Raw genomic sequence first — 144,179 nt, 5'->3', positions numbered from 1 at the left:
TGTGTGTGTGTGTGTGTGTGTGTGTGTGTGTGTGTGTGTAGATAGGTAAAGAAATAAAACAACAGTAAAAAGACATTGGAAAAAAGAGTAGCAAGGCTATATACAGGGCTATACAAGGCTTATTGAGGTACTATGTACATGTAGGTATCGTTAAATTGACTACGCATATATGATGAACAGAGAGTAGCAGAAGAGAGGGGTTGGCGGGTGGTGGGACACAATGCAGATAGCCCGGTTAGCCAATGTGCGGGAGCATTGGTAGGTCAGGCCAATTTAGGTAGTATGTACATGAATGTATAGTTAAAGTGGCTATGCATATACAGTGGGGCAAAAAAATAATTAGTCAGCCACCAATTGTGCAAGTTCTCCCACTTAAAAAGATGAGAGAGACCTGTAATTTTCATCATAGGTACACTTCAACTATGACAGACAAAATGAGAAAAAAAATCCAGAAAATCACATTGCAGGATTTTTAATGAATTTATTTGCAAATTATGGTGGAAAATAAGTATTTGGTGGCTGACTAAATACTTTTTTGCCCCACTGTAAGATAAACAGAGAGTAGCAGCAGAGTAAAAGAGGGGTTGGGGGAGGCACACAATGCAAATATTCCGGGTAACCATTTAGTTACCTGTTCAGGAGTCTTATGGCTTGGGGATAAAACTGTTGAGAAGCCTTTTTTACATGTACATCTAGACCTGGCACTCCGGTACTGCTTGCCATGCGGTAGAAGAGAGAACAGACTATGACTGGGGTGGCTAGGGTCTTTGACAATTTTTAGGGCCTTCCTCTGACACCGCCTGGTGTAGAGGTCCTGGATGGCAGGCAGCTTTGCCCCAGTGATGTACTGGGCCGTTCGCACTACCCTCTGTAGTGCCTCGCAGTAGGAGGCCGAGCAATTGCCGTACCAGGCAATGATGCAACTGTTCAGGATGCTCTAGATGTTGTAGCTATAGAACCTTTTGAGGATCTCAGGATCCATGCCAAATCTTTTTAGTTTCCTGAGGGGGAATAGGCTTTGTCGTGCCCTCTTCACGGCTGTCTTGGTGTGTTTGGACCAATCTAGTTTGTTGTTGATGTAGACACCAAGGAATTTGAAGCTCTCAACCTGCTCCACTATGAGAATGAGAATGGGGATGTGCTTGGTGCTCCTTTTCCCGTAGTCCACAATCATCTCCTTAGCCTTGGTTATGTTGAGGTAGAGGTTGTTATTCTGGCACCACCTGGACAGGTCTCTGACCTCCTCCCTATAGGCTGTCTTGTCGTTGTCGGTGATCAGGCCTACCACTGTTGTGTCGTCATCAAACTTAATGATGGTGTTGGAGTCGTGCCTGGCCATGCAGTCGTGGGTGAACAGGGAGTACAGGAGGGGACTGAGCACGCACCCTTGGGGAGCTCCAGTGTTGAGGATCAGCATGGCAGATGTGTTGCTACCTACCCTCACCACCTTGGAGCGGCCCATCAGGAAGTCCAGGATCCAGTTGCAGAGGGAGGTGTTTAGTCCCAGGATCCTTAGCTTGGTGATGAGCTTTGAGGGTACTATGGTGTTAAACGCTGAGCTGTAGTCAATGAACAGCATTCTCACATAGGTGTTTCTTTAGTCTAGGTTGGAAAGGGCAGTGAGGAGTGCAATAGAGATTGCATCATCTGTGGATCTGTTTGGGTGGTGTTTGAGCACACGTCCTGGTAATCCATCTGGCCCCGCTGCCCTGTGTATGTTCACCTGTTTAAAGTTCTTGCTCACGTTGGCTATGGAGAGCGTGATCACACAGTCGTCCGAAACAGCTGATGTTCTCATGCATACCTCAGTGTTGCTTGGCTCGAAGCAAGCATAGACGTGATTTAGCTCGTCTGGGAGGCTCGTGTCACTGGGCAGCTCGCGGCTGTGCTTCCCATTGTAGTCTGTAATAGTTTGCAAGCCCTGCCACATCTGACGAGCGTCAGAGCTGGTGTAGTATGATTCAATCTTAGCCCTGTATTGACGCTTTGCCTGTTTGATGTTTCATCGCAGGATTTCTTGTAAGCTTCCGGGTTAGAGTCCCGCACCTTGAAAGCGGCAGCTCTACCATTTAGCTCAGTGCAAATGTTGCCTGTAATCCATGGCTTCTGGTTGGGGTATGTATGTACAGTCACTGTGGGGACGATGTCCTCAATGCACTTATTGATAAAGCCAGTGACTGACGTGGTGTATTCCTCAATGTCATTGGAAGAATCCCGGAACATGTTCCAGTCTGTGATAGCAAAGCAGTCCTGTAGTTTAGCATCTGCTTCATCTGACCATTTTTTTATAGACCGAGTCACTGGTGCTTCCTGCTTTAATTTTACCTTGTAAGCAGGAATCAGGAGGATAGAGTTGTGGTCGGATTTGCTTCCGGTTCAAAAACTGAGTGGCACTCCTAGTTTAAAAAAAACAGAGTGTAACTAGTCAGCGCCAATAATATTCTCCCCTGTTTCCCACAGGTACCCTACATTTACTCTCCTTTTGATAGACTGAAAACATATTTTTTTGCATTCCACTGAGGCTGTGCTGACTTATAGTACTGTGAGGAGGGAGATGTAGACAGAGTCCACAGAGAGTGTGCTCTAGAGGTCGACCGATTAATCGGAATGGCCGATTAATTAGGGCCGATTTCAAGTTTTCATAACAATCGGAAATCGGTATTTTTGGGCGCCGATTTAAACATTTTTTTTTTAGACCTTTATTTAATTAGGCAAGTCAGTTAAGAACACATTCTTATATTCAATGATGGCCCAGGAACGGTGGTTTAACTGCCTTGTTCAGGGGCAGAACGACAGATTTTCACCTTGTCAGCTCGGGGGATCCAATCTTGCAACCTTACAGTTAACTAGTCCAACGCAATAACGACCTGCCTCTCTCTCGTTGCACTCCACAAGGAGACTGCCTGTTACGCGAATGCAGTAAGCCAAGGTAAGTTGCTAGCTAGCATTAAACTTATCTCATAAAAAACAATCAATCATAATCACTAGTTAACTACACATGGTTGATGATATTACTAGATATTATCTAGCGTGTCCTGCGTTGCATATAATCTGACTGAGGATACAAGTATCTGACTGAGCGGTGGTAGGCAGAAGCGTTTTGCCAGCAGCTCTTCGTTGTGCGTCAAGCATTGCGCTGTTTATGTCTTCAAACCTATCAACTTCCGAGATGGGGCAGGTGTAACCGAAGTGAAATGGCTAGCTAGTTAGCGCGCACTAACTAGAGGGACGGAAGCTATACTGTTTCACTGGCAATACTAAAGTGCCTATAAGAACATCCAATAGTCAAAGGTTAATGAAATACAAATGGTATAGAGGGAAATAGTCCTATAATAACTATAACCTAAAACTTCTTACCTGGGAATATTGAAGACTCATGTTAAAAGGAACCACCAGCTTTCATATGTTCTCATGTTCTGAGCAAGGAACTTAAACGTTAGCTTTCTTACATGGCACATATTGCACTTTTACTTTCTTCTCCAGCACTCTGTTTTTGCATTATTAAAACCAAATTGAACATGTTTCATTATTTGAGGCTAAATTTATTTTATTGATGTATTATATTCAGTTAAAATAAGTGTTAATTCAGTATTGTTGTAATTGTCATTATTACACACAAAAACACACACACACATAAAAAAAATTGGCAGATTAATCGGTATCGGCTTTTTTGGTCCTCCAATAATTGGTATCGGTGTTGAAAAAATCATAATCGGTCGACCTCTAGTGAGTGCTCCATCTCATCCAGATCAGAGACCATCTGTTACCTGCAGCTCTGTTTACATGATTGTACATCACAGTGATTTATGTAAAGAGCTGAGGCGTGCTTCACAAGGCAACAACACGCACAGCCTGTGCACTCTCACTGATAACAATATTAGCCATTCCATTCTCTTATCCCCAGTCTATTAGCTCGCCATCCACTTTAGTTTGAACCAGGTAGTAGCGGTTTGAGAGAAATTAGAGAAGTAGTGGTACACATTTTTAGTACTTTGACATCAAAAGCTTTTTTTAATGTTTTACAATATAACATTTCGCTTTAACATTGACACACATAATCTGTCTTAGGACAGCTCCCCAAATGGTCTCAAACTGGTCAAGGGACCCTCTCATAGAGGGTGTGCTCATTGCCAAGAAGGAGTGTAACCACACAGAAGCCTGGGAGTGGGTGTACTGCATGCAGCTAGCCTACATGTCCATCATCTGCCTGCTGGGCATGCTGGGTAACTCCTTCGTCCTGTGTGTGTTCTGCTTCCAGAGTAGACACGCCACCATGGCAGACATCTATCTGGGTGACCTGGCCGCTGCAGACCTCCTCATGGTGTCCTGCCTGCTGTTCTGGGTGGTGGCCGTCTTACAAGAGTTTCACTGGCTGTTCGGCGAGCCCATGTTTCAGCTGGTGAACATTGTCATTGGGAGGAACTACTACTGCAGCGTCCTGTTCCTCACGCTGGTCAGTGTGGACCGGTACCTTGTGCTGGCTCAGCCCCTGTCGTCCCAGGGCAAGGGGAGAAGACCAGCCTGGGCCAGCGAAATCTACCTGGGTGTGTGGATGGTGAGTTGCCTCCTCAGCCTCCCCGCTCAGTTCTTCCACTCTGTCCACTTTTTTCCCTCACCTGGGGGTGGAGGCGTGCTACGTGGCGTACCCCCACAATGTCTGCAGGATGCGCTACAACCTGACTGTCAACATAGTGGGCTTCCTGGTTCCTGTACCTATTGTGTCCTTCTGCAGCTACCACATTATCAGGGTGCTCCGGGACAACAAGACGAGCAGGATGAGGAGCACGGCGGCAGGCTGGAACGGAGAGGAAGGCTGCCCACCTAGTACTCAGCGCCTTGGCCGTATTCATCCTCTGCTGGCTGCCTTACCAGGAGGTTATCTTCCTCGAGACCCTTTATCACTACGAAGTCATCTCTGGTTCTGGCTTGGTGGATGCATTAGACATCAGCACTCAACTGGCTACCTACTTGGGCTACAGCAACAGCTCACTGAACCCTTTCCTGTATGTGATTGTAAGAAAGACACATTATTACCTATAGCCCTCAAACTCATCTCTGGACCTTGAAGCAAGTGCCACCCCCTTTTTTATCCCCATTTTCATGATTACGATCTTGTCTCATCGCTGCAACTCCCCAACTGGCTTGGGATAGGCGAAAGTCGAGTCATGTGTCCTCCCGCCTAACTGCGCTTCTTAACACCCGGATCAAACTACAGGCTGTAATGATGCTGCAATACTGTGATGACTTTAGACCGCTGAGCTACTCGGGAGGCTCGATGTCACTTCATTTTTTTATTATTCCCCTATAGTCAAGGACTGATTTAGACCTGGGACACCAGGATGGTGCAATTAATTATCAGGTTGAACAGAAAGCCAGCAGGCTCTGGACCTCATAGGGTAAGAATTGAATGCCCCTGACCTATAGCATGGGACCTACAGATGTAGCATCTTAATTTGACCTATATCGTCACAGAATAATCCTTCAGCAAGATGATTTGAACGTTTAGTCCATAGTGTTGCTTGATCGGTGGTTAGGCTGTTAGCTGGCCAAAAGTAGGCTACATGAACAGTGCAAAACTGTTTTTAATGTAACCTTGTGTTTGTGTGGGTTTTCAGTGAATTTATGTCAATCACAAAGCTCATCTGCAGTGCAGGAACATTATTCAGCAACAAAAGAGTGATCAAATTAAGATGACTCATAATGAAATATAAACAGAGGGTATTCAATTATTAGCCTTAAATCTACTGAAAAAAAATAAATAATGGATTAAGCTAGCTACTTGGCCCTGGGCCTGTGGTTATGTGTATGTGTTTTTACACAGTGCCAAAATTCTAAAATAAGTGTTTGTACCATTGGAGAAGAAGCCGTTCACTTCACAAAATACATGTTTTCTCTCTTTGAGTATTCCTACATTCTCACCTGACCTTCAGGCGAACTGAAACTGGCTTATAAACAAATTGAAATACACGGTCGGACAAGGGTGTGGAAGAATGTTGTATACAGAACCAAACTTTCCAGCCCATCTCTCCCTAACTCAGTGAGAAGCTTAAAGACAAACAACACTACATGGTCTACTGGATTGGTGTGTGTGATAAACTGCAGTGTTTTCTTCTCCTTACTAAAATATATTTTCACACGATTGGCACAAGGTAAGCGATTTCTTACAAATGCATATTTTAACAAATGTTCCTTGGGATGACATTCGTGAGTCAGGCTTCTGAATAACGTAATGGTACAGAGACAAAGTCATTTAGTACATATGAATACTGATAGACCAAAAACACTGAGACAGACACTTGTGAGGTTATTCAACTTGACAAAAAAAAAGCTTTATTTATTTGATCAGTCATGTATCTGTATGTTAAGGACGTTCTGCTCAGAGTTGCAACTAATAAATGGAGAAGCAAAAAAACCAATTGGCTGTTATGAGTTACTAAATCACATTTGAAAAAAAGTATTCAATTAGTTCAAGTCAAGTCTTTATCAAAACCTCCTGCTTAAATCCCACTTTTCTCACACAACACCAGAAATACATAAGTTGTTGTTGGATTCAGCATATTTATGCAACCACAGCTAATTGTTTGATGACCTTTCAAGAGAGTTTGGACTCTTTAGCGTTCAGTTTTGATATATATCTGGCTTTGATGAAGACAGTCTGGAGATTGATTACAGAATAGTTACTCACACATAAAATATTAAACTTCAGTGTCACAATATTAAGATGAATATTGTTGATTAGTGGATAATACGCTCAGATATTACATTTTGACATTTTCTTATGACAACAGAGCTGGTGGTCTCCATGGCTATGCTCCCGTCAGAAAACAACAGGTCTTTCCTTCCCACCACCAAGACACCTCTCCACAATGCCACAGAATGGATCCTGGTCCACAGCATCATTCCTCCCTACATCTTCACCCTATGTGTGACAGGGCTGCTGGGTAATGGCTTTGTCCTGCTGGTCTTCCTTCTCCAGAGGGAGCAGTGCTCCGTCCCAGAGATCTACCTGGGAAACCTGGCCCTGGCTGACCTGCTCCTCCTGGCCTGCCTGCCCTTCTGGGCCATGAACATCCTTAATGACTACAACTGGCCTTATGGAGACTTCTTGTGCTACGTAGTCAATCTGTCTATCACTGTCAACTTCTACACCAGCATCTACCTGTTGGTGATGGTGAGCGTGGACCGCTACTTAGCGCTGGTGAGGACCATGAGGGCCAGGTGGCTGAGGAGGAAGCGCTACGCACGGGCGATATGCCTCATACTGTGGCTGTTTGGGCTGCTGATAGGGGGTCTAGCTTCGCTTCACAGAAAGGTGACGTTCATTGAGGAATATCGGACAATGGCGTGTATTCTGGAGTATCCTGACCACTCTGGGGAGTCTTGGAAGCTGGCCCACAACCTCCTGTTGAACATAGTTGGCTTTGTTGTGCCTGTTGTGGGGATTTTTTCCTGCAGTTGTAACATTATCAGAGCCCTGAGGAAGAGGAGGCAGAGTGTTTACATCGAGGGTGGAAATGACAGGAAGGCCACAGTCCTTGTTTACGCCGTGACGCTGCTGTTTTTTGTATGTTGGAGTCCCTTCCAACTCTTCACCTTACTCGATATGCTGTGTGATGCAGAGGTCTTGGATGAAACATGGCATTATACACTGGACATTGGTACCCAGTTTTCAACCTACCTAGCAATTCTGAACAGTAGCCTAAATCCTCTGTTGTATGTATTTTCTGGTCAGTATTTTAGGAGGAAAGTTAGCACCATCTACAAGAGAACGAAGAATCGCAGGAGATCTGATACAATGGCATTTCAGCTTTCAATTGTATCAACCTACCTCCACAGGACTGATCAAATCAAACCTGTTGTAATACAGACATGAGTTCCTCCATTTTCCTGCACATTTGTTTGATATCTTGTAGTTATTGCACACTAAATTGCATTATCAATGTTGAATTACACAATGTAGCCACATAAAATGTGTGCAATCTTGAACTACATTATGTAGGTCTATAAGGTTTAGATTGTGTAGGAGATATGTTTACGGGCACGGAAAAATATGTGATATAAATACTATGCATGCCAGTCTCTCTTGGAGTTGAGGAGAGACTGACTGCATCACTTATTTTTATAAGAAACATTGTGTTGAAAATCACAAATTGTTTGCATAGTCAACTTACACACCGCTCTGATAAACACTTATCCCACCAGACATGCCACCAGGGGTCTTTTTACAGACCCCAAATCCAGAACGAATTCAAGAAAGTGTATAGTATTATATAGAGCCCTTATTGCATGGAACTTACTTCCATCTCATATTACTCAAATAAACAGCAAATCTGGTTTAAAAAAACAGATAAAGCAACACCCCACGGCACAACCCCTCTCCCCTATTTGACCTAGATAGATTGTGTGTATACATTGATATGTAGGCTACATGTGCCTTTAACAAAAATATATGTAGTTGAGCTGTTCTTGTCTGATGATGTTCTGTATTAGGTCATTCTGTATTATGTTTCATGTTTTGTGTGGACCCCAGGAAGTGTAGCTGGTGCTTTTGCAACAGCTAATGGGGATCCTAATAAAATACCCCAAAAATCTCAATGTCACCTGTCACAATGTCAAATTTAACAAAATGGTATGTTCTAGCAGTGAAGATCACGGGATGATCTTTTAATGTCTCCTGTGTGTGCGTGTGTGCTACACACTTCTAGATTGCCCCAAAAACCTTGTCTTGTCACAATAAATGATGGCCTTTAAAATGCCAAACACATCTATGTTAACGCCTAAACATTGTATGACATTTCTCTCGCCAGTACCCACATTTACTGTACATCTACCATTCTTCTTTTCAATAAAGTTATTTAATACATATGAGGAAATGTCTCCTGTGTGACATTGGAGAGAATACTATTTGTATCTTGACACAAATATCAATGATTCCAAAGACACCTATAGGAATAAATGTATAGTCATTTAATGATAATTTTACAAGACCAAAGTCAGGAGAGGTGTCTGCCTAGCTGTGCTCTTTTGCTTTCTAGACTGGTTCTGGTTGCTCATGTTTGTATATATAGTTTGTTAACTTGAGTGTATGACCACCCACATTCTATAACTATTTGTATGTGTAGGTCTAGTAGTCCATTTTGAGATGTCAAGTCATTGTTCACACTCAGGAGACCCAACGGAGAGAAGTTCCAAGCTATAAACTGCAGATGAGCCAACATCATGTTTGTTGCTATTCATAATAGTTGTGGTTTCTGCACCACAGTGAAGTTTACACCATAGCCTATGAAAACATCTTTACAGTAACAAAAGTACTGTTTCAGGTCACACTTTATTTGTATAGTCTGGATAATCATACTATCAACAATTTGTTGATAAGCAACTGCTTGTTAAGATTACGGTTAGGGTTAGAATAAGAATAAGCATCAGGGTTAAGGTTAGGATTAGGATTAGTATTAGTAGATAGTTAGTCTATTTGTAGATGCTCTACAGACTATCCAAATAAAATGTTACCCAAAAGTCACCTCTTGGAAAACCAACTCTCCTCTTTTGTGTGCTTAAACATATACATACGATTTCTGAACTGCAAATCACCCATGTATAATTGTTGAGTTCACCATTCACTCATCTGCCCAGCACACAGTTCTCTCATCTGCAGTGCTGCTCTCATGTGATAGCTCAGAGGGAATTTAACAGAGAAGACTAAATGCTAGAGACTAACATTGTTTGACATTCACTTCAGGATACTTAGCTCAACAGTCACATCTTTGACCATGAGAGAATGCAGGTTCTAGAGCAAAAACCATGAAATTCCTAGTGAAATCTTGGCTTATAAAATCATTTGTGGAGTGTTTCTTGCATTTTTTGAGAGGAGCTGTGCCATTTGTCATTGTGCACAGGCAGTGGTGACCCGTCATTCAAGGCTCTGCCCCAACTGTTTTGAGCCTGTTTTGCATGTTATTTTGGCATAAAACCATGTCATACATATATATATATACTGTATTTATATACACATTGAGTTAATAAAGCCACATACAAACATGGTCTATTTTTTGTTTTCTTGAGTAAGGCAGCTCCAAAATACAGCTGTTTCAGCCTAGCTCAGTGCTTTCTGTGGTGGCGAGGAAAGCCAACAAAAAATACGGAGCGTTGAGCTGTGATTGGCTCAGTGTTCTGTCACTCATGGAGACACTACCCCACCGCCAAGTCTAAGGGTAGAGCTAGAAAATTCTAGCCCCTTTGGTGCTACCATAGAGTTACAGTACATTAGAAGTGCCAACCCAAGAAGGATCAAGGTCATTGGCCACAGATATAACGTGATTTGAAGTAATTTTATGTACAGTAGCTTTGATTGGACTGCAACTAACATAGACAATCACCCACAATCCACAATGCCAAAAAAGGCTACCTAAATATGGTTCCCAATCAGAGACAATGACTAACACCTGCCTCTGATTGAGAACCATATCAGACCAAACACAGAAACAGACAAACTAGACATACAACATAGAATGCCCACTCAGATCACACCCTGACCAAACAAAACACATAAACATACAAAGCAAACTATGGTCAGGGCGTGACATTCATGTAGGCCCTAACAGTTTGTGGGCACCGTTTGTCACCGTTATAGTGCAATTAATGTATTGTTCAGTGTTGTGTTGTGCAGGTACTTTGCTGGCATACATCCCACCAAGATTTACAGTGCCTTGCGAAAGTATTCGGCCCCCTTGAACTTTGCGACCTTTTGCCACATTTCAGGCTTCAAACATAAAGATATAAAACTGTATTTTTTTGTGAAGAATCAACAACAAGTGGGACACAATCATGAAGTGCAACAACATTTATTGGATATTTCAAACTTTTTTAACAAATCAAAAACTGAAAAATTGGGCGTGCAAAATTATTCAGCCCCCTTAAGTTAATACTTTGTAGCGCCACCTTTTGCTGCGATTACAGCTGTAAGTCGCTTGGGGTATGTCTCTATCAGTTTTGCACATCGAGAGACTGACATTTTTTCCCATTCCTCCTTGCAAAACAGCTCGAGCTCAGTGAGGTTGGATGGAGAGCATTTGTGAACAGCAGTTTTCAGTTCTTTCCACAGATTCTCGATTGGATTCAGGTCTGGACTTTGACTTGGCCATTCTAACACCTGGATATGTTTATTTTTGAACCATTCCATTGTAGATTTTGCTTTATGTTTTGGATCATTGTCTTGTTGGAAGACAAATCTCCGTCCCAGTCTCAGGTCTTTTGCAGACTCCATCAGGTTTTCTTCCAGAATGGTCCTGTATTTGGCTCCATCCATCTTCCCATCAATTTTAACCATCTTCCCTGTCCCTGCTGAAGAAAAGCAGGCCCAAACCATGATGCTGCCACCACCATGTTTGACAGTGGGGATGGTGTGTTCAGCTGTGTTGCTTTTACGCCAAACATAACATTTTGCATTGTTGCCAAAAAGTTCAATTTTGGTTTAATCTGACCAGAGCACCTTCTTCCACATGTTTGGTGTGTCTCCCAGGTGGCTTGTGGCAAACTTTAAACAACACTTTTTATGGATATCTTTAAGAAATGGCTTTCTTCTTGCCACTCTTCCATAAAGGCCAGATTTGTGCAATATACCACTGATTGTTGTCCTATGGACAGAGTCTCCCACCTCAGCTGTAGATCTCTGCAGTTCATCCAGAGTGATCATGGGCCTCTTGGCTGCATCTCTGATCAGTCTTCTCCTTGTATGAGCTGAAAGTTTAGAGGGACGGCCAGGTCTTGGTAGATTTGTAGTGGTCTGATACTCCTCCCATTTCAATATTATCGCTTGCACAGTGCTCCTTGGGATGTTTAAAGCTTGGGAAATCTTTTTGTATCCAAATCCGGCTTTAAACTTCTTCACAGCAGTATCTCGGACCTGCCTGGTGTGTTCCTTGTTCTTCATGATGCTCTCTGCGCTTTTAACGGACCTCTGAGACTATCACAGTGCAGGATCATATATACGGAGACTTGATTACACACAGGTGGATTGTATTTATCATCATTAGTCATTTAGGTCAACATTGGATCATTCAGAGATCCTCACTGAACTTCTGGAGAGAGTTTGCTGCACTGAAAGTAAAGGGGCTGAATAATTTTGCACGCCCAATTTTTCAGTTTTTGATTTGTTAAAAAAGTTTGAAATATCCAATAAATGTCGTTCCACTTCATGATTGTGTCCCACTTGTTGTTGATTCTTCACAAAAATATACAGTTTTATATCTTTATGTTTGAAGCCTGAAATTTGGCAAAAGGTCGCAAAGTTCAAAGGGGCCGAATACTTTCGCAAGGCACTGTACATGCTAAAATCGGCACTGTCCACAGGTAATATGCATGTTTGTAACTAATATGTAAATAAAGTAAAATACTAATCAAAACATTATTCACAGTAATACCCCCGTTGGACTTTCACCACAAGAACGAGGGAATTATGAGGAAAACCATTAAGCAAATATTTTCATTGACGGAGCCAGAAAGTTGGCAGGTAAACAATTAGTGTGAGAGCAAAAGTAAAAAAACATCCAGGAGAACAATGTTACCAAATACACCAAATCATCATCATTTCAATCTCTGTCGACCACTGTTGATAACGTCTGACACGAACTTGCATAATTAGGCATGTGTCCTCTCCACATCTGCCACATACTTTACATAGCCTACAAGAAAACTCACACGTCTCTTCCCTTCAGTTTACAAGACATTGAGGTGGGATTTTAAATCAAGTTAGGGGTTGACATAATTGCTAAATGAGTTCTACAATCATCAGTGTTGTCTCAGTCCCCATTCCCAACAGGGTGCTAAGCAAGATGCCACACCACCCACGGAGATCCTATTCAATTATTCTATAATGATTCTGTATGTAATTCCATCTCCCACAATTCACCAATCATTGGTTCTTTGCATTTTTATGGCTCTCTAGTAGGTCAACTTCCTAGCAAATGCATCCCCAACCAACCCACAATTAACCATCATTTCCAAACTGTATATTCCAGGCTTTTAGTTTTTCTTAAAAAACTGATCTGTCAGACATTTAGATCAGTGTATGTCCTGAGTTGTCAGTTCTTCAATTTCAGTTATCCGCAATCTGGACCATCATGGGTAATTAGCCATCTGGGGCCCCAACAGCTACAATATCCCTGTTTAGGATAGTTTAACCTTGCTAACAGTCCTCAAACCCATCACTTTGTGACGTCTGCCATTATGTATAATGAAAGCTGTTTCTATTTTAATCCAATGCTATAGGAAGGAAATTAGGTAGTAGTATCCTCCTTCATGGTCCAACTATACCAATAGAGAAAAATGTGTTTGTTGCGCCAACGTAAACTAATAAATTATGTTTGATGCAAATGTCATCAAAAACTTCCAGATTATGATTATATATATTCAAATAAGGTCACATGTGGTTATACCATTTTGTATCTAAAATGACTGAACAAAACATGTGAGAAATGTCTGCTGTTGGACAGGCGTCCGTGTGATTATACAAGGCCCACAAGTTACGGACCCAACATTTTCTCTCTTGCTGTGAGTCTGTGTTAAAGGTCTCAGCGTAACAATTTACGTGATCAAATGTTGACAGAGGAGACATAACAGTGGGGTCGATGCAGCTGTGTGTAGCAGGCTGTTTGTTTGTCAGCTCTACCTTCATGACTTGGGCCCCGTTTTGGACTATGACCTAGATTTTAAACTTTATTTTAAGCCTTTTCAAGAAATGAGAATTACAGCAAAAATGAAAGCAATTCAAATCAAATCGTATTAGTCACATGCGCCGAATACAACAGAATACCTTACAGTGAAATGATGAATACAACAGAATACCTTACAGTGAAATGATGAATACAACAGGTGTAGTAGACCTTACAGTGAAATGCTTACTTGTGAGCCCCTAACCGACAGTGCAGTTCCAAAAAAATACGTAAAGGAATAAGAGATAAAAGTAACAAGTAATTAAAGAGGAGCAGTAAAGAAAACAACAACATATACAGGAGGGTACCGGTACAGAGTCAATGTGCGGGGGCACTGGTTAGTTGAGGTAGTATGTACATGTAGGTAGTGTTAATTAAAGTGACTATGCATAGATGACAACAGAGAGTGGCAGTGGTGTGGAGAGGGGAGGGGGGGGGGGGGCAATGTGAATAGTCTGTGTAGCCATTTGAATAGATGTTCTTATGGCTTGGGGGTAGAAGCTGTTTAGAAGCCTCTTGGATCTAGAATTGTCTGATGATTGGTGCTGGACCAATTGGCATATAAAGAAAAGGTGACAGGTTGAAGAAAAAGCTTAGCAACGGAATCTAAATTGTCATTTAGTAGTATCAATATCCTAAATTTAGAAATAAAATTTAATGGCAATTATTTTGTTATTGATAACCAAATATCTATGCTGGTCATCACTAGTTACCATAGCCACAAAGTCATAAACTGTGTCTATTTCTACAATTTCTCCTCTTAAAATCTGATTTGAAACCTAACCCTAACCTTAAACCACACTGAATATAGCCAATTTTAACAATATGGCTGTGTTAACTAGTGACAATCCTGAAAACACCAGTAGAGCCATTCTCACAACAGCTCCATCAGTTCCAGAAAATGTATTTGCATGAGTATAATTTGCATGGAATACAAGAAAGGGAAAAGGGTACACCTAGTCAGCTGCACAACTAAATGCATTCAACCGAAATGTGCCTTCCACATTTAACCCAATCCCTCTGAATCGACATCCATTTAAATCAGTGCCAGGAGAGCAGTTGTTGTAGGGGGTTAACTGGGAAGAACAGCACATTTTTCCACCTTGCTAGCTCAAGGATTTTAATCAGCAACCTTTCGGATACTGGCCCAATGCTTTTAACCAGGGCATCCCAACTTCCATTTTTCTCATTGAACCATAGGAATACAATAGGTGACAACAACGCAGAGCACCCAGAGACATCCAACTCAGCGAGGGCAAAGATGGACCCAACTGCAGTACCACTCAATCAGACCAATTCTAACCTGTCTGACTCTGCCTGCATTAAAAATGACTGGGTGGACGGGCACATGTACCTAGCAGCCTACTCCCTCTTCTTCATCATGGGCTTCCCGGCTAACTGCCTGTCTCTGTATGTGGCCTGGGTGTTAATGAGGAAAGGAAACAACTTGGCCGTGTACCTGGTGAATCTGTCCATCTCAGACCTCCTCTATACGGTCTCCCTGCCCGTATGGATCGAGCTGGCCCTGGGTCGGCCCGTAGGGGACACCTTCTGTAGCCTGGTGTCTGTGGTAATGTACAACAGCTTCTACATCGGGTCTGGTCTCCTCTGCTGCATCTCAGTGGATCGCTACCTGGCCGTGGTCTATCCTCTCTACTTCAACTGGGTGCGGCTGGTGCGTACTGCAGTGGCAGTTTGCGCTGCATTGTGGTGTGTAGAACTGTCTATCCACATCTATCTTCTTCATCAAAAGGGGGCGCTGCAGGACTTCTCCGCCAGGCGGCTGTGTAAGGAGGGTATGCCCATGGCCCAGGCGGACGCCCACGTTGCTCTGACCAGGGTGGTTCTGGGGTTCCTGCTCCCCCTTCTCATCATGACCTTCTGCTTCCATCAGATTGTTTTGGCACTCCGCGACAGTGCCTCCTTGCTGGCCCGGGAGCGGAGGAAAGTCAGCCTCCTGTTGCTGCTCCTCCTGGTGACATATGTGGTGGCCTTCGCCCCCTTCCAGGCTGTTATGTTCCTCAGAGGGGTGCTGGAGCCAGGGGAATGTAGCATGGCAGTGAAGCTCAGGGACCCATACATGGTGCTGGTTGCCTGGACGACACTCAACAGCATGCTGGACCCTATTTTCTACTGTCTCATCAGTCAGAGTGCCAAGAACGAGATGACTAAAGTGCTGCAAAGATGCAATAGATGCAGCAGTCAGTTAAAGAAGTGCAAAACTATTTACACAATTACATAAGCTAAGAAATTATTCATGATAAATCCATTAAAAGTATTTTACTGTGAAAATGTCATGTCAAACTTGCTTTATGCTACAATGCTTGTTAGAAGAAAAAAATATGAATTGGGACCTGTAACAGTAGGCTCCATTATAGAGTACTGTAACTAACCTTATTTGCAATATATTCAAATGGTGCCTTTGTGAGGCTAGTATAGTACTGCTGTTTAACAATCCACTACTGTATAATCTTGTTAAAATGTTTTCTATGCAAATTTATATTCAGACCCTAACACATATTTCTGTGAAGGTACAGTGCCTGAATAGTATCTGATAAAGTTATGGTATCCTATATCCTACAACTATTTTATATGGACAACCAACAGGTGATTGCCAAAATAAAAGAAAACCAACATAACCTGTAAGGCATTGGGCCACCACGAGCCGCCAGAACAGCTTCAATGTGCCTTGGCATAGATTCTGCAAGTATTTTTCCACGACAAACTCCATAATTTGGTGTTTTGTTAATGATGGAGGAAAACACTGTCTCAGGCGCCGCTGCAAAATCTCCTAAAAGTGTTCAAATAGGTTGAGATCTGGTTTCGCACGCACGCACGCACGCACGCACGCACGCACGCACACACACACTCACTCACTCACTCACTCACTCACTCACTCACTCACTCACTCACTCACTCACTCACTCACTCACTCACTCACTCACTCACTCACTCACTCACTTTAAACCCCCTATGATTCTTTGAGACCACTCTTTCAAAGTCATAGATCTCTTCTAGCCAAAATATGGAGCAACTGGGCATTTTTATACTTGACCCTAAGCATGATGGGATGTTAATTGCTTAATTAACTCAGGAACTACACCTGTGTGGAAGCACCTGCTTTCAATTTCCTTTGTATCCCTCATTTACTCAAGTGTTTCCTTTATTTTGGCAGTTACCTGTAAGTACAGTGCCTTCAGATAGTATTCACACACAGTATTCTTGTTGAACTGTTGCCATGCACCTGCAAAGAGATTGCTTAGATGTGCGAGTGCCTTTTGAATTTTGTGTTACAACCTGAATTTAAAATGGATTCAATTGAGAGTTTGTGTCACTGGCCTACACACAATACCCCATAACAGGGTTCCCCAAATAATAATTTATTGTTGTTATTGTTAGATATTATAGACTGTAAAAACACCAGGAATTCAGCTCCAAGTATTAATTTAAGAAATCTGTTCAAGTATTCCCACGCATAATAGCGAGACGTGACCGTATACAAATGTAAGCAAGGTTTTAAATGTTTTAGTCAAACATTATACTGTGTCTGTTTGGGCTTCTTGCGGTCAATTTGCAATATACATATGTTTTGTAATTATGTTTACATTATACATTTCAGTCATTTAGTAAACGGTCTTATCCAGAGCAATGTACATGAGCAATTAGAGTGCCATGTTCAAGGGCACATCTAAAGATTTTTCACGTAGTTGACTCAGGGATTTGAATCATTGACCTTTCGATTACTGGCCCAATGCTTTTCACTGCTATTCTACCTGCCCGTTACGGCCCCCCAACCACCCACTGAAGAAGAAAAAAATGTCCAGTAGCTGAATCCAGTTGATGATCCCTGCCCTATAATGTCAACGTGGAATTTTTACAAATTAATACAAATGAAATTCAAATGTTATTTGTCACATGCGCCAAATACAGCAGGTGTACAGTGAAATGCTTATAAGCCCTTAACCAACCATTCAGTTAAGAAAAATAAGTGTTAAGTAAAAAGTGGTTATTAAATAACAAATATTTAAAGAGCAGCAGCAAAATAACCGCAGAGAGGCTATATACAAGGGGTACCAGTACGGAGTCAATGTGCGGGGGCACAGGTTAGTCGAGGTAATTGAGGTAATATGTACATGTAGGTACATAACCTCTATGTGATCGGTGTCCCTATACCGGAACGGTTGTTGCTAACGTGCGCTAATAAAATCAAACTTTATTTGTCACATGCGCCGAATACAACTAGTTTAGACTTCACCGTGAAATGCTTATTTTTTTTATTTTCTTATTTTACCTTTATTTTACCAGGAAGGCCAGTTGAGAACAAGTACTCATTTACAACTGCGACCTGGCCAAGATAAAGTAAAGTTACACATGGGATAAACAAACATACAGTCAATAACACAATAGAAAAATCTGTATACAGTGTGTTCAAATGAAGTAAGGAGGTAAGGCAATAAATAGGCCATTGTGGCAAAGTAATTACAATTTAGCAATTAACACTGGAGTGATATATGTGCAGAAGAGGATGTGCAAGTAGAAATACTGGTGTGCAAAAGAACCAAAAAAACAAAAACAAATATGGGGATGAGGTAGGTAGTTGGTTGGATGGGTTATTTACAGATGGGCTGTGTACAGGTGCAGTGATCTGTAAGCTGCTCTGACAGCTGGTGCTTAAATCTAGTGAGGGAGATGTAAAGACACAAGATATATACATAAATACAGTATGGGGATGAGGTAGCTGGATGAGGTAGCAGGTGGAGTGATCGGTAAGCTGCTCTGGCAGCTGATGCTTAAAGTTAGTGAGGGAGATATAAGTCTCCAACTTCAGTGATTTTTGCAATTCGTTCCAGTCATTGGCAGCAGAGAACTGGAAGGAAAGGTGGCCAAAGGGGGTGTTGGCTTTGGGAATGACCAGTGAAATATACCTGCTGGAGCAAGTGCTACGGGTGGGTGTTGCTATGGAGACCAGTGAGCTGAAATAAGGCAGAGCTTTACCTAGCAAGGACTTATAGATGATATGGAGCCAGTGGGTTTGGCAACAAATATGTACCGAGGACCAGCCAACGAGAGCATACATGTCGCAGTGGTGGGTAGTATATGGGGCTTTGGTGACAAAACGGATGGCACTGTGATAAACTGCATCCCATTTGCTGAGTAGAGTGTTGGAGGCTATTTTTTAAATGACATCGCCGAAGTCAAGGATCAGTAGGATAGTCAGTTTTACGAGGATATGTTTGGCAGCATGAGTGAAGGATGCTTTGTTGCAAAATGGGAAGCTGATTCTAGATTTAATTTTGGATTGGAGATGCTTATTGTGAGTCTGGAAGGAGAGTTTATGATCCAGCCAGACACCTAGGTATTTATAGTTGTCCACATATTCTAAGTCAGAACCGTCCAGAGTAGTGATGCTAGTCAGGCAGGTGGCAGCGATCGGTTAAAGAGCATGTATTTAGTTTTACTAGCATTTAAGAGCAGTTAGAGACCAATGAATGAGTGTAGTATGGCATTGAAGCTTGTTTGGAAGGAAGGAAGAAGGACCATAAGTTTACAGAATGGTGTCGTCTGCATAGAGGTGGATCAGAGAATCACCAGCAGCAAGAGCGACATCATTGATACATAGAGAGAAAGAGTCGGCCCGAGAATTGAACCCTGTGGCACCCCCATAAAGACTGCCAGAGGTCCGGACAACAGGCCCTCCGATTTGACACACTGAACTCTATCTGAGAAGTAGTTAGTGAACCAGGCAAGGCAGTCATTTGAGAAACCAAGGCTGTTGAGTCTGCCTATAAGAACGCGGTGATTGACAGTCGAAAGTCTTGGCCAGGTCGATGAAGATGACTGCACAGTACTGTCTTTTATCGATGGCAGTTATGATATTGTTTAGGACCTTGAGCGTGGCTTAGGTGCACCCGGTACCAGCTTGGAAACCGGATTGCATAGCGGAGAAGGTACGGTGGGATTCGAAATGGTTGGTGATGTTTGTTCACTTGGCTTTCGAAGAATTTAGAAAGACAGGGCAGGATTGATGTAATCTGTAACAGTTTTGGCATAGAGTGTCTCCCCCTTTGAAGAGGGGGATAACCGCGGCTGCATTCCAATCTTTAGTAATCTCAGACGATATAAAAGTGAGGTTGAACAGGCTAGTAATAGGGGTTGCAACATGGCGACGGATCATTTTAGGAAGAGAGGGTCCAGATTGTCTAGCCCAGCTGCTTTGTAGGGATCCAGATTTTGCAGCTCTATCAAAACATCCACTGTCTGGATTTGAGTGATGGAGAAGCGGGGGGGGGGGGGGGGGGGGGGCTTGGGCCAGTTGCTGCGGGGGGTGCAGAGCTGTTGGCCGGTGTAGCCAGATGGAAAGCATGGCCAGCCATAGAGAAAAGCTTATTGAACTGACATTTTGGTGGCAGACTGGGAAGATAGCTTGGAGTATATACACACATGCTCCATTAACTCCAGACATCGTCTCATACAATTCAAGGTATTACACAGATTACACTATTCCAAAACCAAACTGCATAGGATGTTTCCTGATATATCCCCTATGTGTGATAAATTTCAACCTGCACTACTCCACTGCTTTGCCCTATGCTCTAGCTTGTATGGTTATTGGTGTGGAATTTTTGGGATCCTCTCTGATGTTCTGGGGACTTCAATAGACCCAGACCCACTTCTGATAATCCTGGGAGTGTCTGATTCCCTAAACGGATTAACCATCTCCCAAAAACAACTCATCTCTTACAGTCTCATTTCGGCAAAAAAACGAATCTTGTTGTTTTGGAAAAGGAGGGAAGCGCCCTCTACCAAATTATGGCTCAGCGAATTGGCAAACACTGTACACTTAGAAATAATTAGATATATTCTGAACAACAAATGATCAACATTCAATCAAATCTGGCAGCCTTTCCTCTCCCACTTGGACCAGTCGGCACTGTGAATTTGTAGTTTCTAACGTACTCTCAATTGTCATATTTTAATCTACCTTTGGGCAGCATGTGCTGGCCCCGCCACCCGAGCAGTCGGGAGGGGAATAAGGGGGAATAAGGGGGGGGATAAAGGGGGGGTGACACCTACCCTCTTTTTTTCTACCTGTCTTTGTTCTGTATGTCTTGTTTTTTTATATTTGTTTTGTTCCCAGAACTCTGGGTCTTGTTGTTCCTGTCTGCTCTTTTATGTTTAGATAAGAATTGTATACCTGCCTTTTATTCCTACATACCATTCCTGTGTGTGTTCAATAAAAATATTTGAAACAAGAAATGCTTATTGAAATTCTCAATTATTGTAGATTTATCGGTGGTGACAGTGTTTCCTAGCCTCAGTGCTGTGGGCAGCTGTGAGTAGGTGCTCTTATTCTCCATGGACTTTACAGTGTCCCAAAATGTTTAGGAATTAATGCTGCAGGGTGCAAATTTCTGTTAGAAAAAGCTTGCCTTTGCTTTCCTTACTGACTGAGTCTATTGGTTCCTGACTTCCCTGAAAAGTTGCATATCGCGGGGACTATTCGATGCTAGTGCAGTACGCCACAGGATGTTTTTGTGCTGGTAAGGGCAGTCAAGTCTGGAGTGAAACAAGGGCTATGTCTGTTCTTAGTTCTACATTTTCTGAAAGGGGCATGCTTATTTATGATGTTGAGGAAAGAACTTAAAAGAACACCAGGCATCCTCTACTGACAGGATGAGGTCAATATCCTTCCTGGATACCCGGGCCAGGTCGATTAGAAAGGCCTACTTGCAGAAGTGTTTTAGGGAGCGTTTGACAGTGATGAGGGGTGGTCGTTTGACCGCGGACCCATAACGGATGCAGGTAATGAGGTAGTGATCACTGAGATCCAGGTTGAAGACAGCAGAGGTGTATTTTGAGGACAAGTTGGTCAGGATGATATCTATGAGGATGCTCATGTTTACAGATTTTGGGTTGTACCTGGTAGGTTCCTTGATCATTTGTGTGAGATTGAGGGCATCTAGCTTAGATTGTAGGATGGCCGGGGTGTTAAGCATATCCCAGTTTAGGCCACCTAACAGTACCAATTCTGACAATAGATGGGGGGCAATCAATTCACATATGGTGCCCAAGTCACAGCTGGGTGCTGGGGGGGTCTATAACAAGCGGCAACCGCAAGGGACTTATTTCTGGAGAGATGTATTTTTAAAAGTAGAAGCTCAAACTGTTTGGGCATAGACCTGGATAGTATGACAGAACTCTGCAAGCTCTCTCTACAGTAGATTGCAAGCCCTTAACTCTTCTTGAACTGCAATGTTGGTTAAGAAAACATTTACCAAGTAGACTAAAATATAAAGTAACAATAAAAAAGTAACACAATAAGAATAACGAGGCTATTACAGGTGGCACCGGTACCAAGTCAGTGTGTACAGGTTAGTTGAGGTAATTTTTACATGTAGGTGGGGGTGAAGTGACTATGCATAGATAATAAACAGTGAGTATCAGCAGAGTACAATAGAGGGCGTGGGTACATTGTAAATTGTCCGGAGGCGATTTTATTAGTTGTTCAGCAGTCTTATGGCTTGGGGGTAGAAGCTGTTGAGGATCCTTTTGGTCCTAGACTTGGCTCTCCAGAACCGCTTGCCGTGCGATAGCAGAGAAAACAATTTTATGGGATTTCCTTTGACACCGCCAATTATATAGGTCCTGGATGGCAGAAAGCTTGGCACCAGTGATGTACTGGGCTGTTCACACTACCCTCTGTAGCACCTTACAGTCAGATGCCAAGCAGTTGCCATACCAAGCGGTGATGCAACAGGTCAGGATACTCTCGATGGTGCAGCTATAGACCCTTTTGAGGATCTGGAGACCCATGCCAAATCTTTTCAGTCTCCTGATGGGGAAAAGGTTTTGTCGTGGACTCTTCATGACTGTCTTGGTATGTTTGGACCATGACAGTTTGTTGTTGATGAGGACACCAGGGATCTTGAAACTCTCGACCCACTCCACTACAGCCCTGTCGATGTTAATGGGGGCCTGTTCGGACTGCCTTTTCCTGTAGTCCCCGATCAGCTCCTTAGTCTTGCTCACATTGATGGAGAGGTTGTTGTCCTGGCACCACACTGCCAGTTCTCTGACCTCCTCCCTATAGGCTCTCTCATTGTTGTCGGTGATCAGGCCTACCACTGTGTCGTCAGCAAACTTAATGATGGTGTTGGAATCGTGTTTGGCCATGCAGTCGTGGGTGAACAGAGGAATGCAGGAGGGGACAAAGTACACACCCATGAGGGGCCCCAGTGTTAAGAATCAGTGTGGCAGACGTGTTGTTGCCTACTCTTACCACCTGGGGGCTGCCCGTCAGGAAGTCCAGGATCCAGTTGCAGAGGGAGGTGTTTATTCCCAGAGTCCTTATCTTAGTATCAAATAAAATAAAATAATTGATGTAGCCCTTCGTTCATCAGCTGATATCTCAAAGTGCTGTACAGAAACCAAGCCTAAAACCCCAAACAGCAAGCAATTTTATTTTATTTATTTTACCTTTATTTAACCAGGTAGGCAAGTTGAGAACAAGTTCTCATTTACAATTGCGACCTGGCCAAGATAAAGCAAAGCAGTTCGACAGATACAACAACACAGAGTTACACATGGAGTAAAACAAACATACAGTCAGTAATAAAGTATAAACAAGTCTATATACAATGTGAGCAAATGAGGTGAGAAGGGAGGTAAAGGCAAAAAAGGCCTTGGTGGCAAGGTAAATACAATATAGCAAGTAAAACATTGGAATGGTAGTTTTGCAATGGAAGAATGTGCAAAGTAGAAATAAAAATAATGGGGTGCAAAGGAGCAAAATAAATAAATTAATTAAATACAGTTGGGAAAGAGGTAGTTGATAGGGCTAAATTATAGGTGGGCTATGTACAGGTGCAGTAATCTGTGAGCTGCTCTGACAGTTGGTGCTTAAAGCTAGTGAGGGAGATAAGTGTTTCCAGTTTCAGAGATTTTTGTAGTTCGTTCCAGTCATTGGCAGCAGAGAACTGGAAAGAGAGGCGGCCAAAGAAAGAATTGGTTTTGGGGGTGACTAGAGAGATATACCTGCTGGAGCGTGTGCTACAGGTGGGAGATGCTATGGTGACCAGCGAGCTGAGATAAGGGGGGACTTTACCTAGCAGGGTCTTGTAGATGACATGGAGCCAGTGGGTTTGGCGACGAGTATGAAGCGAGGGCCAGCCAACGAGAGCGTACAGGTCGCAATGGTGGGTAGTATATGGGGCTTTGGTGACAAAACGGATTGCACTGTGATAGACTGCATCCAATTTGTTGAGTAGGGTATTGGAGGCTATTTTGTAAATTACATCGCCAAAGTCGAGGATTGGTAGGATGGTCAGTTTTACAAGGGTATGTTTGGCAGCATGAGTGAAGGATGCTTTGTTGTGAAATAGGAAGCCAATTCTAGATTTAACTTTGGATTGCAGATGTTTGATATGGGTCTGGAAGGAGAGTTTACAGTCTAACCAGACGCCTAAGTATTTGTAGTTCACGTATTCCAAGTCAGAGCCGTCCAGAGTAGTGATGTTGGACAGGCGGGAAGGTGCAGGTAGCGATTGGTTGAAGAGCATGCATTTAGTTTTACTTGTATTTAAGAGCAATTGGAGGCCACGGAAGGAGAGTTGTATGGCATTGAAGCTTGCCTGGAGGGTTGTTAACACAGTGTCCAAAGAAGGGCCGGAAGTATACAGAATGGTGTCGTCTGCGTAGAGGTGGATCAGAGACTCACCAGCAGCAAGAGCGACCTCATTGATGTATACAGAGAAGAGAGTCGGTCCAAGAATTGAACCCTGTGGCACCCCCATAGAGACTGCCAGAGGTCCGGACAACAGACCCTCCGATTTGACACACTGAACTCTATCAGAGAAGTAGTTGGTGAACCAGGCGAGGCAATCATTTGAGAAACCAAGGCTGTTGAGCCTGCCGATGAGGATGTGGTGATTGACAGAGTCGAAAGCCTTGGCCAGATCAATGAATACGGCTGCACAGTAATGTTTCTTATCGATGGCGGTTAAGATATCGTTTAGGACCTTGAGCGTGGCTGAGGTGCACCCATGACCAGCTCTGAAACCAGATTGCATAGCAGAGAAGGTATGGTGAGATTCAAAATGGTCAGTAATCTGTTTGTTGACTTGGCTTTCGAAGACCTTAGAAAGGCATGGTAGGATAGATATAGGTCTGTAGCAGTTTGGGTCAAGAGTGTCCCCCCCTTTGAAGAGGGGGATGACCGCAGCTGCTTTCCAATCTTTGGGAATCTCAGACGACACGAAAGAGAGGTTGAACAGGCTAGTAATAGGGGTGGCAACAATTTCGGCAGATAATTTTAGAAAGAAAGGGTCCAGATTGTCTAGCCCGGCTGATTTGTAGGGGTCCAGATTTTGCAGCTCTTTCAGAACATCAGCTGAATGGATTTGGGAGAAGGAGAAATGGGGAAGGCTTGGGCGAGTTGCTGTTGGGGGTGCAGTGCTGTTGACAGGGGTAGGAGTAGCCAGGTGGAAAGCATGGCCAGCAGTAGAAAAATGCTTATTGACATTTTCAATTATGGTGGATTTATCAGTGGTGACAGTGTTTCCTATCTTCAGTGCAGTGGGCAGCTGGGAGGAGGTGTTCTTATTCTCCATGGACTTTACAGTGTCCCAGAACTTTTTTGAGTTAGTGTTGCAAGAAGCAAATTTCTGCTTGAAAAAGCTAGCCTTGGCTTTTCTAACTGCCTGTGTATAATGGTTTCTAGCTTCCCTGAACAGCTGCATATCACGGGGGCTGTTCGATGCTAATGCAGAACGCCATAGGATGTTTTTGTGTTGGTTAAGGGCAGTCAGGTCTGGGGAGAACCAAGGGCTATATCTGTTCCTGGTTCTAAATTTCTTGAATGGGGCATGTTTATTTAAGATGGTTAGGAAGGCATTTTTTTTAAATATCCAGGCATCCTCTACTGACGGGATGAGGTCAATATCCTTCCAGGATACCCCGGCCAGGTCGATTAGAAAGGCCTGCTCGCTGAAGTGTTTCAGGGAGCGTTTTACAGTGATGAGAGGAGGTCGTTTGACCGCTGACCCATTACGGATGCAGGCAATGAGGCAGTGATCGCTGAGATCTTGGTTGAAGACAGCAGAGGTGTATTTAGAGGGGAAGTTGGTTAGGATGATATCTATGAGGGTGCCCATGTTTAAGGCTTTGGGGAGGTACCTGGTAGGTTCATTGATAATTTGTGTGAGATTGAGGGCATCAAGTTTAGATTGTAGGATGGCTGGGGTGTTAAGCATGTTCCAGTTTAGGTCGCCTAGCAGCACGAGCTCTGAAGATAGATGGGGGGCAATCAGTTCACATATGGTGTCCAGAGCACAGCTGGGGGCAGAGGGTGGTCTATAGCAGGCGGCAACGGTGAGAGACTTGTTTTTAGAGAGGTGGATTTTTAAAAGTAGAAGTTCAAATTGTTTGGGTACAGACCTGGATAGTAAGACAGAACTCTGCAGGCTATCTTTGCAGTAGATTGCAACACCGCCCCCTTTGGCAGTTCTATCTTGTCTGAAAATGTTGTAGTTTGGAATTAAAATGTCTGAATTTTTGGTGGTCTTCCTAAGCCAGGATTCAGACACAGCTAGAACATCCGGGTTGGCAGAGTGTGCTAAAGCAGTGAATAGAACAAACTTAGGGAGGAGGCTTCTAATGTTAACATGCATGAAACCAAGGCTATTACGGTTACAGAAGTCGTCAAAAGAGAGCGCCTGGGGAATAGGAGTGGAGCTAGGCACTGGGCCTGGATTCACCTCTACATCGCCAGAGGAACATAGGAGGAGTAGAATAAGGGTGCGACTAAAAGCAATAAGAATTGGTCGTCTAGAACGTCTGGAACAGAGAGTAAAAGGAGGTTTCTGGGGGCGATAAAATAGCATCAAGGTATAATGTACAGACAAAGGTAAGGTAGGATGTGAATACAGTGGAGGTAAACCTAGGTATTGAGTGATGAAGAGAGAGATATTGTCTCTAGAAACATCATTGAAACCAGGAGATGTCATTGCATGTGTGGGTGGTGGAACTAATAGGTTGGATAAGGTATAGTGAGCAGGACTAGAGGCTCTACAGTGAAATAAGCCAATAAACACTAACCAGAACAGCAATGGACAAGACATATTGACATTAAGGAGAGGCATGCTTAGTCGAGTGATCAAAAGGGTCCAGTGAGTGGAGAGGTTGGTTGAGGGTCACGGCGATTTAGACAGCTAGCCAAGCCAACCGGTAGCAAGCTAGCATAGGATGGAGTCTGTTGTTAGCCACCTCTTGCGTTCGGTCAGTAGATTAGTGGGGTTCCGTGAGGTAGAGGGGATTAATCCAAATCACACAACAACAACAAAAATAAGAACAATAGATATAGTTATAGAGGCCCGAGAAGAAAACATAATAATAATAAAAATAAATAAATTGTCCGATTGTCTATTCAGATAGCAGCCGGTAAGACAGCTAACGGTTAGCGGGCCGCAGATGGGCGTTCAGGTAACGTCGCGACAGAGGAGCCAGCCGGATCTCCTTCAGGTAGATAACGTCGGCAGTCCAGTAGTGAAGGCCCGGTGGGGCTCCGCGTAGGCAGTGAAACGGGTCCGGATAGGTGACTGCAGCCCAGGAGTGAATGATGGAACTCAGGAGTGATTGACGGAGCTGGCTAGCACCGGAACAATCAATGTTTGCTCCGGAATCGACGAAAGCCGACTGTCACACGGATAGCAGCTAGCTAGCTGTGAGATCCGGGTATGAATGTCCAGAGAGCAGTTGAAATCCAGGGACATGGAGAGAAAAATTGGTCCGGTATGTTCCGTTCCGAGCCGCGCTGCGCCGTACAAAACTGGCGATAGATTTTCGAGCTAAAGGATAGCTGATGACCACAAACCGTGGTTAGCTGAATACTAACGATTTGCCAGAAAAGAAGCTAACTAGCTTCTGATTAGCTTCTGGGCTAGCTCCTGGCTAGCTTCTGGCTAGTTTCTGGCTAGCTTCTTGGAGTTTCTGGCTAGCTTCTTGGAGGATTACAGATCTGAGGTAAATAATACTTTTTTATAAATATAAATTGGTGAGGCTGGTTGCAGGAGAGTGTTTAGAAGATGAGTTGATGGAAAATAAAAATAAAATGTATGTGAAAAAAGTTGTAAATATATATATATACAGGACACGACAAGACGAGGACAAAAGACGTCTGAACTGCTATGCAGGTTTAGAAGCACGGTGGCTAGGAAAAACTCCCTAGAAAGGCCAAAACCTAGGAAGAAACCTAGAGAGGAACCAGGCTATGTGGGGTGGCCAGTCCTCTTCTGGCTGTGCCGGGTGGAGATTATAACAGAACATGGCCAAGATGTTAAAATGTTCATAAATGACCAGCATGGTCGAATAATAATAAGGCAGAACAGTTGAAACTGGAGCAGCAGCACAGCCAGGTGGACTGGGGACAGCAAGGAGTCATCATGTCAGGTAGTCCTGAGGCATGGTCCTAGGGCTCAGGTCCTCCGAGAGAGAGAAAGAAAGAGAGAATTAGAGAGAGCACACTTAAATTCACACAGGACACCGAATAGGACAGGAGAAGTACTCCAGATATAACAAACTGACCCTAGCCCCCGACACATAAACTACTGCAGCATAAATACTGGAGGCTGGGACAGGAGGGGTCAGGAGACACTGTGGCCCCATCTGAGGACACCCCCGGACAGGGCCAAACAGGAAGGATATAACCCCACCCAATTTGCCAAAGCACAGCCCCCACACCACTAGAGGGATATCTTCAACCACCAACTTACCATCCTGAGACAATGCTGAGTGTAGCCCACAAAGATTTCCGCCACGGCACAACCCAAGGGGGGGCGCGACAACCCAGACAGGATGATCACATCAGTGACTCAACCCACTCAGGTGTCGCACCCCTCCCAGAGACGGTATGAGAGAACCCCAGTAATGAGCTTTGTGGGCACTATGGTGCTGAACGCATAACTGTAGTCGATGAACAGCATTCTCACATAGGTGTTCCCTTTGTCTAGATGAGAAAGGGCAGTGTGGAGTGCGATTGAGATTGCGTCATCTGTGAATCTGTTGGGGTGGTATGCAAATTGGAGTGGGTCAAGGGTGTCCAGGAGGATGCTGTTGATGTGAGCCATGACCAACCTTTCAATGCACTTCATGGCTACCGACGTCAGTGCCACGGGGCGGTAATCATTTAGACAGGTTACTTTCCCTTCCTTGGGCACAGGGACTATGGTGGTCTGCTTGAAACATGCAGGTATTATAGACTCGGTCAGGGAAAGGTTGAAATTGTCAGTGAAAACACTTGACAGTTGGTCCGCTCATTACACGTCCTGGTAATCCATCACGTCCTGGTAATCCATCTAATCCATGTTGATCTGTTTAAAATATTTTGTTCACATCGGCAGTGGAGAGCTTTATCACACAGTTATCCAGAACAGCTGGTGCTCTCGTGCATGCTTCATTGTTGCCTGCCCTGAAGCACACATAAAAGGCATTTAGCTCATCTGGTAGGCTCGCGTCACTGGGCAGCTCGCGTCTGGGTTTCCCTTTGTGGTCCGTAATAGCTTTCAAGCCCTGACACATCTGAGCCGGTGTAGTAGGATTCAATCTTAATCTTGTATTGACGCTTTGCTTGATTTCTTATAAGTGTCCAGATTAGTCTCCCGCTCCTTGAAAGCGGCAGCTCTAGCCTTTAGCTCGATGCGATGTTGCCTGTAATCCATGGCTTCTGGTTGGGATATGTACGTATGGTCACTATGGGGACGACGTTGTCGATGCACTTCTTGATAAAGCCGATGACTGAGGTGGTGTATTCCTCAATGCTATTCGATGAATCCGGAACATATTCCAGTCTGTGCTAGCAAAACAGTCCTGTAGTGTAGCATCCACGTCATCTGACCACTTCCCTATTGAGCAAGTCTCTGGCACCTTCCGCTTTGGTTTTTGCTTGTTAGCAGGAATCAGGAGGATAGAATTGTGGTCAGATTTGCCAAATGGAGAGCATTCATCTCTCTGTGTGGAGTGAAGGTGGTCTAGAGGTTTTTTCCCTCTGGTTGCACATTTAACATGCTGGTAGAAATTAGGTAAATGGATGAGTTTCCCTGCATTAAAGTCCCCAGACACTAGGAGCTTCGCCTCTGGATGAGCTTTTTCCTGTTTGCTCATGGTCGTATACAGCTCATTGAGTGCAGTCTTAGTGCCTGCATTGGTTTATGGTAGTAATTAGACAGCTACAAATAATATAGATGAAAACTCTCTTTGTAAATAGTGTGGTGTCGTGTCTTTGCTATGGATTTAATGATATGACATGCTATTTTATAAAATCAATTCTCTGTAATTAATATTAACTGATTAAACTAATCATGTAAATGTAATTAACTAGGAAGTCGGGGCACCAAGGCAGAATGCTTATAGAGCTTTTGTCTTCTGAATAAACTCTTAAAGACCTGGTAATCTTTTATATCAAAAGCAGTCAATTATTAATCGTCAACTTATTCAGTCTCATCTGAACATCATAAAATTCTTGGTTATCTTCACAAACCCTGGCTAACAAGTTGAATCAGCAATACAAAATTTGGTTTAATTATTTATTTACTAAATAATCACATATAATTACATATACACAGGATGGGTAGTACATTGATTACTAATTATGTCATAAAAGAAAACGTTCCTTGCGGACGAAACTGATATGACGGCTGGTTACACAAAGAAAGGGGGTTGGGTTTGAATGAAAGCGCGGGAAGACTGAGGAACAAAAGGATTGGGTTTCTATCGGACCTTATGAAGCTATGCCATCGTAAATACAGAATCTTATGCATTCTAAATAACCGCCCATTCGGAAAAGGAAAAAAATATATTTACTCTGAGATGCGCTTCAATAGGTTGGTTGAGGATGGAAGGTTGGGTTGACTAGCAGAGATCTCCCTTGTCCGGATACATTGTAGTCGGTAGTGTGGTAGAACGGATACGTTGTAGAACCCTGTCATCCTGAAGAGATTGTCCGTCCTTTCCTAGGCCACGCACGTTTACAGCTGCTGCTGATAACTCGACGTCTAAGAGATATCACTTCTTTAGTGAATAAGAGTTCAAAGTTCATACCAAGTTGCCATACTATAAGCTCATGCTATATTCTGCCTGGTGTAGTCAAATTCATCCTTCCAGCACGGCGATCGTCACCTCCACTTTGAAATTTGCCGTTCTAAACGTATGGACATCAGTCCTCACGTCATCGGGAACACAATATTAATTTCATTAGGTTGTAGTCATTTAACCATTCACAACCAGAGCTCATTCTGAGTTTGGCTTAGTTCGCCATGTATTGGGTAACGGGAGCTCTTATAGAAATGTAGAAAAGTGGTTGGTTCATCATTTCCAACCAATTCACGTGGGCGTGGCCACTGATTGAGCATATTTTACTTATTAAAAACAATCTCTCATTTTAAAAACTAAAATGACATTTCATCTTTTCACAAATAGCTTCATATTTAAACATTTAAATTGCACAACAATTCCATGTGACTCTGATAACTAGAATGTGTAGACTTGCCAAGATACAGTTTGTCATCCTATCATCAGTAAAAATGTCTCAGATGACAACTGATCTGACATCATATTCTTTAAGTACCAACGGATACTTTAAACTGGTTGGATTACCGAAATATTGTTCGGTTCACAACCTTTTGATGTTACCATACTCTCTCTATGTTAACAAAGGGCTTTCCAAGAGTCCATTCTGTTGAGTAGAGAGAGAAAAGGGGGAAAGGTATTTATGGGGGTCATTAACCTCACCAACAGGGCAACATCATGACAGTGTGGTCTACAGCTTATCATGAGATGCTCTACCTCAGGCGAGCAACACCTTGAGACTTCCTTAGATTTCGTGCACCAGATGTTGTTTACAAATATACACATGACCGCCACCCCTTGTCTTACCAGAGGCTGCTGTTCTAGCGTAAAACCTGCAAGCTGTATGTTATTCATGTCGTCGTTCAGCCACGACTTGGTGAAACATAAGATATTACAGTTCTTAATGACCGGTTGGTAGGATATATGGGATCATTTTCCATTGACTGTATGTTGGCTAATGGGACAAATGGTAAAGGGAGATTACCCGATTGCCGCAGAATCCCTTACAAGGCACCAGGACCTTTGTCCTCGATATCTCTGTCTCTTTCTCCTGCGAATGACGGTGATGAGGGCCTTGTCGGGTGTCTGAAGTAAATTATTCCCATCTCCAGTACAGGGTGAGTAATCGTTGTCCTGATATCTAGTAGCTCTTTCGATCATAAGACACAGTGGCAGAAACATTTGGTACAAAATAAGTTGCAAATAACGCAAAAAAACACACACAATAGCACAATTGATTAGGGGATTGTAAAAAGGCAGCCATTTCCTCCGGGTGTGCAAAGCTCTTAGAGACTCACAGGTATAATAGCTGCCAAAGGTGATTCTAACATGCATTGACTCAGGGGTGTGAATACTTACGTAAATTAGATTTTTCTGAATTTAATTTTCAATAAATTAGGTAACATTTCTAAAAACACGTTTTCATTATGGGGTATTGCGTGTAAATGGGTGAGAAGAAAAAAAATCTATCTAATCCATTTTGAATTCAGCCTGTGTGGAATAAGTCCCTGTATCTATATGTACACACTATGGATCATTATCTGTTGTTTGACTTTCATATAAAAGTCCAATTAGATCAATATAATGAGGATTTTCTCAATATGGCTTATTCATACTCCTTTATGACACCCAAACAGTAAAGTCAACACAAGCTAAAATAATAACCCGTCTAAATTATAAAACCAATACTGTAGGCACACAGACAGTTGATGTTAATGTCTCAAGTGGTGATTGTAACTAAAGCTACAGTGTAGTCCACTAGCCCTCTCTCTTTATTTGTCATGTTATTGGTTGTCACATCTTCATTGTAGTAAAGTAAAGGTCTCACGTAGCAGTGGTTTCTTTCTTCCTGTTTTTTGGAGCTTGTTGACCAAGCCTATGAATGACATTACATGTGTGTACCGAGTCTGTCCAGAAGGTTATCGTTTGGGAGAAACAAACTAATAATTTGATTTCTATAATCAATAACTAAAAAGTCTACTGAGTGTTCTCCTGTATACGGTCAACTGTGAGTACTGCTTTTTACGTGTTACTGTATGGTCATAGAGAGGTCGAAAATTAGTGTCACCCTTGAAAAATATTAGAAAAAAAGACTATAAAATTAAAGCTATATTGTATACTGGAAAAATATTGACAATTATACTAATACATTTTCTCAGAAAAATACATTTTGTTTAACAAGTAAGATATATTTTTCAAAAAACTACAGTGGTCAAAATTATTACCACCCCCATTTTCAATCCCTTTCAATACCTCACCTTGCGAGGATAACAGTATTGAGACTTTTTCAAAAATGTTTTAGGAGATTGGAGAAAACATTGGGAGAGATGTTAGATCATTCCTCCATACAGAATATTTCCAGATCCTTGATATCCTTCATCTGTGCTTATGGACTGCACTTTGTAATTCAAGCCAAAGGTTTTCAATGGGGTTCAAGTTCTGACATGGCCATTGCAAAATGTTGATTTTGTGGTCAATTAACCCTTTCTTTGTAGCTTTTGATATGTGCTTGGGGTTATTGTCTTGATGCAACCAGATTTTTGACTAAAATGCCATGGTACTGAGTCAAGTTCATGACGCCGTTGACCTTAAAAAGAGCCCCAGGACCAGTGGAAGCAAAATAGCCCATAACATCAAAGATCCAAACGCCAAACCCTTTAAAAAATATATATATAATTGAGCATTCAATACAGCTCAGTATTCATATTATTTATTTTAAAATGCTCAGCGCAGTCAAGATTGTTTAATTGATCCTTTATTTAACTAGGCAAGTCAGTTAAGAACAAATTCTTACTTACAACGACAGCCTACCCTTGCCAAACCCAAACCCGGACAACGCTGGGCCAATTATGCGCCTCCCTATGGGACTCCCAATCCCAGCCGGTTGTAATACAACCTGGAATCAAACCAGGGTCTGTAGGGACGTCTCTGGCACTGAGATGCAGTGCCTTAAACCGCTGTGCCACTTCCTGTGTTTTATAGACATATTTCTACATTATGGGATTGGAAAAGACTGCCTGAAATTAGTTAACAGACCAATAAGAAAGAGTTCCAAACATCTCTGCCAATAACAGATAGCGGGGTGGGGAAAACTGAAAACTAAGACCATTCTCGGACGGTCCTAGCAAAATTCTTGCTTGAGAAATTAATCTTTATGTAAAGATGCCATTTTTGTTTCTTGTTGATCATTTTAATTTCAAATAATTACAGTAAGGTACTTCATTTTTACCCAGACATTATTTGGTATTGAGATAAAAATGGCTCCATTCCACCTTTAGACAGTCTTTTTTGCTCATCTTTATCAAGGGTACCAATAGTTTTGTATCTGACTGTACTTGAGATGGTACTTACTGTGGGTTACTTTAGCAAGATATCCAATAAGTGGATGTTTACTAATAAGTGGATGTTTCATGTTTAAATGATGCAGTCTTGAAATTATCTTTGCTATACTTCAGAAACTGAGTAATGTTGTGTTGTATTGCTTTGTTTCCCAAAAGGTGAGGGGCCATGAACTCCACAGTTGGGTTGGAGAATTTCAGCCTGAGCACCACATATGACCCAGACAAACTGTGTAATCCAGCTGACTACCCCAAAGAGAGGTGGCCCTTTCTCTTTATGTACCTGGTCATCATTATCATCGGGATTCCCTCCAACTCCTTTTTCCTCTATGTTTCCTGGCAGCACATCAGAAAGAGGAACACCCTGGGCATCTATCTGTTTAACCTGGCCCTGTCTGGTGATGGTGCTGCTCACCCTGGGGCTCTGCTTTGGACCCATCCACATTATGATGCTCTTGTGGGGGCTGCTGGAGCACTGTGGGAGCCCCTCCTGGCTCTTCCTGCCCTATAAGGTCAGTATGGCGATATCAGCACTCAACTGGCTGACCCCTTCCTCTACTGTTTCATCACCAGGCTGGGCAAGGCAAATGTCACACAGGTGGTACACTACCTCCAGCGAAAGAGAAAGGGGAATGGTCAGGAGGTGGTGTAATGTAGTAATGTAACCTCAAACCAGAACATTGGAGAGAGACAATGCCATTACTGCCCAGTTGATGGTCTCAGATACCTCAGTTTACATGCTGCTGTTCAGTCATTGTTACATTTCTAGCATGATATAGCACAAATACTGGGACTGCATGAAGGTGGACGGTTAAACTTTAATTTGATTAGATTTTTATCAAATAACAATGCTGATGTAGTAAAGTGGTCAAGGTCTATTTTTGTGTGCTATTGGTATATTTCAGGTGTATTCAACCGGGGATCCGCGGACCCCTGAGGTACTGCAGCAGGTGCGCGAAAATATAAATATATACATGAATATCGCTAGCAACAACAACAGAGAACATCTTTCTAATGTTGTTCGCTGTATTTTACAACTCCTAATATTGAACAAATTACACTAATTTAAGCTAATTACACTTACTGAAGGATTTGACATAGGCTTTGAAAAAGCACCCGCTAGTACCAGTCTCAGCAAGTACACATGGCTAACAGCTGCTATTAGCGAAAATGTATTTTGGAGTTACTTTTCTATCTAATAGGCTATGTTAGAGTTTACAAGTCCTCTTCCAATTTATAATGTGAGGAGATCAAAATAATAAAAAACTGTCTACCAAATCTATTCATTTTAAAATGTTGATTACTTTCCATTGACCTGATAATAAAACGTGAATTATAATTGCCTGAAAGGGTGTCCCTGGGCAAGAAAAGGTTGAAGACCCCTGGTATAGTTGGTTACCTCTGAAACACTAGTCTGTAAATAAACGGCAAGACAAACCTGAAAGTAAAGAACTAAATTCATCCTTCTATAGTGTCACAGGGAGGGATAAAATTACTAGTTCAAGGGTAATGTGATTGCTATCAGCAAATCATGTCTTAGTAATGATTTCCTGGCACAATGATCGAAACCGCAACACAGTATGTGTCTTCTTGACAAAGCATGAGTCCATATTTGCCAATCACAATCAGAAAGCAGTGGGATCTCATTTTTGTTTCAATGTATTTGGCACCCTCTTCTGTTCTATATGTGCAGCCACTACACACTGGAGCCAGACTAAAACAGTCACTCCCCCTCTCTCTCAAGTTTCTGTAATACAAACACATAAAAATACCCATAGTGTAGTTGTATTGGCAGGCTTCTGTACAGTGTGCATTGGTTTCTATTTGAGAAGTAACTAGATGCCCAAACTAAAATAATTTCCTACTAATAAACATTTAAATAAGAGTGATAACTTAGTTTTGCTCTAAATAAGAACTTGGTATGGAACATTAAACATGGAACATTAACAGAATATTTACAAGGATTTGTTTGGTAATTTCCATCACTTAGTTAATTAGCTGCAATCATTAGCTATCTTCACTTTCCTTGAGTTGTATTAAATCATAGTAAGAGCTCTATTTGTGTTGTTGCCCTTGGAGTTGTCTTTGCCCTCTTAAATTGGGTTGGGAAATGAAAGTGCACCAAGAAGAGGTCTACCACCTGCCAGAACTGCTTTTAGGATTGGTTGGCTGACTTAGCCTATTAACAGTGTCCTTTGTCATTGCAGAAGCAGTTCCTGTTCTTTTTTGTTTGTGTAAGTTATCTCATAGGTTTGTATATAAAAGTGTCTGGTAGACTACAGTTGTATGTACTTTCCCAATACACACACACACACCCATAATTCATTGGTCGTGCACACCGATTCCTTTTTTTCTCGTTTTGTCGCCAAACATTTTGTCTACAGCTCAAGCCGTACTTATCCATGCTATTTTACCTTTCCTTCATGCATTTGTTGATTAACAGTATGATCGTGATTAAGGTGATCGTGATTAAGAGTTAAGCTAAAGAAATGTAAATACATACTTTGTTTATCCTCATAATTGTATTGGGGTTGCTCCTGGATGGAGATTTTGTCAGTCAAAGTGAGATACACTACAAGAGAGAGCCATGTTTTGACTGTGTTGTGGTTCATGCCAACCTATTGATTGTCCCGGGGGAGGATAATTGAGTAACTAAATTAAATTAAAATGTGTAACTTAAGGCATGGTTTATGAGCTTGACTGAAGTGTTTGCTATTGGTAATATGTAGCCTATATTTACTGCCTACATATATTGATATTGTCAGAATGCTGATTTTGAAGTTAATTGGTCATTTGTGTAGGAATGCAATGTTCCATGGTGAAATGCATTGTTGGTAAAATGTATTTAAACCCCCTCATTCCCTGTTGTGATTGACCAGTCATGGGGTCATGGCTATACTATGCTTGTGCATGCAAATTGTTATCAGGAATTAGAGGCATTTGTTAGCCTGTCAGAGCATTGACCTATGTTGCTCTTTGTCCTGTTTATTATTTTGTAAATATTACAAGTACTTTCAGTACCTATTTATTATTTATTATGAAAATAAAAGCATTTACCTTGGGCAGAAAAACTGCACTATCCTTATCTGCCTCTTTTCTGCACATCCACATTTGTCCAAAATACATCATTTGTTGTTCATTTGATAAAAATCAGGTTTATGTGGGTTCAGCTTGTATCTTTCCTCTCCATGCCTGCCAGACAGCGTGACAGGCAGGTCCCTCAGCACTAGGCTACTCATTGCTCCAGGCTCAGTCTCAGAGGAACACTCCCTCTCACCTCTCTTAATCATTCATCCTTCCTGTGTTCCCAGCACTTTTACTGCACCTCTTCCTCCCATTCTTTAGCTATCCCGCAGACTACTTTGAAGTATTTTGGTGGGGAAAAACATTTGAATAAAATGGTCAGTCTGTTTCTGTCTGTGTTTCCTGCCTTCGGAGTAGCCTACTGTAAAGTTTGGCAGAGGATGATGTTTCTGTTCTTGATCTTCGATCACAATGTGTACCTGGCTGTCTACACCAATTACTACTTGTCAATTTCATTGAGAACTTCTTATATGATCATTGTCAGCTCAGATTTATGTTTCAAATAAGTTTAAACCCCAACCAGTCCTTCATTGTCTCTTATTTTCATCCTCGCTATGTTTTATTGACATAGTACATTTGAAACAACAGTTCAGAAAAGAAACACCATTTGGAAATATGTTTAACCACTTATTAAATAATGAATAATGCAAGTCTTGGCGATATAGGCACTGATCCTTCAGGGTAGCACACTGCCCAAGCAAAGCGTCAATATATAAAATGATGTACAAGCAGTGAGCAAGGTAAGCTATACCAATCTCCCAAAACAGCAGAAACATACGCCAGATGACTTTGTGTAGCTACTACAGAAAGCATTGTTTACGTATGATCAAATAGACCAGTTAAAGTCATCCTGCCGCTACAAGACTGTATACTGTGTGTGAATATTAACCATGTGTAGATTTGTTTTGCGCCCCAAGTGGGATTTGAAATTACACCCAAGTGACAGTAGATGTCCACCTTACCACTGTGAGCTAACTTACCTCTGGTAAGTATGCTTTAGTGAGAAAGTGTTGGGATCAGGTACAACTGTGTTTACCCACCCCCAAAATTAATAGTTATGAGCAATTCCCCCACCCACAACTTCTCACCTGAATGCATTTTTGGAAAATGTGGGTTTGGGCAAAGACTGAAATTGTGGTTGAGACCTCAGGAGGAATATCGTCCCATCCATCTAATACTTCACCCTCAAGATCATGGGCCCATGATCCTCTGCTGCTACAACATTACATTTGATTGATTCTGAGATTGTGGCGCCTACCTCAGTTCCTGCAGTATTGCTATATGATCATGGTTGTGTCAGCCCTATGATCCAGTAGCTATCTACGTTGCATTGGTAGAATATCATATACCAAGATGACAGCTCATCCTGCCTCAGCAAAGCTACCTGGCAGTGCATTAATATTGCAGGCAGTTGGCTATGTTCATGGCAGGAGGGTTCATACTACTTACGGTTGCTTAGTTAGATAGGTAGAATATTTTCCATTTGCCAAGATGACAGATAATCTTGCCTCATAAAGGGTACCCGGCATTGCGTCATAGGAGAAATGGACATACAACTGCATTAGCTCATGCTACACATTGTTAGTATTCACATAAAGGCCTAGTCGACAGTGATGTAATGGTAGAATAACCTTCACTGGACTATTGAGAGCTCCTCAGTGGCGATGAGTTTACCTGCCAGTACCATGCCTCGTTAAGTTTGCTATGATGGTGTCAGCCGTGGTCAATAGCCAAAATATTGTTGTTTTGCTGGCTACTTGATATAAAGTACATTGCATATACAGTACATTCGGAAAGTATTCTCAGACCCCTTGACTTTTTCCACATTTTCTTAAGTTACAGCCCCATTTTAAGATGGATTAAACAAACATTTTACTTAATTAATCTACACACAATACTCCATAATGACAAAGCGAAAACAGAAATACCTTATTTACATAAGTATTTAGACCCTTTGCTATGAGACTCGAAATTGAGATCAGGTGCCTCCTGTTTCCATTGATCATCCTTGGGATGTTTCAACAACTTGATTGGAGTCCACCTGTGGTAAATTGATGATTTGGAAAGGCACACACCTGTAAATATATACGGTCCCACAGTTAACAGTGCAAGTCAGAGCAAAAACGAATCCATGATGTAAAAGGAACTTTCTGTAGAGACCCTAGACAGGATTGCGTCGAGGCACAGATCTGGGGAAGGATACCAACAAATGTCTGCAGCAGTGAAGGTCCCCAAGAACACAGTGGCCTCCATCATTCTTAAATGGAAGAAGTTTGGAACCACCATGACTCTTCCTAGAGCCCCCGTCTGGCCAAACTGAGCAAAAAGGGGAGAAGGGTCTTGATCAGGGAGGAGACAAGAACCTGTGGTCACTCTGACAGAGCTCTAAAGTTTCTGTGGAGATGGGAGAACCTTCCAGGAGGGCAACCATCTCTGCAGCATTCCACCAATCAGGCCTTTATGATAGTGCGGCCAGATGGAAGCCACTCCTCTTGGAGTTTGCCAAAAGGCACCTAAAGACTCTCAGACCATGAGAAACAACCTTCTCTGAATGCCAAGCGTCATGTCTGGAGGAAACCTGGCACCATCCCTACCGTGAAGCATAGTGTTGGCAGCATTATGCTGTGGGGATGTTGTTCAGCAGCAGGGACTGGGAGACTAGTCAGGATCGAGGCAAAGGTGAACGGAGCAAAGTACAGAGTGATCTTTGATTAAAACCTGCTCCAGAGCAATAAAGGACCTCAGACTGTGGGCGAAGGTTCACCTTCCAACGGGACAACGACCCTAAGCACACAGCCAAGACAACACAGCCAGAGCCCGGACTTGAACCCGATCGAACATCTCTGGAGAGACCTGAAAATAGCTGTGAAGCAACTCTCCCCATCCAACCTGAGAGAAGAATGGGACAAACTCTACAAATACCGGTGTGCTAAGCTTGCAGCGTCATACCCAGGAAGACTCAAGGCTGTAATCACTGCCGTAGGTGCTACAACAAAGTACTGAGTAAAGGGTTTGAATACTTATGTAAATGTGATATTTCAGGTTTTTATTTTTAATAAATTAACCAAAATTTTGAAAAATCTGTTTTTGCTTTGTCATTATGGGGAATGGTGTGTAGATTGACTAAATGGTTTTTCCTCATACATTTTAGAATAAGGCTGTAACATAACAAATGAGGAAAAAAGTCAAAAGGTCTGAATACTTTCCGAAGGCACTGTACTTGACTCTGTAAAGAACAATCTCAGCTAAAACCCCACACATACCTTCTCTGTTTTCATGCCCATTGGGGGGGATATAAAGGGATACACAAGAGATGGATGGGTGAGAAGGGGACTGATAAGCTGGGTGTAAATTTTTTTCTCAACGATCTACACAAAATACTCATGTTGGTGGAAGAAAACTTCTAACATTTTGTAAAAAGATTCATGAAAAATAACACTCTCTTCATTAGTTAAGTATTCAATCTGAGCCAATCATCTTTGGCAGCGATTGCAGCTGTAAGTATTTCTGGCCAAGTCTCTAAGAGCTTTCCACACCTTGATTGTGCAACATTTGCACATTATTATTTTCAAAATTCTTCAAGCTGTCAAATTGGTTGTTGATTATTGCTAGACAACCATTTTCAGGTCATACCATAGATTTTCAAGCAGATTTAAGTCAAAACTGTAACTCGGCCACTAACATTCACTGTCTTCTTGGTATGCAACACCAGTGTAGATTTGGCCTTGTGTTTTAGATTACCGTCCTGCTGAAAGGTGGATTCATCTCCTAGTGTCTTGTGAAAAGCAGACTGAAGCAGGTTTTCCTTTCCTCTGCTTAGCTCCATTACTTTTATTTTTTATCCTGAAAAACTCCCCAGTCCTTAACGATTACAAGCATACTCATAACATGATGTAGCCACCACTATGCTTGAAAATATGAAGAGTGGTCCTCAGTAATGTGTTGTTTTGGATTTTGCCCAAGCATAACACTTTGTATTCAGGACAAAAGTAATTTTTTGCAGTATTACTTGTGTAAACAGCATGCATGTTTTGGATTTTTTTTGTTCTATACAGGCTTCCTTTCACTCTGTCAATAAGGTTAGTATTGTGGAGTAATTACAATGTTGTTTATCCATCATCACTTTTCTTCTAAACACAGCCATTCAACTCAGTAACTGTTTTAAAGGCCTCATTGTGAAATCCCTGAGAGGTCTCCTTCCTCTCCAGCAATTGAATTAGGAAGGACACCTGTATATTAGTTGTGAGGGGATGTATTGAGACACCATTCAAAGTGTAACTTCACCATGCTCAAAGGAATATTCAATGTCCACTTTTACCAATAGGTGCCTTTCTTTGAGAGGCATTAGAAAACCTCCCTGGTCTTTTTGGTTGAATCTCTGTTAAAAATGCAGTGCTCAACCGAGGGACCTCACAGATAATTATATGTGTGGGGTACAGAGATGAGGTAGTCATTAAAAAGGAATATCATATACTACTACTGAACACAGAGTGAGTCCATGTAACTTATTGTGTTACTTGTTAAGCAAATTTTTTCTCCTGAACTTATTTAGGCTTGCCATAACAGCGGGGTTGAATACTTATTGATTTAAGACATTTCAGCTTTTCATTTTTAATCCATTTGTAAAAAATGTTTTTTTTTAAATACATATTTACATTATTGGGTATTATGTCTAAGTAAAGTCAGTGACAATTAAAACAAAAAAAATTAAATCGCAATTCAAACCATAATTTCAGACATCAAATTGCAGAAAAAGTCAAGAACTGTGAATACTTTCTGAAGGAACTGTAGATGATGACTAGCTCTTGAAAACCCTTCTCCATCGGGTTTTCAGAGCTTAGCATCGCCCATGGTTGGCTGTGTGTGAACTGCAATTCTGACTCTGTATTTTAACCTTTAGAAATGCAAATAATCATCACTTGTGAAATGGTTCTCGAAACAGATGCTGATATGCCCCATATATTTCATATTAGAGAGAAATAATCTTTCAAATTAAAAAGATACTTACTGTAGCAGTTTGCTCTTCCTCCCCAGTTACCCTTTACACACAGGTGTTTGAAGCACGCTAGATAGCTAATAAGTACAGGTGGCCACCTCTGTCTTCCATCTGTTGTCCATAAACATGCACTGTAACATGGAGATATGGCCGTGTGGGAACACTAACCCTAACCCTACAAAAGGTGTGTAGTAATTTACGTTTTTGTTCTTTCGCTGATATGAAAGATATGTTTCCAAAATCGTTTTGCAAAATATGCATTTTAACGTTCAACAAAACTCTCCTGGTCAGAAGATACTATCATCAGTATGTATGTGTGACGGCCCCTCTCTGCTCTGTCTCTTGGGTTTTGCTGTGCTTACTTCCTGCCAGAGATTGGTGAGTGGAGCTGGGAGAGTCATCAGTGCTGATGAGTCACACCTGTGAAAGCTCAGCAGTGGCAAAAAGCCACTGTTTCCCCATTCAGCAAGAGATTCCTCTCTCCATGCATAACTTCGGCACTTGATGCTTAATTTACTGACCTTCATGCCTCATCTAATTATTGCGAGTGTTTACTTTATTTATGGAATAAATTAATTTTGTAATTCCTTTACATTTTTGTGTGTTTTCCCATTGTTTGTTACAATCTTGAGCCAGGTTGTAATAAATGGGGCCTCATCTGGGATCTCTGGAGTTACTCCCTGGCATTTCATTTGTTTGGTAGCATTTGCTGACTGGTTTTAAGGTGGTATTTCAAAGTAAAGTGCTCTGTGATTATTGCTTGGCTAACCCTTTTGTCTATGGGGTTATGTTGTGAGTATTATTGATTTGGAGTTACATACTGAGGTGCATGTACAAAGTATTTATGAGATTTGGATACTGCCTGTTGCTACTTAAGTTACATGCCTGTGGTTGGTGTTGAAGTAGTGCTGGTTTGTGCTGCAGTGGAGAAAGGAATGCAGTTAATCTCCATTCCCTGTTCCGGTTGGAGATCCTGCTTTGCTCATTGTTGGGACATCAGGTTAGTGTTTGTGCGGTGTTAGCAGTGAGATTTGGGGTAGTGTGGATTGGCTACCTGGACTCTTCTCCCCTGGTAGGGTTAGCGACGTATGTCCCTTACAACACGTTGGGCAGTGTTAGCTCTATTTATGTGTGGTGACTGTGGCTGGAGCAGTTGTCTCGGGAACACATCCATGGCTCATATTAATCCGCTTGCTGGGAGCTTTTTCAGTGACAGCGGGCTGAAGTGCATAAATACCCACCGCCAGAAACCGCATGAAGACTACGGTTGAGCTTGTAATAGGTCTTGGAAGCTCCATTTGTATGTTTTTCCCCTCTCCTGTGGTTGACACTGCTTCTGTTTTTGTTTGGACTCCATTATGTCAACAGTCCCTTGAGGATGTTAACTCTTCTCAGTACTGCTCCTGTGTTGGCCGCTCCGCAGCAACCTTTTACACTGCAGCTGGGGGCCGGGGCGGTTCTGCTGCAGTCAGAGCCAGGAAATTGAGCATCCTGTGGCGTACTAATCCAAGAAGTTCAACAGTTATCAGCTACATTACTCTGTGGCAGAGAAGGAGGCTCTTGCCCTGATCTGGGCTCTCCACCACTTCAATGCGGGTACAGGTGTAGTGCCTCTAGTTGTATATACTGATCACAACCCACTCACCTTTTTACTCTCGATGCACTGTCTGAACCAAAGGTTGATGTGGTGGTGTCAGTACATTCAAGCTTTTCCCCCTCGAGATTTGTTATCTTTAGGTGGTGGCTGCGTTGTCCCGTGTGCCCTCTCCTTAGCCGTCCTGTTTAATACTGTTGTCTGTTCTCCAACAATTTGGTCTCATCTCTCTTCCTCTCCTTTTCTTAATTTGCAACCAGGTGATATGGTTGGTGTGGGTTGAGTAAGTGATCGACCTGGGTGGTTGGATGTTCAAGGAGTGCAAGTATATTTGGATTGTTTATTAAAACACTTTGTTTCTGTTTTCGGGGACATGGGAGGTCCCTGTTTTTATAGGTGGGGGTGTGACGGCCCATCCCCTGCTCTGTCTACCTGGTTTTGCTGTGCTTACTTCCTGCAGGAGATTGGTGGGCGGAGCTGGGCGAGTCGTCAGTGCTGATGTGTCACACCTGTGAAAGCTCAGCTGTGGCAAAAAGCCACTGTTTCCCCATTCGGCAAGAGATTGTCACAGTTGTCGTAAGAACGGGACCAAGGCGCAGCGGATGTTGAGTTCCACATATTTATTGCAAAGTGAAACTTAAAGCAAAAACAATAAACAAACAACGAAATGTGACTGTGGTGCACAGGCACAAACACAACATAATATCCCACAAATGCAGGTGTGGAAAAAGCCTACCTAAATATGATCCCCAATTAGAGGTAACGATTACCAGCTGCCTCTAATTGGGAACCACGCAAACCACCAACCTAGAAATCTATAAACTAGATAACCCCCCAGTCACACTCTGACCTAAACACAATAGAGAACTGAGGGCTCTCTATGGTCAGAGCGGGACTGTACGCCGTGCCTGGACTTGACATCGGCGCAGAGGAAGGCTCCTGCCATGGAGTGGGACTGGACACTGTGCCTGGACCGGGCCCTGGCACAGAGGAAGGCTCCTGCCCTGGAGTGGGACTGGACGCAATGCCTGGACTCTCCGGACCGCCGACCGTCGCTGGAGGTTCTGGACCGTTGACCATCGCTGGAGGTTCCGCACTGTGAACTTTCGCAGGAGGTTCCGGACTGTGGACCGTCGCCGGAGGTTCCGGACTGTGGACCGTCGCCGGAGGTTCCGGACTGTGGACCGTCGCCGGAGGTTCCGGACTGTGGACCGTCGCCGGAATCTCTGGAATGTGAACCGTCGCCGGAAGCTCTGGACTGGGGCCCGTCGCCGGAAGCTCTGGACTGGGGACCGTCGCCGGAAGCTCTGGACTGGGGATCGTCGCTGGAAGCTCTAGACCGGCGCCGGAAGCTCTGGACTGTGAACTGTCTCCGGAAGCTCTGGACTGTGAACTGTCGCCGAAAGCTCTGGACTGTGTTGGTGAGTGCGGGGATCAGGCACAGGATGCACCGTACTGGTGACACGCACCGGAGACCTGGTGCGTGGAGCTAGCACAGGGGGCACTGGACTGGTGACACGCACTTCAGGGAGGGTGCGAGGAGCCGGCACAGGTGGTACGGGACTGGGGAGGCGCACTGGAGGCCTGATGCGTGGGGCCAGTACAGGGTGCACCGGACTGGTGACACGCACTTCAGGGCGAGTGTGAGGAGCAGGCACAGGACGTACTGGACTGGGGAGGCACACTGGAGGCCTGATGCATGGAGCCGGCACAGGTTGCACCGGGCTGGTGACACGCACTTCAGGGCGAGTGCAGGAAGCAGGCACAGGACGTTCCGGGCTGGGGACACGCACTTCAGGGAGGAGGAGGGAGGAGTTCGAGGAGGACTGGGGAGGCGCACTGGAGACCAGAAGGGTGGAGCCAGCCCAAGTTGAACCAGACTGCTATTCGGATCCCCTGGTCGGATGTTGAGCAGAACAAACTTGCACAACAGCTCTCTAATCTCTTTCTCTCCTAACTTCCCCAATGCCTCCCTGACCGTCTCTGGCACTTCAAGTCGAGTGCAGGAAACAGGCACATGACGTACCGGGCTGGGGACACGCACTTCAGGGGGAGTGCGCGGAGGAGACACAGGACGTACCGGACTGGGGAGGCGCACTGGAGGCCAGATGCGTGGAGCCGGCCCAGGTTTCACCGGACTGATGACACGCTCCTGATGACACCTGCGTTGCCGCATACTCCTAGCCAACTCCAGTCTCCGATATCCCTCCTCACACTGGTCCATCGACTCCCCTGGTTTGGAAGGAATCAGTGACAGTGGCTGTGTGGTCCCAAATCTGGGATTAAGGGACTACATTTGTGCCGTGCTCAAAACAACTTAACTCTGAGGACCACTGAGCACAATGTGAGTCCAAAAATATTTTGTATGCTGCTTCATAAATCATGCGGCATTCATAAATGCCAGGGAGAAATGTATACTGTAGCTAAGAAAGTAATACTTAGTGTATGTTATGTAGTAAGAATTTAGTAGCCCATGTGCCTCACGCTAATAATTAGGTCTATTTACCCTTCTTAATTTTGCTGACTGCTCTACTGTAGCCTATAACCTGTTTTAGAGAAATGTAATCATTGAATATTGTAAGAGCTTTCATTGTCTGCTTATATGCCCTCTTTATTTATCCTATGTTTCTGACTTGGTGTACAGGGAGAGTACTGTAAGAACGGCCCATGTTCTGAATTCTGTTGCTGTACAAATAGTTATATTGACTATGTCCGTCCTAGCTCACTCATTGTCTTAATCAAAATAATGGATTGCCTCTTATCCGCCTGTTGTCCCCTTATGGCATAGTTTGTACATCTCAATTGTCATTAGAAACCACATTTGTTTAAGCAAGTCAGCCATATCAGCTATGTTTTTTTCAAAGGCAATAAATGAGGCTGAATGAACTGTTTCGCTGCCAGACAAGGCTCCGCTGATAGCCAGATGTAGCAGTGGTAAGGGAATACCCCCCTGAAATGGACAAAAATGAATGGGAACTTATTGGCACCGTACAAAACATATACACAATGTACAATACCACTCAAATGGACGTCGTTTCATTCAAAACTTATTGCAAATGCCATATGGCAAATGCCAAGTGTCACACAGCAAAAATCCAATAGATGGAGAGCGCGCTCCACGGTAAACTTTCATATTGCAAATGCACATCAAGTCAAGACCCAAGGGTCAAATTTAGAAAATTTGAAAGAAAATGCAAAAACGTATCACCCTCTTAAAAAGTGCTTTCTGGACCGTTTTCAAAATGATTATGATTTGTTTGTCAATTATACATGTATACGAAATGTATGAACATACTTTTGTCATATTTTATTGTAATATTTTTGTTTACCTCTTGAGTGTAGGGGGCAGTATTTTGATGTTTGGATGAAAAACGTACCCAAATGAAACTGTCTATTTCCCAGGCCCAGAATCTAGAATATGCATATACTTGTCAGATTAGGATAAAAAACACTCTTAAGTTTCCAAAACTGTCGAAATATTGTCTGTTAGTATGATATTGCAGGCAAAAACCTGAGGAAAATCCAACCCATTGCATGCCTTCCCTCCATTGAAAGGGATATCAAACAGATTCCCTTTCCTATGGCTTACACATGGTGTGAACAGTCTTTAGACATAGTTTCAGGCTTTTATTTTGAAAAATGAGACACTAAACTTCGGCTCGATAGGTCATTCGGAGCTCGAGCAACGAGTTTTATTGGTGCTGAAAATCCACATTTTCCGGGCGTTGCTACGAGGTCCTTGAATGAGCTATCTGACAGAAACTTTAAGGTCCATATTTTTGGGCCGAGACAGTTTCAATGCATCTAGTCTTGCGACTCTGGGACTTTTCTAAATGTCGTCCTTTTCGTGATGATCAAAATGAATGAAGTTATTGCAAATGTACGAGGCTGTTTCTCGGTCTGAGAACCTTCTAGAGCCACATAACTCACATGCACTATTGACTTGAGCTCTAGAACAGGTTTCTAGAGTTTCAAACGTCTAGGTCTGACGGTTCTTTGATAGTTTGAACGAAGGTAACTATTGCAGGCTCTGTGTGTCTCTAAGCCCCACATTGTGTCACTCCATCCTTGCTGTGTGTGTGTGTGTGTGTGTGTGTGTGTGTGTGTGTGTGTGTGTGTGTGTTTTTCTTGATTTACAGTTCATGAGGGTTGCCTAATCACACATATGAAGTTTGAAAGATCTGACTTTTTTTAACCCTTCAAAACAGCCCCTATGACCCCATTTTAGGGCACTTCCAGTTGGCACAGGAAGCTAAACACATATCCTCATTGGGGTAGGCTTATACAGAATCCTGAGTTTAAAGTCTTTACGTTAAGAATTTACTGATTTACACAGGATTGAATGCAGTGATTTTCACAAACTGCAGGTTTGGTTCATCAAAAAACTTTTAGGGTGAATTTAATCACTTCCGGTTGATCCAGGAAGCTTAGTATCAACACAGGTAGACCTCATAGTGGCCTGAAGGTTGCAAGTTCTGCCCCTGAACAGGCAGTTAACCCACGGTTCCTAGGCTGTCATTGAAAGTAAGAATTTGTTCTTAACTGACTTGCCTAGTTAAATAAAGGTATAAAATAAAAAATGTCTTCCTATGTGAGAGAAGTGTTGGGGAATAATCAGAATTAGTTGGTTAACATAGATAAGATGTTTTATTTTCATTATATGCTTGTGAGTTACTTCTCATCAGAATGTCTATTTTTGTATAATACTGTTGGCCGGTTGCAGTCATCTGTTCTCTGTCAGGACTAAGTTACTTGGGCCGCAGAGAGGGGAGAGGTCAAGCGTGTCATCATATGTAAACGTATATTTTAAACCATATGAAGGGATGATTGATGGGGAACCAATTATCTCTTGGCTCCACTGTGTCTGTGTTTCAGTCACCCCCTACTTTTCCCATCGGGGAGAGGAGGATGGCAGTGTCTGGAACCATTCTATGTTCCCTCTCTCGTGGCCTTTATCTTGACCTAAAGGCTCACTTTTTTTCTCTGTGAGCTTGTCCAGAATTGGTTGTATTTGGGATGGGAGTATCTAAAATGACAATTGATATATATCATTGGGTGGGGGTAATGTTTTGGTACCATTTTGTACCAAGAACAAGATAAGAGCTTTGTTTAGGAGAACAAACTGAACGATAATTTATAGCCAATGCTGTCTGGCTATGTGTGTCTTTGCTATAAAGGATCTCAGTTGCAATGTGTAAGGACTCTCAGAGAATTCATTTATAGACACTGAATTGATCTGAGAGTCACAGGGTTGTGATGGAGCTCATTAAATTAAAGATGGACTTTATGATAACTCTGACTTGTGTGTGGTTTGCTCTCTTCTTTCCACTACAGAAGTCATTGCAAACTGTTTAATTAATGTTGGGGCACCACCCCCCCCCCCCCCCCCCCCCCCCCCGTTCAGCTGAAAAAGTGGCGCAGGGAATTCAAAAATATTCTTTAGAAATATTTAACTTTCACACATTAACAAGTCCAATACCTCAAATGAAAGATAAACACCTTGTTCGTCTACCCATCATGTCAGATTTTTTAAATGTTTTACAGCGAAAACACAACATATGTTTATGTTAGACCACCACCAAACCAAAGAAAAAACGCAGACATTTTTTCCAGCCAAAGATAAAATCACAAAAGCAGGATTAGAAATAAAATGAATCACTAACCTCTTGAAAATCTTCATCAGATGACAGTCATATGACATGTTACACAGTACATTTATGTTTTGTTCGATAATATGCATTTTTATATCCACAAATCTCGGTTTACATTGACGCCATGTTCAGAAATTCCTCCAAAATATCCGGAGGATTTATAGAAAGCTACGCCAGATAACAGAAATACTCATCATAAACTTTGACTAAAGATACATGTTCTACATATAATTAAATATATACTGGTTCTTAATGTAACCGCTGTGTCAGATTTTTTAAAAACATTACGGAAAAAGCCTAACATTGCAATAATCTGAGACGACGCTCAGACGTAACCGCCATGAAATTACAACATAAATATTCCCTTACCTTTGATGATCTTTCATCAGAATGTAGTGCAAGGAGTCCTAGTTCCACAATAAATCATTGTTTTGTTCCATAATGTCCAATACTAGTGTCCAAGTAGCTGCATTTGCTATCACTTTCAGCTCACGTGCCCAAAAACTGACTGCTGGTGCATAACTCGCACGAAAACTTCCAAAAGATATATTCCAGGTCGAATAAACTGGTCAAACTAAGTAGAGAATTAATCTTCAGGATGTTATTATCATATATATCCAATAACGTTCCAACCGTTTTCATCTGGGGCCGAATGGAACAGCCGTAGCACCCACAGAGAAATGCGCCACAGCAAAATAGCATTCTGTTGGGACACTGACTCGTTTAACTCCCATTAGGTCAAAGTTCACAGCAAATGCTCCGTTACACTTTCTACTGAATGAGGACATCTAGTGGAAGGCGTAGGAAGTGCTTCCAGATCCATATCTTGTTGGGAAAGGAGGGGGCGATGACGTCAAAGTTGCCCCAACCTTCAGATTTCCACTTCTTGTTTGGAAGATTGCCTGCCCTGTGAGTTCTGTTATACTCACAGACATAATTCAAGCAGTTTTAGACTTCAGAGTGTTTTCTATCCAATAGCAATAATAATATGCATATATTAGCAATCTAGGACAGAGTTTGATGCAGTTCACTATGGGCATGCAATTCATCCAAAGTGAAAATACTGCCTCCTATCCTCAACAACAAATATGTGTTCACTTTCAGCTTCCTGTGTCAACCGGAAGTGCCTTAAATTGGGGTCATAGGGGCTATTTCGAAGGTTTAAAAAGGTCAGATCATTTCAAAACTTCATATGTGTGATTAGGCAACCCTCATTAACTGTAAATCAGTCATTTCTCCCAACAGATGTCAAAGAAAAGCTCCCACACAAACACACACAAACAGCAAGGATGCAGTGACACAGTGCGGGGATTAAAGACACACAGAGCCTACAATGGCATTACATAATCTCTAGGCTGTGCCGAGTTCAACGAGATGCCCCGCTTGACCGTAGCTCACTCGGTCTGAGCACAGAGACCGTAAAAAAAGGTAGGCCCATAATGAAGCCTGGCCCTTAATTTCAGGTGCTTTTGGATGTCAGCAGGAGAACCGTTTGGGTTAAAAGCCCAATTCGACCTCAGGAACGTTCCTGAGGTCCTCCCGATCTGTGCAACCCTAACCTTGACCATGTGGCATTAACCCTTAACAGTTAAAATAAGGTGTTTACATCAAACACTGTTCCTAGGCCGTCATTGAAAATAAGAATTTGTTCTTAACTGACTTGCCTAGTTAAATAAAAGTTTTAAAAAAAAAGTTTTTAAATATCCTCTTTAGGGTAGGATCTTACAGAATTTTGAGGTTTTTGTCTTTACGTTAAGAACTAACTGATTTACAGAAGGTTGAATGAGTGTGTGTGATTTCAAAAAATCACAGAAAATCACAGAAATCTCGCAGAGCTCCGAAACACACCTTAACAGATTCGTCTGAACACGCTGGATCTTTAACTTTTTTGGGGGAAAAAAACTACCTTTTTTGAGCATCACCAATTGTACATTGTACGATTTCTCTTAAATTACGATGGATAAATGGCTGCTTCTTTTTTCCCTTACACCGTAGGTTCATGTACTTTGACATGAAGTGGTCAAATTAGTGCTCTATTTTCGTTTTTGACCTTTAATCCCAGAAGAATGGCCTTAACTCAAAAAGTGCTGAGGCCTCGACGTCATCTTTTTCGGGGCTAACAGCCCATTAGTCCAAACCTATGCTCACCAAGTTTCGTCTTCTAAGTCTTTTCCGTTTAGGATAAATGGCCATGTCGTGATTGATGTTTTGTACATTTGCAATAAGATTCCATTCGCCATCTGGTGGAATTTACCGGGACAGCGGAAAAATATCCAAAATGTGAAAAAGTTATCAAACGGAAACCGAAAGTCCGAGAGACTTCATTCAATGACTTCCCGGAAGATCTGGCCCCGGTGCACGGCCCGCCACCGTCGGCAAATTTTACAAACATTCGCGGACGTCTAGTAAGGGACCATACATTTGCAATATGGAGTTTCTCATGCTGTTAGGGCCTACATAAAGCTGTCCCGTCTCACTGTTATAGTGCAATTAATGTATTGTTTAGTGTTGTGTAGTGGCTTTGCAGGCACGCATTCCAATTTTATATACAGTGCCTTGCGAAAGTATTCGGCCCCCTTGAACTTTGCGACCTTTTGCCACATTTCAGGCTTCAAACATAAAGATATAAAACTGTATTTTTTTGTGAAGAATCAACAACAAGTGGGACACAATCATGAAGTGGAACGACATTTATTGGATATTTCAAACTTTTTTAACAAATCAAAAACTGAAAAATTGGCCGTGCAAAATTATTCAGCCCCTTTACTTTCAGTGCAGCAAACTCTCTCCAGAAGTTCAGTGAGGATCTCTGAATGATCCAATGTTGACCTAAATGACTAATGATGATAAATACAATCCACCTGTGTGTAATCAAGTCTCCGTATAAATGCACCTGCACTGTGATAGTCTCAGAGGTCCGTTAAAAGCGCAGAGAGCATCTTGAAGAACAAGGAACACACCAGGCAGGTCCGAGATACTGTTGTGAAGAAGTTTAAAGCCGGATTTGGATACAAAAAGATTTCCCAAGCTTTAAACATCCCAAGGAGCACTGTGCAAGCGATAATATTGAAATGGAAGGAGTATCAGACCACTGCAAATCTACCAAGACCTGGCCGTCCCTCTAAACTTTCAGCTCATACAAGGAGAAGACTGATCAGAGATGCAGCCAAGAGGCCTATGATCACTCTGGATGAACTGCAGTGATCTACAGCTGAGGTGGGAGACTCTGTCCATAGGACAACAATCAGTCGTATATTGCACAAATCTGGCCTTTATGGAAGAGTGGCAAGAAGAAAGCCATTTCTTAAAGATATCCATAAAAAGTGTCGTTTAAAGTTTGCCACAAGCCACCTGGGAGACACACCAACCATGTGGAAGAAGGTGCTCTGGTCAGATGAAACCAAAATTAAACTTTTTGGCAACAGTGCAAAACGTTATGTTTGGCGTAAAAGCAACACAGCTCATCACCCTGAACACACCATCCCCACTCTCAAACATGGTGGTGGCAGCATCATGGTTTGGGCCTGCTTTTCTTCAGCAGGGACAGGGAAGATGGTTAAAATTGATGGGAAGATGGATGGAGCCAAATACAGGCTCATTCTGGAAGAAAACCTGATGGAGTCTGCAAAAGACCTGAGACTGGGACGGAGATTTGTCTTCCAACAAGACAATGATCCAAAACATAAAGCAAAATCTACAATGGAATGGTTCAAAAATAAACATATCCAGGTGTTAGAATGGCCAAGTCAAAGTCCAGACCTGAATCCAATCGAGAATCTGTGGAAAGAACTGAAAACTGCTGTTCACAAATGCTCTCCATCCAACCTCACTGAGCTCGAGCTGTTTTGCAAGGAGGAATGGGAAAAAATTTCAGTCTCTCGATGTGCAAAACTGATAGACATACCCCAAGCGACTTACAGCTGTAATCGCAGCAAAAGGTGGCGCTACAAAGTATTAACTTAAGGAGGCTGAATAATTTTGCACGCCTAATTTTTCAGTTTTTGATTTGTTAAAAAAGTTTGAAATATCCAATAAATGTCGTTCCACTTCATGATTGTGTCCCACTTGTTGTTGATTCTTCACAAAAAAATACAGTTTTATATCTTTCTGTTTGAAGCCTGAAATGTGGCAAAAGGTCGCAAAGTTCAAGGGGGCCGAATACTTTCGCAAGGCACTGTATATATTTTTTGCCCCATCAAGATTTACATGCTAAAATCGCCTCTAATTAGGATTATGGTTAGGGTTAGCAGTAGTAATCATCTAAAAAATTTGCTGTACTTCTGTGAAATATATGCTAAATGATGAAAGTCCCCGACAGACTGACGCCATTTGAGTGTCGCAAGATATTACGCTGCTCGACCGCTGGACAGCGCACTTAGCGGCCCACAACATTTGGGCCAGAACGATGGTGGTAGATATGAGTCATGCTCAGGTATAATAATGACTGCATCAGGGTATAAATACCTGTGTACGCACAATGTACAAACATGCATGATAAAGAGTGTAACAGGCTACTACTATCCTTAACTTAGGGATAGGGGGCAGTATTACGGAGGTTTGGATGAATGAGGTGCCCAAAGTAAACTGCCTGTTACTCAGGCCCAGAAGCTAGGATATGCATATAATTGGTAGAATTGGATAGAAAACACTCTAACGTTTCCAAAACTGTTAACATAATGTATTTGAGTATAACATAACTGAAACAGTAGGTGGAAACCCGAGGAGAATACATCCCAAAATATTATTTTTGGTGGTGACACCATTTAAAATATCTGTCTATGGGGAAATCAATGGAAAAACTCCCAGATTGTAGTCCCTAGGGCTTCCAGCCAATGTCAACAGTCTTTAGAAAGAGTTTCAGGCTTGTTTTTTGAAAAATGAGCTAGAATTTGTAGTTTTTCAAGGTGGCTCCTATTTTGGCTGTAGTGTTGTGGCGCACATCGGTGAGGGTGCACACTTCGTTATTTATCTCTGGTAATGAACATACTATTCTCTTAAACTTACATTTTTATTGTTTATTTACATATTAGGGTACCTGAGGATTGATTAGAACGTTGTTTGACTTGTTTGGACTAAATTTATTGGTAACTTTCGGGATTAATTTGTATGCATTTTGAACGAGGGAAACCGGTGGATTACTGAGTCAAGCGCGCCAACTAAACTGACTTTTTTCGGATATAAAGAAGGACTTTATGCCTGACCTAGCCCAAAGAGGTTTAATATGCTCCCAAAGTATGCCTAACCGTCTGCTTCATGAGCACTACAGCGAGAATGAAGATGACAGAACTAATTAATAGACTACAGGATAAACAAGCATTTTATCAGGGGGCAATCCGGGGAAAAACTGATGATAACATTTGATTGTGCCGTCCAATACATACATCACAATAATACACTATAAACACACAAGACAAACTGTAAACACGGCACATATTTAATGAAAATACACTAGTGTTCATGTAAATACCTCGTAGCGTGGAAATGTTCTATTAGCACCTGGATAAAATTAATCTGCCATTGTACTGTGACGCTCCAACCCAATGCTGTGGAAGGGGTGGATAGTGTTGCCTGTATGTCACCATGACTTCACCATGTGCTCTTGGCAATAGTAGCAACCATGCAAATGATACAGGACATAACCCACAATGCATGAGTAGCACAACATTCACCTCGCAAGGTGATGGATGCGGAGCCTTAACATGCACATGCTCCCACGAATGCAATATCGGTAGCCATGCCATAATGCAACACTGTGTGCAGATAATGAAGCAAGAATATTAGTTAACACCTGAGTGTGTGAGCATCACCACAACACTAAGAGTTGCAGCATAACACATTATAGAACCAGTATGTAGGACATGATAACAAAATGCAACAGAAGGTGAATTAATAGCAGGAGCTAATACATGATACTAGAATGAAGTATACAATATACTAATTAGTATACAGTACAATAGCATATGGAAGAATAATCGTCACTATGCTGTCACTGAATACAACTAGACTACAAGATGGACCGACAGGGAGGGACTACCTATGTAAAATGCATGACACATGATTAAACATGGCTAATGAATACAGGGCCTAAACCTACTGAAGCAGATAAGATGACTAACGTGATTATTTAAGATAGTCTTTGAAGAGGTAGGGTTTCAGACGTTTTCTAAAGATGGGCAGGGTCTTTCTCTCTCTCTCTGCAGCCCCTGGTCTACCCTGGTCCCGTCCCTTCAATGTAATTTACATCGCCCTAATAGAGGAGAAACCGTGAGCAACCGGCACTGCAGCAACTCAGCATGACAACTATAGACTTAATTCTGGTTGACATTAATCATGGACCATTTAACAATGGAGTCACTACCTTTTCGAGAATATGTGGAACAGATAGAGAGGTCTTTTTCCAGCTCCATGATGTGAGTGCAACTGAATTGTCAGGACATGTTTTCAAATGTGTCTCTCATCAAACTGAACTAAATATTTGTGAGGAGTTGTCTGAATCATAATACGTTTAGTGGGTGCTTCTATTTGTCCTAATTGGCAATGTGTTTTTGTTTTGCATATCCCACTCTCCCCGAGACAACCTCACAGCCATGGTCTGCTGTTCAACGGCAACCCCGGAGCAATTAGTGTTAAGTACCTTGCTCAAAGGTACATGGAAATATGTTTTACCTTGTCAGTTTGGGGATTCGAACCAGCGAAGAGCAATTTCTCAAGCAAGAATTTTGCTAGGACTGTCTGGGAATGGGTGGGGAGTGGGGAGGGGAATACTGAAAAGCATATGTTATTGGCAGAGAGGTTTGGAACTCTCTTCTCTTATTGGTCTATTCAATAATGTCACCAGGCAGGCCAAAACTCCATCCCACCAATTCAAACAGCAAAGTACAAATAATTTCAAATTCCTTATATTAAGCAAACCAGATGGCCCATTTTCTTGTTTTTATTTATTTACGGAAAGCCAGGGGCACACTCAAACACTCCGACATAATTTACAAACAAAGTTTGTAAACACATGTGTTTAGTGAGTCTGCCAGATCAAAGGCAGTAGGGATGACCAGGAATGTTCTCTTAATATGTGCATGAATTGGAACCTTTTCCTGTCCTGCTAAGCATTCAAAGTGTAACGAGTACTTTTAGCTGTCATGGAAAATGTATGGAGTAAAAAGTACATTTTAAGGAATGTAGTGAAGTAAAAGTTGCCAAAAATATAAATAGTAAAGTACAGATAGCCCCAAAAATGATTTAAGTAGTACTTTAAAGTATTTTTACTTTCTCAGTGGAAAAGACGATAGGGGGAAAGAGACGAGGGAAGGCAGGCAAGTGGAGGTCGGCTCAAACTTGAAGGCAGCGTCAGCCCCCATCTCTCTCATAACCCAACCACTTCTATTAGATATATCTTATGACTTTCACTCCCTATTCTATTGAGTCTCCTTGATTCATTTAATTTGTGGTCCAGTCAGTAGGTTTTACCCGATCCAGCGCGAAACACCACAAGTGACCCTGTAAGAGAGACACAGTCAGAGCCCTGGGGTATTATGACAGTTATCTAGCTCCTACACAATGTCAGGAGATGTTCTGTCAGTCATTAGTTAAGTAACATTTTGCATTATGTTGCCATTTGTTTAGCATTACGCTGTTTCTTATAACTGGTATCTGTAGATAACTTATTATTTGTTATTTAAAGGTTGAACTCAAAATGGTTCTTGTTGTACATACAAACAAAACACACACAAAATAATATTTTAAATGGTGAGCTAATAAGCTAATTAGTTTCAAACCGTGTGTTTCGTCTCTACTTTTTCTCTTCTCTACTTCCACTACTTTTTGAATGATGAATGACTGCTGAGAAACTAGCAGCCCAGGAAGATTCCCTAAAAACAGAACTCCGTGAGTCTTTGCAAAGTCTTCACACACACTACAGTATACTTACATCAGGCATAGGCTATGATCAGTGGCAATTTTAGCATATACATCTTGGTGGGGCAAACTCCCCAAAAATTGTATAGTTGTATTTTATTTCGAGTTCCCGAGTTTGAGTTGAATGTTTATCCTTTTAATCTTGGAAAAGAGACCCTTAAACCAATACTTGGGCCACACATCCACTCCACTGAATAGCAGGCTGGTGATTGCTTTGCAATAAGCCACTGACTCCATCCAAACCACTCATTGTTGAATTTGCGATTTCCAACTTGTGTATTGTGTATGTACAATGGCCGATGAGCACCGATACATTGTATCTGTCATTTCTCTTATGACAAGGATTTAAAAGGATTTGCCAGTAGATTGTCTACGATTCATGATGGTGACTGCTAGCTTGCTAGCTAATATTTTGAAAGTATGATGTTGACATGATCAGTCTAATCAAAGCTACTGTAGATATATAACATGATTTGAAGTAATTTTACATGTGGACGATGACCTTGAGTCTTCTTGGATGGGCACTTCTAATGTAGCTCTATGGCATTTTTGAGCTCTCCCTGTAGATTTTGTAGTGTCCCAATGAGTGACAGAACATTTAGCAATTCACGGCGCAACTAGAGAACATTAACAACCCCTACGCTGCGTATTTTCCGCTGACTGGCCCACCACCACAGAAAGCACTGGGCTAGGCTGAAACACCTTCATTTCGAATATGCCTTACTCAAGAAAACAAAAAAGAGACCATGCTTGTATGCGGCTTTATTAAATCCAATTTTGTATTTAATTGTTTTGTTTGCAAACTCATATGTGGCATGTATTAATGCTAAACCACCTGCCCTGAATGACAAGTCGCCACTGACTATGATCATATAGGCATCACAATTTCTCCTGGATTTACTTACAGTTCACCCAAGGTCAACAATGTGACCGGAAAGCAAAGCTAAGTGAAACTGTTCTGGAAGTCAAATCTCATAATTTCCTTAATCAGAAATCCAATTATGTTAATCACAGGTTTGGAAATAATGGTGGTTGTGGACTTTAAGAGACACATGGGAATGAAGTCACAGATGATACACTTGATAAGAAACTATTTCACAAAAGTAGCTTAATTTTCTTTAGTGATATTTATTCCCAGAAAGGCACTCACTACATTTGATGCAATGTTTGCACAAATAAATTGTGAACAACAAAAAAGACTGAGCAAAGACAATCCACTCGGGTTCTTAGAAAGGTCATTGTCATGGTAAGCCATTTTTTTAGAGGTTACAAACAGTAGTTATTCATTATCAGAACTACATGCTTTGCAATCTATCCAGTATTGTTGGTTGTGGTTTTGATATGACGAGTGAGCCTACGTCCCTACAGCAACAGCTCCTTCTTTGACTATGCAGAAGACCACAGGGACCAAAGACAGAATTCAATGTTCCAAATACTAATCCAATAATAATTTGTTACATCATGAATTAGAAAAATCTGCTTTAATCCGAATCTCAGCGGGGAGGCTACCTCATTCATACCAGAAAACATTCTGTAATTGTATTTGACAGAGTAAAGTTTGTATAGCCACCATTCAAAAAGTGTTTCTGATTACTAGACCTCCATTCCGTAATAGGGCAAAATAAAAATGAACAAAAAATATAAATAGCAAATTGGAACAAATTGACAAACATTTCATTGAGTAAAACATCAATGAGACAAAGACATAGCAAAAGACCAAAAACATTGATCTGCGAAGTGAATACAGCCATAGGGTAAGTTCCTTCCCTGGTCTGGGTGAATGCAATGCATCGTCTGACTGTGTGAGGGGAAAACACCAACACATACAGTGCACAGCACATTGTGTGGACAAGAAAAATCATATTCCATTTACTGTGAAAGAAAACATTAAACTGCAGGAAACTACAGTACACACATACATACTGTATGCTGTGTAAAATAATTCATCAAATAATCTTGAAGCAAAGAACAAAGTAACAAAATGTCTAACTAATAAATCATTCTTATGATGTACAGAAATGAATTGGGTTCAATGGCCATCAAAACCTCATAAGTATTTTTTAAAATTGTTTTTAAACCCCAGCCCTTAAAATCCCTTCATTTTCTAGATGTTCCACTTCAACAGTACTAAATGTTAATGCAGTACATTTCATTTGTTTGAAATTACAACAGGACATCTGGCCCTGAACTTTAAAGTTTCTATACTTTATATTGACAGCTTTAGAACACCAAATGAGTGTCAAAAGCATACACAATCAGAGGGTTTTGTTATAAAAGATTAGTAGATTATCCTAGGGCTACATTTCATAACCAATGTATCAATAATTGTACACATAATTTCAGTAAATGCACACATTGTATATCGATCCAGTTCCCCCTCAAGTCATATTTGTTCAGCAGCCTGGGCTAAAAATATCTGGTGTGAAATTAATAATAATAAGTAAAGATGTATATAGTTGGTGCAAATCTCATTGGGATGGTGAAACACTAGTTCACTGGGTTACTTGCTAACCTTCAGTTAACAAGGAGAAGATTATCCCACGTTGCGTCTTTTTTGTTGGATATTGTTGGGGGGTGGGGTGGGGCTGGGTAGCAAGTGGGTGTTCTTTAAAAAGGAAAGGAGATTCTGGTAGGTCCAGTACTATCCAAGATAAAATAGGTCTTCACCAAATTAGACCCTAGCCTAGTCTCTTTTCTCTCCACTTTTAGGCAACATTAGTCTTTACATTGCTAGGGCACAGTGATTGATTTTGAACAGAACTGTCCCATTTACTCAGAACAGTCTAAGCATAGAAACAACAGCAAGGCACATTTTGAGACATAAAAAAAGTTCTCTCTCACTCAGTCTCGGTATCTGCACACTCTAGCTGGAACTCAAGCTCTCTTCCTTCCAACATTCTAGCGTTCTCCCTCTCTTTGGCCTGAGCCAGTACAAAACCGTTCAGTTTATTAATGCGCTCGTCTGCGTATTCTAAATTTGTCAAGCTGGTGTTGCCCTTCTTCCTCTCGCCCCTTTCCTCCTCCTTCACCTCCTCCATGTCCTCCTCCCTCTTCTCCATTGCCTCGCAGGCCCTCCGCACATCATCAGGAATGTTACTCTTCAGGTCACGGTTCTTGGGTCTCTTGGTTAGCTTGGTGAGGGAACGGAAGCGGAGGTTGAAGAGCTTATCGTCCTCTGATGAGGCCTGCTGGGTCTGCTCGCTGCCTCTCCGCTGCTCATAACAAAGCTCCCCTGCCCCTCGCAACCTCAAGTTATTCAGCTTGGTGTCAATGCTCTCCTGGGAGGAGGTCTCATAGCAGCCCTGGTCCAGGCTGACAAACAAGGCCCTCTTCTGTGGGGAGAACATGTCCAGCGAGTGGGTCCTCTGCTCCAGGCCCAGCTGCCTGCGCTCCATGCTGCGGATGGTGGCGGCCCGCTGCAACTTGTCGTGGATCTCCACACTCAGCCGCCGACGCGTCTCCCGGAACTCATTCTGCACATTTGCCTTCCACTCAGCAGCATGGACCTTGAACTCCCCCACCTGAAATCACACAAAGATGGAGATTGAGGCATGAGGGTGGGGGGAGGGGGGTGCTTTGGAAATCTAATTGATTGGATCTTGTACAAATTCCCCCTCAGACAAAAGCAAGGCTCCTTCCATAGAAAGTCACTATCACAGTATCCATCCATACTGTACTTACAGATCAATAGCGCAGTAAGCACACTATTCACTCATCAGCCCAAACACTACCCACCGGGCAAAAACTGGTTGAATCAACGTTGTTTTCACGTGATTTCAACAAAAACATTTGATGTGATTTATGTTGAATCAACATGGAATACTGATTGGATTTTAAAACGTCATCAAACAACATAAGGGAATTTCATATGTTTCCCACAACTTTTAACCAACAGTAAACCCGGTGACATGGTGGTTGAATTCACGTTAGTTGAGAACGCAACCAAATGTTAATCAAAACTAGACGTTGAACTGACATCTGTGCCCAGTGGGTAATGGATATCTAACCACTTCTCCCACACAGCTGTCTGTCTGTCTGTCTGTCTATCTCAGTGTCTCAGGGGCTCCAGACAGGGGCATCAACGAGGCATAATAACAAAACAGACACTGAAGGAAGGTAGGGGAGGGAAAGAGTGACCTTTTAGTTTCCACTGCTTTAGATAATGTAATGACAGGCACTGTAATTGAATGAGCAGCACCCACCTCCTCTTTGGTCTTTTTAGAAAGCACTCTGAGCCAGTCTCCGATCATGCTCAGGACCGCAGCGAAGTAGGCCAAACCCACCAGGATCCAGAACCAGACCAGGGGCTTGTACCACTTCATGTACTTGATCTTCCGATCCCCACCTGGGACAACAGTGGAAGAGTTGTTACATTGGATGCCAACTACTGGATTATCTACGTATATATATTGATGCCTGCTACTGCCAAATTATTGTCAACAATGAAAAATGTAGCACATAAAAAAAACGTTTTAATTAAAGCCAGATTAGTAGGACCAGGGAGGCAGAAAGTTTCAGTTTGACAAACACAAAGTTTGTATTTGGGTTTTGAATTCTTTTGGATTAGTCTTTCTCTAATATTCCCCTATATAAGATTGTCTGAGTTATAATTACAGGTAGTCAATTATAGCATCATTATTCACGGGATTATCAAATGCAATGACGACACAACAAAACATAAGTACATAACCTCTTGGGTTGATGGAGACTCCATTAGCTAATTTCATAGAGATAATCTAATGTCACATTACGTGGATTGAATGCAAATGCGAGAAAAGAGAAAACGGTGAGTAGAAACGGAGGACTAAACAAATGTATGTCTAAGGCACAGTACATAAACCTGTTACAACACTATCATACCTGCCACATAGTCCCCGATGCCAATCGTTGTTAGCGTAATGACAACAAAGTAGATAGCATCCAGAGTCGTCCATCCCTCGAAATGTTTGAAAATCACCGCTGGGACACCGACGAAGACTATGCACCCGGCCAGGATGAAGAGTATGGTGGAGGTAACTCTGATTTTGGTCTGGCTTATTTCTTTCTGTTTTTGCTTCAGGACAAAAATGACATTGGTCAGAGGTGAACGGTAAGTCAACAAGAACTCAAAAGATAAAACTGTTTACTAAATAGATATTAACTACATTTCTCGCTGAAAGACACAGTATGTTTGAAGATAATTAGTTTAGTCAATGCATCAATATCTATTCGACAAATCACTCCAGAGACCAAAGGGAAAAGCATCCAAAACCACTCTCCATTAATCCAGTAGGAAAAGCCTGATTCCCAAATTCCCCCTTTGTCACATAAACTCAGTGTAGGAGTGCTGATTTAGGATCAGTTTTAGCTTTTAGATCACAATAAATATGATTATATGGACAGAGATCAGCAGTCCTACTCTGAGACATTTGATACATACAGCCTGCTTACAGAATCTCAATCAGGTCCTGGCCTTCTACCTTCTCAGCCTCCCTACTCCATCAAACACCTCTGCCCTCACTACAAAGAGCACATCGTAATCTCAGCCTCAGCTAGACTGACTCATGTGTTAACTCCTTGGGGGGGGGGAATCCATTCACTGAGCCTGGCCTAATACCTGGATAACAGACGTATAGCCTTTACAGGGATGACTGTATCAAAGCCATTGTGCCGTTTACAGTGAATAAGGTCATTATGGGGTGGAGGTAATATGCTTGGTTTTCACTGTGGGAAGCATATTGCCTCTTTAGAGTCAATGGAACATTTTATGTTATTATAGTTACTGTTCGCTTACATAGCAGGCGCCAAATACTCATTTTCAAATACCCTTTTCTTCACCAAATAATTCATCAAACATGGTGTGTCTAAATTAATTTAACAGTCTGATCGAAAGTAGCTTATAGTTAACTTGAAATCACCTCTTAAAGCATCATGTGCTCATCTGCAGTTTCAGTAAATCCCCATGTACATGACATTAAATTCTCAAGTAATCCAACTTACCCTGTATATCTTCTCCACCCTCAAGACGCTCTTGACAAATATGGTCCCCAGCTGGTCTCCAATGCCAGCCAGGAGGAACCCAAACAGTGGGATGCCAAATAAGGCGTACAGGATGCAGAAGATCTTCCCTCCCTCCGTACTGGGAGCTATGTTCCCGTAACCTGTCACAGTGGTGTTTTGTTATGCAAGGCCTGTGTTATGTTCCAGGAGTTGGAGGTTAGAGGTGAGGAAATAATCAGGTTGGACTCTGAGAACATGACATTAATTACAACCTGCAGTGAATGGAGAGATTGAACATGGGCGTGGATGACTAGACTGAACCAGCACGGTGGGATGTTTGTCCCTATCCACAGTGAGAGAAGCAGAGTAATTGTGTAAACAGATTAAATGGTATTCATATGTTCTGCTAAAAACACACCCTAGTGACACTGTTCCTTCCCACCTACTGATAGAAAGCTATTATCATCAGTAAATTATGTACTGTGAAGACACGCTGTGAGACTTGAACAGTAAACACACACACACACACACACACACATTAGCATGAAGTACATCCTGTGAACGATGCATTATTTTTTCCAGTCTTTCTTTTATCCATTTCCCTGCTAGCACACATTGCATTACAGTTGTGTAACGTTGACAGAGCTCCTCTTGAGGTACATTGAGTCACAGCACCTGTAGGATACCTCATAGCCTACACGTCAAAGTAGACTAGTGCTATTGCTTTATTGTACTCAGTTAATCAGAGGAGCGAGTCACGCGTTAATAGGTTTGGTGGTGGAGGATACCTATCGTTGTAATCACGGTCCCAGCAAAGAAGAAGGCACTTCCCAGGTCCCAGTGACTGGAGTTGTAAGATGTGTCTCCGATCGGACTGACTCCTGCACTGACAGCATCTATGGCATGCTGGGAAAGAGGAAGAGAGAAACAGACAGAGCTAGTTATCTTAACTGGTTCATAGCATACAGTTCAACGTGAAGTTTATCTACTTAAACATACAAATGAAGAACAAAATTAACCCAGAACTATACACAGTTGGTTGATATCTTAGCACCAATGGATAACCAGTTGTCTTTCAACACATGCTAGACAGTAAAGAGGACAGTACCAAAAAACACCTCAGATGATGTAAAGACAAAACCATAGGCCTAACATGTGTCTGACTGCATTTAATAGCCAATATAAACTCATCATACACACCATGCCATTGGTTATTTAATGTATGTGAGAGCAGATGACTGATGACTGATGACTCTCTCTTCAGGTGAACCTGGAAGGTCACCAATGGTGGGAGAACAGAGGAAGTGATGGGACAGAGGGAGGGAAGAATGGATGGAAGGGAGAGGCTGTGAAGCAGGACAGGGTGTGGTGGTGATCAGTGTTCTCCACAGTCCACATGGTTAGCTGTGTGCTTGTGGCGTGCAAGGCATGCAGTAGCAGGGGTCTGGCCAGGTGTGTGAGACTCAGAGTCAGCCAATCTAAAGGGTTGGGTAAACACTGTTAGGGTACATCCCTAAGGATCTGGTGGGGAGGGATCACTTCCTTTGTAATGATTACTATCAGGACATCATGGGCTTTGTTTATACTGAGTGTTGAATGAAAGATGGCTGCATGCCAAACAGCTGATTAGTACATAATATCTTGTGTAGTGTGTACATGAACAAAGGAACGTTTCACAGTCAATACTCACACCATACAACTCCATTCTTAGCACATCCTTACATGAATGCCAACTTCTTTTACTACAAAGACTGTTAAAATGTCTGGTGGTTTGTTGTGCATGTGTGGCCTTGCTAAAAATACTAGTGTTTGTTCCACTTCCTTTGGTATTTCATCCTACACGCACAGAACTTCTGTGAAAACTGTCACCTACCAGAAGACTTATCTCTTCGGTCTTATTTGGTCTTTTCTGCTTCTTTTTAAAAATCTCAGGCTCGGCCACCGAGGCAGGGCATTAACATTAAAGAACTGTAGTCTCCTATTGCCTCGCACACTCACCGAAGACTCTCCTTAATCTGTACTCTAGTCTCCAAAAATGCAGTACAATATCACATTTTTTCTCCATCATATAATCACAATGTTTATGTGCGGTATACAATAAGGACTTATTGTATAAATTGAAAATGAATTAATATTTCCCTGAGGACCTTTAATTAGGGATAGGGGGCAGTCTTCGGAAGTTTGGATGAATGAGGTGCCCAGATTAAAATGCCTGTTACTCAGGCCCAGAAGCTAGGATATGCATATTGGTAGCATTGGATAGAAAACACTCCAAAGTTTCCAAAACTGTTAAAATAATGTCTGTGAGTATAACAGAACTGATATAGCAGGTGAAAACCTGAGGATAATCTTACATTTTTACATATTAGGGTACCTGAGGATTGATTAGAAACGTTGTTTGACTTGTTTGGACGAAGTTTATTGGTAACTTCTGGGAAACCGGTGGATTACTGAGTCAAGCGCGCCAACTAAACTGACTTTTTAGGGATATAAAGAAGGACTTTATCGAACAAAAGGACCATTTGTTATGTAGCTGGGACCCTTGTGATTGCAAACAGAGGAACATATTCAAAGGTAAGTGATTGATTTTATCGCTATTTCTGACTCCGTGACGCCTCTGCTTGGCTGGAAAATGTTGGTAATGCTTTAATTTTATCGCTATTTCTGACTTCCGTGACGCCTCTGCTTGGGTGGTGTGCTTTCACAGTAAAGCCTTTTTTAAATCTGACAAAGCGGCTGGATTAACAATAAATTAAGCTTTTAAACAATGTAAGACTTGTATTTTCATGAATGTTTAATATTACAAATTTTGTATTTTGAATTTCGCGCTCAGCAATTTCACCGGATGTTGGCCAGGTGGGACGCTAGAATAGAATGAACGGCAGTTCTGCTGAAGTAGAGCCATTTCAGGGGAGTGAATCGTGGATTAGAATGAACATTCAAATTAAATTGCCTCAGCACTTCTGTAGCCTTCTTGATGGGAATATACAAATACAAGATCAAGACACACCTGCTTAGTGAACACCTCCTCACTTGTCCTTCATGCTGTCAAGTGGTGGTGATGTGTACTCCCTTATGAAATATGGATATATCTACCCTCCTGTCACATATATGGAGCGAGATGGACTGAACCGCATATCTTCAGCAAAGGAGCATCCCTTCCATCCATGGTCCACTACCCAAAGGACAGCCAGCCAACTTGACACAACTGTGGGAAGCATTGGAGTCAACATGGCCAGCATCCCTGTGAAAGGCTTTTGATATCTTCCAAGCCCCGACAACTTGAGGCTGTTCTAAGGGCAAAGGAGGGGGGTGGGGGGTACAACTTAATATTAGGAAGGTCCTCCTAATGTTGGTATTAAAAAGTAAGACATCAAGTACGACGTGTGTATCTAATTGGGCTGATTTCAGTATTAAAAACAGCCATCATCTTTTTATTTTATAAACCTGATTACCTGGATTGGTTGAATATGGCTGTCGGTTTTGATAGCATGATAGAACATGCTGTTTTCAGGCATATGTGTACTGTTTTCCAATGAATCTGGAAATCACCTATACAGTTAACTGCTAAAAGAAAGGAAACAACATAAAGTGTCTTAATAGGAGGCTTATGGTATTGTTTTCATGCTCATCAACCCATTCAGTGACCACTCGTTCCCTGTGGATGGGGGCATTGTCATCCAATGGGGGCATAGGCATGGAAGCCAAAATAATGGCCTGCCCAGCATTTTATACATCACACTTATCATGATGGGTTGTAAATTGCTTAATTAAATCAGGAAACACACCTGTGGTTGGTGGCAAATGTTTTACTTTTAAACTTGGACAAAACAGATATGCTAGTTCTAGGTCCCAAGAAACAAAGAAATCTGCTGTTTGATCTGACAAATAATCGTAATGGTTGTACAGTCGTCTCAAATAAAACTGTGAAGGACCTTGTGTTACTATATCTCTCTCTTCATTACTCAATGCCCAGGTTTACCTCCAATGTACTCACATCCTACCTTACCTTTGTCTGTACACTATGCCTTGAATCTATGCTATCGTGCCCAGAAACCTGCTCCTTTTACTCTCTTTCCGAACGTGCTAGATGGCCAGTTCGTATAGTCTTAAGCTGTACCCTTATCCTACTTCTCCTCTGTTCCTCTGGTGATGTGGAGGTTAATCCAGGTCCTGCAGTGCCTAGCTCCACTCCCACCCCACAGGTGCTCTCATTTGTTGACTTCTGTAAACGCAAAAGCCTTGGTTTCATGCATGTTAACATTAGAAGCCTACTCCCTAAGTTTGTTTTACTCACTGCTTTAGCACACTCTGCCAACCCAGAAGCTTAGCCGTGTCTGAATCCTGGCTTAGGAAAACCACCAAAAACCGTGAAATCGCCATTGCTAACTATAACGTTTTCCGCCAAGATAGAACTGCCAAAGGGGGCGGTGTTGCAATCTACTGCAAAGATAGCATGCAGAGTTCTGTATTACTATCTAAGTCTGTACCCAAACAATTTGAGCTTATACTTCTAAAAATTCACCTTTCCAGAAACAACTCTCTCACTGTTGCCGCTTGCTATAGACCTCCCTCTGCCCCAGCTGTGCCCTCGATACCATATGTGAATTGATTGCCCCCCATCTATCTTCTGAGCTCGTGCTACTAGGTGACCTAAACTGCGACATGCTTAGCACCCCGGCCATGCTACAAACTAAGCTTGAGGCCCTCAATCTCACACAAATTATCAATGAACCTACCAGGTACAACCCCAAATCAGTAAACACGGGCACCCTCATAGATGTCATCCTAACTAATTCGCCCTCCAAATACACCTCTGCTGTTTTCAATTAAGATCTCAGCGATCACTGCCTCATTGCCTGCATCCGTAATGGGTCTGCGACCAAACGACCACGCCTCATCCCTGTCAAACGCTCCCTGAAACACTTCTGCGAGCAGGCCTTTCTAATTGACCTGGCCGGGGTACCCTGGAATGACATTGACCTCATCCCATCAGTAGATGATGCCTGGCTATTCTTTAAAAGTGCATTCCTCACCATCTTAAATAAGCATGCCCCTCTCAAAAAATGTAGAACTAGGAATAGATATAGTCCTTGGTTCACTCCAGACCTGTCTGCCCTTGACCAGCACAAAAACATCCTGTGGCGTTCTGCATTAGCATTGAATAGCCCCCGTGATATGCAACTTTTCAGAGAAGTTAGGAACAAATATACACAGGCAGTTAGAAAAGCTAAGGCAAGCTTTTTCAAACAGAAATTTGCCTCCTGTAGTACCAACTCAAAAAAGTTCTGGGACACTGTAAAGTCCATGGAGAATAAGAGCACCTCCTCCCAGCTGCCCACTGCTCTGAGGCTAGGAAACACTGTCACCACCGATAAATCCACTATAATTGATCATTTCAATAAGCATTTCTCTATGGATGGCCATGCTTTCCACATGGCTAACCCTACCCCGGTCAACTGCCCGGCACCCTCCACAGCAACCCGCCAAAGCCCCCACCATTTCTCCTTTACCCAAATCCAGATAGCTAGTGTTCTGAAAGAGCTGCAAAAATCGGGACCCCTACAAATCAAGATTGTTAGACAATCTGGACCCTCTCTTTCTAAAATGATCTGCCGAAATTGTTGCCACCCCTATAACTAGCCTGTTTAACCTCTCTTTCGTATCGTCTGAGATTCCCAAAGATTGGAAAGCTGCCGCGGTCATCTCCCTCTTCAAAGGGGGTGACACTCTAGACCCAAACTGCTACAGACTGCTATCTATCCTACCCTGCCTTTCTAAGGTCTTCGAAAGCCAAGTTAACAAACAGATTACTGACCATTTCGAATCCCACCATACCTTCTCCGCTATGCAATCTGGTTTCAGAGCTGGTCATGGGTGCACCTCAGCCACGCTCAAGGTTCTAAACAACATCATAACCGCCATCGATAAGAGACATTACTGTGCAGCCGTATTCTTCGACCTGGCCAAAGCTTTCGACTCTGTCAATCACAACATTCTTATTGGCAGACTCGACAGCCTTGGTTTCTCAAATGATTGCCTCGCCTGGTTTACCAACTACATCTCTGTTAAAGTTCAGTGTGTCAAATCGGAGGGCCTGTTGTCCGGACCTCTGACAGTCTCTATGGGTGTGCCACAAGGTTCAATTCTCGGGCCGACTCTCTTTTCTGTATACATCAATGATGTTGCTCTTGCTGCTGGTGATTCTCTGATCCACCTCTACGCAGATGACACCATTCTGTATACTTCTGGCCCCTCCTTGGACACTGTGTTAACTAACCTCCAGACGAGCTTCAATGACATACAACTCTCCTTCCGTAGCCTCCAACTGCTCTTAAACGCAAGTAAAACTAAATGCATGCTTTTCAATCGATCACTGCCCGCACCTGCTCGCCCGTCCAGCATCACTATTCTGGACGGCTCTGACTTAGAATACGTGGACAACTACAAATACCTGGGTGTCTGGTTAGACTGTAAACTCTCCTTCCAGACTCACATTAAGCATCTCCAATCCAAAATTAAATCTAGAATCGGCTTCCTATATCGCAACAAAGCATCCTTCACTCATGATGCCAAACATACCCTCGTAAAACTGACCATCCTACCAATCCTCTGTGATGTCATCTATAAAATATCCTCCAACACTCTACTCAACAAACTGGATGCAGTCTATCACAGTGCCATCCGTTTTGTCACCAAAGCCCCATACACTACCCACCATTGCAACCTGTACGCTCTCGTTGGTTGGCCTTCGCTTCATACTCTTCGCAAAATTCACTGGCTACAGGTTATCTACAAGTCTCTGCTAGGTAAAGCCCCGCCTTATCTCAGCTCACTGGTCACCATAGCAGCACCCACTCGTAGCACGCACTCCAGCAGGTATATCTCACTGGTCACCCCCAAAGCCAATTCCTCCTTTGGTCGTCTTTACTTCCAGTTCTCTGCTGCCCATGACTGTAACGAATTGCAAAAACCTCTGAAGCTATAAACTCACATCTCCCTCACTAGCTTTAAGCACCAGCTGTCAGAGCAGCTTACAGATCACTGCACCTGTACATAGCCCATCTATCTACCTACCTCATCCCCATACTGGTATTTATTTATTTTGCTCCTTTGCACCCCAGTATCTCTACCTGCACATTCATCTTCTGCCGATCTACCATTCCAGTGTTTAATTGCTATATTGTAATTACTTCGCCACCATGGCCTATTTATTTCCTTAACTTACCTCATTTGCACTCACTGTATACAGTTTTTGTTTTCTTTTGTTCTACTGTATGTTTTGTTTATTCCATGTGTAACTCTGTGTTGTTGTATGTGTCGAATTGCTACGCTTTATCTTGGCCAGGTCACAGTTGCAAATGAGAACTAGCCTACCTGGTTAAATAAAGGTGAAATAAATAAATTAAATAAATTACTCTGGAACCTGATCGGTCAGCTATTTTCCATCTTCGTAACACTGCAAAAATTCGGAACCGTTTTGTCCAAAAATGCTTTTGTCACTTCTAGATTAGACTACTGCAATTCTCTACTCTCTGGCTACCCAGATAAAGCACAAAATAAGTTTCCGTTAGTGCTAAATATGGCTGCTAGAATCTTAAATAGAACCAAAAAATGTAATCATATTACTCCTGTCATGTATTGTCATGTTGTGTCTTGTTTCTGTCCTTTCTCTTCACCCTGTCTCCCTCTGCTGGTCGTACTAGGTTACCTTTTCTTCCTCTCTTTCCCCCAGCTGTTCCTTGTCTTCTCTGACTACCTCGTTCACCCCTTTTCCCACCTGTTCCCTTTTTCCCTCTGATTAGGTCTCTATATCTCTCTCTGTTTCTGCTCCTGTCTTTGTCGGATTCTCGTTTGTGTTACTCATGCCTGAACCAGACTATCGTCGTGTTTGCTGCAACCTTGTCCTGTCCTGTCGGAATCTGCATGTTCATCTAACCTTGTCCTGTCCTGTCGGAATCTGCCTGTCCATCTGAGCCTACGTGTGTTTCGTCATTAAAGAAACTCTGTTTTGTTAATTTGCTTTTGGGTCCTCATTCACGCACCTGACAGAAGAATCCGACCAAGAATGGACCCAGCGACTTCGGATCCTCTCCACTCAGCCGTCGAGATCCAGGGAGCGATGCTAGGCAGACACGAGCAGGAATTGTCTGCTGCTCGACATGCCGTTGAGACCCTGGCCACCCAAGTCTCCAACCTCACAGAACAGGTTCACCATCTCAGCCTCGATCCACCGGCCACTTCCAGGGCTTTCGAATCTCCGGAGCCCAGAATCAATAACCCGCCGTGTTACTCTGGGGAGCCCACTGAATGCCGCTCGTTCCTCACCCAGTGTGATATTGTGTTTTCTCTCCAGCCCAACACTTACTCCAGGAGCACTGCTCGTATCGCCTACGTCATATCTCTCCTTACTGGACGGGCTCGTGAGTGGGGCACGGCAATCTGGGAGGCAAGGGCTGAGTGTACTAACCAGTATCAGGACTTTAAGGAGGAGATGATACGGGTTTTTGATCGATCTGTTTTTGGGGAGGAGGCTTCCAGGGTCCTGTCTTCCCTATGTCAAGGTAATCAATCCATAACAGACTACTCTATTGAGTTTCGCACTCTTGCTGCCTCCAGTGGCTGGAACGAGCCGGCTTTGCTCGCTCGTTTTCTGGAGGGTCTCCGCGCAGAGGTAAAGGATGAGATTCTCTCCCGGGAGGTTCCTTCCAGCGTGGATTCCTTGATTGAACTCGCTATTCGCATTGAGCGACGGGTTGATCTTCGTCACCGAGCTCGTGGAAAGGAGCTCGCGTTCTCCGTTGCCCACCTCTCCGCATCACTACCATCTTCCTCTGCCGGCTCGGGTGCTGAGCCTATGCAGCTGGGAGGTATCCGCATCTCGACTAAAGAGAGGGAACGGAGAATCACCAACCGCCTCTGTCTCTATTGCGGTTCCGCTGGTCATTTTGTCACTTCATGTCCAGTAAAAGCCAGAGCTCATCAGTAAGCGGAGGGCTACTGGTGAGCGCTACTACTCCTGTCTCTCCTTCAAGATCCTGCACTACCTTGTCGGTCCATCTACGCTGGACCGGTTCGTCAGCTTCCTGCAGTGCCTTGATAGACTCTGGGGCGGAGGGCTGTTTTATGGACGAGACCTGGGCTCGGGAACATGACATTCCTCTCAGACAGTTAAGGGAGTCCACGGCCTTGTTCGCCTTGGATGGTAGTCCTCTCCCCAGGATTCAGCGTGAGACGCTACCTTTAACCCTCACTGTCTCTGGTAATCATAGCGAAACCATTTCTTTTTAAATTTTTCGTTCACCTTTTACACCTGTTGTTTTGGGCCATCCCTGGCTAGTTTGTCATAATCCTTCTATTAATTGGTCTAGTAATTCTATCCTCTCCTGGAACGTCTCTTGTCATGTGAAATGTTTAATGTCTGCTATCCCTCCTGTTTCCTCTGTCTCTTCTTCACAGGAGGAGCCTGGTGATTTGACAGGGGTGCCGGAGGAATATCACGATCTGCGCACGGTGTTCAGTCGGTCCAGGGCCACCTCTCTTCCTCCACACCGGTCGTATGATTGTAGTATTGATCTCCTTCCGGGAACCACTCCCCCCCGGGGTAGACTATACTCTCTGTCGGCTCCCGAACGTAAGGCTCTCGAAGATTATTTGTCTGTAGCTCTTGCCGCCGGTACCATAGTCCCCTCCTCCTCTCCCGCCGGAGCGGGGGTTTTTTTTGTTAAGAAGAAGGACGGGTCCCTGCGCCCCTGCATAGATTATCGAGGGCTGAATGACATAACAATGAAGAATCGTTATCCGCTTCCTCTTATGTCTTCAGCTTTCGAGATCCTGCAGGGAGCCAGGTTTTTCACTAAGTTGGACCTTCGTAACGCTTACCATCTCGTGCGCATCAGGGAGGGGGACGAGTGGAAGACGGCGTTTAACACTCCGTTAGGGCACTTTGAATACCGGGTTCTTCCTTTCGGCCTCGCTAACGCTCCAGCTGTCTTTCAGGCATTAGTCAATGATGTCCTGAGAGACATGCTGAACATCTTTGTTTTCGTTTACCTTGACGATATCCTGATTTTTTTCACCGTCACTCCAGATTCATGTTCAGCACGTTCGACGTGTCCTCCAGCGCCTTTTAGAGAATTGTCTTTTTGTGAAGGCTGAGAAGTGCACTTTTCATGCCTCCTCCGTCACATTTCTCGGTTCTGTTATTTCCGCTGAAGGCATTAAGATGGATCCCGCTAAGGTCCAAGCTGTCATTGATTGGCCCGTCCCTAAGTCACGCGTCGAGCTGCAGCGCTTTCTCGGCTTCGCGAACTTCTATCGTCGTTTCATCCGTAATTTCGGTCAGGTGGCAGCTCCTCTCACAGCCCTTACTTCTGTCAAGACGTGCTTTAAGTGGTCCGTTTCCGCCCAGGGAGCTTTTGATCTCCTCAAGAATCGTTTTACATCCGCACCTATCCTTGTTACACCTGACGTCTCTAGACAGTTCGTTGTCGAGGTTGACGCGTCAGAGGTGGGCGTGGGAGCCATTCTTTCTCAGCGCTCCCTCTCTGACGACAAGGTCCACCCTTGCGCGTATTTTTCTCATCGCCTGTCGCCGTCGGAACGTAACTATGATGTGGGAAACCGCGAACTGCTCGCCATCCGCTTAGCCCTAGGCGAATGGCGACAGTGGTTGGAGGGGGCGACCGTTCCTTTTGTCGTTTGGACCGACCATAGGAACCTTGAGTACATCCGTTCTGCCAAACGACTTAATGCGCGTCAGGCGCGCTGGGCGCTGTTTTTCGCTCGTTTCGAGTTCGTGATTTCTTATCGTCCGGGCTCTAAGAACACCAAGCCTGATGCTTTATCTCGTCTCTTCAGTTCTTCAGTAGCCTCCACTGACCCCGAGGGGATTCTCCCTGAGGGGCGTGTTGTCGGGTTGACTGTCTGGGGAATTGAGAGGCAGGTAAAGCAAGCGCTCACTCACACTCCGTCGCCGCGCGCTTGTCCTAGGAACCTTCTTTTCGTTCCCGTTCCTACTCGTCTGGCCGTTCTTCAGTGGGCTCACTCTGCCAAGTTAGCCGGCCACCCTGGCGTTCGGGGTACGCTTGCTTCCATTCGCCAGCGTTTTTGGTGGCCCACCCGGGAGCATGACACGCGTTGTTTCGTGGCTGCTTGTTCGGTCTGCGCGCAGACTAAGTCCGGTAACTCCCCTCCTGCCGGCCGTCTCAGGCCGCTTCCCATTCCCTCTCGACCGTGGTCTCACATCGCCTTAGATTTTGTCACCGGACTGCCTTCGTCAGCGGGGAAGACTGTTATTCTTACGGTTGTCGATAGGTTCTCCGAGGCGGCTCATTTTATTCCCCTTGCTAAGCTTCCTTCTGCTAAAGAGACGGCACAAATCATCATCGAGAATGTTTTCAGAATTCATGGCCTTCCGTCAGACGTCGTTTCGGACAGAGGTCCGCAATTCACGTCTCAATTTTGGAGGGAGTTTTGCCGTTTGATTGGGGCTTCCGTCAGTCTCTCTTCCGGCTTTCACCCCCAGTCTAACGGTCAAGCAGAACGGGCCAATCAGACTATTGGTCGCATCTTACGCAGTCTTTCTTTTCGCAACCCTGCGTCTTGGTCAGAACAGCTCCCCTGGGCAGAATACGCCCACAACTCGCTTCCTTCGTCTGCGACCGGGCTATCTCCTTTTCAGAGTAGCCTCGGGTACCAGCCTCCGCTGTTCTCATCTCAGTTCGCCGAGTCCAGCGTCCCCTCCGCTCAGGCTTTTGTCCAACGTTGCGAGCGCACCTGGAAGAGGGTCAGGTCTGCACTTTGCCGTTATAGGGCGCAGACTGTGAGAGCTGCTAATAAGCGTAGAACTAAGAGTCCTAGATATTGTCGCGGTCAGAGAGTTTGGCTCTCCACTCAGAACCTTCCCCTTAAGACAGCTTCTCGCAAGTTGACCCCGCGGTTCATTGGTCCGTTCCGTATTTCTCAGATCATTAATCCTGTCGCAGTGCGACTTCTTCTTCCGCGATATCTTCGTCGCGTCCACCCGGTCTTCCATGTCTCCTGTGTTAAGCCCGTTCTTCGCGCCCCCGCTCTTCTTCCCCCCCCCCCCCCATCCTTGTCGAGGGCGCACCTATCTACAGGGTCCGTAAGATTTTGGACATGCGTCCTCGGGGCCGTGGTCATCAGTACCTAGTGGATTGGGAGGGGTACGGTCCTGAGGAGAGGAGTTGGGTTCCCTCTCGGGACGTGATGGACCGTTCGCTGATCGATGATTTCCTCCGTTGCCGCCAGGTTTCCTCCTCGAGTGCGCCAGGAGGCGCTCGGTGAGTGGGGGGGTACTGTCATGTATTGTCATGTTGTGTCTTGTTTCTGTCCTTTCTCTTCACCCTGTCTCCCTCTGCTGGTCGTACTAGGTTACCTTTTCTTCCCCTCTTTCCCCCAGCTGTTCCTTGTCTTCTCTGACTACCTCGTTCACCCCTTTTCCCACCTGTTCCCTTTTTCCCTCTGATTAGGTCTCTATATCTCTCTCTGTTTCTGCTCCTGTCTTTGTCGGATTCTCGTTTGTGTTACTCATGCCTGAACCAGACTATCGTCGTGTTTGCTGCAACCTTGTCCTGTCCTGTCGGAATCTGCATGTTCATCTAACCTTGTCCTGTCCTGTCGGAATCTGCCTGTCCATCTGAGCCTACGTGTGTTTCGTCATTAAAGAAACTCTGTTTTGTTAATTCGCTTTTGGGTCCTCATTCACGCACCTGACAACTCCAATGCTAGCCTCTCTACATTGGCTTCCTGTTAAGGCTAGGGCTGATTTCAAGGTTTTACTACTAACCTACAAAGCATTACATGGACTTGTTCCTACCTATCTCTCTGATTTGGTCCTGCTGTACATACTGTACCTACATGTACGCTAGGGTCACAAGACGCAGGCCTCTTTATTGTCCTACAATTTCTAAGCAAACAGCTGGAGGCAGGGCTTTCTCCTATGGAGCTAAATTTGTATGGCATGGTCTGCCTACTCATGTGAGAGACGTAGACTCAGTCTTTACTGAAGACTACTCTCTTCAGTAGGTCCTATGGTCAAGTGTAGTCTGACCCAGGAGTGCAAGGTGAATGGCAATGCACTGGAGTGACAAACCGTCCTTAATATTTCTGCCTGGCCAGCTCCCCTCTCTCCACTGGGATTCTCTGCCTCTGTTACGGGGGCTGACTCACTGGCGCTATCCCATGCCTTCCCTAGGAAGGGTGCGCCACGTCGTGCCAGGCTTGAGTCACTGACCTGATCGTCCTGTCCAGTTTTGTGCACCCTCGGACTCGTGTAAGCGGGGTCTCCTCTCTCTATCTCTCTCGCTCTCTCTCAAAGCCAACTAAGATTTCCTCCTGAGGTGCTGGCATGTTGTACCCTCTACAACAACTGTGGTTGTTATTCAACCATTTTTAGAGTTAATTGCAGCCCAAATAAATGCTTCAAAGAGTTCAAGTAACAGACCCATCTCAACATCAACTGTTCAGAGGAGACGGCGTGAATCAGGCCTTCATGGTCGAATTGCTGCAAAGACACCACAACTGATTAAATAAGATTTCAAGGCACACATTCAGAGATCATCCGTTCACCTACTCTGCGTCTCACAAAGACATGGTGGTTGGAACCAAAAATCTCAAATTTGCACTCATCAGACCAAAGGACAGATTTCCACCGGTGTAATGTCCATTGCTTGTGTAGCAATTTGACCATGAAGGCCTGATTCACCCAGTCTCCTCTGAACAGCTGTTGTTGAGATGTGTCTGTTACTTGAACTCTGTGAAGCATTTATTTGGGATGCAATCTGAGGTGTAGTTAACTCTAAAAAGGGGACGCCTATTGGGGTTCCTTCTGAGAAGCCGGAGGCGAGCGAGGAAACTCCCAATGCCTTCCATTCTCCATGCTCATTGTTAGAAAATAAAATTGATGACCTACTATTAAGATTATCCTACCAACGGGACACTAAAAGTTGAAACATCTTATGTTTCACCGAGACGTGGCTGAATTTAGATTTTATAATTTAGGATTTTCCATGCACCGGCAGAACAGAGACGCTACCTTTGGTAAGAAGAGGGGTGGGGGTGTGTGTCTTTGTCAATAACAGCTGGTGCGTCATTAAAGAGGTCTCAAGGTATTGCTCACCTGAGGTAGAGTACATTATGACAATCTACCAAGAGAGTTCTCATCTGTATTATTCGTAGCCGTCTATTTACCACCACAAAGCGAAGCTGGCACTAAGACTGCTCTCAACCAACTCAATAAGGCCTTTAAGCAAAGAAGAAAATGCTCCCCCAGAAGCGGCGCTCCTAGTGGCTGGAGACTTTAATGCCGGCAAACTTAAATCAGTTTTACCAAATTGTCACATGTTTTTTTAATAGCTTTATATAACTAGGCAAGTCAGTTAATAACAAATTCTTAATTTCAGTGACGGTGTAGGAACAGGGGTTTTACTGCCTTTTTCAGGGGAAGAACAACAGATTTTTAACTAGTCAGCTCGGGGATTCGCAGTTGCAACCTTTAAGTTACTAGTCCAATGATCTAACTACTAGGCTACCCTGCCGCTCCATATGCAACCAGAGGGAAAAAATCCTAGACCACCTTCACTCCACACATGGAGATGCATACAAAGCTCTTCCCCGCCCTCCATTTGGCAAATCTGACCACAATTATATCCTCCTGATTCCTGTTTACAAGCAAAAACTAAAGCAGGAAGTACTAGTGACTTGCTCAATACGGAAGTGGTCAAATGACGTGGATGCTACACTACAGGAATGTTTTGCTAGCACAGACTGGACTATGTTCCAGGATTCATCCAATGGCATTGAGGAATACACCTCCACAGTCATCGGCTTCATAAATAAGTGTATCGATGACGTTGTCTCCACAGTGACTGTACATACATATCCCAAACAGAAGCCATGGATTACAGGCAACATCCGCATCGAGCTAAAGGCTATAGCTGCCGCTTTCAAGGGGTGGGGGACTAATCCGTACGCTTATAAGAAATCCCTCTATGCCCTCAGACGAACCATCAAACAAGCAAAGCGTCAATACAGGATTAAGATTGAATCCTACTACACCAGCTGTGATGCTCATCGGATGTGGCAGGGCTTGAAAACTATTACGGACTACAAAGGGGAAGCCAGACGCGAGCTTACCAGATGAGCTAAATGCCTTTTTATGCTCGCTTTGAGGCAAGCAACACTGAAGCATGCCTGAGAGCACCAGCTGTTCTGGATGACTGTGTGATAACGCTCTCGGAGGTCAATGTGAACAAAACCTTTAACCTCTCTAAGGTAGGGGGCAGCATTCGGAATTTTGGATGAAAATCATGCACAAATTAAACGGCCTGCTACTCGGGCCCAGAAGATATGATATGCATATAACTAGGTAGATTTGGATAGAACACACTCTAACGTTTCCAGAACTGTTCAAATCATGTCTGTGAGTATAACAGAACTGATTTAGCAGGTGAAAACCTGAGAAAAATCCATTCAGGAAATAGGTTTTTTTGTTGGTTTTGTAGTTTTATATTCAATGACTTTACAGTATTCATTGACTTAGGACTTGAATATAAACATCGTTTGACATGTTTCTATGAACTTTACGGATACAATTTGGATATTTTGTCTGATTGTTTTGACTGAGTTTGAGCCTATGGATTACTGAAGAAAACACGCTAACAAAACCGAGGTTTTTGGATATAAAGAGACTTCATCGAACAAAAGGAACATTTATTGAGTAAATGAATGTCTTCTGATTGCCACCATATGAAGATCAAAGGTAAGGGATTCATTTTATCTCTATTTCTGAGTTTTGTAAAGCTTCTGCTTGGCTGGTTACTGTTTGTAATAATTTGTCAACTGGGCTATGTTCTGGGCTAGGTATGTTCTGGGCTAGGTATGCTTTCACCGAAAAGCATTTTATAAATATGACATTGTGGTTGGTTGAACAAGAAGTTAATCTTTAAACCTATGTAAAATATGTTTTGTTTTCTGAATTTTTATGATGAGCATTTCTGTAATTGAATTTGGCGCTCTGCAACCTCACTGGATGTTGGCCAGATGGGACGCTAGTGTCTCACATACCCTAGAGAGGTTAAACAGGTCACCATTCAAAAAGCCACTGTGCCAGATGGATTACCAGGACGTGTACTCAAAGCATGCACAGACCAACTGTCAAGTGTCTACACTGACATTGTCAACCTCTCCCAGACCGAGTCTGTAATACCTACATGTTTCAAGCAGACCACCATAGTCCCTGTGACCAAGGAAGCAAAGGTAACCTGCCTAGATGATTACCGTCCTGTGGCACTCACGTCGGTAGCCATGAAGTGCTTCGAAAGGCTGGTCATGGCTCACATTGACAGCATCCTCCCGGACACCCTAGACACATTCGCATACCGCCCCAACAGATCCACAGATGACGCAATCTCAATCGCACTCTATACCGCCCTTTCTCAACTGGACAAAATGAACACCTATGTGAGAATGCTGTTCATCGACTACAGCACAGCGTTCAACACCATAGTGTCCACGAAGCTCATCACTAAGCTAAGGACTCTGGGACTAAACACCTCCCTCTGCAACTGGACCCTGGACTTCCTGATGGGCTGTCCCCAGGTGGTAAGAGAAGGCAACAACACATCTGCCACACTGATCCTTAACACTGGGGCTCCTCAGGGGTGTGTACTTTGTCCCCTCCTGTATTCCCTATTCACCCACGACTCTGTGACCAAACACGACTCCAACACCATCATTAAGTTTGCTGACGACACAACAGTGGTAGGCCTGATCACCGATAACGATGAGACAGCCGATAGGGAGGAAGTCAGAGAACTGTCAGGACAACAAACTTTCCCTCAATGTGAGCAAGACAAAGGAGCTGATCGTGGACTACAGGAAAAGGTGGTTCGAACAGGCCCCCATTAATATCGACGGGGCTGTAGTGGAGTGGGTCGAGAGTTTCAAGTTCCTTGGTGTCGACATCACCAATGAACTATCATGGTCCAAACATACCAAGACAGTCGTGAAGAGGGCACGACAAAACCTTTTCCCACTCAGGAGACTGAAAAGATTTGGCATGGGCCCCCAGATCCTCAAAAGGTTCTACAGCTGCATCATCGAGAGTATCCTGACCGGTTTTATCACCACCTGGTATGGCAACTGCTCGGCATCTGACTGTAAGGTGCTACAGAGGGTAGTGTGAACGGCCCAGTACATCACTGGGGCCACGCTTCCTGCCATCCAGGACCTATATAATAGGCGGTGTCAAAAGAAAGCTCATAAAATTGTCAGAGACTCCAAACACGGCAAGCAGTACCGGAGAGCCAAGTATACGACCAAAAGGCTCCTCAGCAGCTTTTACCCCCCTTGTAAACTGTTGCTACTTGCTGTTTGTTTGTTACCTATGCATAGTCACTTCGCCCCCACCTACATGTACAGATTACCTCAACTAGCCTGTACCTCTGCATACAGACTTGGTACCGGTGCCCCCTGTATATAGCGTCATTATTGTTATTCTTATTGTGTTACTACTTTTTCTTATTATGTTTTATTTTAACCTAAATATTTTATTATTCTTGAACTGCACTGTTGGGTAAGGGCTTGTAAGTAAGCATTTCACTGTAAAGTCTACACTTGTTGTATTCGGCGCATGAGGCAAATAAAGTTTTTTTATGATTTGATTTGTTTTTCAACAGGGCAATGACCCAAAACACACCACCAGGCTGTGTAAGAGTTATTTGACCAACTCTACCATTCCAATTTACAATATAATTTAAAAGCAAAATACCCTTTTCAAACATCATAATTACTGGTATTTTTTCAACCAGCACATTTGAGTTCAGCCATAATATTTGTTTAACATGAGTTTAATCAAATTGCATATTTTTGCAAATCATATTAACAAATTACTAGTGCCACAAAGAGGTAGTGACTGCAACTTCACCAAGGTAATTGCAATGTCGCACAGGAGTATGTTTGTGCATGCCTGCAGAAGGAATATCTTGATATCTTGGTCACACAACTCATTATAGTTGCGCAGTAAATTACAGCTTTTCCACCCATTAAAGACAGTATAGGGCAAATAATATACTTGCTTACTATAAAAAACTGCCTCTGGACAGTATAACATTCAGAAGCTCTATTTTCGAGCTAAGAGCGGATATGAAAAACAGCAGGTCTTGATTGGAGTGGATGACACCATGAAGTTACATTGTGCCAAACACACTGAGTCATACCGACCCTTCTAGGCACTGCCAATTAGGCCCAACGTCCCAGTGGGCACACAGTGGGTGGGCAGCAGAAACACTTCAGACACACATACACACACTCTGTTCTCGAAAGTGCCACTTCGTAGCTGATGCCCACGTCAAACAGTTTGACAACATAAGATGAAAGATGGTTGAATGACAGGCTTGACACAACACTAATGGCCAGGATATAGAACCTGTTAGGGGAACAGATAAATCCCAGACATTTTGATGGAGTGCTTGTTTTAAAAGTGCACACCCCAAGGGCCATCTCTCAAGTGAGTACAGTTACTGGTTTTGCTGTAACCTCCTTTAGCTGAGCTTCGGAATATGGTTTGCTCTCTCAAATGAAGGCTAATATACGTATATGGGTTGTTATAAATGAAAGAAGCTGGACAAACGGCAAAATATTGATGGGTTCGTCGCTCTCAACATCAATTAAAGAGTGACAAACTGAACATCATCCAATGAATTGTTTTATAGAGTGGAGGGTGTTGAGGGGAGGACGGCTCCCCTAACGGCTGGAACTAAGCAAATGGAATGGCATCAAACCATGTGGTTGATGTATTTGATATCATTCCACCTATTCCACTCCAGCCATTACCATGGGTCTGTCCTGGCTCTATTTTAATAATGGACATGGTAAGAATTGACTACCGAAGTGCGAGTCATAATTCCCATGACACCTTGCAAAATCTGAAAAGTGGTTCCTTCATTTCATTAATTTATTCCATTGATTCATTCCATAGGATATTTTTATATTCACTTAAAATAAGGTCTGTGTTTCGTGTAGGCTTACACCACCTTGCCAATTTTATAACTGTGTACAGTGCCTTGCGAAAGTATTCTGCCCCTTTGAACTTTGCGACCTTTTGCCACATTTCAGGCTTCAAACATAAAGATATAAAACTGTATTTTTTTGTGAAGAATCAACAACAAGTGGGACACAATCATGAAGTGGAACGACATTTATTGGATATTTCAAACTTTTTTAACAAATCAAAAACTGAAAAATTGGGCGTGCAAAATTATTCAGCCCCCTTTACTTTCAGTGCAGCAAACTCTCTTCAGAAGTTCAGTGAGGATCTCTGAATGATCCAATGTTGACCTAAATGACTAATGATAAATACAATCCACCTGTGTGTAATCAAGTCTCCGTATAAATGCACCTGCACTGTGATAGTCTCAGAGGTCCGTTAAAAGCGCAGAGAGCATCATGAAGAACAAGGAACACACCAGGCAGGTCCGAGATACTGTTGTGAAGAAGTTTAAAGCCGGATTTGGATACAAAAAGATTTCCCAAGCTTTAAACATCCCAAGGAGCACTGTGCAAGCGATAATATTGAAATGGAAGGAGTATCAGACCACTGCAAATCTACCAAGACCTGGCCGTCCCTCTAAACTTTCAGCTCATACAAGGAGAAGACTGATCAGAGATGCAGCCAAGAGGCCTATGATCACTCTGGATGAACTGCAGAGATCTACAGCTGAGGTGGGAGACTCTGTCCATAGGACAACAATCAGTCGTATATTGCACAAATCTGGAAGAGTGGCAAGAACAAAGCCATTTCTTAAAGATATCCCTAAAAAGTGTTGTTTAAAGTTTGCCACAAGCCACCTGGGAGACACACCAAACATGTGGAAGAAGGTGCTCTGGTCAGATGAAACCAAAATGTAACTTTTTAGCAACAATGCAAAACGTTATGTTTGGCGTAAAAGCAACACAGCTCATCACCCTGAACACACCATCCCCACTGTCAAACATGGTGGTGGTAGCATCATGGTTTGGGCCTGCTTTTCTTCAGCAGGGACAGGGAAGATGGTTAAAATTTATGGGAAGATGGATGGAGCCAAATACAGGACCATTCTGGAAGAAAACCTGATGGAGGTTGCAAAAGACCTGAGACTGGGACTGAGTTTTGTCTTCCAACAAGACAATGATCCAAAACATAAAGCAAAATCTACAATGGAATGGTTCAAAAATTAACATATCCATGTGTTAGAATGGCCAAGTCAAAGTCCAGACCTGAATCCAATCGAGAATCTGTGGAAAGAACTGAAAACTGCTGTTCACAAATGCTCTCCATCCAACCTCACGGAGCTCGAGCTGTTTTGCAAGGAGGAATGGGAAAAAATTTCAGTCTCTCGATGTGCAAAACTGATATAGACATACCCCAAGCGACTTACAGCTGTAATCGCAGCAAAAGGTGGCGCTACAAAGTATTAACTTAAGGGGGCTGAATAATTTTGCACGCCCAATTTTTCAGTTTTTGATTTGTTAAAAAAGTTTGAAATATCTAATAAATGTCGTTCCACTTCATGATTGTGTCCCACTTGTTGTTGATTCTTCACAAAAAAATACAGTTTTATATCTTTATGTTTGAAGCCTGAAATGTGGCAAAAGGTCGCAAAGTTCAAGGGGGCCGAATACTTTCGCAAGGCACTGTAGATATCCATAGGACAAGGTAAGTCTGATCAATATTGTCTAAATATAAGCAAAGATCATTTTTTTTGTAGAGTGGATTTATGAAAATATGTTGACAAATGTTACCTTATCCTAGTGACATTTACACGGGTATCAAAACGCCGAGGCGGTTTAAGCCTGCACCCTAACCTGCACCCTAACCTGCACGAAACACAGACCTTATTTAAAGTAGATCAAGACATTCTCTATGGAACGATAAAATAAATGAAAAATCCCAGCTGCCTCCAGGCTCGCCAACATATCTCGTACCTTGTTTAGGTGGTCGTCCCAGTCCTCAGTGTGTATGACAGCATTGTCAATATAGGGGGCTGTGTAAGCCTGATGGGGTCTAAGCAGGTTAACCATCAGTCGTTGGAACATTGCCGCCTCTCAATGTAGACCGAACAGCATCCAGACGTATTGGAAAAGCCCCTCCGGCATGGCAAAGGCGATCTTTTGGCGATCCTCAGGGACTAAAGGGACTTGCCAATAGCCCTTGGTTAGGTCTAAGGTGGAAATGTACTTAGCTTTCACTAGCCGCTCTATTAGCTTCACGACATACATACTATGGAATGCTGTTTGGGTCTTTGCGTGTCAAAAAAGATACTGTAACACTGTCAAAGCTGTCCAAAAAAGTCTGCAAACAAGAAAACACCGGACATGAACGATGTTTTTACAATACCGTGTTGGTAATAAAGCTTAATTTGTTCGACCGCAACTTCTGTGGTAGCTAGCTTTAGCTTGGTACCTAGCCTGCACCAATACAACCAGCCTGAAAACAATGACCTGTAGAAACTGCAGTCATTTTCACAATTCTTAGCAATGATTTAGGAATCCTTGTGAGTATTAGCTAGGTTGACACTTGTTGTTCGCCTATTGAAATTGAACTTCAGTTCATGAAAATAAATAGCTAGCCTGTAACTCAACCAAGTTGCTCAACATTATAAGCAGCCAGCTAGCTTCATCTGGCTAGTGAGGCTCGACCGGACTGGGTTATGTGTTGTGAAGCTAGCCACAATAAGGATTAGGCACAATAGTGGAATTTGCGGTTAGCCTTCAAAATAAAACTATGTAACTGCAGTGATGCAAATGAATACAAATTGGCATAATTATACTATTTGTATTCATTTGCATCACTGTCAATGACATACTTTTATTTTGAAGGCTTACCGCAAAGTCCACCATTGTGGCTAATCCTTATTGTGGCTAGCATAGATGGGTCCGACAACCATTAATAAAATAAGGACTTTCTTATAAATTAGGGTTATTTTAGATGATGACACCTAGCTATATAGTTAGCTAGCTAACTATAGCTACTGAAACAGATTATGTCGTGTTATTTGATGTGTATCTTTTTTGACACGCAAAGACCAAAACGGCGTTCTATAGAAATCCTGGTTGAGAATTAAATTACTGAACAAATGAACAGCACACCAAGTAAGTGAAATATATAGGTTTTTATTATGTTTTACTGGTAATGGGGACATACGTAAATGCCAACAAAATTACTTTTTGGTGAGTGTGGTGTGCGTGTGTGTGTGCAACCTTTATTTAACTAGGCAAGTCAGTTAAGAACAAATTCATATTTACAAGGACGGCCCGGACGATGGCTGGGCCAATTGTGCGCCGCCATATGGGACTCCCAATCACAGCTGGATGTGATACAGCCTGGATTCGAACCAGGAACTGTAGGAACTGTTGCACTGAGATGCAGTGCCTTAGACCGCTGCATCCATGTGTGTGGTAACTATTTAAACTGTACTAGAATGCTCAAAATGACGAAAAAAATTTAAATATCGGTTATCGGTATTGGTTTTTTTTTGCCAAGGAAAATATTGGATATCGGTATTGGCCAAAAATGTCATATTGGTGCATCACTATTGTTGACCCATCCTGTTTTGGCACCAGCACGATCGGGCTAGACCACGCACTTGTGGATGGCTCCACCACTCCTAGTCATACCATTTCTCCCACTGCGGCATGCCTCATCTCTCTCCTAGCTTCGGGGATTCTATACAGCCTTAACCTTTCCGCATGTACCAACAAATGGGTGTGATCATTATATAGTGGTCCCTGTTGCATACGATCAAACCGGTGTGATTAGAACTCTTTTTTTAAACAGCAATTTTAGAATGAGTCAACAATCAGCATTTGAGCTGGCAACACTTTTTTTCCACAGAAACATTTTGCATAAGCACGATCCTTACAAATGTATGTCCAGAATGTGACCAGTTTACTTTTGGATGCAACGTTCAGCCATTCACAGAAGTAGCTACAGCAGAACACAATCAGCCAAACCGAAAAATGTAGGCTACATTTGTACTAGCGCTAACTGAGGAAAGATTACACAAGCGCTCATATGTTTATAACTCTAGGCTGACAGAAACAACAATATGAATTAGCTAACAGCAATTACTATTTATAATTAATCACATCTCGGGTGAGCTCACCATCGGTCAAAATAATTGAGTAAAACACTTTCTAGAAATCGAAAGTAATCCGATGAGTAGTTTGTGAACTCCGGAATGTTTTTTTTTGTATCAACCAAAGATAAGAGGAATCAAGATGAGTTTGGTCTGTTTATAGTATTGCATGTTGAAGGGGGTGTTTCGTCTACGATCATCCACTTCCCTTCATTCACTTCCAGAAGTTTACCCGAAAGAGGAGTGAACCATTCCTTCACCTCATTATAACATCTTTGGTCTGACAGACGTGAGGGGATTATTAGGGGATTGCAAATCTGATTTGGTGGCTAGATTCACAACGAGTGTAGCTTTAATTCAGTACCTTGCATGTGTGTTTTAATGAAAGTTTGAGATTTATCGAGTACTATACTATAGTACTATAGGTGGCACTCTGAAATTTCCACTGAGGTGTTCCTGTGCAGGAACCACGTCGGTAAGTTTTAACAATTAATGAACATGCACCTGTGGAACGGCTTACAGACGGTAGGCAATTAAGGTCACAGTTATGAAAACTTAGGACACTAAAGAGGCCTTTCTACTGACTCTGAAAAACACCAAAATAAAGATGCCCAGGGTCTCTGCTCATCTGCAAGAATGTGCCTTAGGCATGCTGCAAAGAGCCATGAGGACTGTACTCTGGAGCGGGATCAATTTGGAGGTGGAGGGTCCGTCATGGTCTGTGGGGGGGTCTAACAGCATAATCGGACTGAGCTTGTTGTCAGTGCAGGCAATCTCAATGCTGCGTGTTACAGGGAAGACATCCTCCTCCCTCATGTGTTACCCTTCCTGCAGGCTCATCCTGACATGACCATCCAGCATGACAATATCAACAGCCATACTGCTCAAATCACACGTGATTTCCTGCCAGACAGGAATGTCAGTGTTCTGCCATGGCCAGCAAAGAGCCCGGATCTCAATCTCATTGAGCACGTCTGGGACCTGTTGGATCGGAGGGTAAGGGCTAGGGCCATTCCCCCCAGAAATATCAGGGAACTTGCAGGTGCCTTGGTGGAAGAGTGGGGTAACATCTCACAGCAACAACTGGTAAATCTGGTGCAGTACATGAGGAGGAGATACACTATAGTACTTAATGCAGCTAGTGGCCACACCAGAAACTGACGGTTACTTTTGATTTTGACCCCCCCCCCCCCCCCCCCTTTGTTCAGGGACACATTATTCCATTTCTGTTAGTCACATGTCTGTGGAACTTGTTCAGTTTATGTCTCAGTTGTTGAATCTTATGTTCATACAAATATATACACATGTTAAGTTTGCTTAAAATAAACGCAGTTGACAGTGAGAGGACATTTCTTTTTTTGCTGAGTTCATATACATACTTGATCTGCGCAAACATGAGTGAAGTGCGGTGTAGGCTCTCCTCAAAGAGAGAAGTTTATCCGGCTCAGTAAAACCCCAAACATAAATTGTCTGCAATGCTGAATGTGAATTAATGAGGGGGTGGAACACACCTCAATTCAAACTGTTGTTAGAAAATAATTAGAAATTGACAAGTTGAAACATAGCCTATAGATAATTAGCCGGCAGTGCGTGGTAACTGTCCTGTTGCGTAATAATCACATTTTGGAACAGTGAGTGCATTCTGACATGTGCATAAAACAACTCTCGCTGGGGCAACCGTTAGAGATATTTGGAACTCACATGTGAAGATGTTAAACATACTTTGGCCCCGGGGTCTGTCCTGATATGGTGCTGGATCAGCCTGCGCAGCCTGGCTCGCCCCATGTGTTAGTTAACCACTGGCCATATAGCGGCCATCCTAAGGACTATGTGATCGAATGAGCGGTAGGGACATGCTTGGTTCTGCCAGGCTTCTTTTGCTGAAATCCAAAATACCTCTGTGTGGTTGCCCTTACAATAATTTGAAGGGGGAGAACCTGGGAAAGGCTTGAGGAACTTGGCGCAGGGCAAACATAAGGTGGGGCAACAGCATGTCCCAATTTTTTCCGTCCTTATCCACTACACTTCTTAACATGCTCTTGGTGGTTTTATTCAGCCTCTCGCACAGTCCGTCCATCTGGGGGTGATAAACACTCGTTCTAATCTGCTTTACACTCTACAGCTTACACAGGTTTTTCACGAGCCGCGGCATAAAGGGAGTGCCTTGATCTGTTAGAGTAGTCAAGGGTAATCCCACTCACAAAAACAACATGATCAGCTCCTTGGCTATGACTTTTGTTGCCATAGTGGGTAACGGAATAGTCTCTGGATATTTGATCGCATAGTCCACTACTACGAGGATGTATTGGTGTCCTCGGGATGATAGTGGCAGCTGCCACACTAGATCCATGGCAATCTGTTTGACTGGTGTTTCTATAATGGTAAGAGGTATTAGGGGATTGCAAAAATGGGCCTGCAATATTTGGCTACGTCCCTGGTCACCCACGGCCAGTAGAACCAGGTTAGTACCCTCTCAGCCGTTTTCTCACGTTCCAAATGTCCGCCTAAGACATGGGAGTGGGCCAAGTGCAGCACAGTGTCTTCATATGACCCCGGTACTATCAATAGTTCGAACTCGCCCTCCCTTCTCCTACATACCCAATAGAATAGGCCGTTCCAAATGGCAAAATATGGGAAACGTAACTCACACTCATCCTGTAGCCTCTTCCCATCAATAACTGCCACTTTGGCCATTAGCCTTAGCACCTCCGGATCTTGCTGTTGGGCCGTGCCAAACTGACCCATACGTAAACTTCCGTAGACTTCGGACGGGGTTTGGGGGGGGGGGGGGGGTGATCTATGTCGCCGTCTTTGGACTTTGTGCCAAACCCCGGCCAGGACTCCTCTGGTGTGGACTCAGCGAAGATCTGTCACAGCTGCTCTCTTTCCTCCTGACTCCTATCCTCACCCGACAGGCTGGCTCCCTCTTCACTTGGCTCTCAACTCTGTGGCACGTCACATCACTGGACGTCTCTTCAAAGACCCGCCGCAGCCGTCATGTAAACTCCTCATCCTGCTTCTCCCGTTCCCTTAGTAGACCGTCTAGTTGCCCAGTGTGGTTTCCTTTCTTTCGGCTGAGTTTATGGCGGGCCACCGGGTTATATGCCAGGCTCATAAGGCACTGTGAGCTCCTCTTCTCGTCGGCCACACTCCTGCTTCTTCACATTGGACCACAACCAGTCGAAGAGTGGGCAGTCTCGGCCGAGGAGGACGGGAACTGACAATTTCGGTGACAGGCCCATCGCCTTAGTGACCTTTCCAACGGGTGTGGTCATCTTTACTCAGGCCCGGGGGTACCATTGGACGTTGCAGTGAATGCACGATGCCTTCACTTCACTGTCCAGTCGTCCTGTATATCCCTTTGGCTGCCGGAGTCCAGGAACGCAAATGTTTCAGTTCCGCTACGGACTGGGCGGACCCCAGCCAGCCTTTCACTAGGTGGACTAACTGGAACGCTTGTTCTCTGGGTGATTCGCCATCCCTGTGGATCCATCCGTGGAAACTCTGGGCTCTCTCGCGGGCATTCAGGTTATACTGAGCCAACACCTCTGCCTTCAACTTGCCATAGTCCAGCTCAGCTTCTTCACCCAGGTCGTAATACGCTGCCTGTGCAGGCCCCAATAGCAGGGGCCAACCTTCTCGCCTGGCCATCCGTTCAAAGGCCATGAAGTAGGCCTCGATGTCGCTCTCCATGCTCATTCGTGGGATCAGGCTGTTCACGCTCGGCGTGGCTCTCCTGGTGACAGGCCTCTCCTGGGCTGGGTCCTGTTGGATTGCGGCCAGTGTTTGCGCCTGTTGTATGCCGCATGCTGCCAGCTGGGCTAGAATGGCCTTGCTCATCTTCTGCACTTCGCTTTCGTCTCTGCTATGGCGTACGAGAGGTAGCGGGATAGCACGAAATGAGAAGCAGAGACGTGACTTCAACAAAAAGAAGGAAATTGTATTGGGTGTTTTTCTTTTAACTCTCCCTGGGGCAGTACAAACAAAAGGCCTGTTTAAACACACAAAACACACAAAAAAATGTAAAATACCAGTTGGTACTAAACACCAAACCAACAGCTTGAGCATAACCTACAACAGGGAATCATAGTGCTGTGGAATTCGCTGTGGCCTCCGGCTCATAATCATTCTGCCTCTTTTCAGGTCCTTAAGAGAGCACCAACAACAATTAGTCAATTGCCCTCATGTGAGATCATCAGTAGTGGCTGTACTGTGGCCCACCTCCAGGAGAGGGCGCAGTCGGACCACTTCATCTGGCTGATCCCTCACAATGGGTTAGCTGACAAAGTCACGAAAACGATGTGCACGCTTCAATGGCGCAGAAGTCCTTGGGTTGTTGTGATACTGGATGGACAGATACATGTACAGTGCCTTGCGAAAGTATTCGGCCCCCTTGAACTTTGCGACCTTTTGCCACATTTCAGGCTTCAAACATAAAGATATAAAACTATTTTTTTGTGAAGAATCAACAAGTGGGACACAATCATGAAGTGGAACGACATTTATTGGATATTTCAAACTTTTTTAACAAATCAAAAACTGAAAAATTGGCGTGCAAAATTATTCAGCCCCCTTAAGTTAATACTTTGTAGCGCCACCTTTTGCTGCGATTACAGCTGTAAGTCGCTTGGGGTATGTCTCTATCAGTTTTGCACATCGAGAGACTGACATTTTTTCCCATTCCTCCTTGCAAAACAGCTCGAGCTCAGTGAGGTTGGATGGAGAACATTTGTGAACAGCAGTTTTCAGTTCTTTCCACAGATTCTCGATTGGATTCAGGTCTGGACTTTGACTTGGCCATTCTAACACCTGGATATGTTTATTTTTGAACCATTCCATTGTAGATTTTGCTTTATGTTTTGGATCATTGTCTTGTTGGAAGACAAATCTCCGTCCCAGTCTCAGGTCTTTTGCAGACTCCATCAGGTTTTCTTCCAGAATGGTCCTGTATTTGGCTCCATCCATCTTCCCATCAATTTTAACCATCTTCCCTGTCCCTGCAGAAGAAAAGCAGGCCCAAACCATGATGCTGCCACCACCATGTTTGACAGTGGGGATGGTGTGTTCAGCTGTGTTGCTTTTACGCCAAACATAACGTTTTGCATTGTTGCCAAAAAGTTCAATTTTGGTTTCATCTGACCAGAGCACCTTCTTCCACATGTTTGGTGTGTCTCTCAGGTGGCTTGTGGCAAACTTTAAACAACAGTTTTTATGGATATCTTTAAGAAATGGCTTTCTTCTTGCCACTCTTCCATAAAGGCCAGATTTGTGCAATATACCACTGATTGTTGTCCTATGGACAGAGTCTCCCACCTCAGCTGTAGATCTCTGCAGTTCATCCAGAGTGATCATGGGCCTCTTGGCTGCATCTCTGATCAGTCTTCTCCTTGTATGAGCTGAAAGTTTAGAGGGACGGCCAGGTCTTGGGATGTTTAAAGCTTGGGAAATCTTTTTGTATCCAAATCCGGCTTTAAACTTCTTCACAACAGTATCTCGGACCTGCCTGGTGTGTTCCTTGTTCTTCATGATGCTCTCTGCGCTTTTAACGGACCTCTGAAACTATCACAGTGCAGGTGCATTTATACGGAGACTTGATTACACACAGGTGGATTGTATTTATCATCATTAGTCATTTAGGTCAACATTGGATCATTCAGAGATCCTCACTGATCTTCTGGAGAGAGTTTGCTGCACTGAAAGTAAAGGGGCTGAATAATTTTGCACGCCCAATTTTTCAGTTTTTGATTTGTTAAAAAAGTTTGAAATATCCAATAAATGTCGTTCCACTTCATGATTGTGTCCCACTTGTTGTTGATTCTTCACAAAAAAATGCAGTTTTATATCTTTATGTTTGAAGCCTGAAATGTGGCAAAAGTTCGCAAAGTTCAAGGGGGCCGAATACTTTCGCAAGGCACTAACTACCAACAATGACAAGACAACTGCCATGTGGGGAATTGTAAGTCACCCATTTCAGCTAGTTCCGTCTTGTTAGTGATACCATGTCTTGTTTTGAGGTGTTTTGACTGATTTCATGTCATTGCTAATATGGCTCAAATTCACTAGCTAGCTAACCAACAACTGTAACAATATATTTGAGAGACAACAAGTGCTCATTGCGCTCATTTATGTTTTTAATAAAACATTGGAGACTAATTACAGTTTACATGTAGTCAACAATCTTAAGCCAGTGATCACCGACTGGTCGATCTCCAAGGCATTTCTAGTCGATCATCAAACAGTTATGTAAAAAAAAACTGATAAAGCCTTACTTCCTATTTTTTTTAATTGCACAGTCAACACTTTGTACAACACATATAAGCTATAAAATGTGCGTTCTCCCAAACAGCACTGCAGCTGCAATGAATGAGTATACCAAAGTGTTGTGATAAGCTTGCGTTGTTATTATTAGCAAGGAATATTTAACTTTCTCTGGTCATAGGAGTAATAACATGAATGAGGCATGAGTGCATCTTGAGTTTGCCATCAGCTGGAAGACTGTGTTCCCTTTTCTCAGTGGAGGGAGAGCAGAGGGACGTTGAGTCAGGAGAGAGGCAGCCTCCCTTCAGACTGACGACCAGATGCAGACCATCAGTCCAGTAAAACAACTATATAGTATATTATATTATGCTCACTTAGCTGTGTATCACAAGTAATACAACAAATGGTCTATTACCAGTGTGGTCATATACCTACAATTTTTAAATGTAATTTCAAAATGGCCTGAGAAGAACAACATTGACAGGGCAATTCAAGTGATAATATATTTGGCCTATAGCCTACTGCACAAACCTCATTGCTACAGAATGTTTTTTAATTGGTTAATGTTGCATAGGCTTAAGTTTGTCATGTTTAAAACAAATTTGAGCATTGGATCTCAGCTCGCATTTTGACTCAACGTGAACCCCCCCTAGTTGCACACACTGTAACGAGTGCACTGAGAGTCAGTAAGCAAGTTCAAGGAGTGAGTGTTTTATTAAATAAAAGAAACAATGAACACGAAACACAAACAACGCACCGACATGAAAACAGACTCAATAACACCTGAGGAAAGAACCAAGGGGAGTGACAGATATAGGGCAGATAATTAGATATTCAAGATAATCGGCAGATGGAGTCCAGGTGAGTGTCATGAGGCGCAGGTGCGCGAGACGATGGTGATAAGTGTGCGGGATAATCAGCAGCCTGATGACCTAGAGGCCGGAGAGGGAGTATACTTGACAGGCTTCGGTTTTGTTGCTAAACAACCAACCTGTCTAGAACCCCTTTTTTTTATCTAAGAGGGTATGCTTCTAGCTATCATTTAGTTTGCAGTAGCACAGGTTTGTATGAGCCTTGCTGTTTGCCACTCAGACCTCGGCAACAATGTTGCAAAACATGAATTAGATTTTCTTGCCATAGAGAGCTAACGCCATCCGACGTCAGCTAGCCATTTTTCTGACCAGGTGAAATCATGCAGCAGCATCCTTAATGGATATACACTGCTCAAAAAAATAAAGGGAACACATCATAGATCTGAATGAATGAAATATTCTTATTAAATACTTTTTTCTTTACATAGTTGAATGTGCTTACAACAAAATCACACAAAAATTATCAATGGAAATCAAATGTATCAACCCATGGAGGTCTGGATTTGGAGTCACACTCAAAATTAAAGTGGAAAACCACACTACAGGCTGATCCAACTTTGGCTCAGTAGTGTGTGTGGCCTCCACGTACCTGTATGACCTCCCTACCACACCTGGGCATGCTCCTGATGAGGTGGTGGATGGTCTCCTGAGGGATCTCCTCCCAGACCTGGACTAAAGCATCCGCCAACTCCTGGACAGTCTGTGGTGCAACGTGGCGTTGGTGGATGGAGCGAGACATGATGTCCCAGATGTGCTCAATTGGTTTCAGGTCTGGGGAACGGGCGGGCCAGTCCATAGCATCAATGCCTTCCCCTTGCAGGAACTGCTGACACACTCCAGCCACATGAGTTCTAGCATTGTCTTGCATTAGGAGGAACCCAGTACCAACCGCACCAGCATATGGTCTCACAAGGGGTCTGAGGATCTCATCTCGGTACCTAATGGCAGTCAGGCTACCTCTGGCGAGCACATGGAGGGCTGTGCGCCCCCCCCCCAAAAATGCCACCCCACACCATGACTGACCCATCGCCAAACCAGTCATGCTGGAGGATGTTGCAGGCAGCAGAACGTTCTCCACGACGTCTCCAGACTGTCACGTCTGTCACATGTGCTCAGTGTGAACCTGCTTTCATCTGTGAAGAGCACAGGGCACCAGTGGCGAATTTGCCAATCTTGGTGTTCTCTGGCAAATGCCAAACGTCCTGCACGGTGTTCTGCTGTAAGCACAACCCCCACCTGTGGACGTCGGGCCCTCATACCACCCTCATGGAGTCTGTTTCTGATCGTTTGAGCAGACACATGCACATTTGTGGCCTGCTGGAGGTCATTTTGCAGGGCTCTGGCAGTGCTCCTCCTGCTCCTCCTTGCACAAAGGCGGAGGTAGCGGTCCTGCTGCTGGGTTGTTGCCCTCCTAAGGCCTCCTCCACGTCTCCTGATGTACTGGCCTGTCTCCTGTTAGCGCCTCCATGCTCTGGACACTACGCTGACAGACACAGCAAACCTTCTTGCCACAGCTCGCATTGATGTTCCATCCTGGATGAGCTGCACTACCTGAGCCACTTGTGTGGGTTGTAGACTCCGTCTCATGCTACCACTAGAGTGAAAGCACCGCCAGCATTCAAAAGTGACCAAAACATCAACCAGGAAGCATAGGAACTGAGAAGTGGTCTGTGGTCACCACCTGCAGAACCACTCCTTTATTGGGGGTGTCTTGCTAATTGCCTATAATTTCCACCTGTTGTCTATTCCATTTGCACAACAGCATGTGACATTTATTGGCAATCAGTGTTGCTTCCTAAGTGGACAGTTTGATTTCACAGAAGTGTGATTGTCTTGGAGTTACATTGTGTTGGTTAAGTGTTCCCTTTATTTTTTTGAGCAGTGTATATGTCAATGGAAAACAGTTCAAACAAATTAAAAGGGAAAATTAGCTGTCATTTCAGAGCTTGATGTGACTTGGTCCGCTTTTGATTTCTAAAATCCCAATTACACTCTGCTTGGTTGGTAGATCACTGAAATTGATACAAACGATAGCTCTCGTTATCATTTTTCACTCTTTTTGTAGTTATCGTTATAGTGTGATAGGACCATGCCCCAGGACTACCTGACATGATGACTCCTTGCTGTCCCCAGTCCACCTGGCTGTGCTGCTGCTCCAGTTTCAACTGTTCTGCCTTATTATTATTCGACCATGCTGATCATTTATGAACATTTGAACATCTTGGCCATGTTCTGTTATAATCTCCACCCGGCACAGCCAGAAGAGGACTGGCCATCCCACATATGCTCTCTCTAATTCTCTCTTTCTTTCTCTCTCTCGGAGGACCTGAGCCCTAGGACCATGCCCCAGGACTACCTGACATGATGACTCCTTGCTGTCCCCAGTCCACCTGACTGTGCTGCTGCTCCAGTTTCAACTATTCTGCCTTATTATTATTCGACCATGCTGGTCATTTATGAACATTTGAACATCTTGACCATGTTTTGTTATAATCTCCACCCGGCACAGCCAGAAGAGGACTGGCCACCCCACATAGCCTGGTTCCTCTCTAGGTTTCTTCCTAGGTTTTGGCCTTTCTAGGGAGTTTTTCCTAGCCACCGTGCTTCTTCACCTGCATTGCTTGCTGTTTGGGGTTTTAGGCTGGGTTTCTGTACAGCACTTTGAGATATCAGCTGATGTACGAAGGGCTATATAAAATAAATTTGATTTGAAATTTGATTTGATCGCTCCTGTTCACTAGAATTAGAAAATATATTTTTTATATTTATCCTTATAGTTATTGTCCTTGGTGTAGATGGCCCTTTTGAGACAGTCTGTGATTGGTATTTTCTGCTTGTTATTTTCACAATTTTTCACAAGTTCTGGCTCAGGAACTGAAAGGTTCATGAGCCTAGGTCCTTGCAGAAAGAGCCCCAACTGACACATTTAATCAGTTTCTGTGTAGGTCACTGTTTACTAGCTTTAAACATCATTCTAGCTTTAAATCAACTGCAGGTCCTCAGATCCAGGATAATCTTAGAGACTTATTTGCATCATTGGTCAGTCTAAGGTATATTCTGGGAGGATTGTGCTAGAGATGCGTGCTTACTGGTATGTACAATATAAAAAAAAATTCAGAGCATACTTCCAATAATACTCGTCATTGTTTACAATTTTTCGCTTTTTCCCACACAAACAAAGCTCTGTTTCTACAGCCTGTTGTTACATAAAATAAACATGAACTCTGCCATGACCAGTGACCACCAGCTGATTTAGCAATGTGTGGGCGTCGTTAAAGAGCAACAAATTAATACATAGCCTTAATTATTCACAATATCAGGCCCAAGGACATTTCTAGAGGTTGCAACAGTTACAACTTTTTACGTAAGGCTGCATTTCTTATCCAGACTATCAGCTATTAAGTTATTCCCCCAAGTCCTGTTTCTCAGCTGACAGCTATGTAACATAAGACTGCTGGTCAATTATGCCACTTAACTAACATGATGCCTGAAGTGGATGTTTATATACATGTGTCATTGTTCATTATACTGTAGCTATCATGGTTTATACCATGGCTACTGACAGGCCCTGGGGCTCTTATTGTGTTTACTTTAAGAAGGGCACATGACATATACATATAAATTAGAGCACACAGCCGGCCAGTGTGTAGTCAGTGGGGTGTGTGTGTGTGTGTCCATGGTAGGCTCATAGGAAGGAAGTTCCTAGCTCATAACTCATCCTGACTCATGGGCACCACTGAAGGGACTCTAACAAGCTACTAAAGCAGCATTAATAGTGTAACATCTATACAAACAACCCTATTTTACATTTCACTAGCTGGGCATCTATATAACTCCTCAAGATACTCCTCAGATCTATGCACATCTGCACTACTGCTGCACATCTAGAACTGAGATGTGCCAATACCTAAGTCCATTTACTATGACATGGGTACTCAAAATTGCTCCAGAGCATAGAATAGAATTTGAAGAGGTTAGTGTTCATATAAACAGAAACTAAATATGCTTCTCTGCAACTATGCTCAAAACAGGGTCAAAGATTGTGAGTCTTATTCAGTACATTTAGTTATTGTTTGCTTTTTAAAGTCTACCAACCATGCCAGCAGGCATGCCAGCTAAGATAATTAGGCAAGCTAGCTACTCTAACTTGATTGATAACCTGAAATGGCTTCTTGGTATCTAGTTTTGAGGTTGGGAGATTGGAAATCTATCTGGTCTAGCTAAAGCCAACTTCATAAAATTGCTAGGAGTATTACAGAGAAAAGCAAACAGGATAAATCTGAGGGGGCTCGTGCCCCTGTGCCCCTATGGGCATGACGCCTGAGTGGTGATAACCATCACCATTCCTCGTGCCACTCGCCATTGACCCACACACATTCACACACACCACCAGCAACACTCACCTTGATCAGTGCTTCCAGCTCAGCAGGCGTGACACATGGGTGCCTCCGCAGGAACAACGTTATTTCTAGGGTGATGCTGTCCTTCTGGTTGCTCTCGAAGGGCTGCTCCAGGGCACGGAAGGCCAGGCCACCCCCCACCAAGAAGGCTACAACCACCACAAAAACCGACACCACCGTCTTCCACTTCATCACAGAGTGGAGGGCCGAGAGGTCGCCGGTTGTGTCCATGCTGGCCACCACGCTGGCGGAGCGGGAGGAGATGGAGAGCCGAGGTAAGGGGCAGTGGCCATTGGCCCCCTTGGAATTACAGCCCATGGGGTTCTGCATGGCCGCCTCACTGGCCTGGACAAGGCTAGACTGGATCATCCCTGATTGGACCTTCTTGGGAGGGGCCAAGTTGATCTGGACCACCACTAAACCGAAGTAGAGAGAGTATAAAGTATAAGTTAGCAAACTATTTTCATAATTAACATCTGAGAATGTAGCTTTTAGGAGCTTAAATGTGGTCATTAACCTTTCCATCTCTGAATAATACTCAAAAACAGCTACAGTATGGTTCATGGTCCTCTGCAACTTCAGTATCAAAGTTCTAGAAACTAACAGACGCAGATGGGATAACTGTATCCATCTATCCCAGCAGACTAATGATACAAGCCATTTGTGTGCTACTCCAGTCTGAAGCCCTGGACAGATGCCCCATTCCATATAGCCTGGAGTAGCATTGCCAAGCACTTAAACACCTCCACAGAGTTGAGCACAGACTCAAGTTTTTGAAATTAACCTCAGACTCCTTTTATTTCATTTTGCATGATACTTCAAAAACGTAAATTCTGAAACACTGTACCGAGGTTTGTTCTTGTAAGGGATTTCTTCCATTGACGGAGAGGCGGACCAAAGCGCAGCGTGGTTATTTTGACTCATGTTTTAATAAATCACTTCACATGAACAAACTAACAAGCTAACAAAAACAAGAAACGTGAAAACCCAAAACAGCCCTATCTGGTGCAAAACACAGAGACAGGAACAATCACCCACAAACACACAGTGAAACCCAGGCTACCTAAGTATGATTCTCAATCAGAGACAACTAATGACACCTGCCTCTGATTGAGAACCATACTAGGCCGAAACATAGAAATACCCAAATCATAGAAAAACAAACAGACTGCCCACCCCAACTCACGCCCTGACCATACTAAATAATGACAAAACAAAAGGAAATAAAGGTCAGAACGTGACAGTACCCCCCCAAAGATGCGGACTCCGGCCGCAAAACCTTGACCTATAGGGGAGGGTCTGGGTGGGCGTCTGTCCGCGGTGGCGGCTCTGGCGCGGGACGCGGACCCCACTTCACCATTGTCTTAGTCCGCCTTATTGTCCGCCTCCGTGGCTTTCTCACCATGGCCACCCTTCTCAGTGACCCCAAACAAACATTGCCGATTAGAAATCATGGGTATTAACGGTAAATGTAGGCTACTACTGGTGATATATGTAATGGCGAATTGATAGACACTAACAATCAAAGGGCAAACAATTCACACAAGGAAGTTATGAAACAATGAAATGGCATGCTGGAGAGAGATGTGCCTTGTGCATCTTAGCCACACTCCCCTTCTTCTTAGACCAATGCCACGTCTCCTGAATGGATTAGTCTACTGAAACGGGCGCAAATCTGACATTTTCGGACAGATTTTTTAAATATATTTGCCACTGCTCGACTACAAAAAATGAATCTTGGTCAACCAACAGCCTAGTGACAAAACAATCAACCAGTCAACTAAATGGGGTCAGCTCTAAGCCAAATCCTTGATGAGAACCTACTTCAGAGTGCAAACGACCTTAGAATGGGGAAAAGATTTACGTTCCAATAGGACAATGACCCCAAGCATACAGCCAAAGCAACGCTGCAGTGGCTTTAGAACAAGAACGTGAAAGTCATTGACTGGCCAGCCAAAGCCCAGACTTGAATTCCATTGAAAATCTGTACAAAGACTCCTCATCTAATTTAACAGAGCTTGAGAAAATCTGCCAGGAAGAATGGGATGAAATCCCCAAATTCAGATGTGCAAAGCTGATGCAGACAAACCCAAGACAACTCAAAGCTGTGTTTGCCGGCAAAGGTGCTTCTACAAAGTATTGACTCAGGGGTGTGAATACTTAATGTAAATTAGATATCTGTATTTCATAAAACATGTTGTTTTCACCGATTATTTATAAATATATTTTTTATCCATTTTGGAACACAACAAAATATGGAATGAGTCAAGGGGTATGAATACTTTCTGAAGGCACTGTATGTGATAATTATTAATCTACCTTTATTTCAACAAGGAACACAGACTGAGACCAAGGTCTCTATTACAGCTGGGCCCTGCATATACATGTTTACACATACAGTTTAGGTACAATGATTAAGAAACTACACAAGACAAACAAAAAGATCACAGATAACACACAAAAATACAGCAGCAGATTTTTACATTTACACACAGGTTATTCCCCTAACAGCACAAGAACCTGCATTACCCAAAACAGTTACAAGCAATACAGAAAGGTTATTCCCCTAACAGCACAAGAACCTGCATTACCCAAAACAGTTACAAGCAATACAGAAAGGTTATTCCCCTAACAGCACAAGAACCTGCATTACCCAAAACAGTTACAAGCAATACAGAAAGGTTATTCCCCTAACAGCACAAGAACCTGCATTACCCAAAACAGTTACAAGCAATACAGAAAGGTTATTCCCCTAACAGCACAAGAACCTGCATTACCCAAAACAGTTACAAGCAATACAGAAAGGTTATTCCCCTAACAGCACAAGAACCTGCATTACCCAAAACAGTTACAAGCAATACAGAAAGGTTATTCCCCTAACAGCACAAGAACCTGCATTACCCAAAACAGTTACAAGCAATACAGAAAGGTTATTCCCCTAACAGCACAAGAACCTGCATTACCCAAAACAGTTAAAAGCAATACAGAAAGGTTATTCCCCTAACAGCACAAGAACCTGCATTACCCAAAACAGTTACAAGCGATACAGAAAGGTTATTCCCCTAACAGCACAAGAACCTGCATTACCCAAAACAGTTACAAGCAATACAGAAAGGTTATTCCCCTAACAGCACAAGAACCTGCATTACCCAAAACAGTTACAAGCAATACAGAAAGGTTATTCCCCTAACAGCACAAGAACCTGCATTACCCAAAACAGTTACAAGCAATACAGAAAGGTTATTCCCCTAACAGCACAAGAACCTGCATTACCCAAAACAGTTACAAGCAATACAGAAAGGTTATTCCCCTAACAGCACAAGAACCTGCATTACCCAAAACAGTTACAAGCAATACAGAAAGGTTATTCCCCTAACAGCACAATAACCTGCATTACCCAAAACAGTTACAAGCAATACAGAAAGGTTATTCCCCTAACAGCACAAGAACCTGCATTACCCAAAACAGTTACAAGCAATATAAAAATAAAAATCCCCCAATAAATGTTTAAAATGGGCAAGGGGGACAAGAGTCTCAAGTTCAAGTTTAGTCTGCATGTCACGTTCGTTATAAAGATCAGACCAAGGCGCAGTGTGGTATGCGTACATTCTTATTTATTAAAATAATGAACACTAAACAAACTAACAAAATAAAATGAAACGTGAAGCTATACAAACGAGTGCTGACAGGCAACTACACATAGACAAGATCCTACAACAGAATGTGGGAAACAGGGCTGCCTAAATTTGACCCCCAATCAGAGACAAAGATAAACAGCTGTCTCTGATTGGAAACCATATCAGGCCAACATAGAAATAGAAAACCCTAGACATACAACACTAGAGTACCCACCCTAGTCACACCCTGATCTAACCAAAATATATAGAAAACAGATATCTAAGGTCAGGGCGTGACACTGCAGGCTATTCCATAGGCAAGGAGCGTAACAGGAAAAGTAGCTACCACAGTGCTACCACAGTGAGAATTGTTTTGTATTCAAGCCTCAATTCTAATTTCCACAGCTGTATCTAAACAACTTTATGCAGTGGGTGCTTTGATATCAAGGGGAGGACAATGTGTTGTTGATACACAGAGACTCGGAGAGCATTGGCGAGAGGTGCAAAACCACCCTCTTCAATAGAAAAAAAGAAGGATTCAATCTGTCTAACAGACGAGCGTGGCCAGTAAGAGAGGGGGATAAATGCCACTCTGGGTCCTTGCTTTCCAAATGGGGTGTGTCATAAATGTATGTCAGCAGGGAGACGGGGGAGGTCACCCAAGGTGGGGGACTGTGCGACTTGGTTGCAGTATAAATCTCACACCTTGCATACTATATGTAATTTGTGAATTTAATACAGTAATGTCAGCATACCTGAGAGAAAATGCATGATTTGTAAAGAATTGTATTTTTCAATAAACACTGTAGGCTTTCTGTGTATTTCGCTATATTATACAGTTACTACACTACCACATACTATGTTCCTGAAACAACTGTCTAGCACCCTTCTGTATGAACAACACTAACACTAACACCAACACAACCGGTTATGATGAGTCAAGGACATCAAGGAAGTCTCAATCACTTCCAGGGATCCAAATCCTGTTAGTCCATTCTTTGACACTGATCACAGTTTAAATGAATCAAAACAAACTTTTGTCATCAGGATGGGTACATAAGGCCAGGAATTCACCAACATCAACATAGCCACATTACAGGTGCCTAGGAGAACATTCTCAAGCTATTTTTAGGACATTAAGGGGTAGTTTCCTGGACACATTAAGCCTAGTCTTAAAACTATTTTTTGATTAATATTCCCGATTGAGCTTGCTTTTTAGTCCATGACTAGGCGATTGGGAAACTGCCCCAAAAACAGTAACTTAACAATAAAGGGAATTCACAATGACATTTCTCTTAGGATGGGTGGGATTTGCTTTAGGCAGACATTTTATCTAATATTTTCAGACCTGCAAGCTGCAGAGAAGAGCCTGCTGATGGACTTTATAGAACATCCAACTTTACAACCCACCCATTTAACATCCAACTGGGTCAAGTGTCTTGACTAATCTGACAAAACCATTTATTATTTGGTTTTCATCGTTTCTGATAAATTGAGTGGAATGGAATAAATGGGCACCACAGTACATCATACTTGGACGAGTGCTTTAAGAAAGGGGTTGAGCTATCTCCCACTAAGTCTGCTTCTGTCTAAAAATAGCCATTAAATTCCAATCAGATTCTGAATAACAAATGGTTCCATCATTATTAGCATAACTCATGGTTGTAAGAGTAATCTATATCTCAAAACGACCTGTCACGCCCTGACTAGGTCAGGGTGTGATTTGGGTGGGCATTCTTGTTTGTATATTTCTTTGTTGGCCCGGTATGGTTCCCATTCAGAGGCAGCTGTCTATCGTTGTCTCTGATTGGGGTTCATACTTAGGCAGCCCTTTTTCCCACCTTCAGTTGTGGGATCTTGTTTTTGTATTGTTACCGTGTAGCATGCAGAACGTTACATTCGTTTATCTTTTTTATTATTTTTTTTTAGTCCGGAGTCTCCGGCGACGGTTCGCAGTCTCCGGCGACGGTCCGCAGTCCAGAGTCTCCGGCGGCGGTCCGCAGTCCAGAGTCTCCGGCGACGGTCCGCAGTCCAGAGTCTCCGGCGGCGGTCCGCAGTCCAGAGTCTCCGGCGACGGTCCGCAGTCCAGAGTTTCCGGCGACGGTCCGCAGTCCAGAGTCTCCGGTGATGATCCACGGTCCGGTTCCTCCGGCAACGATCCACGGTCCGGTTCCACGGAAGAGGAGGGATCAGCATACAGAGCGGGGACTACGTCCCGAACCGGAGCCGCCACCGAGGATAGATGCCCACCCGGACCCTCCCCTATAGAGTCAGGTTTTGCGGCCGGAGTCCGCACCTTTTAGGGTGGGGGTGCTGTCACGCCCTAACCATAGAGAGCCTTTTTATTTCTCTAATTGGTTACGTCAGGGTGTGATTTGGGTGGGGATTCTAGTTTGTATATTTATTTTTTGGCCGGGTATGGTTCCCAATCAGAGGCAGCTGTCTATCATACTTAGGCAGCCCTTTTTCGCAGCCTCAGTTGTGGAATCTTGTTGTTGTACTGTTACTGTGTAGCATGCAGAATGTTACATTAGTTTATCTTTTTCTTTTCTTTTTTGATCAATAAAGAAAGATGTACGCTTACCACGCTGCGCCTTGGTCTCATTCTAACGACAAACGTAACACTACCGTGTTTTTGAAATTACTATTGTGCTCCAAGTTCAGCTTTCACAAAATACTGTATATAACATGAATCATGAATTGTGTTACAAGATCCAAACCTGCCTCCTATTGATTTTCATTGTTCCACATGATTTGATTATGTGGGAGAGTAGGCTTTTATCCAGTACATTCCTACTGCCCTTGGTCTTCCACCTCTGTCTCTCATCCAGACTTTACAAGAGGAATACTGAACGCTGACAGGATAAAGACAACTGTGAGGTGATGCACTGGGGGATCTAAATCCAAGAAAAGTTACTGGATGACGAAGATGAAGTTGTGTTTTTACTTGTATCCACCGTCCATGATGATGATGATAATTGGTGACTATGGTATGATAATTTCATACCTTCTTGTCCACTTATAACAGGCAGCAACATCTGATGCTAAGCCACTTCCCAGCAGCTGTCCTATCCCCCCTCTATCTATTCCCAAAGAAGAATGCGTTGTAGCCTACTGTACATCTGAGCCCAACAGGCAAGGTGAAGATAAACTCAGCAAAAAAAGAAACATTCCTTTTTCAGGACCCTGTCTTTCAAAGATAATTCGTAAAAATCCAAATAACTTCACAGATCTTATTGTAAAGGGTTTAAACACTGTTTCCCATGCTTGTTCAATGAACAATAAACAATTCATGAACATGCACCTGTGGATCGGTCATTAAGACACTAACAGCTTACAGACGGTAGGCAATTAAGGTCACAGTTATGAAAGCTTAGGACACTAAAGAGGCCTTTCTACTGACTCTGAAAAACACCAAAAGACAGATGCCCAGGGTCCCTGCTCATCTGCGTGAACGTGCCTTAGGCATGCTGCAAGGAGGCATGAGGACTGCAGCTGTGGCCAGGGCAATAAATTGCAATGTCTGTACTGTGAGACGCCTAAGACAGCACTACAGGGAGACAGGGCGGACAACTGATCGTCCTCGCAGTGGCAGACCACGTGTAACAACACCTGCACAGGATCCGTACATCCGAACATCACACCTGCGGGACAGGTACAGGATGGCAACAACAACTTCCTGAGTTACCCAGGAACGCACAATCCCTCCATCAGTGCTCAGACTGTCCGCAATAGGCTGAGGGAGGCTGGACTGAGGGCTTGTAGGCCAGTTGTAAGGCAGGTCCTCACCAGACATCACCGGCAACAATTTTGCCTATGGGCACAAACCCATCGTCGCTGGACCAGACAGGACTGGCAAAAAGTGCTCTTCACTGACGAGTCGCGGATTCGTGTTTATCGTCGAAGGAATGAGCGTTACACAGAGGCCTGTACTCTGGAGCGGGATCAATTTGGAGGTGGACTGTAATGGTCTGGGACGGTGTGTAACAGCATCATCGAACTGAGCTGTTGTCAGTGCAGGTAATCTCAACGCTGTGCGTTACAGGGAAGACATCCTCCTCCCTTATGTGGTACCCATCCTGTAGGCTCATCCTGACATGACCCAGCCATACTACTCGTTCTGTGCATGATTTTCTGCAAGACAGGAATGTCAGTGTTCTGCCATGGCCAGTGAAGAGCCCGGATCTCAATACCATTGAGCACGTCTGGGACCTGTCGGATCGGAGGGTGACGGCTAGGGCCATTCCTCCCAGAAATGTCAGGGAACTTGCAGGTGCCTTGTTGGAATAGTGGGGTAACATCTCACAGCAAGAACTGGTAAATCTGGTAAATGAGGAGGAGATACACTACAGTACTTAATGCAGTGTAACTGACTGTTACTTTTGATTTGGAACCCCCCCCCCCCCCCCCTTTGTTCAGGGACACATTATTCAATTTAGTCACATGTCTGTAGAACATGTTTAGTTTATGTCTCAGTTGTTGAATTCTATTATGTTCATACAAATATTTACACTTGTTAAGTTTGCTGAAAATAAACGCAGTTGACAGTGAGGGGACATTTCTTTTTTTTGCTGAGTCTAGATATCTACTCCCAACTACCTGGCAACATAAAAATCACATTGCATAATTATAAAAAGCTATCTTAGATAACATCAATGAAAGATGCAGTATATATATATATTAACAATCCTAATAATTAAATAAAAAAATCACATTTTATCTTACATAGTGGATGGTAAAGACAACTGTACCCAGCCTAAGCATTTCTTCAGTCAGCATAGACAAACTATTCAGGGTCAAACTCCACTTTCTGAGGAAAAGGTATATTTAGGCTACTAACCTTGTTGATCCGGGTCCAATTTTACTTGTTTTCTAGGGTTTTCCAGTGGAAATTTCATAGCTTTTGTTCTTCTCAATACACACTAAGACCATAAATCTGCTCAATAGCGCGTGAGAAAATAAAGGAAAATAAACAAAATCTGCCAGCGCCCTTGTAACAGTTTTGTGTTATAGTTGCTTAGAATGTCATAAAACAAAAAAAAAATCTTAAAAGTAACGCGAAAATTGCATTGTCTGGAGCCATGGGCGCGTGGTACACGCCTGGACAAATAGTTCGTAATAAGGTTTCTGTAGGCCTACTATCTGTCGCACCTTTCAGGAACACCCAATGGGCTACAACTCATTTCACACGCCAATCCACACTCCAGTCCACTCGGGAACAGAAGTGGACAGTGAGTTGCGCGCTTTTAGAACCATGAATTTCACAGTCACGAATGAGGATGTCACCCCCAATAAATGAGGAACAACGTGTATTGTCTAGTAGTCTACCTCTCCATCAATGCACGTTTTTCTAAAAGTTATAATTATATTACCACTAATAGCCTACTGTACGCTAATGATAGGCATATAAATGATCATCAACAAATGTTTGTAAATGCGTTACTTACTCTTTTGTGCCAGGGAGGGATACCGCCTATCCTCCTCCTTTCGTTTGGGTTAAATCAAGTGCTCCACTCCACTCCTGATTGGGTATCGGCGTTTACTGCAGGGACATGGCACATGAGTAAAAGTCATAATTCAATAATAGACTACTAAAACCATTACGTCTTCCAGTGCTTCACCTATATACATAGACTTGAAATCGCTGGCCATTTTAATAATGGAACACTAGTCACTTTAATCATGTTTGCATATTTTTTATTTAGTCATCTCATATATACTGTATTCTATTCTACTATATTTTAGTCTATGCCACTCCAACATTGCTCGTCCTAACATGTTTATATTCCTTAATTCAATTAATTCAACTTTTAGGTTGTGTGTATTGTGTGTATTGTTGTGAATTGTTAGATATTACTGTATTGTTTGAGCTAGAAACACAAGCATTTCGCTACACCCGCAATAACATCTGCTAAAGGTGTATGTGACAAATACATTTTGATTTGATTTGATTTATGCACTTAGCAGCGGTGCGCTACTGCTGCTGAATCTAGGCCAACACTGTAAAAAATACATAATACAAAATAACAAAATCATGTAGCTGTATACATGTGTAAATTGTCCAAATCAGGATGACCCACACCTCTTTGAAAATATGTATACCAAATCTTAATGGTGGGAGACAATAACACAATGTTAAGTACCTCAATGGACCAGAAAGGAAATCACACTACAAACTATCAACCTTGTGCCCTTGAGATCACAAAATTGATCATGGATACATTAGAACTGGTGGATATACGGAGACCCAGATCTAGTGAGATATACACGGAGGAGACTTAATCAAGCTAGTTGTCTTAACTACTTTCTGGCACCAAAGGTTCAAAAAGTATTGATATGAGACTGAATGCGATCGGACCATAATCTAATGGCCCTTTCCACTTGGACGGGATATTGGAAATTTAATCAAAGTCTACTGGAGGACAAGTTGTTCTTAAATAAGACCGAATAATCTATAACTGATTTTTTTCCATCACAATACATGTTCAGCAAATCCCCTTATTGTTTGGGATACCTTTAAATGTAACTTCACTGGTCATTCAACTCAATATTAATCAGTAAAGAAAAAGCCGTTTTGGTCTAAAGAGACAACACTAACAAGGGAAATACAGGAACTAGTGGATGCTGTTGAGTGTAGGACAGCTCATAGTAATGGCTGGAATGGAGCAAATGGAATGGCATCAAACACACAGAAACCATGTGTTTGATACGATTCCACTCCAGCCATTACCATGAGCCCATCCTCCCCAATTAAGGTGCCACCAACCTCCTGTGACAGGAACTAACAGTACAGGTAGATAAACTTGGTCCAGGCCCCCCAAATATTTTAAGTACATGTCTCCTCCTTCTCCTTTCCAGTCTCCTCCTTACCCACCGAATGACGATTTCTGTAAAGATTTCTTTCCTAATAACGAAAAGAAGGAAAATTAACAAATGCACAAAAAGATCAGTGTGAAGGTCAAATTACAGAGGAATAACTTTGAGGCTATTAAATCCTTTTTGTCTGGAAAAATCGGTAGAGTTATATCAAGCCTGATTTTTATGTATTCAAGCTCCATTATTAGCTTGATTTAACTACTCCTATAACAATTGTAGTCTGTCAGGGAGCAGGAAGGTCTGATGTCACTATTACTAAAACAAGAACCAGATGCTAAATACAAAGATCCTGTCCATCTAAAAAACTGGAGGCCTCTTAGACTTTAATGTTGTGATGCAAAAATAGTGGCGAAATGCATAGCACTCAGGTTTTTACATGGATGATACATTGGAGACAATAAACAACAACTAATGGTTACTTTGTTGTACACAAAGTTGTCATGATTACAAAAGTTTGGCTCACATGACACTTGACCCTATGGTTCATGTACTTAAATTTAAAGAGACTCTAGTACTTTTGCATACTTTTTAGCCAGTAACCCTGAAAGTAGTGCTCACAAGACAAAAGTGGTCCCCGGAAATTGCGTACTACATCGTATATGTGCAGATATATGCCCCACGTAATTGCTCTCTCTCTAGCTCTGATGTGTGTGCATGATTTACCTTTTGCAAGCTGTCACTCAAATGGAGAGGGGCTGAAGCTCATTGGTTGAACTCAAATTGCTAGTGGGCTGGCCCATGTGGGGGAATATGTAGGGAAAATGCACAGCTTCGAGAAAAACAGTTGATATCAAACTAGGGATTTTGTGGCTAATTGAGGTAAGACAGTAATTCTATTCATAGATTATGCATGCATGAACTAAGCATTGACACATCCAGCACAAAGCTTAGTCGTTAAAGTTCTGGACATGTCTTTAATATGTATGTTTTACACAAGTATCTATACTAGGCCTCTTCCAATAACCTTAAACTTCCCAAGACTTAAAGGTACACAGTATACTCACAGCTGTTTAATGGTTATTGACATTAATACAAATTATGGGTTGTACATTTAAACACTAGCCTGACTACCCATCCACATTGCTCCGTCCAAATGCCATGCCCACTAGCAATTCATTTATTTTACTAGGAAAGTCAGTTAAAAACAAATTTCTTATTTACAATGACGGCCTAGGAACAGTGGGTTAACTGCCTTGTTCAGGGGCAGAACGACAGATTTTTACCTTGTTAGCTCGGGGATTCGATCTAGCAACCTTTCAATTACTGGCCCAACGCTCTAAATCAAATCAAATCACTAGGCTACCTGCCGCTCCCTCAATGATGAGTCTGAATTGGCTTTCCCCCCCAAGAGAGATAAAGGTAACTGACATAATAAAGGAAACACTTGAGTAAACAAGGGATACAAAGTATACAGCGTCATGTATACAAATTCTGGGCAGGCCATTATTTTGGCTACCATTGCAATGCTCTCATAGGACAACAATGCCCCCATCCACAGGGTACGAGTGGTCACTGAAGGGTTTGACGAACATGAAAACAATGTTAACCATATGCCATGTTTGTCTCAGTCACCAGGTCAGTCACCAGGTCTCAACCCAATTGAACACTTATGGGAGATTCGGGAGCGGCACCTGAGACAGCGTTTTACACCACCATGATTCACAAAAGGGAAGAAAAGAGTATAAGATTAACATGGTCACTTAATTATAATGCTATATAAACGCACAAATCACTAAGTATCGTTAGTTCTGTTATAGAGAAGCTCTGTCCAACACAAAGTCTCAGATTGGTATTGTACTATAATTAGTTTGGTTCTGTAAATTAAATTCTTCACTTGCAAGTGAGGGACCACCACTGAGAATTCCATTTACTATCTGTTTAATTATGAATGAAATGGGCCTCCTCAAGGCTGAGCATGAATTAGTCATGATATTACTTTCAGGGTGAAAAATAGGTTTACATTAAATATTGAAATGTGCCTTATGTGTGTGCACATTTCCAACAAGATGTTTGTTGTGGCCCGATGTGGTAGCCTAGTGTTTATGATAGAGCGATAGAGATAGAGAGCGCGCACGTGTGTGTGTTTCAGAACCATGGACAGGTCCCATCCCTCCATAGGCTGCTACTGATCAAACAAGCCACAATTAAAAACAGGTCAATGTTGCACATTCCAAACATCAATCATGCCTGTTTTCAAGATACAACTACACATCAAGACAGCTAAACATAAAAAAATGTGTTCCAGAGAAATGTATAGTGCGCATGCTTTAGAGTTTTTGCAAGTGAAAAACTTTACGCATGTTCTATGTATAGCGTAATGACGCAGTCATAGCAACCGGCATGGAGACAAAGAAGCTTCCTAACCTAATCTTGCGGAGTCAGCGGCAGTTCAGGGATTTGTTAGCTCGACTCCAGAAATGTGAGGGTTTAAAATATGTAAATCCATAACCTAGCACTTGGTAAATCAACCTATACACAATTGATCTACCTGAAGAACTTGGTATGAGCATGGGATACACCGAGTATATGGATCCAAAAAGAGGTTGGTAGATACGGTTTGCTAGCTAACGTTAGTTTACTAACCGTTAGCTAACCACATGTTAGCAAAGGTTCTCTGAAATGTGCTCATGTTTACTTCAACAAGTCACAAGTTTACGGTTAGACAAGGCAAGTAACGTTAGTCATGTCACAAGTGTATGGCAAAAGTGTAACTATCAAATTGTGTTGGCTACTTTTAGCTGCATGGCGATGTATTATGTAAAGCTGGCTAGTTAGCTCGATAGCTAACTTAACAAGGCAAATTAAATTGGATGCGCTAGCTAGCTAACCAGGTTAGATAGGGCATGATCAGTAACGTTAACTGTTAGCTAAATATTTTAACTACAGTGCCATAGTGTGCTTAGGTTACACGATTACTTTTTTATTTATTTTTTATCTAGGTCAATATAGACCTGAACTGGGTAGGCTACATACACGCCAAACAGAGATACCCCAAAAATATATAGCTTAGTTTTATTACAAATAAACTAGCTAGTTAAAATGTACAAGCTTAGCTGTATGCTGGCAGGCTTGGACTGCCACAAAAAGTTGTTTACATGTTTAGTCTCAAAACTCTCAGTACAACAGGTCTGCTACAATAATTTAGTGGTTACATGCTATATTAATTTATCAACCAGCAGCTCTGCCTTGTTTCCCTTTCTGTCCTCTGGCAGGAAATGCACCACCATAGGAAACCGGAGGTGGAGGAGGTGTACCTGCTGCAACCAATCCGAGCATACAAACTATTATTTCAAACGGACCAATAACCTCACAGTTCCAAATCACTGAATACCACCATTCACTTAATTGAGGCTCCTCCACCCTCTTACCCTAAACTAGCTAGATCGTATTTATTTGATAAAAGTTTGTCCGAGAGAGATTTACATGGTTATGAAGGCGTCACGCCAGGGGTCTTTCTAAAATACTGTATGGGAAAAATTTTAGCAATTTTCCCTGTTTGATCTCTAGGTTTTATGGGTATTATCACACCTCCACTGTGGGGCTCTATAGCAGGTGCAGTGAAAATCAGTAATTTAAATATTTTAATTTAACCTTTATTTACCTAGGCAAGTCAGTTAAGAACAAGTTCTTATTTACAATGACGGCCTACCAAAAGGCCTCCTGCAGGGACGGGGGCTGGGATTAAAAAATATAAGACAAAACACACATCATGACAAGAGACACCACAACACTACTAAAAGAGAGACCTAAGACAACAACACAGCATGGTAACAACACCACATGACAACAACAGGGTAGCTACACAACATGGCAGAAGGACAAAACATGGTAGAAACATCGGGCACAGACAACAGCACAAAGGGCAAGATAGTAGAGACAACAATACTTCACAAGAAGCAGCCACAACTGTCAGTAAGAGTGTCCATGATTGAGTCTTTGAATGAAGAGATGGAGATAAAACTGAAAAGAGGAGCGACCCAGTGCACTTTGGGGACCAATAACAGAATGTGACAGACAGAACGGGTGTTGTATGTAGAGGATGAGGGCTGCAGTAGGTATCTCAGATAGGGGGGAGTGAGGCCTAAGAGGGTTTTATCAACCAGTGGGTCTTGCGATGTGTATACAGAGATTACCAGGTTACAGAGGATTATACAGTGCGGTGATGTGTCCTATAAGGAGCATTGGTGGCAAATCTGATGGCCGAATGGTAAAGAACATCTAGCCGCTTGAGAGCACCCTTACCTGCTGATCTTTAAATTACGTCTCCGTAATGTAGCATGGGTAGGATGGTCATCTGAATCAGGGTTATTTTGGCAGCTGGGGTGAAAGAGGAGCGATTACGATAGAGGAAACCAAGTCTAGATTTAGCCTAAGCCTGCAGCTTTGATATGTGCTGAGAGAAGGACAGTGTACCGTCTAGCCATACTCCCAAATACTTGTATGAGGTGACTACCTCAACCTCTAAACCCTCAGAGGTAGTAATCACACCGGTGGGGAGAGGGGCATTCTTCTTACTATACCACATGACCTTTGTTTCAAAGGTGTTCAGAACAAGGTTACGGGTAGAGAAAGCTTGTTGGACACTAAGAAAGCTTTGTCGTAGAGCGTTTAACACAAAACCCGGGGAGGGGCTAGCTGAGTAGAAGACTATCATTTGCATATACATGGATGAGAGAACTTCCTACTGCCTGATATGCTTACCTTACTAGCTCCTACAGTGCAGTAAAATGTCTAGCGAATACACAAATAATTAAAGAAATCAAGAAATTTCAGAACGAGTCCAATTAACAACCCAAGTAGATACATTCTAAAGAAAGCAGTGTTAGAATCCAGAATATAAATATGTGTGTGATGTGTATAGATGACAGTATATCATTTGGAAAACAAAATGGCATATACAATGGGACTGTAGCTGTAAGCGTTTTTGAACACCTGTATCTGCCATTTCCGTTTACATAGTGGCGCAACCCTCTTACATTCTTTGGGGAGAAACCTGCACATTGAGTGAACAACACTATGTGAAGTGAGAAGTGTTCAATGTCTCTCTATACATGGGGCATCAGTCTCAAGGTGCAGGGCAGGTAGCTGGCTAGTGATGGCTGTTCAACAGTCTGATTGAGAAGACTCATGAGACCATAGGCTTACTGGTAAAAATGCACGAGGGGGTACTTCAGGGGTACTCCAGGCAGGGCAAAATTCAGTTGTTGATACCATAATCGAAAAAGGTAGGGAGCCACAGATGGGAGCAAAGTGAACAGTCAGTGGCTTGGGTGGCGGAGGTCCCTAATGATTTTCTTGGCTTTCCTTTGACACTGAATGCTGTAAATGTCCTGGAGGGCAGGCAACGTGCCCCCGGTGATACGTTGGGCTGACCGCACCACCCTCTGGAGAGACATTCATGCCGACGTAATGCTCTCAATGGGGAACCTGTAGAAGTTTGTGAGGGTCTCAGGGGCCATGCTGAATTTCTTCAGCCGCTTGCGCGGGTGTAGAAAAATGCTTGTGTTTCTAGCTCCAACAGTGCAGTAATATCTAACAAGTACTATCTAACAATTTCACAACAATACACACAACACACACAAATCTAACGTAAAGGAATGGAATTAAAAATATATACATATTTGGACGAGCAATGTCGGAGCGGCGTAGAATAGAATACAGTAAATACTTATGAGATAAGTAATGCAAAATATCTAAACATTATTAAAGTGACCAGTGTTCCATTATTAAAGTGGCCAGTTATTTCAAGTCTATGTATATAGGGCAGCAGCCTCTAAGGTGCTACAGCATTGCCACATAGGTATTCCACTTGTCCAGGTGGGATAGGGAGGTGTGCAGTGCCACAGCAATTGCGTTGTCTGTGGATCTGTTGGGGCAGTATGCAAATTGTAGTGTGTCTAGGGTTTCGTGTAAGGTGGAGGTGATATGGTCCTTGACTAGCCTCTCAAAGGACGTCATGATGACAGAGGTGAATGCTACTGGGCGATAGTGATTTAGTTCATTTACCTTAGCTTGCTTGGGTACGGGAACAATGGTGGACCTCTTGAAGCAGGTGGGGACACCAGACTAGGATAGGAAGAGGTTGAATATTACATTACTCCTCTCACTGACTGCTAAGCACTCCTTTAACCAATGTTAAGTAACATTGACTAGCTAACAAACTAATTCACTTTTAGGTAATGCATCGCCTGGCCCAGGCCACAGTCTGACTGGACCACCCAGAGGACAGATGAGTTTAAAAAGCAGCCGTAAGTATTAGGCTATAACAATGTGTACAGTGTACAATGTATACCTCAACATACAGCTCCACACCACACAGGGGTGATATGTGTTTACTTGCTTCAATCTCCACATTCCGCTCATGTTTGTCTTGGGTTTACAGCGTTCTGCCCTCGGTCGTCGAGCAGACTAACTCAGTGCATTATTCAAGACCATATGGTGTCCCATTATAAAAAGGTATATTCAGCTAAAGGTAAGGGATACAACCGGTGAAGTAAAATAACTTGTGTGTCCTCTAGAATTTCAATCATATGCTGACTTTGGTTATTGACATAAATATTATCTTCCAATGTCTTTCAGCTGCCATTGATTCATCAGTACCCAAAAGTATGCTAAGCAGTGTAAAATGTACGTTTTTTCACATCTGAAATTACAAAATCAAAATAAATTGCACATAGGCTATATGATCTGATTTAGTTGATCATTGTTGTGTGTACATTCACAGACAATGACCAGTTACGGCGGGAGCAGTTGAGGAAAGATGCGTCCAGGTCTGATAGACGACCTCAGTCAGCTGGTTCACACTCACAGAGGAGCAGCAGAGCCAACACCAAAGCCTCCTGCCCATCACAAAATACGCAAGTAAGAAGGCACTGCAGTGATTTCTGCATGTAGTTTAGTTATCACCTCATTTTAAATAATTCTTGAAGTGTACACTGGCACTCACACCGTCATTATAAGTGTGTAATATTACATGGAAATATATGGTAAAGATTATTGTATTGATTTTAATGATGGGTCTCTCTTACCTTTCAGAGTGGAGCAGGTCAAGAAAGTGCCTATTTCTACCTGGGAAGCTCAATGATTTCTACTCCAAGAATCAACACCTCCTTTCACACCAAGCAAATAGTTTACCCGTCCCAAATGGTCGGAGGGTCTGGGAGCCCCCCGCACTTCTTCCACTGTGCATCAGAGTACAGCTATAGGAGCCCAAACTCCCAGAGGCAGCAGCCAGCCCGCTCCACCACAGGTACCCAGAGTGGCTACAAGGCCTTTCAGGACCCTGTCCAGAAGACCTACAGTGGGGACCTGATTCAGAAACACGCCCACCGCTTCACCCAGGACAAGCCCTTCACTCCCAGGACTCTGAAGTCAGACAGCAGGTCCTATCTGTCTCAGTATCGCTACTACACACCTCCTCGCGGTAAACCAGCCCAGGACCAGGAGAGGACCATCCCCAGGCTGACACGGCAGGAGACCTATCATGGAAGGTGACGTGTTTCCCTGTTTGACAGCACAGGTGTATTATTTTTCTGTTTGTGTGAATGAGGTGAGAGAAAGAGAGAGATGTAGACAGGATGAGAGGGTGATACCATGGAAACATTGGCTAATTAACATCCTTTCATATAGTTGTTTCACCTTTGAACAGGATCTAATAAGATGAGCATGCTCATCATTCGCACACAGCAGCTAGTCCAGACAGTATCCTGAATCCTGTTTCTTTTCCTGCAGCACACGAACCAAGGAATGCTCATCGGCTGAATGGGATGATCAACCCCTGGTAAGTTCGATTAAACCCTTCATCCCTGGAAGAACATATTGTAGTATTATAGGATATAGTCAGGGAAAAAGTGTGGTAGCATTAGTTGATTATATTTGCTGTTATATTGAGAGACAGTAGTGTGAATAGAGGAAGTAAAAAGAGAAGTCTTTCAAGAGCACCTACCACAAATGAAAGACAATGCAAGATCAGCATCCATTACAATTAGGTCTAAGTGGTGTTCGGAAATGCTAAGGAGATGATAGACAAGAAGTAGGATTGGCTGAGAATTGAGACAAATATGATTGATATGGATGCAGTGCCAAGGTCTTGCCATAATACAGGTGGAGATGACTAAGCCAGCATCCATCATATTGACAGTCTGGTTTGGCTTGGAGTAGCAAGGAACGGCATCCAATAAAATACTCTTTCAAATTGAGAGAGGTGCATTACACTAGCTGTACTGCAAGGTCAATGTTATTGGAGTGACTATAATATTTCAGTTGCAGAGTCACCAACTCTGGTCTAAATAAGGAAACAAACTCATAAACAATGATCAAATCTAGAGCATGGAGCCTGATTAAAACTGAATTAATTGATCACTCTATTATAGGGACATGGTACAGAGCATGAGTGGTCGGATGCAGACGATGAGTCCCATACACTGAATCTGTCAGCATTTGGACAACGAAGCAAGGGAAACAAGAGCGTAAGCAGCGATCACTTCCATCCCTCATTCAGGTAATGTTTATACTGGTTTCAGACTATGTGCTGTGGTATTGTACCTGTGCTTCTTGTACACTTTTTAAAAACGTATTTAGTCTTGATTGGCTTCTTCCAGGGTTTCACCAGAAGGAATGACATCTCCTATCATGAAGAGGGTGTCTGCAGAGTAAGAACCATGTTTTAACCTTGTCACCTTTAATCACTACTTTTCTATAAAATATAGGAAAAGATGATAGGCTCATATAATAAATTCATGATTACTGCTGAACCCTAGCAGTTCCAAGCAGTCTCACTTGTGTAGTTTCCCTTTAAAGTTACCATTCTGACTTACCATTCCTTTCTCTACAGGGAGGAAGAATTTATGTACCTTGAATTTATTGCTGATGTAACAAATGAAATCTTGTCCAGGGGCCTGTACTCTGACAGGTATGTCACTTTTATATGAACTGTTTTTCTCAGGACATGAGACCATGTAGCTACAGTGTAGCACCGTGTCTGGTATTTATGCTAGGCTATAAATCACAAGTGATGGCCTCAATGATATTTGTAATAATCCCACCTGATAAAACCAGTAATAGGGGGCATGTTAATGTTGCTGCACTGCTCTCTGGCTGCTTTTACACAGGCAGCCAATTCTGATATTTTTTTCACTAGTTGGTCTGTTGACCAATCAGGTCAGTTCTGAAAAAGCGCTGACGTTAAAAGATCTCATGCGATTGGTCAAAAGACCAATTAGTGGGGGACAAATATCAGAATTGGGCTGCCTGTGTAAACGCAGATTGTGTGTCACTGAATATGAATGTGTTACCACAAGTAGGTATTCATACCAATTCATTCTCCTTCTAAAGGGTCTTAGAGCGGGTGTTTGAACGTCACGTTGACAAGAATAAACATCTATTGGATGAGGTGGGTGTCTAAACTTGACATGGGCATCTGCACTGGCATCATGTTTTTTACACTAATGCTACATTCAAAATGGCAAAGCGAGAACCAAAAAAGCTGATATGTTCTGTACTTAAAATTAGAGATCTGTCAGGGTCATAGTGAACTGTTTTTGTTCTTTTTTAAGGACAAAATGTGCCACCTTCTGGAGACTCTGCGCAATGACTTGCAAAGTCCAGCCAACACACCTACCTTTAGTGCAGAGCCTAAGAATGGTGAGGAGACAGAGCTTGGCCTTCTTCATAGTCATCTACAGGGTCTGGAGTCTCTGGACAGAGGAGCACTATCAGAAACCAAAGAGGACAATGACCTTTTTCCCTATGCATTGTTTAACCAGGACAGTGGTGGGCTGGAGAATGTTGTTCCATTGTCAGTGTCCACACCGTTATATGGTAGCCCTCCTAAGAGGACTGACTCTGACAGTCTGCCTGTTGGTTCACCTGATGCTGATGGAGGTGCAGAGGGCCTGGATGAGCACAATCATGACAGGGAAAATTACTTTCCTCCTTCACTTGGTGAAAATACCCCTCTGACCCTTGAGGAAGACCACAATCAAAACCTAGAAGACAATTATGGTGGACTATCCAAAGACCTGGAAGATCTCGAGAGAAATCTGTCCGAGTCATTGCATGTTTCCAATGCGCCTAATTCCGCAGGGCCAGTAGTCACTGAGAATATAAACACAGTAGCCTCTTTCAGTGATGATGAGTTCTGATTTTATTAGTATTTTAGGGATGAGTTTTGTAGTCAAAGGAGACTATTTTCGATAACAACAATTTGATATAGGTTTTTGCATCTTAAATGTGTTTTATAAATGGGAGCTGATAGGTATATCTCATACTTTTTGCCTATTCCTGTTCTGGGCACCATTGCCATGTGTATTTCCAGTACAAAGTATTGACCAATATATATTTGGATTATTGTTACACAATGATGAGAAGGAACTAGACCGTATATTCATATTTTACAGCAACCTGGCATGAAGTAATTAAACTGACAGTTCACAAATGAGTGCAATATGAGCAGAACTATAGATTTGCAGTGATGGTGCTGAATAAGGTAAATCAAGCAGGGAGGCAGCTGTCCCATTTCTGTACTTGGCATTCCGGCTGTATGATGTCATGGCCTCAATCTGCCGTGTATTACGCTATTGTTGAGGAACTACTCAAACTTCTATAAGGAATACAACCGATTAAACCATAGCTAGTGGACCTGAATTATTTTATTGTTCGTAGTTTTGTTTGTGCATTTAAATAAACGTAGATCAGCAGATGTAGCTAGAGATTCATACTCTTGATGCTCTTTCGGGAAGAAGTGATGCACGTTAGCTGGCTTAGTCTGATTTTGGCATGATGCAGGTTAAACTGGAAACAAACTACACTTTATTTTATATTGGACATATGTATCACCTATTATCACTGATAGCCGCTTTGGATATGCACAATTTACAAATGGACTCATTTGGTTTTTGAGGACATCAATAAGGTAACCGTGCTAATATCAACTAGCTAGTTATTTACAGGGATTTTGTTAGGTGACGCCTGGAGAGAAGAGCCCGTTTTGACGCCGACGACGTGTACGTTAGCAATGCTAGTCTGCTTGCTAATTAGCTAGTTTATTTACTAGTTTGTAGCTAGCCAGCTAACTAGATAACGTTACGTAGCCACACGTTTCGGTTGTTTTGGAAGCTTCTCTGATTTATAACAGTATTGGTAACGTGTTGCTTCAACTGAAGTTAGCTTGTTGGCTAACGTTGATAGGGTCAATGAGCTTGCCAACGTGCTAATTTAGCTATAGTTAACGTCATCTACCTAGCTAACGTCAAATAAGATATGATAGACTGTCCGTCTCTACCATCTAACCTGTATTAAACGTTGTAATAGAATGTTGGGTATTAGCAAAAGTCGTTTATCTCTTTGTAACAAGAAAAATCTGGAGCTCACTGCATTGTCAAAAATCAATGTTGATCTGTTATTCCAGTGTAATGAACGTGTCCTACTGATAACTTTTGGATGGAGAACCATTGCTATCAAAAAGGTACAGAGTTATCGCAGCACATTCTGAAATCACTGACTGACTTGTACCTATAAATCAGATGCTCCCTGTCTAGCTAGCTAGCTAAATGGATTAACACTACCAATAAACTATTATCTCGAGGACAGATTCAATTTTGCGAGACTTTTACTTCTGGGTAACCGAGATTACAAATAAACTGTGTTCTTTAAAGGGCATATGTTTAATGTGAAGGGACCGTACATACATACCCCAACCAGAAACTCATGGTTTACAGGCAGCTGCCGCACTGCGCTAAAGGTTAGAGCTGCCGCTTTCAAGGAGCGGGACTCTAACCCAGAAATGTATAAGAAATCCCGCTATGCCCTCCGACGAACCATTACAGGCAAAGCATCAATACAGAACTAAGATCGAATCGTACTACACCGGCTCTGACGCTCGTCGGATGTGGCAGGCTTCTATTCAGCTTCTACCCCCAAGCCATAAGACTCCTGAACATCTAGTCAAATGGCTACCCAGACTATTTGCATTGACCCCCCCCCCCCCCCCCCCCCGTCTCTACTCCACTGCTACTTTCTGTTATCATCTATGTATAGTTACTTTAATAACTCTACCTACATGTACATACTACCTCAAATAACCGGTGCCCCCGCACATTGACACTGTATCGGTACCCCCCTGTATATAGTCTCGCTATTATTCTTTCATTGCTGCTCTTTAAATACTTGTTACTTTTATCTCTTATTCTTATCTGTATTTTTTTTAAACTACGTTGTTGGTTAGGGGCTCATAAGTAAGCTTTTCACTGTAAGGTACACCTGTTTTATTCTGCGCATGTGACTAATAACATTTGATTTGGTTACGTCTTCCAATTGGCACTGGTGGTCAGGGATTGCAGGCTTTTCTTCCAGCCAAGCACACTACACAACTGAATCAGCCAAAAGCATTCCACATGGACCGAGTCATTATTCTGTCACGTGGGTCTAGTAGTGGTGATACACTGTATCATGCACAGGTGATACATGCACAGGTCAAGTGGACACACCTCTGCTAGGGACACACAGTGGACACATCCATGCTGTGATTCAGTATGCATCAGAATCTGACTCAGATGGCTTCTCCATTCATTTGGATTTTGTCCAAACTGTGAAGCCTAGACTAGAGGATAACCTTGTCGTCCATAAATCCCTTTTTTAAATAATAATATACACATACCGTTGAAAAGTTTGGGGTCACTTAGACATTTCCTTGTTTTTGAAAGAGCATTTTTTTTGTCCATTTAAAATAACATCAAATTGATCATAAATACAGTGCAGACATTGTTAATGCTGTAAATTACTATTGTAGCTATAAACGGCAGACTTTATTTTTTTAATGGAATATCTACATAGGCAACAAGAGGCCCATTATCAGCAACCATCACTCCTGTGTTCCAATGGCAGGTTGAGTTAGCTAATCCAAATGTATCACTTTAAAAGGATTAATTGATCATTAGAAAATCTTTTTGCAATTGTGTTAGCACAGCTGAAAACTGTTGTGCTGATTTAAAGAAACAATAAAACTGTCCTTTAGACTAGTTGAGTATCTGGAGTATCAGCATTTGTGGGTTCGATTACAGGCTGAAAATGGCCAGAAACAACTTTTCTGAAACTCATCAGTCTGTTCTTGTTCTGAGAAATGAAGGCTATTCCATGCGAGCAATTGCCAAGAAACTGAAGATCTCGTACAACGCTGTGTACTAACCTCTTCACAGAACAGCGCAAACTGGCTCTAACCAGAATAGAAAGAGTGGGAGGCCCCGGTGCACAACTGAGCAAGAGGACAAGTACATTAGAGTGTCTAGTTTGAGAAACAGATGCCTCACAAGACCTCAACTGGCAGCTTCATTAAATAGTACCCACAAAACACCAGTCTCAACGTCAACAGTGAAGAGGTTGATTCTGAGATGCTGGCAAAGTTAAATCAGGCAGTGCAAGTTACTGGCCTGGGTGTTAACATAGCACAGCAACTGAGATCACTTACTAGTGCAACCCAGGTTCAAACTTCTGCTGCCCAACTGGCATAGCAAGCTAGAGCAAAATATCATCCCAGTAATACTGAACGTTTTGCGAAACCTACAAAGAATTTTCTGACTTAAAAATGCTCTGCTCAGTTTGCTTTTGGTTTTTGCTTGGGATATGAATTATTTTTACCTAGCTGCTGAGATTAGGGCTGGTGGGGGGGCTGGCTGGCAGGGCCATAGCTGTTTAGCTAGCATGACTAATGCCTGGCATACTCAACATAGTTGTGAATTTAGCTGGTGGGCAGACTGAGATTGCTGGTAACATTGGACCACTCCGGTTCCAGATGCTAAAGCAATTAGCCTGCTTTGTCATTGTATACTGAAACCGCTGAAAAAGCATCACGCCATTCTGAAAATCCATGCACGCTTTCAGTCTGCCCTGCACTAATTGCAGAAATAGACACATTACGGACTTTGACCTATTTAAAGAAAAGCTATCTGTTTTTTAAGTCAGGTTTTCACTTCTAGGAAAAGCATTACTGTACTGTTATTTACATGTATTCATCCAGTCTACAAAAAGTGTGGTTTGTATTTGATTATTTTGTGTGTTTCAGCTGACTTTGGAGACTTCAATCGTTATGATTCGCAGGAGTTTCTTCAGAAGTTTGTGCTGTTTCCTACCGTAAGAAGTTTTATTTATTTTTGACTTGCAGCTCAAAGTTAATGTTTTACGTCATGTCATATGTTCATGAATGCACAATGTAATCTGTGTTTCCCCATCTCTTTACAGGGATGGATCCAGGATGAGAGAGTACTGGAAGAGGCCACTCAGAGGGTGGCTCTGCTTTACCAGAACTACAGGTGAGAAACCTTCAGATGTTCATCCGCCTGATTTTTTTTTTCCATCCGTGGAAAAGAAGACATGACTTTCATTCTCCACAGAACCCCCCCCCCCCCCCCCCCCTTCATATCTCCTGAGGCTGACATACACAGTGCCTTTAATTGATTCCAGGTTCCATACATGCATTTGGCAGTCCATGGTGCATCTATCTTATCTGTCCCCAATTAGCAGGCCCGCCAGGGTTCCTCGGCTGTTATTTACAGTCAGGTAGATAGATGAAAAGGCCCGAGCTGGGGCTGGCCTGGCACTAAGCCTGCTCACTCCTCCAGTCCAAGGCCAGCTGGTTTTCATCCCCCCCTATCCCTTCATCCCTCCATCCCAACCTGCAGGTTTCCAGCCTTCTGCTCATCCCCCATATGGGCTGTCTGGATAGATGGATAGCTGGAAAGAGCTGTTTAGATTAATACCTTGGCACTGGCTACAGGGGAGGTAGGTGTCAGTGGGTTCTGAAGGTGAGAGGTGAGGAGTTGACACTTGCCTTGATGTTGGTCTGTATGAAATGGTTTCATTGCATTGTGTGTCAAACGAGGTGCAGTGAGACATGAACTGAAGATGGAGGTGATGGGGGATAGAACATAGCAGCAGCTGATCATGCTGGTTGTTGAACTAGACTGACACCGGTTCAGTTTGCTGAGATGAAAGGTGTGAATATGCCATCAATTCTGTTTCAGAATGTGACCAAGTCTTTGTTCTCTCTGTTTGTGCTGGTTAATGGATTCTGGTATCTCCGTGTCTGCCTGCGTTGGAAATGTATATGGTTTATGTTAACTTCTATTGCCATATGTGTGTTTCTCTCAGGGGGTTGCATGCCCGAGAGGCTGAGGTGTTGTACATGCAGGAGGTGGAGAAGATGGAGGGCTATGGCCAGGAGAGTACCCCAATTAAGGTGAACAACTACACCAAACTACAGTAACTGCTCCCCCAAAGCCTCACTGCACTACTCCATTGCTATATCAAATACAATTTGTCATATGCGCCGAATATAGCAGGTGTAGACTTTACCATGAAATGCTTACTTACGAGCCCTTTCCCAACAATGCAGAGTTAAAAATAATTAAAAATTGGCTAAATAAAAAAGGAAATTGTAACACAATAAAATACGATAACGAGGCAAGGAGTACCATTACCAAGTCAATGTGCAGGGGTACGAGGTAATTGAGATATTATGTACAGTACCAGTCAAAAGTTTTAACACCTACTCATTCCAGGGTTTTTCTTTATTTTTACTATTTTCTACATTGCAGAAAATAGTGAAGACATCAAAACTCTGAAATAACACATGGAATCATGTAACCAAAAGTGTTAAATCAAAATGTATTTTATATTTCAGGTTCTTCAAAGTAGCCACCCTTTGCCCTGATGACAGCGTTGCACACGCTTGGCATTCTCTCAACCAGCTTCATGAGGTAGTCACCTGGAATGCATTTCAATTAACAGGTGTGCTATGTTTTAAAAGTACATTTGTGGAATTTCTTTCCTTAATGCGTTTGAGACAAAAAGTTGTGTTGTGACAAGGTAGGGGTGGTATACAGAAGATAGCCCTATTTGCTAAAAGACCAAGTCCATATTATGGCAAGAACAGTTCAAATAAGAAAATAGAAACAAACAGTCCATCATTACTTTAAGTCAGTCAATCCAGAACATTTCTATAACTTTGAAAGTTTCTTCAAGTGCAGTCGCAAAAAACATCAAGCGCTATGATGAAACTGTCTCTCATGAGGACCACCACAGGAAAGGAAGACCCAGAGTTGCATCTGCTGCAAGGACAAGTTCATTAGAGTTAACGGCACCTCAGATTTCAGCCCAAATAAATGCGAGTAACAGACACATCTCAACATCAACTGTTCAGATGAGACTGCGTGAATCAGGCCTTCATGGTCGAATTGCTGCAAATAAACCACTACTAAAGGACACCAATAAGAATAGACTTGCTTGGGCCAAGAAACACGAGCGATGGGCATTAGACAGGTGGAAATCTGTCCTTTGGTCTGATGAATCCAACTCTGAGATTTTTGGTTCCAACCGTCATGTCTTTGTGAGACGCAGAGTAGGTGAACGGAAACATGGAGGTGTGGGGGTGCTTTGCTGTTGACACTGTCAGTGATTTATTTTGAATTCAAGGCACACAACCAACATGGCTACCACAGCATTCTGCAGCGATACGCCATTCCATCTGGTTTGCGCTTAGTGGGACTATCATTTGTTTTTCAAAGGTACAATTACCCAAAACACACCTCCAGGGCTATTTGACCAAGAAGGAGAGTGATTGAGTGCTGCATCAGATGACCTGGCTTCCACAAGTACCTGACCTTAACCCAATTGAGATGGTTTGGATTGAGTTGGACCACAGAGTGAAGGAAAGCAGACAACAAGTGCTCAGCATATGTGGGAACTCCTTCAACACTGTTGAAAAGCATTTCTCATGAAGCTGGTTGAGAGAATGCCAAGAGTGAATGTAACAGTATAACTTTAGACCGTCCCCTCGCCCATACCCGGGCGCGAACCAGGGACCCTCTGCACACATCAACAACAGTCACCCTCGAAGCATCGTTACCCATTGCTCCACAAAAGCCGCGGCCCTTGCAGAGCAAGGGGAACTACTACTTCAAGGTCTCAGAGCAAGTGACGTCACCGATTGAAACGCTATTTAGCACGCACCGCTAACTAAGCTAGCCGTTTCACATCCGTTACACACACCCCGCTTTTGACCTTCCTCCTTTTCCGCAGCAACCAGTGATCCGGGTCAACAGCATCAATGTAACAGTATAACTTTAGACCGTCCCCTCGCCCATACCCGGGCACGAACCAGGGACCCTCTGCACACATCAACAACAGTCACCCTTGAAACATATTTACCCATTGCTCCACAAAAGCCGCGGCCCTTGCAGAGCAAGGGGAACTACTACTTCAAGGTCTCAGAGCAAGTGACGTCACCGATTGAAACGCTATTTAGCGCGTACCGCTAACTAAGCTAGCCGTTTCACATCCGTTACATGAACAAAGCTGCCATTAAGGCAAAGGGTGGGTACATCGAAGAATCTCAAATCTCAAATATATTTTATAACGCTTATTTGGTTACTACATGATTCCATATGTGTTATTTCATAGTTTTGATGTCTTCACAATTATTCTACAATGTAGAAAATAGTAAAAAATAAAGAAAAACCCTTGAATGAGTAGGTGTGTCCAAACTTTTGACTGGTACTGTATATGTAGGTAGGGGTAAAAGTGACTGGGCAATCAGGATAGATAATATTATGTAATTTAAAAAAAATAATTTAACCAGGCAAGTCAGTTAAGAACAAATTCTTATTTGTTCCCAACCATTTACTCCCAATCACGGCCGGTTGTGATCCAGCCTGGATTCGAACCAGGGTGTCTGTAGTGACGCCTCAGGCAATTGAGATGCAGTGCCTTAGACCGCTGCGTCACTCGGGAGCCCAGCCTATAGACGAAGACAATCAACTGAGTAGCAGCAGTGTATGTGAAAGTGTGTGTGTGAGCTTTTGTAGTGTGTGTTGGAGTGTCAGTGTAGTGTGTGTGGGTAATGTGCATAGAGTCAGTGCAAAAATAAAAAGTGGGGTCAATGCAAATGGTCTGGGTAGCTACTTGATTAACTGTTCAGCAGTTATGGCGTAGGGATAGAAGTTTTTCAGGAGCCTTTGCGTCCCAGACTTGGTCCCAGGCGTGCCGGTACCGTTTGCCATGCAGTAGCAGAGAGAACAGTCTATGACTTGGGTGGCTGCAGTCTGATAATTTTTAGGGCCTTCCTCTGACAGTGCCTCGTATAGAAGTCCTGGATGGCAGGAAGCTCGGCCCCAGTGATGTGGACCATGATAGGTCCTTAGTGATGTGGACACCAAGGAACTTGAAGATCTCGACCTGCTCGACGTGAATGGGGGCATGCTCGGCCCTCTGTTTCCTGTAGTCCACGATCAGCTCCTTTTGTCTTGCTGATGTTGAGGGAGCGGTCTCACTGCCATAGCCTATAGGGAGGAGTTCAGAGACCTGTCTCATCGTCGTCATTGATCCCCAGTTCTAATGATTTTCTGTCAATACCTCTATTTGAACTGGATCAAGGAACAAATAATTTTTCAGTTAAAACATCAGCAGATTCTGGTACTGATATTCTGGGATATATTCATAAAAGGATGAATATAGATCACCCAGCACACACAGAACAAACAGGGCTCTGTGAGGTCCCCATTTTTCATTAGCTATAGGTCTTCAATTGAATCTTCTTTTCTATTTCCATTCCCACAGGACAGCCAAGGCACTGATATCCTCCTTGGGGCCTGCCTGGACGGCATCTTTGTCAAGTGCAAAAACGGAAGGCCACCCCTTGTATTCAAGTAAAGCTGTACAGAATTGTTTATTTTTATGCATAATAAAAATGTTTGTTGCTAATACCCCAGTCCTGCAGTATGATCTGCCTCTAAATATGAGCTGTCTGAATGAATCATGTCTGGTATTTGTGTGTCTGAAGCCTGTAGCAATGACTCTGCATATTGAGTCTGGTTCAGTCCACAGCTAGCTAGCTACTATTCTTAGATGGCGTGGAGGTCTCTTGCTATTTTCAGATGTGATGTTCAATAAATAGGGCCAGGGGGGTTCCTGACCATGTGACCTGGCAAGGAGAAACTAGGCCTCAGGTCACATGATCAGGAAAACCTCCTGACATTCTATCAGTGTTTCCCAATTCCTGTACCCCCAACAACACATGTTTTTGTTGTAGGCCCTGAAACTCACCTGATTCAACTCATTGGGGGTTGATTATTAGTTCACAATTTGAATCATGTTTGCTGTTGGGGTAATTGAGTTGGGAAAGACTAATCTATATAATAACTGAAATCTTGAATTTTACTAAGAGGAAGTCTCATTTTGTGTAGAATATCCTGGTCTAAATGCTACTAGCAGTGTTGAATGTAGACACTTCTCTTACTATTGAATCAGATATGGTTTCTATTTACGTCACTACCCTCCCACAGTCCAGTTCTAAATGTGACCACTGCCATGCCACTGCCTCATGCTCTCGCCCCTCTCTATTTTAATTGGCTGTGTAGGTGGAATGAAGTTAACAACATGACTCACAATAAGTCCTTCTTTGCCCTGGAGCTGGCCAACAAAAAGGAGAGCGTGCAGTTCCAGACTGTGAGTCTCAAACCACCACCACCACCACCACACACTGCAATGATCCTCTTCCCATTAAACACATGGTCCTTTAATCACACAGTGCATGCTGTGAGAATGTGTATTGACTTTTCAAGGTAAACACGCATGTATGTGTGCTTGTATGGTGGTAACTAAGTCCCATGCCTATAGGGTCAACAACCGCTGGCTAAAGCCCCATGCAGTTTGTTAGCAGTTTGATGTTATTCTTTATTAACACAGACCCCAAAGCAAATCGGGGGAGGAAAATCAATTCATTTGAGAAGGACAGATCATAGATGTTATGCTGGGAGGTAGATGGTCATTCTCCCCTGTCCTCAGTGATGCTCTCTAGTGATTCTCTCCTGTGTTTATCTCTCCAGAACAAAGGGACAGGAGGTAGTTTATAACCCAGCCCTAGCCTGTGGTTGACCAGTTTAGAAGTCCTTGCAGTACAACTGGGCCAATGGTCAAATAACAAGTATCCTATTTCAGACTCAATATATAGACAAATTCCTCCCATGTCTCTGACCCATTGATAAATAATTCCCTATTACAGAAAAAACACTATTTCCATTGATCGTTAATTCTATTGAATTCTCGTCCACATGACCTCTGGTACTCTGTCTCTGCGTTGTGTATTTCTCTTCAAAATATTCATAGAAGTTGTATTTGGGTTGGTGAATAAGTAGTGGACCACCACCTGCCCAGTGTACTGAATGTCTGAAATTGTAAATGCTTTCTTTCCCCTCTACAGGAAGACATGGAAACCTCCAAATACGTGTGCCGGATGTGTCTGGCCAGGCACAAGTTTTACAAGATTAACAAGAGCAGCCTGTAAGTGTGTCTCTCTCTTAATGAGTCTAGCCCAGTTCCTGTGTATGTGGAACTCTCTTTGCGTGTGTGTGCTCTCCTCATTCCTGTACCCTCTTCTCTCCAGAAAGGAGTCTGACCCCCATTCGCCTTCTGAGGGCTCCCAGGAGTCCATTCTCACTCTCTCCATTCCTCTCTTTCCTTTTCTGCCTTGTAACAACGCTGTCCGCAGCCACCCGCCTACAGTACAGGTCTCCTCAGAGCGCCAACACCCTCCCCTAAAAACCATCCAGAGCCTCCAAAACACCCTAGCTACATTTAAATGACGTGCACCAATAATCACCAATCCTCTCCTCACCACTTTTGAAACATTTTGTGTTTGGGCGAGGAAAGATGATGTACAGTGGGGCAAAAAAGTATTTAGTCAGCCACCAATTGTGCAAGTTCTCCCACTTAAAAAGATGAGAGAGGCCTGTAATGTTCATCATAGGTACACTTCAACTATGACAGACAAAATGAGGGAAAAAAATCCAGAAAATCACATTGTAGGATTTTTAATGAATTTATTTGCAAATTATGGTGGAAAATAAGTATTTGGTCACCTACAAACAAGCAAGATTTCTGGCTCTCACAGACCTGTAACTTCTTATTTAAGAGGCTCCTCTGTCCTCCACTGGTTACCTGTATTAATGGCACCTGTTTGAACTTGTTATCAGTATAAAAGACACCTGTCCACAACCTCAAACAGTCACACTCCAAACTCCACTATGGCCAAGACCAAAGAGCTGTCAAAGGACACCAGAAACAAAATTGTAGACCTGCACCAGGCTGAGAAGACTGAATCTGCAATAGGTAAGCAGCTTGGTTTGAAGAAATCAACTGTGGGAGCAATTATTAGGAAATGGAAGACATACAAGACCACTGATAATCTCTCTCGATCTGGGGCTCCACGCAAGATCTCACCCCGTGGGGTCAAAATGATCACAAGAACGGTGAGCAAAAATCCCAGAACCACACGGGGGGACCTAGTGAATGACCTGCAGAGAGCTGGGACCAAAGTAACAAAGCCTACCATCAGTAACACACTACGCCGCCAGGGACTCAAATCCTGCAGTGCCAGACGTGTCCCCCTGCTTAAGCCAGTACATGTCCAGGCCCGTCTGAAGTTTGCTAGAGAGCATTTGGATGATCCAGAAGTAGATTGGGAGAATGTCATATGGTCAGATGAAACCAAAATAGAACCAAGATCACTGGTGTTTCACCCAAATTAAATCTTTATTTGAGCTTAGTCATGCAACAATGCTTTGATTGCTGGATTATTTGAATGGGTATGTCCGTCCTAATTACAGGTTGACCGATTAATCGGAATGGCCGATTAATTAGGGCCGACTTCAAGTTTTCATAACAATCGGAAATCGGTATTTTTGGGCGCCGATTTGCCGAATGTTTTATTTATTTAAAATTTAAAAAATATTTTTTATACCTTTATTTAACTAGGCAAGTCAGTTAAGAACACATTATTATTTTCAATGACGGCCTAGGAACGGTGGGTTAACTGCCTTGTTCAGGGGCAGAACGACAGATTTTCACCTTGTCAGAGAGAGACTGCCTGTTAACCAAATGCAGTAAGCCAAGGTAAGTTGCTAGGTAGCATTAAACTTATCTTATAAAAAACAATCAATCATAATCACTAGTTAACTACACATGGTTGATGATATTACTAGATATTATCTTGCGTGTCCTGCGTTGCATATAATCTGAATGAGCATACAAGTATCTGACTGAGCGGTGGTAGGCAGAAGCAGGCGCGTAAACATTCATTCAAACAGCACTTTCGTGCGTTTTGACAGCAGCTCTTCGTTGTGTGTCAAGCATTGAGCTGTTTATGACTTCAAGCCTATCAACTCCCGAGATGAGGCAGGTGTAACCGAAGTGAAATGGCTAGCTAGTTAGCGCGCGGTAACTAGAGGGACGGAAGCTATACTGTTACACTGGCAATACTAAAGTGCCTATAAGAACATCCAATAGTCAAAGGTTAATGAAATACAAATGGTATAGAGGGAAATAGTTCTATAATTCCTATAATAACTACAACCTAAAACTTCTTACCTGGGAATATTGAAGACTCATGTTAAAAGGAACCACCAGCTTTCATATGTTCTCATGTTCTGAACAAGGAACTGAAACGTTAGCTTTCTTACATAGCACATATTGCACTTTTACTTTCTTCTCCAACACTTTGTTTTTGCATTATTTAAACCAAATTGAACATGTTTCATTATTTACTTGAGGCTAAATTGATTTTATTGATGTATTATATTAATAATTGGTATCGGTATCGGCGTTCATAATCATAAATCATAATCGGTCGACCTCTAGTCCTAATACTGTAGTTCTAACATTACCTTTTGTCTTATCTCTCTCCTATCTCTCAGACAACCTGTACATGAACAGTCAGCACGGCTGCTACTACCACTCCCAGACCCAGCCTGGACCGCTCACCACTCGAGTACGGCAACAGTGGCGTTGTGAACGGGCAGCTGCGTAACGGCAGCGTGTACAGCGCCTACAGCACCAGCTCCCTCACCAACCCCCAGCACTACATGCAGCCCTCGCCCATGTCCTCCAACCCCTCCATCACAGGAAGTGACATCACCCGACCTGACTACGTGCCCTCGCACCGCCACAGCACTCTCATCCCCCCCTCCTACCGCGCCACCCCGGACTACAATACAGTCATGAGGCAGAAGAACCAGGGAGGAGGGATGGTGCACGCCCACGAGCACCGCCAGAGCCTCTCCATGAGGAACCTGAACATTGGGAACTCGTACGCCTACAGCAGGCCCGACCCCCTGGTCTACAGCCAGCCTGAGATCAGAGGAGAGCATGGTGGAGGAGGAACGCACCACCACTACCCTTTCCACCTAAATTCCAGCTTCCACAGCCCCTTCCCATAGTCCTACCCCACGGAGAGGAGGCCGGTGGCGCGGGCGGTCAGTGTGCCCGAGCTGACCAACATCCGGCTGCAGCAGGCGCAGGAGTACCCTGCGGCCAACATCATGAGGACCCAGGTGTACCGCCCTCCACCCCCTTACTCATACGGTGCCCGCACGCGGCCTGCTAACAGCATGCCAGCCCTGTCTCACCACCTGTACGTAAGCAACAGCAACCCGGACTTGATCACCATGCGTGCACCACTCTGTCCAGACCTTCCAGGAGGACAGCCTGCCTGTAGCCCACTCCCTGCAGGAGGTATCTGAACCCCTGTTCATGGCTGGACCCCCACAACACCACCCCCACCAACAAAACGCACACAAACGCAACTCCATTGAGATCGCCAGCCTGGCTTACAGCCTGGAGGGCATGAGGGTCAATGACACCCCCCTTCTGGCCCCGCATGGACCCTCCTCAAGCTCCCAGCTCAAAGTATTCCTGAGCGGACCAAGTCAGAGGACGGGGGAGAGGGGAAGGAGCACGTGCGCTACGGCCACCAGAAGTCCCTGTCGGACGCCACCATGTTGGTGCACAGCAGTGAGGAGGAGGAGTTTGAGGATGAGAGCGGACACCACACCCCCCAATCCCACGATGCACTATTGTCTGGGTTTGACCCGCAGCAGCTTCTAACCAATCTGGGCCAGATTCCCCTGGAGCCACCGCCCGCATATCCCATTGGCTCCCCCCTTGACCCTGTCTTGTCTGGCCTCCCGGCCTATCCGATACACGCACTGATCCAGGAGGCGGAGCCGGTGTACCTGTTGGCGCATGGGCAGCCTGTCAGGATGGTTCCCTCTGTGTCTGACGGTGACATCAGTGGGCAGAACAAACAGAAGGCCAAGAAGGACTTCATCAAGAAGAGGCCCGTGTCAGACGTTCCTGCTGGGAAGAAACCCATCGATGGCCTGCCTCCTGCCGTGAGACTTGCCCCCTCTCTTCCGCCATAGTAGCTCCAGTTTCCGCTGCCTCACTCGCTGTGTAGTGTAGTTTTTTAAAAGTACATTTAATCACAATATTTGACTAGAGGTGTCAGTGTGTATTTCGTAGTTCAAGGAACAGCTGTTACCCAATCTTCATGTCATGGAGACTTCTTAATTTCTTTGTCAGTTAAGATATTTTTTTCCTCATAGCTAAGATGTCTGACATTTTGAATGATCTTCTCAATTACACCACAATGTCACACATCACGTAGTGGAATGTCCCAAAGGCCATTTCGACCAATATCAAACACTCTCTGTTGGTCAGGTGACTTAACATGTGACAGGAATGTGGCTGGCGACCGCAATAGCTGGTCCGGTAGCATTCCACAGAAAGGCATAACCAGGCTATGTCGTTTCTGTCCTTCCCCCTCATCTCCCTCTCTGACACTGTCAACTTCACTCACTCTCTCTCTGTCCTCTGTAACACCAGAGCATGAAGAAGCGGATTGAGCTGAAGAAGATGGGTCCTCTGAAGGTGGCAGCCCTCAACGGCCTGACCCTGTCCAGGCTGCCACTGCACCAAGGGGGCAAGGAGAAGCCTGAGACCTCCAACGACGAGAGGGTAGGCACTGGCATTGTTCTAGGCTGGTGTTGTCCCTTTAACACTGTTTGCTAAATGGGGTTTATTTTATGCTTCGTTTTAGGAGGAACCTCTTCAACATTTCTTGTGTGATTTGGTTTGCAGCTAGAGAGACTGGTTTTGTAACCACCTATGCTCAGAGGCCCTGTGGTATTTTACATGAACAGTATTATAGAGAAGGTTTGCTCTAGCGGTGGATACTGTAATGTTTTCTGTAGAATCTAGACATTGATACTGCTTTACATTTGCAGAGTTTTGGATTTGATTGCCAAACAGAATAGCAGGCAGACAGAGTAATGTTTTATCCAAATGTTATTGTCTTGCATCTATTGCAGAACATAAGACTTAGTTAATGGAGCTCAAAACAGTATGTTATTTAAAACAGAACAAAAAGGTGTTGAATGGTAGTGATGAAATAGAACAGTTCTACCAGGATAATATTGTCCTACTTTTTTATATCAGTTTTAGTTGAAACTCCTGAATGTGTTAGTTGGTGCACCATTTGTTTGTTCAATCAGAATTCAGATACTACTACGCTGTTTCCAGCTATTGTTAACTCAAAATGACACACCGACTAGGTTCCAGTTTAACAACGTTTACGTGACCGTATTACCACTAAACATAGTCGCCATCACACTCCAGGCCAGGTCCATCTCCAGTGACACTTCTTCGCAGGCGTACTAATCAGAGTGATAGCACTGTAATAACAGCAATGTAGGGGACCTTAACAGCTGTCAGGAAAATTTACTTTATTTCTTGCAGAGTTACTCACAACACTGTAGCATTTCAATCATTTTATACCTACCGGAACAATTCCAGGTCTCTGTCATTAACCCTTGTCTGTGTGTCTCTCTCTCTCAGTGTAAGGAGCTGCAGCAGCGTATGGAGCAGGGCATGGTGTTCCAGGAGTACGAGCAGGTGGCCAAGCGGTGTCCGGCAGGCGTCTGCAGCATCGCCAAGCTTCCCGAGAGTGGCGAGAGGAACCGCTTCCAGGACGTGCTGCCCTACGACGACACGCGTGTGGAGCTGGCGCCCAGCAAGGAGAACAACACTGGCTACATCAACGCCTCGCACATCAGGGTAATGGACACACTAATACCCTTTTCACAGTACCATGCCGACCCGAACCCGACCATGCTGGCTTGGATATTTTCTCCCCGCCTCCCCGTCTTTTCCTGCATGGTTCCAGCATTTTATGGTGGATGCATAACTAGTCCAGAGTAGTATGGCTTTGCTCGGCTCCATAGTGCGAACCAACCCAGTGAACCGACAGTGATAGCTAGAAACACCATGGTAGTAAAAATAATGGCCTGCCCAGCATTTTTATACACGACCCTAAGCATGATGGGTTGTTAATTGTTTAATTAACTCAGGAACCACACCTGTATGGAATAGAGGTCGACCGATTATGATTTTTCAACGCTGATACCGATTATTGGAGGACCAAAAAAAGCCGATACCGATTAATCGGACGATAAAAAAAAAAAAATGTATTTGTAATAATGACAATTACAACAATACTGAATGAACACTTATTTTAACTTAATATAGTACATCATTAAAATCAATTTAGCCTCAAATAAATAATGAAACATGTTCAATTTGGTTTAAATAATACAAAAACAAAGTGTTGGAGAAGAAAGTAAAAGTGCAATATGTGCCATGTAAGAAAGCTAATGTTTAAGTTCCTTGCTCAGAACATGAGAACATATGAAAGCGGGTGGTTCCTTGTAACATGAGTCTTAAATATTCCCAGGTAAGAAGTTTTAGGTTGTAGTTATTATCGGAATTATATGACTATTTCTCTCCATACCATTTGTATTTCATTAACCTTTGACTATTGGATGTTCTTATAGGCACTTTAGTATTGCCAGTGTAACAGTATAGCTTCCATCCCTCTCCTCGCTCCTACCTGGGCTCGAACCAGGAACACATTGACACACTGTTTGAATGAATGCTTACGAGCATGCTGCTACCTACCATCGCTCAGTCAGACTGCTCTATCAAATCATAGACTTAGTTATAACATGATAACACACAGAAATATGAGCCTTAGGTTATTAATATGGTCGAATACGGAAACTACCATCTCGAAAACAAGACGTTTATTCTTTCAGTGAAATACGGAACCGTTCCGTATTTTATCTAACGGGTGGCATCTAAGTCTAAATATTGCTGTTACATTGCACAACCACCAATGTTATGTCATAATTACGTAAAATTCTGGCAAATTAGGCAGCCTAAACTGTTGCATATATCAAATCAAATTTATTTGTCACATACACATGGTTAGCAGATGTTAATGCGAGTGTAGCGAAATGCTTGTGCTTCTAGTTCCAACAATGCAGTAATAACCAACGAGTAATCTAACCTAACAATTCCAAAACTACTACCTTATACGCACAAGTGTAAAGGGATAACGAATGTGTACATAAAGATATATGAATGAGTGATGGTACAGAACTATACACTGACTCTGCGTGCAATGAACGCAAGAGAAGTGACACAATTTCACCTGGTTAATATGGCCTGCTAACCTGGATTTATTGTAGCTAAATATGCAGGTTTAAAAATATATACTTCTGTGTATTGATTTTAAGAAAGGCATGGATGTTTATGGTTAGGTACACATTGGAGCAATGATACGCACCGCATCGATTATATGCAACGCAGGACATGCTAGATAAACTAGTAATATCATCAACCATGTGTAGTTAACTAGTGATTATGATTGATTGATTGTTTTTTATAAGAAAAGTTTAATGCTAACTAGCAACTTACCTTGGCTTACTGCATTCGCGTAACAGGCAGTCTCCTCGTGGAGTGCAATGAGAGGCAGGTGGTTAGAGCGTTGGACTAGTTAACTGTAAGGTCGCAAGATTGGATCCCCCGAGCTGACAAGGTGAAAATCTGTCGTTCTGCCCCTGAACAAGGCAGTTAACCCACCATTCCTAGGCCGTCATTGAAAATAAGAATGTGTTCTTAACTGACTTGCCTAGTTAAATAAAGATGAAATAAAGGTGTAATTATTTTTTTTTTAAACGGTGTCCAAAAATACCGATTTCCGATTGTTATGAAAACTTGAAATCGGCCCTAATTAATCAGTGGACCTCTAGTATGGAAGCACCTGCTTTCAATATACTTTGTATCCCTTATTTACTTGTGTTTCCATTATTTCGGAAGTTACCTGTACATACACCATACATTTATGAATGTCTTTGCTCTATTGCAGTGTTTCCCAGGTTAGGGTTAACTTCCCAGAAATGCCTCCTCTCCGCTTGTTCTTCATTCCAGATGACTGCTGATGGCTTAGGACTTTATGCAGTCATTGTCTCTTTGATAAGCATTTTAAACAGTGAGTCAGGGTGTTTTCAGCACTGTTATTTATATGACTGATCAACATAAATGTCAGGTTCACTCTTCAGCAGAAATATATAGTGAGCAATATGTTTGGAACATCAAATCCCAATAAAATCAGTGTTGAATTGCAATACATATAGAATTGTGAGCAGTGTAATACGTATCCGCACCTAAGTATCGTGCTAATATTGTATTGTGAGTGGCATGCAATGAATGAGATGTTTCTGCATTTCATTTTCAATACATTTGCTAAAATGTTTACAAACATGGTATTACTTTGTCATTTTGGGGAATTGTGTGTAGATGGGTGAGATTACATTTTTTATCCATTTTGAATTCAGGCTGTAACACATGTGGAATCAGTCAAGGGGTTTGAATACATTCTGAAGGCACTGTAAATGCTTTTACAGTGGTTGAGGTCACTTATAACCATCTCTCCTCTGGCGTTTCCTAGATCATGGTGGGCGGAGACGAGTGGAGGTACATCGCCTCCCAAGGCCCTCTCTCCAACACCTGTCAGGACTTCTGGCAAATGGTGTGGGAGCAGGGCGTGGCCATCATTGCCATGGTTACAGCTGAAGAGGTGTGTGTGTGTGTTACACTGGACTTTATTATGTCTGTATGTCCATGGTGTGTTACTGTTATTGTATGACCTCAGATCTAGGATACTGCCCTGTAAGCAATAACATTACCCTTTGACCCTGGCAAACCTTTGGCCTCTAACCCCTTTGCAGGAGGGTGGCAGGGAAAAGAGTTTCCGCTACTGGCCACGGCTCGGCTCCCGCCACAACACAGTGACGTATGGACACTTTAAGATCACCACACGCTTCAGGATGGACTCAGGCTGCTACGCCACCACAGGCTTGACGATAAAACACGTGCTGACGGGCCAGGAGCACACTGTGTGGCACCTGCAGTACACAGACTGGCCCGACCACGGCTGCCCTGAGGACTTCAAGGGCTTCCTCTGTGAGTGGATCAGTTGGAGTAACGTGTATTCAAACCAGGAAGTCCCTTTAAGAAATCTCTATTCCAAGGGAGAGCAGGTCAAGAAGGCAGTTCCAGTCAAAGTTAAATGAGTGTTCAGTGATACATTGAGATTGTGTTGTAAAAGCCTATTTTTATTTAGTTCAGTTAATAGAATCAATCATTCTCTTATTTCAATGTTTTCCCCAGCGTACCTGGAGGAGATCCAGTCAGTGAGGAGACACACCAACAGCACCAGCGACCCAAAGAACACCAACCTGCCTGTGCTGGTCCACTGTAGTGCTGGAGTGGGCCGCTCCGGGGTGGTCATCCTCTCTGAGGTCATGATCGCCTGTCTGGAACACAACGAGGTAAACACCTAACTAACGTCTACATGTATATTACATTACTGGGCTATGTAGAAGGCCTAAAAATGAATAAGGTCGCCAGGATTGAAACCTAGTCTATTCCATCAGGAATGTAGGTAGGCATTGATCACATCTCACCACAGTTTAGATCATTAGGCCCATTAACCAATCCAATAACATACTCCTTTTGTAAACCCCTGTTTGTGGCCTGTTTCCACCTCTTTCCTCCAGATGCTGGACATCCCGACCGTTCTCAACATGCTCCGGCAGCAGCGTATGATGATGGTGCAGACCATCTCTCAATACAGCTTCATTTACAAAGTTCTAATCCAGTTCCTCCGCAACTCCAGGCTTATCTAAGTCTAAACCTCAGCCCCACTCAAACATTTGTTTTGGGGCACGAGGTACCAATATTCTCCAAGTTTCCTCAATGCTCATGCCAAACTTCAGTGCGTTGGAGCAACTGTGGCCTCTGGCTCCAAAAAGGGCGGTGCTAGCAGATGGCCCTTTTTCAAAGTGTTAATGGAGGCGAGACTGCAACCTGAGGAAAGGATCACAGGACTTTGTGTGTGTCCCTCTCAAACAGTATTATTGAGATTTCACAGTGGAGTTTTTACACTAAACGATTACTGACATGAAACACAGCACTTTTTCAGTACAGTACGTAGCTGTATATAGTGAAACCATGTTGAAGTTGCAATTAGAATCTAAATCAGATTTTTTGCATATCAGTATAATTACAGATCCATTTTTTTGTCGATTTTTCCGATGTGCACACTGGATGATGTTTTTTACAATGAAGGACTTGACTAATGTTTTGATTTAGAATTTAGAAAGAACTTAAAATCACTCTTGATTACATTGGACTGCTGTTGTCTGCTTGACCATGGAAGATGACAAAGATTTCATTTTTCAAATGAAATCTATCTTCGGTGCAGTGCACTTGCATCTGAGGAGTGTAGAAGTGTTGCCATATTCCCCTTGTGGTGGTTTAGGATTTCTCCTTTGCTCTTCTATTTGACCTAGTAATAGGCCTGACACAGACCATTATTTTGATTCACAAGAGGAGTTCATTTTATGATGTTGCACACATGGTAACAAAAAAAACACTTTGAGGAAACCTGGGTCTTTGTAACCAAAGAGCTGTAGTCATTCAATAGCCACACACATGTTGAGTTTTTAAGCTTGATTATCTAAATATGATAAATCATTAAAATAACTTTGTTTACATATCGGGGGGGGGGGGGGGGGGGGATAATTGTATTCTTTTAACATACACACACCAAATTATGAAACAAGCATTGGATTTTTTAAATTCCGTAAAGTAACTGTGGAAGAGGTGAAAAGCCACCGGGGTCTGCCAACTTGGATGGAAAATTGCTGAGGATAATAGTGGACGATATTGCCACATCTTCAATTTAAGCCTACTAGAAAGTGTGCCCTCAGGCCTGGAGGAAAGCAAAAGTTATTTCCCTACCTAAGAATAATAAAGCCCCCTTGACTGGCTCATATAGCTGACCAATCAGCCTGTTACCAACCCTTAGTAAATGGTTGAAAAAAAATGTGTTTGACCAGGTACAATGCTATTTTACAGTAAACAAATTGACAAGACTTTCAGCACTCTTATAGGGAACAAGCACAGCACTTATACAAATGACTGATTGGCTGAGAGAAATTGTGGGGGCTGTTTTGATAGATGTCAGTGTGGCTTTTGACATAGATCATAGTCTGTTGCTGGAAAAATGTGTTTTGGCTTTACACCCCTTGTTATATTGTGGATAGAGTTACCTGTCCCAACAAAACACACAGAGGTATTTAATGGAAGCCTATCCAACAAAATCCAGGTAAAATCAGGAATTTCCCAGGGCAGCTGTCTAGGCCCTTTTACTTTTTTCAATCTTTACTAATGACATGCAACTGGCTTTGAGGACAGCTAGTGTGGCCATGTATGGGATGACTATAAACGTCAGCTACCACAGCGAATGAAATGACAGCAACACTTAACAAAGACCTGCAGTTCATTTCAGAATGGGTGGCAAGGAATAAGTCCTAAATATTTCAAAAACTAAAGGCATTGTATTTGGGACAAATCATTCACTAAACCTCAACTAACTCTTGTAATGAATAATGTGGAAATTGAGCAAGTTGAGGTGACTAAACTGATTGGAGTAACCCTGGATTGTAAACTGTCATGGTCAAAACATTGATACAACAGGAACTAAGATGGTGAGAAGTCTGTCTATAATAAAGCACTGCTCTGCATTCTTAACAGCATGTGCGCAACCATGGGGCAAAACAGATGAGGTTGGTTTAGATTGTTGACATGCAAACTATATTTTGTCTCCAATGTTTATTGAAAACATAAATACATTTGCACAATGACCACTTGTCTCTCAAATACATCATTACAGTTGTTGGTTAGCTAGCTAGTGAATTTGAGCTGTATTAGTATTGACATGAATTCAGTCAAAACACCTCAAAACAAGACATGGTATCAATAACAACCTGAAACGAGCCACTTACGATTTCCCACATGGTAGTTTCTTGTCATTCTTGCTAGCAATCTGGCCATCCAGAATCACAAAAACAGACTGACTTCTGCCCCAATGGATGTGTGCGCATAGTTTTCATGACATTGTTAGCCAACCCATCTATGGAGACATAACATGCAGTTTGAGCTACTCCAGGAAGTGACTTTGCAGACTAGCACAGTGCTGTCTCCCTCATTGAGTAACTCAAGTTGAAGGCCGACCGGGGTACTGCAAGCTGCCATTAGCAACAAAATGATCCTTAACTTATTGTATGCAATTTAAAAAATAATCGGTTTAAGATCATACATTGAGCGTATTAGATGCAATTGTTGGCATCATGATAGACTTCAAAAAAGTGATTTATTTACACAAAGATCACAAAGACATTTTTCCATTCACTTATGTGGGATACTGTTTTCGGCTAACAAAGCCTGCAGCACCGCAGTCGGCCTTGAACTGTCATGGCTTCAAAGAGAAGGGGCAGTTCTCCCCTAGTCCACCTACAAATGCTTATCCAAGATGTTACACTGAACATACTGTGCCCTAAGTACATGCCATTCTAGCCATAGTACCTGAATAGTACTAAGGGGATTGTTTTGAAGGTGCAGTTGAAATTAATTGCTTTCAGAGTTTCAGAAAGTGTATGGACTGTCATTGATTTCCTTATGAGGACCATCTAGTAGAGCAGGAATGACCGCCAGTTGCCGATCTCTGATATAGGCCCATCTGGAGAAAATCATCTGCAATCATCTTCTCATAAACCATTCATCAGATTCACTCCAGACATGGTGCCATGAAATTTGTTATGTAAACCATATGTATATGTCCTTAGAAGCTGTGTGAATATAAAGTCTCTGCAGCCTTAGATGGCAGCACTATAGATGTCATTGGCATCAGTGGATACTAGAGCAATAACTTGATCAAGTAGGGTTTGTCTCATGCAAATGAATGCAAAACATGTATTCAGAACCCTTGACTTTTTCCACATTTTGTTACTGTACAGCCTTATTCTAAAATGGATTCAATCGTGTGTGTCCCCTAAACATTCTACATTCCCCATAATGACAAAGCAAAAACAGCTTTTTAGAAATTTGTGCAAATTTACACCGGATATTTTATTTGGGAAAATGAGAACAGAATTCCTGCTGCTTGCGCATTCAGCTGATCTATATAGAAGGATAAACTCAATACATTAAGTAATGGTTTTAAGAATGATTACCTAGACTAAACTTCACTTGCATCATCCTTGTGGTATTGAGAGATTAACATGGTAATGCTTTCACTGATTGTCATGTAGGAAAGGAAAGGAGTGCTTGCTTTGTTATCCAACTGATTTGTGTCCTTACTGTCATCCTGTTGTTCATTGCTACTAGCAGCTATAGTTTATTTTTGTGATCTCTGGAACTCAGACCATATATATCCTGCCACCCACTGTACATATAGGAAACTGCATTTACTCATCATCAGGGTCACCTCAGCACCAGATAGGACCTAGTTCGGGAAAAGTTAATCTAAGGACCCCAAGTGGTGCACGTTTTTTCCCTGGCACCACAGCTGATTTAAATCATCAAAGTGTGATGAGTTCATTATTTAAATCAGCTGTGTACTGCTCGGGCAAAAAACTAAAAGTGCACCCCTTGGGAAACAGAGATAATGTAAGTGACGGTACAGCCATCTAACACCATATCACTTTTATGCCATATACAATACATGATAATGTAGCTTCTGTTATTTCAAGTGCTATGAATAGCCTAAGTAAATCAATCAGGAGTGTTGTAAAAAAAAACATACAGAAGAGGGGATGGAGATATTCAGAAAGGAAGAGGTATAGAGTAAGCAATAGTAAAATAGGCTTTGAAAAAATTATCTTCCTGAATCCTAAGCAGTGGTGTAAAGTACTTTAGCACTTGAATGTATTTTTACTTAAGTGTCTGTACTTTAATATTTATATTTTTGACTACTTTTACTTCATTCCTAAAGAATATTTACTTTACTCATTTTCCTTGCTACCCAAAAGTACTTACATTTCGAATTCTTAGCAGAACAGGAACATGGTCCATTCAGGCACTTATCAAGAGAACATCCCTGGTTATCCCGACTGCCTCTGATCTGGCAGACTCACTAAACACACATGCTTTGTTTGTAAATGATGGAGTGTTGGCATGTGCACCTGGTTATCCAGGTCTGTGCCCAAACAATTCGAGCTTCTACTTTTAAAAATCGACCTTTCCAGAAACAAGTCTCTCACCGTTGCCGCTTGTTATACACCCCCCAGCTGTGCCCTGGACACCATATATAAATTTATCGCACCCCATCACTGTAAAGTCCATGGAGAATAAGAACACCTCCCAGCTGCCCACTGAAGACAGGAAACACTTTCACCACCGATAAATCCACTATAATTGAGAATTTCAATAAGCATTTTTCTATGGCTGGCCATGCTTTCCACCTGGCTACCCCTACCCCGGTCAACAGCACTGCACCCCCCCACTAGAGGTCGACTGATTATGATTTTTCAACGCCGATACCGATTATACAAAAAAAAAAATATTTGTAATAATGACAATTACAACAATACTGAATGAACACTTATTTGAACTTAATATAATACATCAATAAAATCAATTTAGCCTCAAATAATGAAACATGTTCAATTTGGTTTAAATAATGCAAAAACAAAGTGTTGGAGAAGAAAGTAAAAGTGCAATATATGCTATGTAAGAAAGCTAACGTTTCAGTTCCTTGCTCAGAACATGAGAACATATGAAAGCTGGTGGTTCCTTTTAACATGAGTCTTCAATATTCCCAGGTAAGAAGTTTTAGGTTGTAGTTATTATTAGATGTTCTTATAGGCACTTTAGTATTGCCAGTGTAACAGTATAGCTTCCGTCCCTCTCCTCGCTCCTCCCTGGGCTCAAACCAGCAACACAACGACAACAGCCATCATCGAAGCAGCGTTACCCATGCAGGGCAAGGGAAACAACCACAGGCTTAGCGAAACGCTATTAGCGTTCGCTAACTAGCAAGCCATTTCACTTCGGTTACACCAGCCTCATCTCGGGAGTTGATAGGCTTGAAGTCATAAACAGCGCAATGCTTGACGCACAACAAAGAGCTGCTGGCAAAACGCACGAAAGTGTTGTTTGAATGAATGTTTACACTCCTGCTTCTGCCTACCACCGCTCAGTCAGATACTTGTATGCTCAGTCAGATATGCAACGCAGGACACGCTAGATAATATCTAGTAATATCATCAACCATGTGTGGTTAACTAGTGATTATGATTGATTGTTTTTTTATGAGATAAGTTTAATGCTAGCTAGCAACTTACCTTGGCTTACTGCATTCGCGTAACAGGCAGGCAGGCTCCTTGTGGAGTGCAACGAGAGAGAGGCAGGTCTTTATTGCGTTGGACTACTTAACTGTAAGGTTGCAAGATTGGATCCCCCGAGCTGACAAGGTGAAAATGTGTCGTTCTGCCCCTGAACGAGGCAGTTAACCCACCGTTCCTAGGCCGTCATTGAAAATAAGAATGCGTTCTTAACTGACCTG

At 43.0% G+C, this 144,179-nt stretch overlaps 4 protein-coding genes and 1 pseudogene across 8 annotated transcripts; 4 read left to right on the top strand and 1 right to left on the bottom strand.

The window, feature by feature from the left end:
• The first annotated feature begins 6,041 nt into the window (after positions 1-6,041).
• bdkrb1 (bradykinin receptor B1) lies at positions 6,042-8,149 on the top strand. 2 transcript variants are annotated; one of them, XM_021582978.2, is made up of 2 exons: positions 6,042-6,149; positions 6,789-8,149. In XM_021582978.2, exon 2 carries the CDS (start codon positions 6,803-6,805, stop codon positions 7,871-7,873), a length of 1,071 nt encoding a protein of 356 aa, XP_021438653.2. In that variant the 5' UTR covers positions 6,042-6,149; positions 6,789-6,802; the 3' UTR covers positions 7,874-8,149.
• Positions 8,150-14,970: 6,821 nt separating this feature from the next.
• LOC110504332 (G-protein coupled receptor 4-like) lies at positions 14,971-44,915 on the top strand. The gene is made up of 2 exons (XM_021583109.2): positions 14,971-15,910; positions 44,728-44,915. Exons 1-2 carry the CDS (start codon positions 14,971-14,973, stop codon positions 44,913-44,915), a joined length of 1,128 nt encoding a protein of 375 aa, XP_021438784.2.
• A 13,239-nt stretch (positions 44,916-58,154) lies between these two features.
• Positions 58,155-98,461, bottom strand: LOC110504217 (potassium channel subfamily K member 10). Of its 2 annotated transcripts, none has more exons than XM_021583031.2 (6): positions 98,055-98,461; positions 64,169-64,286; positions 63,381-63,541; positions 62,262-62,454; positions 61,604-61,746; positions 58,155-60,922 (listed from the first exon to the last, which is right to left on the bottom strand). In XM_021583031.2, exons 1-6 carry the CDS (start codon positions 98,418-98,420, stop codon positions 60,239-60,241), a joined length of 1,665 nt encoding a protein of 554 aa, XP_021438706.2. In that variant the 5' UTR covers positions 98,421-98,461; the 3' UTR covers positions 58,155-60,238. The 2 variants fall into 2 exon arrangements, with proteins under 2 accessions (XP_021438706.2, XP_036818843.1); XM_036962948.1 differs by lacking the exon at positions 98,055-98,461 and adding an exon at positions 84,369-85,076.
• A 12,408-nt stretch (positions 98,462-110,869) lies between these two features.
• spata7 (spermatogenesis associated 7) lies at positions 110,870-119,188 on the top strand. Of its 3 annotated transcripts, XM_036962398.1 has the most exons (13): positions 110,870-111,086; positions 111,757-111,792; positions 114,721-114,792; positions 114,927-115,016; positions 115,124-115,171; positions 115,269-115,405; positions 115,580-116,034; positions 116,276-116,324; positions 116,917-117,044; positions 117,145-117,195; positions 117,378-117,455; positions 117,878-117,935; positions 118,099-119,188. In XM_036962398.1, exons 3-13 carry the CDS (start codon positions 114,774-114,776, stop codon positions 118,684-118,686), a joined length of 1,701 nt encoding a protein of 566 aa, XP_036818293.1. In that variant the 5' UTR covers positions 110,870-111,086; positions 111,757-111,792; positions 114,721-114,773; the 3' UTR covers positions 118,687-119,188. The 3 variants fall into 3 exon arrangements, with proteins under 3 accessions (XP_036818293.1, XP_021440780.2, XP_021440779.2); XM_021585105.2 differs by lacking the exon at positions 111,757-111,792 and having other exon boundaries at positions 114,927-115,000; XM_021585104.2 differs by lacking the exon at positions 111,757-111,792.
• Positions 119,189-119,386: 198 nt separating this feature from the next.
• On the top strand, positions 119,387-139,345 carry LOC110505714 (annotated as a pseudogene).
• The last annotated feature ends 4,834 nt before the right edge of the window (positions 139,346-144,179 follow it).

The sequence above is a fragment of the Oncorhynchus mykiss genome, chromosome 25 (genome assembly GCF_013265735.2).
Source record: "Oncorhynchus mykiss isolate Arlee chromosome 25, USDA_OmykA_1.1, whole genome shotgun sequence".
Lineage (NCBI taxonomy): Eukaryota > Metazoa > Chordata > Actinopteri > Salmoniformes > Salmonidae > Oncorhynchus > Oncorhynchus mykiss.
Note: the sequence above shows the minus strand (reverse complement) of the source record. Positions and strands in the feature narration are given on the sequence as shown.

Coding starts and splice junctions, on each gene's coding strand:
- bdkrb1 (XM_021582978.2), top strand. CDS start 6,803: ATGGCTATGCTCCCGTCAGAAAACAACAGGTCTTTCCTTCCCACCACC.
- LOC110504332 (XM_021583109.2), top strand. CDS start 14,971: ATGGACCCAACTGCAGTACCACTCAATCAGACCAATTCTAACCTGTCT. Junction 15,911..44,727: donor AAGATGCAATAGATGCAGCA/GTCAGTTAAAGA, acceptor CTCTATGGTCAG/AGCGGGACTGTACGCCGTGC.
- LOC110504217 (XM_021583031.2), bottom strand. CDS start 98,420: ATGATCCAGTCTAGCCTTGTCCAGGCCAGTGAGGCGGCCATGCAGAAC. Junction 63,542..64,168: donor GACCGTGATTACAACGATAG/GTATCCTCCACC, acceptor CCACTGTGACAG/GTTACGGGAACATAGCTCCC. Junction 62,455..63,380: donor GGGTGGAGAAGATATACAGG/GTAAGTTGGATT, acceptor TTTGTCCTGAAG/CAAAAACAGAAAGAAATAAG.
- spata7 (XM_021585104.2), top strand. CDS start 111,047: ATGAGCATGGGATACACCGAGTATATGGATCCAAAAAGAG. Junction 116,325..116,916: donor AATGGGATGATCAACCCCTG/GTAAGTTCGATT, acceptor ACTCTATTATAG/GGACATGGTACAGAGCATGA. Junction 117,045..117,144: donor CACTTCCATCCCTCATTCAG/GTAATGTTTATA, acceptor GGCTTCTTCCAG/GGTTTCACCAGAAGGAATGA.